The sequence below is a fragment of the Gouania willdenowi genome, chromosome 17 (genome assembly GCF_900634775.1).
Source record: "Gouania willdenowi chromosome 17, fGouWil2.1, whole genome shotgun sequence".
NCBI classification, from domain to species: domain Eukaryota; kingdom Metazoa; phylum Chordata; class Actinopteri; order Blenniiformes; family Gobiesocidae; genus Gouania; species Gouania willdenowi.
The window spans coordinates 29759145-29881040 of record NC_041060.1 but is presented as its reverse complement, the minus strand read 5'-3'; the positions used below and the strand labels follow the sequence as shown (position 1 = coordinate 29881040).

The window sequence follows — 121896 nt, the reverse complement described above, 5'->3', positions numbered from 1 at the left end:
CCTGAGAGCACAGAACAACAACAGATTAATTGGACACACACCAAAACCTCTGATTCCCAGACCGGTCTGCTTCCAAAACCCATTGACCAGCAACCCTAAAACTTGACTCATGAAGCACTTGAATTGTAAACAGATCTATGACTGGCTGAAAAAGAGCGTCACACTCGTTTTTTTCTAAAGCTTGAATGCAGAGCCTCTCAGAACACATTAAATTACAATATGCTGAAAGGTTATTATGGATTTTTGACCAAAAAAAAGTACATACTGCAGCTTTAACAGAGGCACATACATTGTTAGCACTGTTGGTGTTGTATATATTCACTGGTTATAAAATCGCAAAAGGATTTTGAATAAATTCATTTGCTCACCTGTCTGAAATAGTGAACGCATATTTTTAGCATACAGGTGGAAAACATGCCTTGTCAGTGTATAATTGTTCTCTTCTCCCCTCCTCTGTATGTGCACCAGTGCCTTGTAATGTTATTGACAGTGCTGAAAAGGGGGAATAGCATCCAATGAGCACAGAGCAAACAATGTGTCAGGAAATGAAGCCTCTGTTTGGTATCTCATTGGAACTTAATCCTCAGGTGGGGTTTGGCAGGCGGCACAGAGAAGGAGGTGGCTTGCCTGTTTGTAGACCTGCATTTTATAGTGGCCTCAGAACTGTCGCATTTGCTGAACCGATCCAGGTGTGTGTGTGTGTGTGTGTGTGTGTGTGTGTGTGTGTGTGTGTGTGTGTGTGTGTGTGTGTGTGTGTGTGTGTGTGTGTGTGTGTGTGTGTGTGTGTGTGTGACAGAGAGCAAGAATCTGTCATGACCTTTGTGCTCACCTTGCAGGTTCGCAGTCGTAGGTGTTTGTGATTGGCTTTGAGTCTGTGGCCTGTTATTCCTGCAAAGAAACAAGAGAGAAAAACCAGCATTTGTCTCCTAGACACTCTTACATCTCAACGAGCATCGGGGGACTGTCAGCATGTCAGGGGAGGATAACCATGGCAACCCACCTGCCCAGCACAAAGGACTGAAGAAGCAAAGGTAGGACAAGCTCCAGTTCTGATGTCAGGCTTGTTTACAGATTCAAATAATCACTGCTGGTTCTCAACTTGTGAATCTGGAGCTCTAAAGTTTACTTTGTATGAATGTCTATTTCCTTCACTGTTCACATTCACAATACATGATGTACTTGCATTGCTGAATGACTTTTATTGTGCAAACAATCAATTTCATAATGAACCTATTATTTTAATTTTCGAAGTGTCTATTGATATGGAAAATAATCAATAATCAGTAGACCTTTTCTACCAGGATGTGGTAGTGGTCTAAGGTGCCTGACTCAAGGAATCTTCCTTCTGCCGCCGTGGGTTTGAGTCCCACTTTTGTCATATGTATTTTTTCATTTTAACATATTTAACACGGCAAATTCCACCTTTAAAAATACATGTAAGAAAATAATAAACATTTTAGGGTATTTCCTGGGTTAGGATTAGGGTTAGGTATAGGTCTAAATTAAAAGGAGTGGCTAAAAATAAATATGAGCTCCAATAAAATTGACATAACTTTAAGTCACGTGGTGCACCTATCACGTCACCTAAACTGGCCAATGGAGGGGCGCTGAGTACGGATAGACTGGCAGTCTATTGATACGTTTCGGTAACAATAGCCACAGTCTTTAAATTTTGCCAGATTGGCAACTCCAAATACCACAAAGTTTTAGTTTTTGGACGTGTATTTAGACATATTAGGTTAAAATTCCCCACAACCCTGAAACGGAGTAAGCAAGTCGGAAAATGGATGGATGGAAAGGTCCAAACCCATTTTTTTTTTTGTACGGGTTTCTTGTTCTGAACATGTTTTAATTGTTTTTAAATGTTTTTTTTCTGCAGATGTGAGCAATGAATTTGTAATCTTTGACAATCAGTGACAGAATCAGTACCTGCATAATGTTTGAAAATAGATTCAGCCTTTATTTCTTTAATTTATACCAATTTCAATCAGTCGGCTTCTATGAGTTATCGCTTAATTAGATCACGTTCATGATTTGTCACAACAGTTTTATCATGAACTGAAATTAACCTACCTGTAGCAACAGCACCCAAAGTGTAACATGCGTGTGTCCACCGCTTCCAGGTAGCGCAAGACATAGACTTTCTAATTGGTCGAGCAGAGTCACGTGACTGCACGCAACCCGCACGTAAGACCAAAGTACAACCAGCAGCGTTACCAGATACACATTACGTTTCAAAATCTAAACACACACAAAATCCTCAAATTTCTTGGTGAAAAACAGCCCAATCTGGCAACAATGACTTGCCTGCCGACTCAAACAGATGCAGTGCTATTTGTTTTGTTCTTCACTTGCCAAAATGGCTGGTAAAGCTACAATGTTACTTGCCAAAGTTAATTTCTACCTGCATTTGGCAGGTTGGCGGGTGTTAATTTAAAGCCCTGTACATATCCATTCATTATTGCATGAGCAGCTGGAAGCGCATTAGCTTACAGGTGTCAGGTAACGTTTTTTCCTTGAATGCCTGGTCAAGTACATTGTCTATCTGCAGTTTTTAAACAGCACAAGCTTACATATACTACTAACATTAATTGATTTGAAATGGGCTTTAGTTAAAGGCTTTTGATCGGCGCTCAGTGTCATATTAAGTATTTTGTTTAACTGTGTATCACATTGACACCTATGGTTTTAGTTATGGTCAGATTAGATCCATCCATCTTCTCCCACTTGTCTGTGGTCAGGTTGCAGGAGATGCTTCCTTAGCAGGGTGGCCCACACTTCCCTCTCCCCAGCCATATTTTGTAGCTCTTTGATTCCAAGGCGTTCCCAGTCCATTCTCTCCTGGGTCTTCGTCGGGGTCTCCTTCCAGTGGGACATGCCTTCAACACCTCACCAGGAAAGCTTCCGGGAAGCATCCCAATTAGGTGCCTGAGCCATCTAGTCTGGCTCTTCTCAAGGTGGAGGAGCTTGCTTTGCTGCAAGTCCCTTCTGGATAACTAAGCTTTGTTCTCACCCTTTCTCTAAGGGTGCCCAGCCACCCTATGGAGGAAGCAAATTTCTGCCGCTGGTATCTAAAGTTAATGACCTTGATCAGAGTCCCACAAGATGTCAGAATGACTGCCTTCTCAGGGTTGAACGTTGGCTATTACAATTACATTTTGCTATTGGCTGAGACAGGTTAGATGGTGCCATTCCGACGTCACTAACTGTCACTGTTGGCCCCGCTTCTCCGATTAAAGATGAGCGGAGGGACTAGTTTTCCTACTATCACAGCCCTCAGTGAGCATTGATTGACAGCTCTATGCTCTGCTGTGGTAATGTTTGTGGCTCTGTGCGTCTATAAAGATCAGATTCATGCCCTCATCAGAGGGTTCATCAAGCTTTGTGTGTATGTACAGACACATAAAAAAAAGCAGAGGTTTAGACCAAACATTGAAATAAACAATTTGAGTTTGCACTGTAATGCAATCCATAGCAATTATTCACTGAAAAACTATTATGCTGGTTCTGTAAACATATGTACCAATACATATGCTCACCAAGAAATAAAAGATTATATTTTTTACTGTGTGAAGTAAGAAATATGAACAAGGACATCACTCCCCCAAACACATTCACAAACTCAGATTCTTTGAACAAGTCAGATCCTGTACTGTTCTACATGAAGAACAGGAAGTACATTGTAATCAATAAAAGGTTTTGTCAATGGGAGTAAATGCATTTTTGGTTATATACTTCACATTGTGGAAAATGCCATTAAGCTACACTTCTGAAATATTTTTGATAAACATTTGACATACACTTATAAAAATGGATTTTATAGGGCCCTGCTTTCGTCACGTCACCACAAGAATTTCAGGAGAGCGAGGACTAAACGCTCTTCTCATCCATTTCCATCTCAAGTCGCTCCGTCATTTAGATCATGTGACACAATAACTCTGCTGCCTGCTTGCTAGCTAACCTGGCCTTTTTGGTTGCGCCAAATGGCAGTGGCTTGAAAACCCAGTCTAGTTATTTACATTTACTTAGAAGGCCTAATTTTAGATCAAAGCTCTACATATGGCATTACACGGTGAAGGATTTCATAAAAGAACTTTGATGTTTAGTTTGCTCACAGGTTCCAGTCAATTTTGATTTTTGGGTTATTGTCCACTGATATTAAATGTAGAATTGTATTTAAATAAATATAATTTAGGACAATGTTGATATATGAACATTTGAAGAATGTTCTTGAACAACTGATTATTTTCATTTTTCCTTATTGTACATTATCACCTCCATCAGGGTGAATGCCTTTAATTGTAAATTAACTGATTTTCCCTTTGGTCTGTATTTCCATCATAAGTTTGGTCTTAAATTTTATTTAAGGTGGTCTTAAAAATGTCTTCCTACCTGTAGTCACCCTGCACTATTATTTATCCCTACCAATATATTCTGGTACACCCATTTGGTACCGACAACCTTATCTGGCTTATGAACTAAATGTACCATACATGTTTTTGGACTGTGAGATAAACGCAGAGATTACATCAAAATGTAAACATGCTCAATTATTAACAGACTGGCAAGACAGAAAAACAGTGGACCTTTAGAATTTAATAGAAAATCCTTGCACTATAAGAAGTAGGTCGTATTGTACGGAAGCTACTAAACTAAGATAAACCTTTACTGCTAGTGCAGGGCTCTTTATTCCATATTTGTTCATAGTTATCAGTAATCAATTTAACTGGATGGTGTTTTATGTCTCTCATACTTTGTGGAATTATTGTTCTTTACTTCAGAGAATCTCTTCCTGCTCCAATGTTCTCCAGGAATGATGTGAGCATCTGGAGTATCTTGAAGAAATGCATCGGCATGGTAAGCGCAGATAGAATTATTTTCTGAGTTTGTCAGAAAGTTAGTGTCAATAATTTATTATGTCTGAAGTTTCATCAAAGCTGTTTTCACTTTCATAGCAATGCCCCCTGAGCAGTCACAAAGTGTTATATCAAGTTAAAGAGTAACTACTGTAAACCCAAAAACTGCTGAATACAAATGTATTTGGGTATGAAGTAGTGCTGTAGATTGATCTTGGTCCAACTATCGACATTTTAGTAAAAATATTTCAATTTGGCATATTTTGTTGTAAAATGTCAGAGTGACTGCCCTCTATGGATTGAAACCCGACTTTTACAATACATTTTTGCTATTGGGAGAGAACAAGACATTTTGAGACCATCTTGCTTCACAAACAAGCAATGTTTGCCCCGCCCCTTTTAACGAGTCACTCCACTCATCTTTAAAGCAGGGGTTTAGTTACTCCTTAAGCTCCACAAAACTAGCAACCTAATTTTTTTAAAATTCATTTTATAGTAACAAAGACCTTAATTATTTGTACGGCATTGCCTGAGAAGCTTGGCTTGCTTAATTTATTTGGGTTTAAGTCAGAAGAAAAGATTATTTGTAATTTATTCCTGTCCTATTTCAGATATTTGATCAGACCAGTTTATTGTCTATAATGCTGTTGTATTAAGAAATATTGCCTTGGTGAAACATATTTTAAGAAAAAAAGTCCCTTTACAAAACCTTATGGAATTTTATAGTTGCTAATCACATTCTCTTAGTGTACATAGTGCAAGCCATCTGATGAATCATATGACTTGGGTCAACATAGTTTTCTTCAGTACTGTTCTTCAGCCGTTTCCCATTGGCTGCTTTGCAGTGTTTGCTTTTTATTTCTAGTTAATGTAGATGTGATAGCTTAAAAACATTATTATTTCAGATGATTTTCAAAAACAAATTTAAAAAGCTTAGAAGCTTTATTACATAGGATGTATGTCATATTGGCAAGCCTTAAGCATTTTTTTGATTGTTTATTAACTCTCTATTAATGCATACGTTGTTCAACTCAACTAAACCTTGAATCTTCGATAATGCAGTTCATATCAATATTGTTTGTCACTCTGACAAGGCAGTACCACATCTTTGACAGCAATTTAAGGTGCCTTCACAACTTGTGAAATATTCATCATAATTTCAGAAAATATTGCCCTGCCCACACAATGCTCCTACTTTTGCAGTGAATAGGCAGTCTGGTACAGATAGAAGAAAGACCATCACAGAGTAGAAATGTGACACAGAGATTTAGAAAGATTTCCAAAGAGAATGCTTTAACTAATAGGTGTACAACAACATGTAACTAATTATATGACAACTTTCCCAGTAATATAATACAAATGACTATATTTAAATTTTTTTAAGAGCAAAAAATAGCAACCAGAGACACACACAAACCTCAGACAAACCTCCCAGAGACCTCTTCACGGGTTACCTGGACCACCACACAGCCGTCATATATCCCTGATCTCCACTTTGTTCTTCTTCCCAGGAATTATCAAAGATTGCCATGCCTGTCATTTTTAATGAGCCACTAAGCTTCCTACAGCGACTATCTGAGTACATGGAGCACACCTACCTCATTCACCAGGCAAACACTATGACTGACTCTGTGGAGAGGATGAAGGTACAATTTCAGTCGTGTGTCATCTCGGTCCTGATAACAACCATCAAGTAAAAGGTGTTGGACTTGCTTTTAAGACCTGACCAGAGGGTATTCCAAACTCTGAGTTTGTTTAGACTAAAATAAGGGAAACTCTGAGTTTACAATTCTAGAAAGCGAGGTATGTTATACTATGAGTAAGTCACCATGGTAACATTTTCTGTGAACTGACCTGCTTGCTGGCAGATTTTATATAAGAAACCGAGGGTTTCTACCTGGCTCGGCCCACCTGAACACCAGTCAGTCATGGATTGTCTGTTCATTCCAAATATCTTTGTGAACACTGCCGCTTCTCAAGGAACACTTTAATTTACCTTGACACTCTTCTCGGACCACACGTTTGTCACAACACTCACTCAACATGTAGTTTTCTTTACAACAGTGAGGATACAGAGCATTTAGGGAAAGGCACTGCATGCAGAGCAATCAGAACGGTTGCTCTGCATTAAAACGCTTACTGTCGTATTTTGTAAAGTTCCCTGGATACAAACCTGTGGCAAATGTAAAGGGGGATATGTCATTTTAAAGGAAAACACATTAATACCCTTCAATATGATATGACAATTTGAAAAGTCAAATTAAAATCTAAATGTGGTGAGATGATGACCTAAATATGCATTATCATTCTGAATTACGTTTTTATATTAATTTTTTTAGCTGCTGCCAAGTGCGCTTTTCTTCTGTCGGATTGACCCTTAATGAACATAACATTTTTAAACAATTCCTTGGCATCTGTGACGGTGTTGCCTTTTCCCCTTGGAGTATGTTCTCACTGAATGTGACTTCAGCAACTCTGGTGACTAAATTACATTCAAAATCAATGTAAATGACGAGACGTCAAGTGGCCATCACTGTCTGTAGAGCTATACACTTCCTCAACTTACCTCTAAGTATATTTTAAGTAAACTGTATTAACTCCATAAGTACACGTGGAGCTGTTTATGATAAGTGCTGTAAACATATGGCTGGAGAAGAAATAAACAGCCCTCTCAGTGCTGCCTCCGCACTGATGGAATGATGAAGTAACCAAAAAGCGCGACAATGTTCGAGCGACTCATCACGGACGATTTAAGCGACTGTAGTCGCGTTCGATTTGAACGCCTTTAGAATAGGCTAATAGTCCCCACACACCTTCAGATGAACTTTTAGCTCCTTCAGGGGGAAATATGTCGCTCTCTTCCGGCTTGTTGCCATGGTAGCTTGTGGCTCTTTCTCCATTGATGATGGCTTTTTACCACACTTGTGCACGTGAGTTACTCAAGGTTTACATACTCAGAGTCGATTGACCCACTTCATACCAGCTGGAATGGAACTGGATACTCAGAGTTTCCCATTGTGGGGTATGTTAACTCAGAGTTTATGGATAGACTCAGAGTTTGTTGAACCTCCTTTCTGGAATACCCCCCACAATGTAAACTTACTCAAAAGGCACCCTTAAAGCAGATGGACCCCAGTGGGTGTCACACCTGAAACTGAGGTTCCAGTTTACACAGACTCATCAACCATAAACTAAATCAGATGAATATTTGCAGAAATGTTACCTGGTTTGAATATTGATTTCTGCTGCCACAGGTAGATATTGATGAATCAATGCATGGAGAGGATTGAGTCAGCAAGAGAAACTCAAACTCTCTACCTATAAATGTGTACCTTAAAAATTTGCTAATGAGTGTAGATGTTATGATTACTGTTATTAAGGAGACTTGGTAGTAATGGGTTCAGAACTGAAGAATGTTTTTGGATGAGAGATGCAACATTTTACAGGGAAACACGAAACTGGTTTTAATAAGTTTACCTGAAAAGACTGCAGGATGTTGCAAGTCATGCTTGTGTTTTCATTAACAAAAATGTTTGAAATTGAGGTTTATCTTACAAAATACTGTAATACTGAGTTGAACTAATCTCCTAAGTTTTGATGTCCACTTTTTGTTGCTTATAATTGTATAATTTGCCTATAATTTGATTGTCATGAAAAAATGCTATGCAGTGTGTTGCAGCATTTGCTGTGTCAGCTGTAGCATCGCAATGGGAGAGAACTGGGAAGCCCTTCAACCCTTTGTTGGGGGAGACCTATGAGCTAATCAGGCAAGAACGTGTCTTTATTACTTCTGGTATGTAGATGGTTTTGTTTTAGTATTCTGCTGTAACAAACGTGAAATATTTTTGTCTCAGAGAAGATTTAGGTTTCAAATGGCTGTCGGAGCAAGTAAGCCATCATCCTCCAGTCAGCGCCTTTCATGCTGAGGGCTTCAAAGAGGACTTTGTCTTTCATGGTACTGTCTATCCCAAACTGAAGTTTTGGGGGAAGAGCATTGCAGCTGAGCCTAAAGGAGTCATCACACTGGAGCTGCCTAAGTGAGTTCACAACATCCAGACTTGAGCCTAGTGTCCTTCCTATTTCCTGAACCATCACAGTCAGTGATGAGTAAAGCCAAAATCATGCTACTGCGTTGTTTGACGCCGTAGCTACGCCGTAACCTTACGTGCACCTCCCCAAAAATTCTGACTACGCTTCGAGGCAACGCGTAGTCACAGTAAACATAAAACATTGTTTACTGTGACGAAAGATAAACATGGACTTTTTAAGGCCGTTCCACATAAAGTAGTGAGCAAAAAGCTGAGAGGCGAAGCTCTGAGTTTTATGCACAGGCTGCAGCAATACTGAGCGTAAAGTGTGGTGTAACATATTTGCATAAATGATCACGTCACTGACTAGGGAATGCTGGGTAGTTCCGGGAATGATCGTGTTTGAGATGTTACATTAAAATTTCAGAGACTATAAAACATGCAGTAGTCGTAGTAATCACTGTAGAGGACGCACTCACATTCAACAGATGGCCAGTTTGATGGATTTTGAGTGGGGGCGGTAGAGAGAACCCCCTTGTCATTCAGCCTGTGCTAAATGTTGACAGCCAGGGAGACAAAAATTGTTCTTGAAACACCTCTGCCTTGCGACGGCCCCCATCACCTGGCTGAAACACACTGACCCCCTTGAATTTGGAAGAGTTTTTCAAATTCCTCCCTCTTGTATTTTGTGTTGACAAGGTCAGCTTTCCGCATTGATCTCAGTGCGCTCAGTACCATGTCCTCCTCAGTAGTAGTTCAGACAGCTGTTGCATCTCTCCTCTGAAGGAAAAAGTTCTTGCATAATCTCCAGCGCAATTTTAGTCTAAAAAGCCACTCTATGATTTAATGTACGTAACCTTTCATGCGTTATAGTTTATAATACTATGCATACCAAATCCAATCAGTTTTCAAAACAAAAATGATTTCTGAGAGCACAACGCTCTGACTCGCTCCTGAACAAAATCCCAGCATAACCAGAATGAACCCTGTGTATTTTGGTTGTTAATAATTATGATGTGATGGTGAAAATACTTTGGGTGGGTAAGATACATTTTGTCTCCACCGAGGAATTCAGTGTCATTAGTTAAACAATGCATGAGGCATATGACACATTTGCAAATTCCCACATCTGAATTAAAGCCAGCATCTTTCAGAATGTACACGATTAACTGCTCACATCTTGGTCTAAGATACCACAGACCATCTTTATTGGACTAATCAAGTCTGGTTTGTTGACGTTTTTGTACAAAAAAAAAAACATCCCTTGTTTTCATTGAGAGTCCAAACAAAGAAATTCATATTTTTATCCTATAAGGCCTTTACGTATTTTACCAGTTTGGTAATGTGATAGTGTGATTATTGGGTTGACTTGTGTCTGTTCTGATTTCCTTCAATTAGGCATTTTGATTGATTTGTATTCTGTCTGATTTTTTGTCAATGCAGATTCAATGAAGCTTTCACCTGGACAAATCCCACATGCTGTGTCCACAATATCATCGTTGGTCAGCTCTGGATTGAGCAATACGGCCATGTGGAAGTTATCAATCACAGGTGATTATAAGCTGTTTGTGGCGTGTTTGGTAAAGTAACAAAAACTTGTTTACTAGTTATAAATAGCACTTTTTAAAGTGCTTTAGTGTGTTCCTTTTCAGTGGACTGTATTTTTCAGATGAGTTATTGTGATTGTTGCCTCTGTGTGAGACGATCTGATGAATGATCCTTCAATGACATAACGAAGTTCAGTTCTAACAGTGGAATGGATTGAGGAGAGGCTTATGTTACAGAGAGTTGATATTGATGTATTTGCTGCCCCTCTTTTATGCAACAAAATTGACAAATTCAGAACCTGATTAGTAAGTAGAATTCACATAAAAGCACTTTTATTACTGTTGTTACTTTCATCAATACTATTTACAAAGTGGAACTTTTTTCACTTTATATAGGAAAATATGATCTTATCAATGTCATTGTTTATTTTATGTTTTATTTTTCACTTGAGTTGAAAAGGTCAGGCCAAGAGTAAGTATCAAATAAAAGCAGTTTGTTTTTTACAGATTTTTTTTTCCTTGCCAAAATGAATGACCCATATCGTTACTGTGAGCCCAGTAATCTATATGGTCTTGCCTTGTGAATGTTATATATCATCCCACCCCTATGTTTAGCCATACTGAGCCCCTAAAGGGACACGGATATTTTTAAAGGTGGAACCTTTACATGAATGCGTAAAACTAATAGGTGAGTGCGTAGAAGTTCTAAGGGAGCACGTAATAGTTTTTAGCGCGCACGTAAAATGTTTAAGTGCACGCTTATAAACGTCATGCATGCTCTGCTCGTAAGGAGTTAATCATGCTAGAGGATCTAGTAAAGCTTTATTTCAGCCTTGGGGTTAGGGTTAGTGTTAACAATTACCTTTATGTGCTCACTTACGCAATACTAGTATCACATGCTCACGTGTAAATTTTACGTGAGCACGCAATAAAAAAAAAATGACATGTGTCCCTTTAAGGGCTCCGTAGATTTTACATTACATTTCCAACTATAAAAGCAGTCTTCACAGGCACAAATCTGAGATGAATTGTCAACCTCCTTTTGCACTATGTTTAGTGTTAAGTATTTAGTAATGACATAAGTAATAGGTCTTTCAAAACACACCTATTCATGTTCTCACCTAAAAATTTGATGTTTTTACATCATATGATTTCCCAAGTAGTGCATCACATCTAGAATATATATATATATATATATATATATATATATATATATATATATATATATATATATATTTTTTTTTTTTTTTTATTGTACATATAAAATAAAAACTGAAATGTTGCTCTCATGTCTTATTTTAGTCTTGTGATATCAAACCAAAACATTTTCGGTCCACAGCAAAAATAAAGCAATCTTCTGTTCCAATTCATTTGGAAGGGATATTAGTGTTTTAATAGTGCCCTATGATGTTTACAATTAACATTTGAATATGCATATAGTGAAGGGTGCTTTGTCTTTTCACGCCACTATGTTTCAGATATGACTTATTGATCATGGAAGAAGAACTAGGACAATTGCAGTTAGAATAGAGCAGTGCAAGTAGGCTGATGAATGTTTGGAAACCTCTATCTATTCTCTTCCTAAGAATCTTCTCCTGTTGTCACAGTGGAAGATTCATAGAAAGATAATAGATAAAGAGGCTGTTGCTCTGTTTCAGAACCGGGGAGAGATGTTGCATGACATTTAAGCCTTGTGGCCTCTTTGGGAAAGAGCTCCATAAAGTTGAAGGCTACATCATGGATAAAAGGTATTTCTCATAATTAAGAATAACTACTCAGTTTCAGTTCACCCCAAAGCAAGTATTTGTTTAAAGCATCTCCAAAACTGGAGCTCCTAGGAGATATTCTGCTGTGCAACCAAAGGTGTTTTGATCTAATGAATCACTTTTTACTTTACAGCTTGCATTGCTTTCACTAGGAAAGTGAAAGCAATGCAAGCTGTAAACAATGGCAGTGTTATTTATTAGTTCCTGCCATCCACATTGATGTGAATTAATAAGGTTTGGTATTAAATTGTTGTAAATCAGATATGGGTAATTCAAATATTGTCATGCATGTATTGGATTTTTCGTACACATTCTCATTCTGAAGCTCTGTATACAGACCTGATAAAAGATCTACTCACTGCTAACAGACAAAACAGAGAAACAATAAAAACAAGCAAATTTAGTTCAACAGGAATGCTGAAACAGTTCAGGAACGGTCGAAGAAAGGCCAGGTTAAAATATTCCTTAGGCATTAGTGGAAGCTCTGAGTGTGCATCCATGGTATCTTGCTACCCAACACTGCACTCTTTCAGAGGTCTGGAGTTGATGCCCTGACTATTCATTATTTGTTAATACAGTTGATAACTGTGTAATGTTGTTGGGTTAAATATCTTGCTTAAATGCTTCAAATGTCTAATGCTTGTGTTGTGCATAATTGCAGCAAAAAGAAGGTTTGTGCTATTTATGGAAAATGGACTGAATGCCTTTACACAGTAGACCCAGCCACGTTTGATGCTCATAAGAAGAGTGATAGAAAAAAGACAGACGACAAAACGGCCAACAAGCAGGTAAGGAGTCATACCAATGTTTGTATAATCATGAACATTCATTAGCCTTAAAATTATGCCAAAAGGTAAAGACGTTATGAACTCATGCTTTGTTTTTACTCAGGACTAAGCTTTTCTTTCAGGTCAATATATTTCTTCAAGAGCTTATAAGTTATATAATAATTTTAAACCAGTGTTAGGAGTTATATTGGATATGTTGTAAAAGTGGATATATATGGTGACATACAGCTAATTTAGCCACAAAAGTCACTAAACTTTCTGAACACAAAATCAAAATAGCCAAAAAAAACAGCCAAGGAGAACTTTGTATCCTCGCAACTTTTTAACATTTCTACAGAAACAACCTTTACCTCAGGCTTAGCTTCACTTATTGACTTAAAAAAGGATGTTTTTAGCCATTTTCTACCATCATCAGAGCTGCGCAAAATCACCCTCGTAGCGTGGGGGCGTGGCTAGACTTTCCACTCTCTTCCTCACATTCGCACTGTCTACATTCAATTTTGTGTTTACAATAAAATTTCCAGTGATTTCGACTCAAAAAACGACACAGCTGTCCAAATATAATACTTAAAAATGTAATTAAACACCTAAAAATGAAAAAAGTTTTTTTTTTGAACGAGGTGCTGGATCCAATCAAATAAGTGCCGGTCAAAATTTGGGAGGTGCCGGATCTTGCCGGAGCAGGATCCGGCACAAGTTAAGCTCTGCTGAGAGCACACAAAATAGGTCAGCTGGAAGCTTCACTTGTTGTGCAGTTGGATGCCTTAACAGATTAGGACAGTGAGAAGGGCTTTCTTTCTGCTGATGTATAGCAGCTGTGAAGAGGAAAGACTGGTTGCCACGCGTTGTTGAAATTTAGCAATTGTTGATTATTAAAATGCTCAATAAGTCTTGTACACAAGATTGTACTGAACAATTATTATAATATTCAAGTCATTTAAACAAGATTATAGTGAACAATGGTTAAAGTTGTCTTGTGCTAGTTTTTTCCATACCTGTCAAGTATCCCGTTTTTGCCGGGAAGCTCCCGTATTTTACCCCTCTTTCCCTCCATCGTATTAGTCTTTTCCCGTAAATATCCCATTTTTTAATGTAATAATAATTCAAATATGCCATACTAAACTGAACGGCATCATTAGCCTCGAACTGCCACCTGAAATGGCCTGAGTGGCAGTTCTTGCGAGATTATTGCCGACAGCGGCAACAAACACGGAAACAACTCAGAAAAGAGATGATGAATGAAGACGCTCCGGTGAAAAAAAACAAAGAACTGGTGTAAATACTTTGGAAAATGTGACAGAGAGTTTACCTTCCTAAAGAGCAGCAGGATGTGACACAGTTACACATTCTGTTCGATTAATAACTGAGATTTTAACGTTTCCACGGAGGAAGGAACGAACGAACAATATAAGTCAGCATGAAAAATCAGCCAATCACAAGCGCCACAAATACACTCCTTTCAAAAAGTGTTAAAAGATGTAAAGTCTGCAACAAATGTGTCTAATAAGTCATTAGTGAATAGTTTGTTTTATCTCTCGTTAAATTAATCAAAATTTCTGACAATGCAATTTCAACTATTGCCTTATGTTAGTTGACGAATCTTAAATTTCACATAAGTACCTGACTTATTAACTGTGAACTGTGAACAGTGAATTTTTGTCCATAGCTTTAATGAAAACCAATGTTGGTGCATGAAAGGAAGATGACCCTTTTTTAAAAAAAAAATATACCCATAATGTTTCAGCGAGTCCATGGTGTGTGTGTGTGTGTGTGTGTGTGTGTGTGTGTGTGTGTGTGTGTGTGTGTGTGTGTGTGTGTGTGTGTGTGTGTGTGTGTGTGTGTGTGTGTGTGTACCGGGGTGGAAAGTAAGGAATTACATTTACTCTCATTACTGTAATTGAGTAGCTTTTTTGTGTACTTCTAGTTTTTGAGTACTTTTTAAAATCTGTAATTTTACTTTTACTTAAGTAAATTTTGTTTCAAGTAGCAGTACTTCGCTACATTTGAAACAGATTCCGTTACAGAGTAAAATAAATTCCGCATGCGGACGGGAGTCTGCTACATTTGTGCTATTGCTGTTGTTAGGATCAGACAATAGAATGTGTATATGTCTATGGCCTGCTCTCTTGATTCACGTGAGGTCACTCAGCGCTAAATTCTGATGGAGAGCAGGAAACTTGAGAACCTGAGTTTACGGCTGCTCCAGTCATTCTAACTGAGAAAAGGAAAAGAGATTTTATAGAGTACCAAAGATTGTCTTTCACAAGGTGAGAAATGTAAAAAGTTCACAGAACAACGCCGTAAAAAGTGGATTTTAAACCTACTACTAATGTCGGGAGGAGCAGAGTCTGCTGATGCCTGTGTCTGCAGTAACTACTTGGTCAGAGGTATGTTAGCGAGCTAACTTTGTTTTAGTGGCTGTGTTTATATAGCATTAGGTTGTGTGCGACTCAGAGCGGAGCGTTTTTGTGCCCCCCAAAGTTTTCTTAATGCCCCCCCATTTAATACTGCCTGGTGCCGACTCTGGTCTCCAGTGCGCCTCGTCCTCCAGCAGTGCCAGATCAGCCACTGTGCGTCTTTACGCATTGTGTGCGCGTTTTTTTTCATAACAGCTAGAGGTGTTGTAGCCAATTGATCAGCATTTTTGGCAATGATCATGTGATTTTAATTACAATTATTATTATTAATAGAAATTCATTCCACCTAGAATGTTTTATAGACTTTATGTAACATACTGTACGCACTTCTTGCTTTCAGAGGTGATTTATTGGATGCTCTGACACATTGGATGTATTGATACAAGCACTTACCTCATTGAATTGACATCCTTGACATTTATTTTATTTATATAGGTTAGCCACACCATGTCTTGTTCTCATGCACGTTATTTTGAAATGGTATTTTCTAATAAATTATACCTAGTTTGATTTGTAAACAAGTCTTTTCATTTTTTTATTGCATGAGAGAGATCCCCCCCCAAAAAAAACTACCTAAGTAACGTTTACTCTGAGTACATTTGAAGTGCGCTACTTTGTACTTTTACTCGAGTAGATTTTTACACCAATAACTTTGCTTGTACTTTAAGTCAAATTTAATCAAAGTAACAGTACTTTTACTTGAGTAGATTTTTTCTGTACTCTTTCCACCCCTGGTGTGTACAACCTTGAAGTCTAGTACCAACTGGACAGGTATCATGATTTGTGAGCTCATTGTGACCCACGAGATGAGAAGATATCCCAGAGACGAAGAAGAACTTACAAAATGTACAATTTGCTAATATATGAGCACACACTGTTTTTGTTCACAAGTACAATGAATAATGCAGTCATTGTGCATAAACACGTTAAAAATTGCACACATGAACACACATTTGATGATATGAAGAATAATAATTGCCGTAACAGTGGTTAAATGTTGCTCCCCTCAGAGCAGTGTAGACGAGGAGCCGGAGGAGATACCTCTACCTGACACTGAGACGGTGCAAGTAATCCCAGGCAGCGAGCTCATCTGGAAAATTACTCCTCGACCTGAAAACTCAGCTGAGGTGTGAGCAAACATAAAGCCGAGGAGTGTCATTCACCGTTTACATTTTTTTGTGTACAAGTGGTATTCTTTTGTTGCAGTTCTACGCCTTCTCCATGTTTGCCATGCAGCTGAATGAACTCGAGGAGAACATGGAGCAGTTCATTCCAAACACAGACAGTCGCTTCAGGCCAGACATCCGTGCCATGGAGAACGGAGACATAGGTACTTTGTTTTTATTTATTTGTTCATTTAATGTGGACATCACAATTACATTGGTCACGACCAGATGTCTTAATTTCATTGTATTAGTCGATGTGCTAATTTGCAACACCTGTCCTCAGGAGGCTTTTAAAGTGTTAAGTAATAGAAGTAATAAGAAAGTAAAGAGAAAAAATGTACTGTATAGTACATAACAACAATAAAAGAAAAGCAATACTAAAAGTGAACTACAGTCTGTTATAGGGCAGTCAACACGGGCACACAAGAAAACTATTAGTGTGAACACTGTTGTTTTGATTTTAGCCCTTGTTTGAGTCTTCAGTTAAAAGCATTGCCATTAGTTTCTAACTTTAGTTGAGTGGGTAGAAAGTTCCACAGTTTTTGCTCCTTTTGAGGAAAGAACAGACTGACCAAATGAAGTCCTGAATCTTGGGACCAGGCAGTCCCCACTGGAGGAGGTTAGTGTGGGCGCTCTGACACCTAGTGGTCAGCACGGAACAGTTGTGACATGATTGTTCAGACATTTTAAAAAGGTTGTGTTTTCTTAATAAATGGCAGTGATACCTGACCTAAAATACAAAACAAATAGCTGTTGTGCAAAGAGAAGCACATAGAAACAGGTTTTTTACATTCAGAGTTACAGTAGGTGGGATAACTTGAACCATTCAGAGATGTTCAGAAAAGCCTGCAACAGATAGATTTTTGCACCTTCAAACCAACACAAGGTAACAAATTATTTTGGCCTGAAAATGTGGGTGAACTTACATTTTAAAAATAAACAATGGCTGAAAATATCAAATCTGCTTTTTCTAAGTGTTTCTTAATCCATTCTACATTTAACTATAAACATTTTTTACCATCTAGCCCCTGTCCACCCTTTGAAACTAAGTAACTAACTTTTTCTACCTATAATATTCTGTGACCTTAGTGTAAAACAATAAACAGTGGGTTTAAATATCAAAACTGCTTTTTACAAGTGTCTATTATTCTATTCTACATTACTACAAACAGTTTAACTATTTAGCCAATGTCTATCCTTACAATAAAGAATAAAAGGTAGCAGCAAATATTAAAACTGTTTTTTACAAGTGTTTATTAGTCAAGTTTAAACTGTAATCATACTTTATTTTTAAATTGCAATGTCAGTGTCCTCATTAAAACTGTCCTTCGCAACAAAAATGCACAAAGAAATAAACTAATAATTAGAGGAACATAAATTAACTTGTGGATGCTTTTTTATGCATTCAAACAACAAAAACAATGCTTTAAAACAAACAAAAATAATGAATAAACATAATTTGTATAACTACCGTAGTTACATTCTGTACTAACACCAATGTATTCAAAGTATGTACAAGCTTTACACTTGTACACAAATGCTGTGGTACCACTTCTCAATGCTCACACTGAATCTGTAACACAAAAAAATATTGTGCTGGTATGCAGCCGTTGATGTGTTTATAGTAGTGGTGGGACTAGATTAAAAAATATATATCTAAATATTTAGAGACTTTGAATTTAAATAATCTCACACTTAAAGAAATTGGACTGTGTATCACTGTGCTCTACTTTTTACTACTGGTTGTGGATACGATGTCATCACTGTCTGCTGTATGCTGCTGCAAACCGTCCCTCCCTGTCTGCCCGTAGACTCTCACGTTGGCTGCTCTTCATCCATTAATCTGTTCTTGGACTTCTGCCGTCTTACTTGCACAATTCACGAGTTATCACAGCCTAAACGCGTAGCGCTCCGAACGTTGTGTAATCAATATACCGGTACGATGGCATATTAAAAATGTATATCATAATGAAAATATATACCGGTATTTAGTATGACCGATATGCCGTCCACCCCTATAATGAAAATAAATATACATATATGTCCGAGTCCTGATCGGAAGAGATAACGTCCGATTCCGATCGAGTCTGAAATGGTCGGACCCTATTTCCGATCACATGATTGGATTGGGACATCCTTAATTGAACTAATTATAGCCTTTGATATTGTCATTGATTTGAGTGAAGTATAAGACGACTCGTACGTACCATTTTCCAGGCCTTTAGGCCCTTCCACACTTTCCTAGGTTCTTTCTAAAGCTGTGCCTTTGGAGTCCTTTGGAGCTTCAATTCCTTTTTCCTTTTTTTTTCCTTTGAGTCAGGTTCTATTTTTTTTTATTCCTGGCTCTAAATGAGCAAAAGGCCTGAACTGACGCTCCACTGAAAAAATAACGTAATGTCCACAAAAAATATTCCAAAATGAAGCAAGGTTTATTTCAATAACGAAAATCATGATAAGAAAATAATTTCAATGGTTGACAAATATTTAGATTTGAAAAGATAAACTACAACAAAAGTTTCAGGCTTAAACCAGTTAGAAGGAAGTCAACGACTATGGCTGCGTCCGAATAGTCCCTCCTATCACCTTTCCTATCCACTTTTCCATAACCCCGTGGATGATGTCATGAAGTGAAGAAAAGGTGTTAGAAGAGGATTTAAGGCAGGCATACACTGTGCGACTTTTGGCCCATTTTGAGCCGATTTTCGACTCATGCGACTATTTTGTGGGATCGTGTGAGTCTCTGCTAGATTGTGTGTCATGTATCTTGTAGTATACATGGAGAAGCGTTTAACACCTCACGACCAGCTCCCGATCAGCAATCGTAGGTCGTGAGGATTTCAAACATGTTTGAAATCCAGTCGCTCCTCGTGAGGATATCGCACAGTTGAAGCAGTGCCATGGACCGGTTTACCATAAAACGCTCACACTGCGCGTGCGCAAACATCGTAGGACCGCTGTAAAATTGACGGACCGTACTGCCCCCGTCTGTCTAGCCAACTCCTGGTCCATCACATCGACGTCTTTTCTTTTTTTAGGCTCTTTTTGCTGAGATTTACGAGTGTCTCTCCACTTCCGTTTTTTTCTTCTTCGTCTGTTTTAATGGTGACGCTTCAGAGTTCTTCTTCTTCTTCTTCTAATTTGTACGTTGCATGTCAGTGTCGGACTATACAGTGTGAGAACATGAATCGTGAGCTACGCACATTCGGGCTCTGTGTCTTAGTCGCACAGTTTGAGCTGGAGCTGAGTACAACGATTGAAAAAATTGTGAAATGCCATCATGTTTGTTTTGACAATAAGACGCACTTCAACTATGTGACGTAATAATCAGACGTCTGCAAAGTTTAGTGACGTCCGCCGTGGATAAAAAACTTCAAATTTCCAAAAATTTAAAAAAGACTTCTAAAAGTGCACTTAACACTTTCCGCTGATATAATCTCAAAAATCACAAGGTTTGAATGTAAATCAAAGGAACAGAGGCTGCCGGGCTACGAGGAACAAAAGTGAAACTAAAAGAACGTCACATTGAGAATGGTTGCTCACACTCACAAATATGAACTATGTTGAATACAACATATTGTGGCTACACATGTATCTGATCCCTTCTTTTTTTATGTCGGTTATAATCTGATAATATGGATTACATGTAATAAAATGTGGTTTTTAGATTATTTAAAATTGTTGAAAGCATATTATTGCATTGGTAACTAACACGATCTCCGTCCCTTGACAGTCATCGTGAGTTTCCTTAAGTGCTCGGGTGTGCGTGTCCCTTTAAATGTAATGTGGGTCAGCATTATCTTGTCTCCTTTTGTAAAGGATACATCAGTGTTTCCTATGGGATAAAGGAGGTTAAAAGGAAGCATTGAGCCTCCTTCCCTCAGCTTAAATAAAACTCTAACTTTTTTTTTTTTTTTTATCAAGGCCACCATTTAAACACTAACGGGGGTTAAGAAACAGTGAATAATAAAGGAGATAGGAGGGACTATTTGGATGCAGCCCAAGTCTTCCTGCTGCAGCCACACTTCCAGGTGACCCTCCAGGCCCCTTTATACTCCACTTCGCCCACAAGATGGAGACAACTCAGAGGAAAACAGGATGAGAACTTTGATTCAAATGGAATTACTTGAATTGGCTCCTACATGTAAAATGTCCTTTCTACACAAACCCCCTTGAAGAGTAACACAGTAAACTGTGGGATGGAGGGGTCTTGGGGCATAGTTGTTTTTCAGCAGTTCTGTCAGAAGAGAGCGCAAACATTTTGTATTTTAGTGGAAAAACAGCGTTTTTACAAGATTCAAGTAGTCTGAATCATAGCTTTCTGTTTACATGAGATCGCGCGAAGCATAATAAATTATGTAGTATTCATGCCAGGCCAATGAACCAAAATTGGCTTCTTCGGAATTTAACTGAACTTCTCAAAAAAAGTGTTGATTTACTTCATCATCACTTGGATCAGTGGAGACGTATTTCCAGGCCCTTATTCTGAATTTCTATCAGAATTCTCTGAGTTTATATCAAACTTAGTCCTCAGTTCTGATAAAATACTGATAGTAGGAGATTTTATTATCCATGTTGACAAAGATAGTGATAGCCTGAGCTCAGCCTTTATGTCCCTAATAGACTCAGTTGGCTTTTTTCAAACTATTAATGAAGCTACTCATCGTTTAAATCATACTCTTGATCTTGTTCTAACATATGGCCTTGATATTAATGAACTAAAAGTCTACAATGGAAATCCTCTGCTATCAGATCACTTTTTAATATCTTTTAACATTATCCTAGAGGATCTCGCATTGTGCAATAAAATAGTAATGACAGTGGTAATGACAGTGGTAATGACAGTGGTAATGACGGCGTTCAAACACGCACTAACATTCGGGGCATCAAATGCTATGTGCTAAAACTCATTCTCTACATTGAAGAACGTATTTACAGAGCACATCGCAGCATGTTGCATAGACTGCAACTTTACTGAAGGTAAAAGCTGGTTAATTTATCATCTGTATTGTTGGTGATGTTGCTGTTTGTGTTTGTTACCAATGTGGTTATTGATCATACGCTGTTGGACATCACATGTTTGAATAGTGCCGTCTGATCTGTGGAGTCTGTTTTTATGTTGCTCTGGGTTACCTGACTTGTTTCTTGCTTCTGATTGGCTAGTGAGGTTAATCAAGTTTTCATCTGTTTCTTAATGGTCGGGTTAGAATGAACGTTGTGTTAGTAAAGCAGGTATATTTACTTGTGGCAGTGTGTTATTGTAACTTGTTATCACGTCTATGTGCCTTATATAAAACAGTTGGGCTGCATAAGTTTTCTATATGCACACACGTTATCGCCCCAACTCGGTTTTCAGCCGCCCCCCTTCTGTACTGAGCTGGCGCCGGGACTACCTCTATTCAACTGTGGATTAGAGAAGAACGAAAGAAGCTAAAAACAAAATTATATTTTCTGATGAAATTAGAGACTTTAATCATTCAGAATTCAGATTGTCATAGTTACAAAATATTCTGTAGGTCTTTAAAAATTAGTCAAAATGCTCTAAAATGGATGGCACTGAGGGGGCACCTACATGTGCACACGGATGTTAATAGTGTCAGGCAGCAATGGGTTCAGGCTTAAAGAGAGATCGGCTTTATTCGGGTTCGGCCTGGCTACGGGTTGAGTCGGGTCTAACTTTGTCGGTCCAACTAAAACTAGCCTCTGAGGCGCTGCAGCCATTGCACATGCCCGTGACACAGAACGTGTTGTTTTCCTGTTTACACGGAGACGGAGGGGGAAGCCTTTTTCAAAAACTTCCACTCTGGTGCCAGTTTTTAAAAAGTTCCGTTTTCAAGCACCAAAATGCTGTTGCAGTGTAAATGCACTGTCAAAACACAACAAAACATATTCATTTTTACTAGAAAACGTTCTTGTTCGGTCGTGACCCACCAATTAAAAATCACTGTTAAAGGATGGATACCAAACCAAAGGCTGATGGACCCGACGCTACCAGACGGGTCGGATTCGGACAGATATTTAGAACTGGTGGTCAGATTTGGTCACATATTATCCTTGCACGCAGCATGCTTGCCATTCCTGCCAGCAGTAGCAGTGAGCGCAGCTTCAGCACTGCATGCAAGACCATCAACCAGAGAAGGACAGCCTTGAAGCAATCCACTGTTGATACAAACCTTTTTCTGCCCTAGAACTATCCTTATCCTTAGTTTTGATATGTGGATTATGTAAATAGATCAACTGGATCCCTTGCATGCACTGCGAGACTGTGTTTGACGTTCGCTTGTTCCCCCGTGCGCTGATGTGTGTGTGTGTGTGTGTGTGAGTGTGTTTCTATTGTGCGATCAGTATGGGACTGAGAGTATACGTGTTGGCCTTTAAACATGTAAAGTTACGTGAATGTGTTTACGTTAATTCCTGAGTGTTCTGAGTAAAAAGAGGGTCCGTACGGGAAAGCGCTACTCCGGTACCATTGAGTTGGTCCGATGTGAGAGGTTCTGGGCCTGTCGGCTTCACAGCTGATTTTACAGCTGTTCCAGACCAGAGTTTTACAGTGGGTTTCGGGCTGTTCTTTTATCAACGTCAGCAGGCTTTGTCCTTGTCGGCTCCTGTCACTCAGACTTACAGCAGTGGGGGAATGGAAGCTTTTCTCTACGAGAAGGATTTAGTAAGGTGAAAAAGTTAATTAGTTCAGCTTTAAGATATAACACAGAACACAAACAGATTATGAAAGTCAAATCAAGATAGGTGCAGAGATAATATTTTTTCTGATCAGTTTGAAAGGAAACATGATACTCATTTTACTGTAACCTTTATAATATGGGAATTCGGATTTTCTAGGTTGATGCTTGTGAAGTTGAAGCAGTGAATTAAAACAGGAGAAATACATTTGAACTTTGCATTGGAAATCTGTTCCCAGTTTTAAAGCATCTCCATTGTTAACTCGTATGAAACCGAGCTTATGTCTGAGTCCACAGGAGAGGGAGAAGACAAGAGTTAGATTACAGTTATTGGGAGGCCTTCTCTCTAAAGTGAGATGTGTTGTGGTGTCTGTTAACAGGTCACAGACTGTGTCCGCTACACTGACCATCAATTAGGTTTACTATGCCTCACTAAGACCTGGCTCAAATAAAGATTGTGTGGCTCTTAATGAAGTCAGCCCTCCCAATTCTAATAATCACCACGTTCCCCATGAAAGGGGTTGAGGAGGGGGAGTGGCAGCAGTTTTTCACTCTATAGTTTCTCCTGGTCCATTATCAGAGTTTCTGAATTCTCTGACTTTTTCAATGATCTGGTGCTGAGTACTGATAAGGTTAGCTTAGTGAGTGACTTTAATATTCATGATGATGATGAAAACAACAGCCTAAATAAATTATTTACCTCTCTATTAGATTCAATCGGTTTCACACAAAATGTAAACGAACCAACTCATCATTTTAATCATGCCCTGGACTTTGTTTTAAAGTATGGTGTAGATATGGGCCATCTGAAAATGTATGCTCATTATCCTATTCTTTAAGATCAATTTTTGGTATCCTTTGAATTTAGAATATCTGCATGCTTAAATTCTGAGAGAAGAGTACACTATAGTAGATCACTGTCTGAAAAAAGCTGTAGCTATAGATCTGGCCCCATCACTGCTTATCTCTGATCCATATTTCTCAACAGAGAGCAGCTATCAATGTCTTACTACAGAGAAAGTAGATGGTCAATGCTGCCACTGCACACAGCTCTGGATGCAGTTGCTCCACTTAAAAATGAGTTTGTATTATGAATTGGTGTCTCCCTGGTATAACTGTAAAATCCGTCTTTTAAAACAGGCATCGCAAAAGGAGGTTGCTTTCATCAAACCTGGCAGTAGGTTCATATAGCCTGGAGAAAGCGTTTGTTCACTTAAAAAAAAGCTCTTTGCAAAGCTAGAACTTCTTATTACTCAATGGGCGACCGTGGCTCAGGTGGTAGCGGGTCGTCTTCTGATTGAGAGGTTGGGGGTTCGATCCCAGTACCTGACTATGTGTCGAAGTGTCTCAACCCTAAGTTGCTCGCAGTGGTCGATTAGCTCATTGCATGGCAGTCCTGTCCCACTGGTGTGTGAATGTGAGGGTGAATGAGCTGATATGTAAAGCGCTTTGAGACTGCTTCAGTGTGGTGATAAAGCGCTATATAAATGAAGTCCATTTACCATTTTAACTTTAATAGGAAAAGAAGGATAATCCTCAGTTTCTATTCAGCACAGTAGCCAGGCTCATCAAAAGTCACAGCTCTGTTGAGCCTTATATTCCTGTCAACCCGAGCAGTGACGACTTCATCAACTTTTTTACTAATAACATTTTTACAATTGGAAACAAAGCTAATGTCCCCCCTGCAGCAGTGGTCAATGATTTCTTAAACAGGCGTATTGATGCTGGAGCTGGCAGTTCCTAATCTGTGGTTCGCGGCTCAACTAGTCTGGGACACTGATGTTCTTTCTCTCTAATCTGTTCTGCTCTTTCTATCCATTAAAGCAGAACTAAGTAACTTGCGCTTAGCGCTCTCCCTAAAGGTCCCTTTTGATTTTGTCACTGTCGTAAAGACTCCACACCCCCCGCCGCCTGCCCCACCCCACAGCTACATTTGCACTTTTGCTCTCCCAAGACAGTAGCAACCAATCACTGACAAAATCCTAATACAACAGTGACACTAAGGAAGAGAGACAAGTAAAATAAATTAATGATGTGAGAGTAATACGTAAGGGAGTGTGGAAATGTGTGGAATGTGTTTGTTTGTGTGCTGACAAAGCAGCTCTGAAAATGGAGGAATGGATGGATGGATGGATGGATGGATAGATAGATAGATAAACTGATGTATATTTGTGTGTGTGCTGCCTGATGGAGCGCTGGGTTGTGAGTGTGTGTGCGTGCCTGTTGCCGTGACGACAGTGTGTATGATTGCTGCGTGTTGCTGCTGAGCTGTCACTGCATGAAGTTGCTCCGTTCCTCGGACAAAGGGTCTTCTCTGCATTTTTTTGCTGACTAAGCCATGAGTTTGAGAAAAGTGAATTTGTATACAACCGTGTGCATAATCTAGCATTCGTTTGTATTGGGCTGCCGTAAAGCAGTACGGTACGTCTTGCCACCGGGTCGGAGGCAGGGAAAGTTGCAAGTGCTGTTTTCTGTCAGACACAGCAGGGAGAGATGAAAGATCCCCCCCCACCCCCCCCCCCATATCACCCCATACCCATTACCCTCACAGAGACTACGAGAAGGATTTATTAAGGTGAAAAAGTTACTTAGTTCTGCTTTAACCCCAACCAGTCGAGGCAGATGGCTGCCACCTCTGAGCCTGGATTTGCTGGAGATTTATTCCCTAAGAGATTTGTAGCTGTAGCTGATGCATGTTGATGTGGAATTATTGGATGTTTTTGTGTCTTTTGATGAGCGCTGCTATTGTTGTAATTAGCTCTATGTAAATAAAGTTGAATTGAACTTCTGTGTCCTGCAGATCAGGCCAGTGCTGAGAAGATAAGGCTGGAGGAGAAGCAGAGGGCGGCTCGTAAGAGTCATTCCAAGTCCACAAAAGATTGGAGGACCAGGTGAGTGTGTGTGTGTGTGAGAGAAAGAGAGATGGCTGATGATGATGCCTCTTCATACAATATTTTTTCTCATTACAGAGTAAATTTGCAACAAGTGCTTTGAGTAGACTATAAAATTCAATGGGAGGTACATAGAAGTGGTTTATCAGTGCAATTTTCCCAACATGATTTTGATTACTGAAGTCTGAATTCGATAACAGACCAATTTTTGATTAAATAATGATTATCAACACAATGTTTTGATGATTGCTGATTATTAATTTTCCATTTCACATTCGCTGCTGAACTTCCCTTACGAGCATGTCACACCACCTTCAGTACTGTGTAGTGTAATTGAAATATTCCATACACCCAGCACAGCATAACGTGGATGGCTGTTCATCATAGGAATGGAATCCACACAAGGTTCCTGCTGCTTAACAGAAGGTTTTCCTTGCCGCCATGATGAATTCATGTTGGGTGTGGGATACATATGTATGTGTATATACGTATATATGCATATGTGTGTATCCATAAAATGAAGAGTCCGTCCTTAAGACTGCTCTACTGTAAAGTGCCTTGAGATACCATTGGTTATGATTTGGCGCTATACAAATAAAAGATTGATTGATTGATTGATTATTATCCAAATTATCACAACTTTTTTAGTTTTAAATGTAGTTTTCCCACTGTTGGAAAAATGCCCACTCTTGTGAATAAATGGGCAAATTCTATTTATTATATTTTGTTATATTTATTCTAAACATAACAAGTCATAACAAGCTTTCCATAGGTCAACCTGTGGAAGGATCATTAACACGTTTTAGTGTACAGTAGTAGAAGTGGATGCCGGTCTCGAGACCACATTTTAAAGGTCTTGGTCTTGTCTTGAACTCAAAAGCATTTTTACTCAGTCTTGTCTCTGGCTGCATGGACTTGGGATTTTACTTGAAGACTAGTCAAGACCTGTTAGGTACACAAGCTCAGAGTTAATCACCACTGATTTCTGTTATTCTTCAACTTTTTTAATAAGAAGAACTTGGTAAGATGATAAATATCTTCAATTCAAGCATTAATCTGCACCGTGGTAACTGCAACCTTCTTGATGTTGTGACTGAGTGACACACACAGCTGCAGACAAGCAGGAGGTGTGGTGGTGAAAGGTGGTGAGCTTGATTTTTTGTTGTTTTTGTGATTTGTTACTGAAATTGTTCAGGATGGAAATGACCACGAGAGCGAACACGGCAAATGGCACAACCACAGCAGCAGCAGGACACTCACTTCAGCAACTGTGGAGGGGAAAATAACATCAATTAGGGAGCAGAGAATCCACCAAGAAAAGAATATTTGAGGGAATCACATTGAACAGTACTTCTTACGAAGCAACCAGTCAAATCAATTGAGTGAAGCACAGGGACAGTTACTCAACCACAGTTTGCAGAGAATCAGCACCCACGTCACTGAGGAGGTTGGTAGAACCACAGAAATGCTGGTGGAGGACTCCATCCAGCCACAAAGAACTTCAAAGGAAGAGATTAAAGAGCAGACTTTTCCTATGAAGAAAAATATCAAAAGGCACATATTGAATGCGAAGTGGCCCAAATCTGCAGATAGGGCAGAGTGAGGAAACAGTTAACGATGACCTGACAAAGATACTGACATGCTTCCATGTCAAGGTATGCGGTCAGCTTTATGTTTGACTCAGGGAAGAGGACGCCCCCTGCCTTGCATAGTCCCTTGGGTTGCGCCAATGAAACAATCAAGCTTTTCATGATTGGGCATGGTACACAAGCTCAGAGTTAATCACCCTGTATACGGCCCTATAAAATCCACATTAATGGAATCGCATTAAATGCTGTCATCGTGGTGCAAAGAACATTTTTTATGGGAAAAGGTTTCCAGGGACCGCTTATTAGGTGCACCACCCTCTCTCCTCCTGTCCTGGCTGCATTAAACTCATCTTAAACCACCACAAACACCATCTAAAACAACGCAAATCATCACTGACTACAGAACCTCTAGTGCCAGTTTAACTTTGCTGTGCCTGTGAAGCTCCGTCCGTGTTTCGTGTAGTGCAGCAGCGCTCCGTGAAAATGTGATCAGCTTTAATCATCTTCACCTGCTCAGTGTTCTAACTGTTATGCCTGGTTAACTAAGAATAACTCAGTCTGTGTTGTCTTTTAATTCTTTTTATTCCAGCTTTTTGTCCGTGTTTCGTAGTTACACATTCACAGTCAGCAAGCTACCTCAAGTGCAACTGTTCCAGTGGGAAAGAGAAGTCAGAATAATACATGACACTACAACTTATATCTACCTTTTAATTGTGTGTAGTTTATTTTTGACATACATTTTTGTTTAATTATGGATTTATTTATTTATTTGTATTTATTTCCTCACGGGAGTTAAAAACAAATATTTTCTGAAAAATGTGATTTCTATTTCTAAAAAAACAGAATTTTTAAAAATTAATGTGGAAAACAAAAAAAGGGTTAGGGTTAAAAAAAAAAATAAAACAGATTTTATAAGGCCCTAGTCTAAGTGCATTCTAGTCTCGGGCAAATCTTGGTCTTTAATACTGTGGTCTTGAACACAACACTAACACATTTCCAGCCTTATATTGTCTTACGGGCAGCAGGGCCTGCCACTGTCTGAGGTTCAGACAGTGGAAGCCTCAGACTCTGAGCAAGGCAGTGAGCATAACTGTTGTTATGGCAGACAGTTAAAAGCTTTGCCTTGTAGTTAAATTCTGTATAAAATCCAGTGAAAGGAGGACGAGCCTGGTTTGTTATACAATTTAGAAAAAGTAAATAATCATTCTTTGGAACAATTCAAAGATACACACAACACTGTCCATGACTTTTTTTTTCAAGAGTGAGAATGTGCACCACCAGACATGAAGAAACAATGTGATGGTGAGGTGGTGAATTGAAGCTTTATTCATCTTATCCATTTAATCTCCTCACATATCAGACAAATATTTATATACACAGGCCTGTTGTGTTACAGATGTGTTACTTTAGTGAATCATTAGGTCAAATATATTAATATTATGGTGAAAATTAATGCATGTAGGCTTACGTGAACCATAAAATGTGTATCCAATCAATATACAATCCGGTGCACGGTGGCAACAACTCATGGTTTATTTATCCTTCTTGCACAGCAATGTTTAGAATAGACTGCAGAGACACGCTGCACACTTAAACAGTCTGTGCTCTGTTGTAGATACACAAAGTTCTCAACATAAGAAGTTTTAACTTGAAAGGTGTCATGAGTGTAGGATTGGGTGTGCCCTCGCCCCAAACCATAAAAAAACATTTTCTGATGATAACCTGAGACTTGTCTTGTGACCTGATCCCCTCGACCTTCAGATCAAATGCTTTTTCAAAAGCAGTTTGAAGCCAATGGCAAGAAAGAAAATATGCGATCAAGTGAGCAGAAGGCACCTGTACAAACTGAAGCTGCAGCACAAGCCAGCTCATATGCTGGGTGTGCAGGGCTCTTGTGGAGTGGAAGGCTTGAAGATGCATTTAGAGTTCTTTGTCTTGTAGTTCAAGAGGGTGGTGGCTTTCTTGACAACTCTGAACTGGCTAGTCGTGTACAAAGAGTCCAGTTTATTGCTGTGTGGAGGGAGGAACCTATCCTTCCATATAAAAGCTGGATTGCTATTCTTTTAGCCCAAGAAGCTCACAAAGTAAACCACAAGGACAAAGAGAGATAACTTATTCAAATGTGAAAGATTGTCTGGATTATAAAAGGTAGAAGACTGGCTAAAAGTGTTGTTGACAGGAAATTGGAAACAGACAAATAATGGGTGACATACCCAATGGGAGAACAGCAGCTCTGAAGCCATTTGAGTACATAAATGTTGATTTATTTGGTCGTTTTAAAGTGAAAGATGAAGTGAAGAAAATAATAAAACTTAAAGCTGATATCCGGAGTTTCTGAGAAATCTATGTTCTTCGTACTATAGACCAGTGTTTCCCAACCAGGGGTGTGCGTACCCCTAGGGGTACGTATAAAAATTAAGAATTTATTTCCAAGATAATAAAAAATATTCTTGTTCATTTCATAAGTCCGTCAATAAAATGGTACGTGTGTGCTATGACTTATTTTTAAAGTTTAAATGCCTGTTTAAAGAGGACATATTCAAAGAAGCTCCTTTTGTGGTAAATATCATAAAAGTTATAACACAGGCTGGTTAATTATTTGTTTTGTAGTTATTTATTTATATTAGTTGTTATTTTTAATTTATGGGCAACCGTGGCTCAGGTGGTGGAGGGTCGTCTTCTGATCGAGAGGTTGGGGGTTCGATACCAGTACCTGACTACGTATCGAAGTGTCCTTGGGCAAGACACTGAACCCTAAGTTGCTCCCAATGGTCCACTAGCGCCTTGCATGGTAGTCCTGTCCCATTGGTGTGTGAATGTGAGAGTGATTGGGTGAATGAGCTGATATGTAAAGTGCTTTGGGACTGCCTCAGTGTGGTTATAAGGCGCTATATAAATCTATTCTATTTACCATTAATAATACAAACGCTTTCTATAATATTATTTTTTTAAGTTATAATTTTTATTGCCTTGAAGGCAACATAATTTGATATTTAATTTGAGTTAAATAAGAATGTAATGCCTGAATATTAATTGTTCAATTTAAGAAGAGGAAATAAAATGACTTGTGTTGAATATTCAGTTATGTTCTACTTTTGGAGAATTATGAACACGTATGAGTGAGGGGGTACTCATGGTATGGCAAAAAGGCTGAAGGGGTACACAAGACAAGAAAGGTTGGGAACTACTGCTATAGAGCACTCTACAAATGGAAATGATTGCTGTGTGCGCCCAGCCAATAGGCTTCGACTTCATATTTTTGAGACTGTCAATCAAAGTGAATGCGGAACTGTGCACAGAAACAAGGCCACTCGTCACAACAGCAAACAGGTAAATATGATTTTGGCTCTTACAGGTCCCATAGATCTATATCAATGCGACCCGGTGCGACCTTGTTATGTTTCGTTATGCGCATGGAGAAAAGTAGAGGCGTGGCTTCTGGTGGATTGCAGAGGCAGGGGGAGGAAGTGGAGCTGTTGAGGGCGGGACATCGAGTTGTCCTCTCAGAAACTCCAGATATCAGCTTTAAGGTATGAGAAATTGTGTTTTTCTATATGGTCTCAAGAGCCACACAGACTTTAGTAGGCCAATAGGAAACTCTCAGTTGACTGGTCACTGACAGAGGTTCACATCCCGGTAAACTCTGGTCAGAGCTTGGGAAAAACTTTGCTGGTGCAAAACCAGCACTGAAAGCTGTATTCTTTCATCAATTGTTTGGGTGTATCTCAACTTGAAAATTAAGCTACAAAGCATGGAAATGAACAATCCTGGAAAATTCATACAGCAACCTCCCCACAATGGTGCTGCTAAAGGTGCTGTCGATGCTGTAAAAAAAAGTATTGTGCAACCTAGGAGGAGATAGACTTTTCACGTGGGATGAATTTCAAACATTCCTTTACATGTCAGATAACTTGGCAAATAAAAGGCCAATACATGCTCAGATCCAAAGTAGAGAGGATTCCATGAGCTACATCACTCCAATCTCACTATTGCTTGGAACAACAGGAACCAAAGGGGACCCAGGCAGCTTCGAGTTTGAATGGTATTCTTTGAAGAGACTCAAGATCATCCCAGCAGAAGTTGATAACACACCAAGGAGCTGAATTTTGCAGTCTGTGACATCGTCTGGATAGCACAATACAAAGACAAGAAGCCAATACATATACAAGCTCAGCAGAGTTGTTTCAAGACTGACTAGGATGAATGTGTAAGACATGCAAACGTTAGAACATTTCCAAGCTACACAGTCTCTGCTGTGAAATTGTGTAACAAAGACAGTTTGGATTCCAGCAAGTTAATTTTTTCTTTTTTGAAATATATGTAAATTAAACTATAACTTAAAAGACAGTTTTTAAAAAGCCAAGAGGAAACAACTCAAAGTTTCTACTTCTATTCTTCAAAGTGGTATAACAAAATGAAAGTAGTGTGACCACTTTGGGTTCAAGAACCAGTGCCTGTATTCACAAAGCATTTTAAGGCTTAAATTAGCTCTTACTGAACTCACTCTTAGAAAAATCCTAGAATTCCTTGAATGGGTCATACCTGTCTGTATCCATATTCGGTCTGACCCTGACTTTAGTAAAAGTAGGCAGGGAAAGCAGAATTATTTCATTTATCTTTCTTCATTTTACTTCTCTCCTTCTATCGTCCCACGGATTCACCTGTCAATGAGCAACTTCATGACGGACCACTGTGCCGTCAGCCCCCCTCATGGCGGGAAGTGGTGTTGTGAACTGAGCGGCTGCATTCAACTGTGCGCAGCTGCAGACTGTCTCTGGGCGCAGGTAAGCCACGTATATCCAACTGCAGCCGTGGGTACAGTGCAAGTGACACCCCTTACAAGCAACGTTCCTTACAAATCACGCCCATGGCAGAAGCAGTTAGGGTTAGTAACAAACAAAGGTAAATGTAGCCAGGAAGTGGAGGCAGTAGCGGTTAGAGTTAGTGAAAAAGGAAGGTAAGTATAGCCAGGAAGTGGAGGCGGTAGCGGTTAGAGTTAGGGTTAGTGAAAAAGGAAAAAGGATTGCAACCTTCCAAATGTGCCAGAACATGGGAGGCGGAAGCGGTAGTTGGTCCTCCAGTGGGTGGCAGTAATGCACTAAATCATGGTTTGTCAACCGCCTTAAAACCTCAAAGAAGAATGACTGTGGAGGGCAGCGTTACACTCTACAGTGTACGACTAGCCGGAAGTCCAATAGCAGAAGAAAAGGGATGGCAGAAGCGGTTGAGGTTAGTGGAAAGGTATTGGCTCAGGGGGTGTGATAGGGTGTATTTTGTAAGGGGGTGTGGTTAATAAGGAGCGTGGTTTGTAACGGCTGTGGCTGCAGCTAGACCCTTCTCAGGTAAGCTGCGCCCAGAGACACTCCATTGGCTTGTACTGAAGAGGAGTTACTGTGCATGTATAACTTTTAATGATGATAAAGATTAGTGCACCCCAAAGCAGAAACACGTCACCAATCAGACACAGATTAAACAAAACAACTATACTCATTATCTTTATAACTATAACTCTATGTAATATTAATTCTGATTATCTAAATACAGATATACATTTGTTTTGTAGTATTATTTTTTATATGTTTTCCTCAAACTGACATGGTGAGTGGTGGGGCGGCACCCTAGCACCCTCTATTGGCCAGCTGCCACTGACAGCCACAATAGCCACACAAAGCTGCTCAGCAGCAGCACAATGTTTAAAGCTACCACTGGTCAGAAAAATTATGGGAATCCACCAGAGGATTATTATGCATTTTTAGTTTTGTTTCAAATGATTAGACTATGTTGATTTAATTGAAAAAAAAAAAGTTTGTATCTGAATGACTTCTGTTTCTTTTAAAAGTTATCAACCTAATGGACAAGTGTGATTCATTAAAAAAATAACAAAATTACTTGACAATGATAGAGGTAGATAAAAGCATCATCCATGATCCACCCCAGTATTAGGCTGATAGGTTACCTGGAATGGGTCCATTTATGAACTCACAGTGGGTGGAGATTGCTAAGTACTCTCCAAGATCTTCACCAGGTGGGATGTTGATGCCACCGGTCTGTACCCATTCTTGGGGCATGGTGTCTTGGGGACAGGCACAACACAAGGAAGTTTTCCACAGCTGTAGCACCTTCCCGCACATCAGGCTCAAATTCAATATCTGATCAACAACCCGGTCAGCACAAGACTTCAGCAATCTAGGGCTGATGCCATTGGGACCTGAGCTGGTTCCTCACCTCTGCTAATGTGACTGACAGAATGGAACTTATTATTTTACAGGGAGTAAATGCTGAATGAAGACTAAATCCTGACATTCATGGTGGTGGCGTAACGGTTAAGAATCAGGGCTTGTAATTGGAGGGTCATCGGGTTGAATTCAACCTTGCTCTGAGATGTTGAGCAAGGCCCTTAACTCTTTGGTTAATAGCATCTGCTAAATGAAATTGTAATTTAAAAAGTAGTGTAGCAGTGTGTAGTTTCACATCACTGTGTTTTACATGCATTGTTTGTTCTGAATATTGTCTTTTTTTAAATTTTTCTGCAGATGGTTTCAGCAAGGAATCAACCCTTACAACAAAGCTCAGGACTGGCTCTACATGAAAAACTACTGGGACAGGAACTACTCTCAGCTGCCTGACATTTACTAACAACTTTTAGACTTGATTGGCTGCGATAAGGCCACTACTCTCTTTAAGGTTCTGATATAATAATGCTGTAGATATAGATGGAGGCTCAATTTAAGTTAAACGAAAAATATTAACTGCATTTCAATGTGTGAAGAATGAAGCACTAAATATCTGGTTAAGCTTGTTAATGGCTTCTTGTGTGATATACAATGGACTAAAGTAGAATGTAACTGAAGACGTGTTTCATGTTAGTTAGACAAGGTCTCTAAGAAGTTACCTCATTTTGATTGAGAGAAAATGTTGACTTAACACACTGTCTCTAGTGGCTATCCATACGTAGCCGTACAAATAATCCCCGGTGCTATTTTAGGTTTAGTTAGTCCATAACGTAGTTTAGGGATCTACGTATTAATAGCAAACAGAAGTACTGGCCAATGAGTGGCGCTACGTATGATATGGCTACGTACTTATAGCTACTGCCTTCTCTAAATTATCCTCTGCTGTAATGCATCAAGTTGTGCAAATATTTGAGAATACCAGTGTGTTTGAAGCAGTCTGTTTTCATATAGTTTCATTGTTAGTGTCAATGCAAAAACTAGAACAGAAAATCAACTAAGAATGCATATTGATGAAAATTATTCCATATGAAACGTGTGTGTCTCTCTTTACACTCGTTTCCTGTCCTGGGCTTGACATCAGCTGCCATAAACTCCAGCAAATCCCTACATCCCAGATTAAAGCACGATTAGAAGATGAATAATATAAATCAAACAACCTCTTATCCAGCACCACTGTTTTTTTTTGTTTTTTAGTTTGGCGTAGATGTCAACGGGCTAATCCCAGTGCACACGAGCTTGTCCAGTTTGTTCCGCTAGATGCATATGTTCAGAATAAAACTGACAGAGAAATTCATTGTATGGTTCTAGATAACTGTAGGTCATGTATAAATACTCATATGGAAGTGATAGACGGACCCAGTGTTGATGAATTTCCTTAAACTCTGCCATGTTTGTTAAATGTAACTGAATGACAGCACTGGGCCCAAACAAAGCCTGTTCCTTTGGGTGTTTCTACTTGTGCAGATAACTGTAGCTGTGCTAAACTATTCCCTTCCCTGCTTTTCTAAAGTACAATTAAATCAGTCTATGTCACGTGATTCTGTAGCACTTTCAACTTGAGGGAGAATTGCATCCAATCTCACATTAAGTAGAACTATTGATGATCCTCGTGCTGTGAGCATTGAATTAACTGAACTCTGTCACTGTGACTGCATATGTAGCACTTAATCTATGCAAGCTTCACATTCCTCAGAATGCAAACCTTTTTCCATTGGTCTGCAGCTGCTACATGGAAACCTGTTTTTGCTGCTGTTGCTTTTTTATTTTCTCTTGTTAAATAAAAGCTTGATGCTTCATAAACTCTTGGAATTTTTTTTCTTCCTGCCTTTATCTTACAGGTCATATTGACTATTCAAAAATCAGATTTAAAGAGAATTTACTGGTATAAATTTTGGCTTCCCCTTTTAAACTTCTGCTTTTGAGCGTAAATGCGTTAGACTCAGAAGAGCCAAAAGTGAATTTGTTTTAACTTCTTTGATGAGTTTAAAGACCCCTTACCTTAGATAACAAAAAAAAACGATGATGGAATTATAAGCTTATTTTTGTTGTTGTGATTGTGAAGTATGCAAACCTTTCTACCTTTTATTAAACAAAAACTCAGGCAGAGCATTAATTCAACTCAGAGATAGAAATAACATTTTAACATTTATTAAAATTGTATGCAAGATATTTACAAAAGATAAAATAAAAAATCCTGCTTTAAAAATTCAGTAGTAAATGAAGGATCAACTCTGAGGGAATTAGTTACTGACTGGCTGCCAAAATAGGAACAAGATGTACCAGTTTAAGTGAAGCCTTTCAAAACAGGGGAGAGACAATTGTAGTTTAAAACTGACAAACAACATTTCGACAAACTTGTGCAATATACTCTTTTCTTTTTGAGCTCTTAAATTACATCAAAACATGTGTTGTGCCAGGATTTTAAAATAGAAAAAAAAAAGCTTTTCTGTAGCAGTTACTACTGAGGCGAGGCTTTCATGGAAGCGAGCGCTGAGTGGATCCGAACATGGAGGCGATTCTCAAAGTCGTAGCCAGAAAAATCCTCCTGAAGGAAAATAAAAAAAGAAGAGAAACTATAATCTTACGTTGCAGACAAACGACAGACTTATGTACTTGTTGCCCACACTGCAGCTTAAAAACTCAAACATACAAGGGCGGACTGTCTGCACTCCTCAGAGCTTACATACTCTAGCACACTGCCGTATAGTAGTTTCCAGTAAAATCCTACATTTCCCACAATCCTTAGCGCTTCCTTGTACTCCTGGAAGATGTTTTAAAGGTGTTGGTACTTTCATAGCTCGTCTGCCAGTCTCTCCTCTAAGCTTATCTTCATCTCTCCTGTTTCACCAGGCGGGTGAAATGTAGGTCGGTGTTACATCTAAGGTGGGTTGACACATGGCAGGCAGTGTTTTGTGTGACACCAGGTACGTGGAGAAGTCCACCTGGTCATAAAATCTGAGCTTTGCCTTTAATTACACTTAATTGGCTTGGTGGAGTCTGCTACACTGGTCACGTTTACATGGAAGCTTTAATTCATCTTTAAAGCAGAATGAAATTTAAATCCTCTTTAAACTGACCTTGTAAACACTTAATTCGTAATGTAAATTTAATTCCGCTAAGTTTATTCCGGCCGTATGCACGACTTCCTGAAATGATGCGCTGGTGACGACATAGTCCAGGATGGCCGCCCGGACTCCAGCCAAGAATATTTATTTAATAAGAGCTTTAAAAGACATGTATGTGATGAGAAAAGTGAATGGACAGAAGAATAAACATGTGGACATTCACGCGGGCACACGGACTTATTACACACACGGACCTCTGCAACGGCTTCATCGGTGCTGCGTGGCATGGAGCACCAGAGCTTCACTAATGACACACGGATAAAGTTAATTTTTCACTCAATGTTAGTGTGGAGGTAAAATAGCTATTGCATGAACCGCTGGCTTTGATTTACCAAAGTACGGACTTCTATCTTGTTTCCCTGCTAATCTATCTCTCTTCTGCTCCGCAGATGAAAGCGAAACTATGTTATTGTCAAGCTGCTGCTTCAAAACTACAATCAAAATAAAAGTGAAAACGGTTCTCATGTGGTCTTCTATGTTGTAGCCAAAAAGAAACGGTTTATTATGTGTTTTTTCCCAACCCCCAGACCTAAAGCAGAATTACATAAAGCCAAATAAACCAGTTTTTCATGTAAACCTCAATATGAAATTACTATTTCCATGTAAACACTTTAACTCTAAAAAAACATCATAACTGTGGCCACTGATATCAGACTGAGTGCGTTTTGTACAACTTATTCTGGCATGAGAATTTTGCTCAATAGTGAGTATATGAACTGCAGAAAAAACTGAAAGGTAAAACCAGTCCAAAATGTATTTTATTTCTACTTCAAAGTTATGGTTTTGATCACCAATTCTTTGTGTTAATTTAACCCTTTTTCATTTTATTTTTGTCACTCAATGCCAGTTTCAAAATGTGCTACAGGTAAAAAGGTTTGTGTGGAGTTGTAGTAATGGTGCACATCTACACCCTGACTACATCCATGCCTTTTCCTTTGCTGCTCACAATGGTCAGGGGGTCATCAATCTGCAGCTATTAAAGCATGGTTCTTAGCAAAGGCTCCCATTACTGATGGAAACATAAATTATCTACAGTAATCACATTGTCCATCTGACCAATAAGTACATCAGACTCATCATTGTTATTCAATGCAGTGATTAACATTTACTGAGAAATCTCAATGCTAAAGGAGGAGACAATCCTTAATACTGTGTTCATTGTCCATGGATACTGGATCGTTGGCAGTATTAGAACCACAGTAAAGCAATCAGTGACAGACAGAACCAAGCACAACACATGGCATGAAGTAAAGTTGCTTAAACCTCCATGAAGTTGCTCATAAAGCCACTGTGTAATATTGTGGTGGAACATGAATAAATCTCCTGCTAACTGCCTCGAAAGATGTTTAAAATCAACTGAACTGAGTCTCAATGTTAGTTGGTTGCAAATCACTTATTCATTAAAATGGACGCCAAAAAAGCTCAAACCTTCCGAATTTCCTCCACCATAAAACAGCGTGAATGATTATCATCAAATTAAGTTTCTGTCTTAAGCACAACTATTTCTGAATAATAATAAATAATGCTATTTAGAAAATAAGTTTCAAGTAAGGTGCACATAATGCCAAGTGCAACAAAGTTGTTGCAATATTTCTTTCCACTGCAAAGCAGGACTAGCTATCACAAAGCAGACGTACCTTAGCTTGAAGCAACAGTGTTCTGCCTTTACCTGCAGACTGGGAGAAACAACAGAAAACCACTCAAAATGTGGGATTTCCAGGCAAAATTTAACAAAGCGCAGTGAAGGAGGCTCACCTCGGGGGAGCTGAGGAGTACACAGCCCAGTTCATAGCAGGAGTACGGCTGCACGTAGGAGTTACTTAGACGGCCCACCTCGTCCTGCACCGCCAGTTGGAAATACTGTAAAACATACAAAACCATCAAGCGTCACTAACTGACGAGAACAGCTGAAGAAGACTGCGTGATCAACTGCAGAAGTGTACAGCGGCTTTCAGGAACTTTCACTGCAGTTAAGGATGCTTAATGAAAGCTGATAAAACTTGTTTAAAAAACAGCTATAAAATAAGTCAAAGACAATTATGTAAAAAACTCAAAAGGGAAGTATAAACAGCACTGGATTTAATCATGATTATTACATAGAAAAGATACATTATACACAGAGGCTAGGCTAAATGAAAATATTTTAAAATTCAATACAAATCCAGTAATGGGAATACCTACATCAATAAACAATAACTACAAAATAAAGTGCTTGTAAAAAATTCTTCTTTATTAATCAGTGCAACATTTTATCTACACTTATCCAAAGGCCAAATATGAAGGTAGATATGTTGCAAAAAAGGAGAAAAAAATGTGAACTTGTGTGGATTTTTTTTTTAAATAAACATTTTTACACACAAGTGAAATTAATTTCACAAATGGGAAAAAATGTGAAAGTATAAATTCAAACAACAAAGACAACATTCATACACGCGTGAATTGAATGTGAAGTTATAGAAAAAATATTCACAAATGTATTGACTGATATTTACACAAATAAAACGTCAGCTGCAAACTTGTAATCCAACATTTACTTGCATGTTTTTTTTTTTATCACTCGTGCCTATTTTCCTTTACAATCACAACTCTGCGGTTACAACTTCTAAAATATGCAGCTACAGATGCACAAACTACTTTTTCTCACATGAATCCACTGCTTGAGTTTGAGAAAACATTTTGCGAGATGTCTGTAGCTAAACAGATTTGTTCCTATGGAAATGCCCACCCTCCCTGTGTGCGTTGAGGGGGGATTGACCAATCAGATGGGAAGAATTGGAGACAAAGTGCATCATACTAAAGAACCAACATATTTTTTATCCCGTCATTTCTATTGAATTTTGATATTGTGCCTTATTACTGTCTCACTCCTTGTGGGTAGAATAACAAATTAAAGTGAACAGTTTTGCAGCAATGGGCAGACCTTGATGGCATCTTTGGTATTGTGGAGACAACTGCTGATTGCACCAAGAAGCAAGTGTTTCAGACCAGCACTCCATGCATCGTTGATCCCCTGCAACACTGGAAACAGAAACAAATCCCACTGCTTCAGCACAAACATGACTTAGTGTGTTTTTTTAGATCGTTGGCATCATAACATTAGTAAAGCACAATCTGTCATTTACAGCAAGTTTGTTCAGTTCAAAGTTAGCGATGAAGCTCCACCTCCAGAAAACAGCAGGTCAGAAAAACAGGGCCCACTGCAAAGGCCAACGACAAGTCTGTGTAGTCAACCTTCCCACACTGTGGACTAACACAAAGATAACGATAAATCTATGCAGTAACCCAGCCCACAATGTAAACAAATGCTAGAACTAACAGAGTGGGTTAGGAGAAAAGTAATGTTGGTAAAAATGCATTTCACCATCTGACACGTGGGGGTGGCGGTGGTGACGTAACGGTTACGGAAGCGGGCTTGTAATTGGTGGGTTACTGATTCAAATCCAACGTTGGCTGTTGTAGGATGTTAAAAAAGTCCCTTAAAGCTGCAGTATGTAGTTGTAAGAAACACTCCCCTGCCTGTTTCGAAACCTATCGTCCCATACCGGTATCCACGTGAAGGAGGACTACTTTGGAGCTCTTAGCTACTTTCTTCCTCAATAGAGACTAGTGACAAATGCAGTGAGGATGCAGGTGCTGGCCCGCGTTGCACTACATTATATTAGCATTAGCATTAACCTAACATTAGCATTAACCTAAGCCTAACATTAACTAGCTCGAAATCAGCTGTTAAACCAGCAGAAAGTACAAGTACAAGTACAGAACCAGACACATCAGATGCACTCTGTGGTCCACAACAGCGCCTTCCAGATCACGGACATGGTCTGCTAAAAACACAAGCAAAAGCCTCTTTCCATCGGAACTGAAGGTACTCTGGACTTCAAATTCCAATTAGGCCTAAAGTACTGACAGATACACAACTTAATCTCTATGCTGATAACGCATGAATTTTATTGAGGTAACTTCTGGGATTAACTTTGGGTTTTCTGTCGTATGGCATTGGTTCAATTCTTACTGAAGTAAATCACCTTGGCAACCTATGCTGAAGGGCTAACCTGCTGAGGAGCAGGTTATGTTCTGGATAAGTATCAGAGGGTCTAAAAGCATTGACCAATCAGGTGTCTTGTAAAATGGCCTGCCCATTCTTGAAGAAACCTGGTTAGAGCGTGGAATGAAAGGTGTGCTTAGGAGAAAAACTATATTTAGAGGGACTGATGCAATTAATTCCATTTACTTGATGACATCATATATGAAAGGGGTAGATTTTCATCGGAAGGACGCCGCTACATTTATCATCTGATAATGTCTGGTTAGGTCAAGCCAGCTAATGGAGAGATATCCTGAATATGTAAATCCAGCTTCATAGTATAGGGCTCGGTACTCAAACTGTCATGTCAGGCACATTTCAGCTTTTCTCAACCACTAAAAGGTCATTGTTATTTTCTTTCAGGACCTTCAATTGCCTGAGGTGTTTATCACATCATCAATGCTGAGGAAGAGCACTGATGATGCTCTTCACTGATCCGCACCTTGTGCCATGGCCTGCAAGTTGTCTGTGGAGCAGTTGGGCAGAGCTTTCCACAGATAGAGGATCTCAATCACTGAGAGGATGCACAGCTCTTTAGTTAGACTGGGGATCTTCAGCTTCTCTGCCTGGGAATAATAATAAACATTTATACATTAATCTGTACCAAAAATACCCTGTGGGACACATACTCACCCTCTTCATTGAAAACACCTCAATCTGATTGTTTCTGCGTTTGAAAAGTCTTTGAACGTCAGTAAAGACGGCAATGGCTCCATTTAGATCACCTGATGCTCCCTGACAGGCTGCAACCATTTGACACACAAATATTACAAACCACATGACATTTAAAAAAAAAAACGCTGCTGTAATTCAATATTGTGTTGTAACCTGATGTGCAATAACATGTTACACCAATTCAGTCTCCAAATAAGGGCCATCTATGTACTGCATGCATGCAGCTAATTTTAGCTCACTAAGAAGTCTGTTTGAAAAAAACAATTGTAGAATATAGTTCAAGGTAAAAGACACTTGTTAGTAAACAAAAAAAAAACACTAGAGGATCTGAATACTTGAGACAATTACTGAAATGCATCAGCAAAAACTGAAAACCTGTGCGTTATTTAAACCCCTCAGTGATAATCTCAATTCAAGGTGAACATCATTGTAATGGAACATTTCATTGCTGAGCAATGAGCAGATTGTAAACATTTGTAGCACTTTAGTTTGACTAGTTAGCCTTATTTACATATTCTTACAAATGTAACTATGTGCAATCATTTGGTGTCTGACTACTGAGGAAAATTAGATCAGTCCAATCCAGCAAAACAGGAGTTTTTAGTAAACCCTGCAAATTTAGAGGTAGAACTGAGTGGTAAGGCTTTAGAGGGCCAAAACAGAGTCCCTCGCCTGTAGATTAACAGATAAATTAGAACAAAAACAACTAGAGTTCACTTACGAAAGTGCTTTATTGTTAGTCAACAATAAAAGCACGAGCCTTACCCTTGCACAGGTAAAACATTTTTAATATTAAAGATATTACATGATGGAAAGACATTTCTTTTAAAATGTATATCAACTTACAAGCTTGAGTACAAGTTCTAATATGTAATCTTTTTGTAAGTATTTTTCTTAAAGTAAGAAAATGTCACATTTCATGCAGATTAAACTTCAAATGTTGTTTTTTGTTGTGTTTTGAGTGTTAATATGAGTTCTTAACATCTCCATATGCTTATTAACCCATGTTAGCCTTATTTTCCTAAACGATTGTTGCATAACCTGCTTCTTTTACTTTCCTTTCTCGGGCACACCATTTTTACGATCGTCCTCTTCCTGTAGAGCAGGTCTTTTGCTAAGACTCCCTTTGGTTAGATTTATGAGGTGTGTGGGTTGAAGTACACATCTGCTAGTTTACCTGCTCTGGCCTTCACTTGGCAACGTTCTCCACCAATAACAGGATCATTTCCAACATGTATACATTTTCTCCTCATCATGACCCAAACATATTAGAAAGAGGGGCCTTAGCCCAAAGCTCAAATAAATGTTTTCTCCAAAAGTATAAATCCACATGGACAAGCCTTCTTTCCTTTTTGTCATTACCTCCTGTCAGATAAGCATAGTAGCACTGGGACCACCGTGACTCCGTCTTCAGTCGCTCAAACGCTCTGAAGGCTTCTCCATAGTTAAGCTCGATCATGCTGCACCAACCTGAAACATTGCACAGTCGAGATGTTAATTTGGACCGACACTAAAATGTAGGAAATTGTATAAATTGTACAAAATAAAAATCCTACCTATTTCATACAAACAGACGTGCTGGATCTCCCTCTGCTCAGAAGCCAGATCTAAAGCATTGTTAAAGGAAGTCAAGGCACTGCTGATCTGGCACTGAAAAGATTTACAACACAACACTAAGCTTTCCCCGCAAATGGGAACTACACACGGCACTAGACGAGATTGATTTTGCACACATCTTTACCTCCAGACGTTGGACTCGACCTTTGAAAAACATAAAGAGGGAGGAGTTGGGATAGGTGGCTTCTCGCTGCTGAAGGATTGATTTGGCCTCATTCAGGCCATCCTGTGTGTCTGAGCCATCCAGAGCAAAGAAGGGCTGCACCACAGTGTGGTACCACAGCAGAGCCAAACTGTGAGGGAAGAACATCGTTTCACTAAATCATGATAAAGCACCAGGTTTGGTTTAAAAAAAAAAAAAAAACAATTATCTGCCTTGATGAGTGTCACACTGCTCTTGTAAGCTTATCTTCTTCCTGTCGTGTCATTTTTCACTGAGCAACTGGAAACCTAAGCACATCAAACTAATTAAGTGATAACAGCTTTAACAAAAAGTAGAAAGCCAATCCCATCAACGAAATAGAAATCCAAATTGTGTTTTTCATCATTGCTAACCCTCACATTCATTCAAAGAGCTTCAGTTCTGCTCAGTACATTTGTACCATTGATAAGTTTTCCAAACATATTGGAGAGCAAGTGCTAATCCTCTGTGTACGCTAATCTCCTCAGATCCTTCTTTTTTATTTTAGGTCTTTACTTACTTGGCTTTACTTAAACTAACATGAACAATCTTGTTTTTCTGCAATCATTTTTCCTACACCTGTCTAACATAATAGGGAACATCGCATATTTTTCCAAAACAATTTTTTAAACAGGTATTCAGACAGGTCTCGTTTTCAAAAGAGAAACGTTTTAGACTTAGCAATGACTTGTCTTTTACAAACTTTGTTGGACTTTTAAAAATTAAAAACAGTTATATTTCTTTAGTTATTGTGCTGTCTGTAAAACAGGGGTGTAGACCAATCAGAAAGTCCAGCCTGCCAGTTGCACATGCAGTCAGGGTAGGCAAGGTAGGCAGTGCCTACCCAAGGGTGAATAGATATTTTGATTATTTGTTTTAATTACTAGAATTATAAATTATTTATTTTTTCCAATTCCAATAACCTACAGTACCTATAAGTTTGAAAGTGTCAGCATTTTGTGCTTTTCATAGCCCATATTACTCAACATCGCTATTTCCTGGTACGGCAGAGACGCTGCACAGTCTCATTCCACTGTTAGGCAGGAGGAGGCCACGCCCTCTATCAAAAGCACATTGATGTTCTGCCTCTGTTTCCATAGCATGTTTTTATGTGTTTGCGCATGCGCAGTCAGTTCCCCAAGATGACAACCATTTACGTAAAAAGACAGCTCTCTACGCTGCCTATGGACGTAACCGTGCTATGCTAAATGCTATACGTACCTTCAGAGGTACGTATAGCACGGCTGCTGCTACGTTCTCTAGCTAGTAGGTGGGATAACACTACAGTCAGGATGACAGCGCTAGAGACGATGAAGAAACTTTCTTTTGAGGAAAAACGATAGCTTTTAAATGATGGGAGACCAACACCTGAGCTACCAGACCTTCAGCAAAAAAAAAAACGTCAGAAAATTGTTCATATTTTCTACAGTGAAAGTAAGGATTGGCTTTGTGGATGTGCCTCACTAAGGCTGTTCTGAGTTGTTGATGTTGTCATTTTCTCTGTGTTCCTGTGTTTCCAACACAAACAACGAATGTGCTGCCGTGTCATGAGATATATCTTGTTGGGAGAGTATGGAGGCTATATTAAATAAGTGTTTATGTTTCTTTAATGGTGTTTTACGATCTTGATTTTGTTAGATGGCTAAATACTTGTTCATGTGGATCTTGTTGGGTTTTTTCTTTCTTATTATGAATTTTATAGTTTGATAAGCACATTGAGATGACTGTTGTAAATTGCGTTATACAAATAAAGTTGAATTTAATTTAATTGAATTAACACTGTGCCATTAGAAACATATGGAATTGTCATTGGTGTTGAAATTGGTGGTCTCGATTTGCAACGCCCTGCCTACCCAACCCTAGTGCTCACGGCACGTCACTGTGAGAAAGTGATTAGATAACTACAATTTCATCACCACCATTGACCACCAAGGGGCACACCGCAATGTTGTGTAAATGAGGCCACTGATCTCTGCTAGTGTCCAACAATGGGAGACAACCTCATCATCCAAAGGCATTTAGCCATAAAAAAGGAAAACATTTAGGGCTCTTTCACAGAAACTTTTCATTTTGAGGTATTTTCATGAACTGAAAATTGCTTCATTAAAACATATCTGATAATAGAACCTAGATTTCCCATTACATAATTTATTTAAATGGAAGGTGGAATAATTAAAAGAGACCATTAATTATTAAATTCAGTCTATATACACATTTGTCCACAGCTTTCAGTTTCCATAGTTGTACAAAACCTTAAATGAGCTTCATAGCCAGCTGCTTTTTATTCTGTTCCTTCCATGTTCCCTGGTTAATCATTTTAGACTACAAATTAAAAGTTTTACACACAGACATACTTACTCACGTAGCTAACGGGGCCTTCATGTCCTTACTTTCGCTGGCGTACGTGAGCGCTGACAGTCCCTGCAGACGGTCTCCAGGGAAGCCCAGCAGGTTGACAATCTTCAGCAGATGTGGAGGCACCATGGAGATGCAAAGATGAAAGAGTCCGTATCCAAAACTGACGGAGCCCTTTAGTCGGTCCACTGTGTCATCACCGACACCATCCAGCCTGAGTGGGAGACCGTACCCAGCTGAGGTGGACAGAGGTGGCTGCTCCGGCATCCGCCGCCTGCCGGCCTCCTGCAGGATTGTGATGTCACTGTAACATTTGTTGTACATCTTCCATGCTTTCCGGAGAATCCAGCCTCCTCTGATATATGCTGTCAAGAGATTAAAGCGGAAGTCAGCAATTAAGTTTCGAATAGAATGCTGATGAAGTCTGTTTTGGTCCTCATATATCACCTGTTCCTTCATAATTAATTAGAATTTTTTTTGTAATCCTATTTATCAAAATAACTGAACATTGCAACATTGCATTGAAATTAGCAACATTGTATCAGGGCCTCGCCAGCAGGAAAGAAGTACATATGCTCAGAGTTATCATATTAGGCATAATAACAAATAAATTGATCCACACATTTTAAAAAGAACACAGAAAAAACTACTACCAATTTTACAGCACATCAGCTCACTTTAGTCAAGGTGTATAAGATTAACACAAACAATTTGAATTTTTCTTTAATAAAAAACACTTAAGTTAATGTTTTACTCACAAAATGTGCACACTATTTTTTTAAACTGCATAAAATAGCATGATTAGGTATTTGATATAGACTAAATGATTCATATTTTGTGTGATAAAAACATTAAAAATTGCTGAAAATGTGATGTTAAATATTTGGCACTGTGCTACTGGTTTAATAATAGAAGAATTTGTGGCATTGAAGGTGCTTTTCATACATGACAGCTCATGCTTGACGAAGGACAGCACAGCGAGGTAAACTTGACAGTCTGCGACAATAATCTGCCTCTGGAGTTGATCTATGGCAGCCATCCCTGACCTCTGTGAGTCTCCCTGCACACACATCAAACACACATTGAATGAAGAGAAACACACTTAAAAGCATATAAAACCTGGCAGAAATGAATCAATTTTGATCAATCCCCTAATCTAGGACTGAGCGATATGGATATAAATCTCGATAATGGAAATGACGTCTGACAAGAAAAACAATTCTGGGTTAAATTTGCTGATGTAAAATGCCACACAGGGACATTTTTTAATTAACAAACAGCTGCGCAATATGGGCTGCTTTTGGCTTTTTTTCCTATAAGGGACAGCATGTGTGAGTGAGCTTATAGTGTGGCTTGTTTATGGGAAGGTCTGCGCTAGGACGTATTCAGAAATCCATCCAACTCTGCTTTTCATGCTGTTCTGACAAGTAGTGAAAGCAGCAACCCCGAAAACACGTTTTTTTGATACAAAATAAGCTATAAAAATATCTAAATCAATATAGGCAAAATTGTAATTTTCTATATCGCCAAAAAATAAAACTTGATACATCTTGAACATCTACACATCGCCGAGCTCTATGTACATCCCATAATTCAAGAGTTGAAGGGGCTACTCACGCTGCGTTTGATCTTGTTCTTAATAGTTTTGATTACACCAGCATTTTCACTTTCACATAGTCGCTCTGTAGCTTTCAGGTCCTCAAAGGCCTTCTGCATTTTGTCATCTTCAAACGTCATCATGGCGTTCTGGCAAAACAATCCCACAGAAAGAAAAAACAATTGTTGACAGGGTTTCCACACTGACTCGTTTAGTGTTATATGATCTGTAACTGCCCTTAAATGTGTGATGGAAGCCAAAGGCATCCAGACACTCACCAGAAAACTTACAAAACTGGCCCCAAAACTCATCAGAGGACTGCGATTTCTGAAAGGAGAAAGAAACGTGAAGACATAAGCAGGAAGCTAGGTCAGTTCATGTTGCAATCGCAACTCTCTCTCTAATAAATCAAAGAAGTTCTGCGGCAGAGCCGTTTAGAAAGAGAGAGTTGCGACAACAGAAGAGTGCCCGGAAGTTTCAAATAGTTCCCGGAAGTTGTTGGCGGCCAATAGCCGACCATTTCACATACACTCTGGTTCTTCAGACATTCTACTACAGCAGATAAAGCCTATAAAAGTATGGAGGAATGTACATTTTTTGGTGACCTCGGTACCAAACGGCTCCACGATGATAATCGTTTGTTCTGCACAAGGGTGAATGTTTCTTCTTTTATTATTCTAAGTGTTAAGATGCTAGCCGCTACCGGCAACAGCTATAATGTAAACAAACACGCAAAACATCTCAACAATGACGTTAGCCTGACAGTCAAGTATACAAGAGGTTTACTCATTACTTAGTAAATGAGCATTTAACGACAACCTAATGCTATCAGAATCAGAAAAAACTGTATTTATCCCCAAGGGGTAATTAGGAAGGCACAGAGTGGCATATAAGAAACATAAGAAACAATAATAATAATAAATGAAACACTATTAATAATAATTATACACATGTATATACCATATATATATATAAATAGTGTTCACACACACATAAAAAAACAAGGAGGTTGTGAGGGCAACTAAATAACAAGGTGCAAATGAATGATAAGGTGCCAAATGCTAATGAAAAAAGAAAAAAATAATCAGGATAACAGCTTTGGGGACAAATGTCATCCCCCTCCTCTGGGTCTTACAGGCTGGACAGCGTAGTCTGTATCTTGAAAACAGAGCATGTGATGAGTCCCTGAGAATGCGGCGAGCGAGGCCACATGTCTGCTGTATATAAACACAGCCACAAAAACAAAGTTAGCTCGCTAACATACCTCTGATCAAGTCGTCATTACAAACACGGGCATCAGCAGGCTCTGCTCCTCCAAACCGCAGACATAGGTTTACAATCCACTTTTTACAGCGATGTTCTGTGAGCTTTTTACATTTCTCACCTTTGTGAACAACAATCTTTGGCACTCTAAAATCTCTTTTCCTTTTCTCAGTTAGAACGATTGGAGGAGCCGTAAACTACACAAAACATAGGCATTTTCATTCAGCCGGCAGATTCTCAAGCTTCCTGCCCTCCATCTGAATCTTGCGCTCTCTTGATGCAGCAATGTGACGTCACGTGAAGTCAACCTATGGCAGCGGCTGTTCTCAAAGCGAACAGCGAATCATGTACATTGCTCCGTGCACACAGCATTATAAATGCTGATATTTTCACCACATGTTTATAACCTAATGCGCACCTTGGATGTACATTTGTGTGTAATTAATTTTCCCGCAGGTTTTTTTTAGTTTTTCCTTGCCAAAAAAGGGTCTAAGGACAGGGGATGCTCTGGGACATTTATTATCCATTTGCTTAAGTCCAGCGAATATTGGTGCAAACTTTATTTATCAATGTATCATGCGCATGTCCCATAGAATTAAACCAGGGAAATTGCACATGCTATTTTACTTTGCACCCGCAAATATACCCCTTTATAACACTACAGAGTATGTACACCTCTTTGTACATCCTACCTTCAAACACACACTCATTTGGCCATAATTGTCAACTCTACTTATGCCCCCACATGAATACACGTGGAGCTAAAACTCCAGCTCTGGCAGCGCAGCAGTTGACACTTGCCCTAGTAAACATCTCTAAATGGCTCGAGCTGTCTCACTTAACCTTAAATGTGAAGAAAACCGTTGCTATCTGTTTCTCAATTAAAACAAGACCCTCTAACGCACCTTTGAAGTCAGCATAAACAAGGAAATCATACAAGTAGTAAAAGAGACCAAATATCTTGGAATTATTATTGATAACAACCCTAAATTTCAAAGTCAAGTCAAAAATGTGTGTAAAAAGGTCAAATCCAACTTGAACTGTTTTCGCTTCATCAGGAGGGATCTGTCCCATCAGGCCGCCCTGCTATACATGCATGCAATGATTTTTTCACATCTGTCCTACTGCATCACATCCTGGTCACAAACCTCCCCGTCCACACTCAAGCCAGTTGTTTCATTGTACAAACACGCAGTCAAGGTATTTGATAGAAAACCTATGAGATGGCATCACTGTGACATCATTCATAGACATAATCCTTTTACTTTCGAAAACTTTATAAATTTTAGTACTCTGAAATTGGTCTTTAAATGTTTGAACAGTCATGTGTCGCCGCTGTTCTCAGCTCTCATTGTTCGGCGTCAGGACTCCCGTAGACCCAACACCAGAGCCTCGGTCAGTGGGGACTGTGTTCTCCCAAAATTTACAAAATCTTTTGGACAGTCCAGTTTCTCTTTTAATGGATCCAGCCTGTGGAACTCTCTGCCCACTGATTTAAAACTGCAGACTGACATGAACAGGTTTTACAGAGGTCTGAAACAATGGCTGAAGTCAAGTCAAAGCTGCTCACATGGTAACGCTTTATGAAATGTATCCTGATGTGTATTGTTTACCTTTTAAATAGTGTAATGTGTATTGTATTGCATTGTGTATTGTGAAATGTGTTGCCTCCTATGGACAGGTGTTGCAAATTAGCAGTTTTGCTATAACACTGAAAACGATATATCTGGTTTGTCCAATGCAGTTGTTATGTCCATATCAAATAAACAAATAAATAAATAAACATATTTCCGACGGGCACTGTACTTGTTAATGTAAATTGAAATAATCCCCACAAAATTTGCATTGCCCAATTATCGCAACATTTCTGCTATTTTGACCAATCTGACTAAGCGAAGAGTGTATCACAACAGCCACTAAGATTCTACAGACGTGTTCTGACAAATTCCATGACCTAACAAAATAATGGTTCTGGTTGATCCAGTGGCACAACATGGTTGAAGTATGTGTGTAAACTCAGACTCCAGTGTGTCAGATACCATCAACCACAATCAGCTACTGGAGCCAGCGGTTGATGGTGCCTCCACTGAAGCGACCGGAATGATCATTTAGTCTGGTCACAGATTGTGTCACAACAGCCACTACTGGTATTCTGAGCAAAATTGTGGAAAATATGTCTCACAGCTCAGGTACGTCCAGAGCGACATCCATGGATCTCCGTGCACACCATCCTCTCTTTACTGCAGCCACACTGGACTCCACACTCAGCTGTTTCTCTCCCTCCCTAACACGCACTTTAATTTGCATTTTTTTTCAGTGGCTGTTAATATTGACTATTGTTTAATTTAAATTATTTTCTTATACTAGATAGGTTAACTGGAGCCTTTTTTCATCTCTGCTGTGTATTGTGTCAACGTTTACTGCAGCCATGATCTCTGTGTGTAAAGCGGTGGGTAGTACTATTTACGCAGAAAGTCACCGCAAACAGTTTTGATTAATTGCATTACGTCCACTGCAGTTATTTACATTTCCCCTCCCTTTTTTTGTGCCCCTTATAAGATATGCCTACATTTCATATTCATCAGAGGAATAGGTTGGGGGTGCATTGTGACGTGGTGAACACGTGCAGTCCTGATTCCCTGAGGTTTATATCCCTTATTAGCGAGTGGAGTGACATTTGCACAGGTTTTACTATCCCTAAACCCTTAGTGAATCCACCTCTTCAAGTACAGGGGCAGAATAGCGTGCAGCCAGACACAGCGCCGCTGTCCCACTACCAGTCTGCCAGTCCAGAGACACTGCCCATGATGTCCACAAATTGTTGCAGAGGCGTGTCAACCAAGATAGCCCATCAACATTCAGGGCCTTGAGGAGCTCTGGGCAAATCACAATCAATCAATCTTTATTTAAAAAAAAAAACACTTTTCATACATAAAATGCAGCTCAAAGGGCTTTTACTTAGGTTAAAAACACCAACCCCTTACAAACCCCGTCCACTACACACAGACGCAGGTTAAAATGGCACATGGTTGAGTACAGAGGATCTCATCCAACCCCAAGGCCCTGCCACCAAGGAGCTTTTCAACCACCTCTACAATCTCAGCCAAAGAGATGAAATCCACTCTCGTGTCCCCAGAAAATACTGTACGTCTTCAACATACAGTATTCCCTCCACCAATCCACAATTTCACGAGTCGAGAACAGCACCATGTACATAGAGTTTTGCACAACGTCTTCTAATGATCAATATACCTTTCCTGTTGTTTTTTTTTCTACATAAGGTACATGTGAACATCAGATTTTTTTTTCGTCAATCATTTTCTTTAAATGTTGCCAAAATGCTACAAAAAACCCAATAAATGAATCAATTGTTAGTTGCTGCACACATGATAGAGTTGATGTGAATGTGCTGATAGATATTTTGAAAAAATATTTACTTTGGTAGTATTTGCTGGTAAAACAAACATCTCAGTGAACTTCCAAAGCAAAATAATCCAATTCTATCAGTGTGGTTTTTTTTTTAACTTCACTTATCTTGTGGCAAGTGTATTGGACGGTACCTGCCCTACATCACAATCATCTAAACTTGTCAATGACCTTTTTCTTTGATGAGAATGTTTTTAGCTAACTATTGCTTTGCTCAGAATCAAATCTTCAAAATTATTTTTCTTAATTGACTGATTAAAGTTCCATCAGGAAGGCACCCTGTGTTCAGTGCAATTAGTGTGAAGGGTGACATTTAGGGTTTCCACCAGGAGGTGGATACTGATGGGGGCTGCCCTTCTTCGTAAAACATCAATGTTGAAAGTAGATGCTCTCCATGAGGTAATCAGTGTTTATATCGGCATCCGGCTAGCATGTTGGTGAATGTAAAGGAAGAGCCGCAACTCATTAAGCCTCCCTATCTTAGTGGTTAATCCTATACAATACCAATAAATTGGGGCCAGCAACAGCAACTCCTCATCTTACTCATCCAAAAATACTTTGATCTGAATGTCAGTATCACTACAACATGAACAGGACTCAAAGTTGTCCAGTATAGTAAAAAAAAATTGCAGTATGATTAATTTGTTTCTTTTTAAATGTCACCACCTAAACTTCAGTTTGACTTGTTTTTGTTTAGCCTTCACTGTAATGAAAGACTTAAGGGTATGAGAATATTGTAGCGATACAATATTGACATTGAAACTATTCAATGGCTCCTAAAGCAGGTACAACAGGAATCGTAACCTGCTCTCATAGCTGCTCAACAATATTAATAAAGATCAACATATCCCATGGGTGTAAATGTGAATCTTTGCTTAGTTTATTTAAACAATACTAACACTGTCTGTGGTTAGATCATATAAAGCGAGACTAAGATTCTGTGGTTAAAACAGAAAAGCTGAGCAAAGACAATGACCTTGATGGTTCACACACAACGACCTGCTTCACTCGACGCTGACATCAATTAGTTTTCTCAACACATGGAGAAGCTTTTTGAACTCTTATTGCTTTTTAAAGCACATGGGCAGATTTACTATAGGTTTGCACCTGTAAGAACTGTCCAAATGGGCTTTACGCACACTGATAATTTAAATAATGCAAACACCACAGGATTGTGTCTCTCAAGCAAGCAACGTATAGCATACAAAATACGTTTAGCGCATTTGCTTTTGATGAATATGCAATGTGGGCGAATCAGCTGTAGAGCACATTAAATTAGAAGGTGAAAATGTAAATTTAAAAAAAGCATGCACAAAAGGAAACAAAAAGAATGGTTGTTTAATGCTTAAGTTAACATTTATTTATGGTATCAAAAAATGGATCAAAAATAATAAAATAAAAGTATAGTTTATATTGTGTGTGAGGTATAATGAAACAATGAAATAGCCTGTGTGACACTACTTCCTACGTAGACAGCCCTGGAGCGCAGTGGAGCCGGAGGAGCTAGCTCCACTGGCGCACACTGCTCAGTGGTGCGTCCTCCTCTGCCTAACATCTGTACCAGCCAGTCATGCGATATAAAAAAAAAAAAATACCTTGCAGTGGACATAAGATGGAGGCAAATGACTAAGCTTTCTGGAGCAAAAAGAATGAACATTCTAGCTTTTGTGGAACGAGAGGAGAGAGGCTGGGCTGCCCGCAGGAGGTTCGTTCCCTAAGGGTTAAATGTGAATTATTAAGGTGCGTATGCACAAAAAAGGGTACAAATGCTTTCATCCACAGCAAAATCCAAATGAATGAAAACTAAAATGTGCATGTTAAAGTGTGGTGCTTCATGGAAAGTCCTGAGTGGATGTATACACATTTCTACAGCTATTGATGAAAAACCATTTTTATCAGAAACACATAACCGCAAATGTGTTTCATGTCTTATTGTCTGAAATAATACAATAAATCAATACTTATCAACGAATCATGTTCTTAAAAATCCACTTTCTACACATTTATTAGGCCTACTACTGAAATAAATGAATGCATTTACAAACTAGAGCACTCGGAGAGCGCAGACCTCCGCCAAGTAGCTCATTTCCAACCATATTATGATTTAAGTCTTGGTATAAAAAGACTTTAAAGAGTACAGCACGCACTTCCCTACCACTACTACATTACCCATAAGTCACCGTGCTTAAAGGAGCAGGCACACCTACCCATATTGTGATTTCCACGAGTGGTATTTTCTAATTTTTGGTAATCCAGAACATCACCAAAATTGTATCACCTGTACCTTGTTCCATTATCAACATTTCCTGAAAATTGTATCCAAATCCATTCATAACTTTTCAAATTATCTTGCTAACAAACAACCAAACAAACAAACAGACAAACACAGAGTAAAACATAACCTTCCGCTCTGCGTTTGGCGAAGGTAATTAACCTATCTGCCATGGGCAGGGAGCTGTTGATTAGTGTCTGCCGTGTCTGATTACTTGTTAAGAGGACATAAACTGGCGACGAGGTGTGTGTTCTTGTGGAAGTTTGTTGTTTTCGGAAGAAAAGTCCGTGCAAGAAGCAACTTTAGCGCAAGTGTACAGAACCCGGAAGTGAGCGTAGCAACAGAGACGCTACAAACACAGCACGGAGGACAGCACTGCTACGGGTGGAGGAGGTGGATTCTCCACGGTGGACAGCAAACAACTATATGGTGGAAAGAGCTTCACTTGGTGCTAGCATAAACACAATATACAGGACCCGGAGGAGTTTATCGTTACGTATTTGCGACGTAAGAAGAACCGATAAGCGGATTTGACAGACAAGCAAATAAACGATCCCTAGGAATTGGATTACTGGGAACCGGTTCTCAGAAAAAAACGGTTTTCGATTCCCATCCCTAATCGTTATATATAATATTAGACTTAATACAGACAGAGAGTAAAGAGATTTAAAAATGACTATTATACTGTATGTACTGTACATGACCTAACCACACCTTTTACATACAAGGGCAACAAAACTAATAAAATGCCAACTTTGAAATACATTATCTTATAATTATATATAATGAAAATATATCAAAAATGTACTTTAGGAATATGTATAGAAGTAATTTCGTTTTTATTATCTTAAACAATAAGGTCAAGAAATGAGTTGTAAATCATGCACAAAAAAAAAAAAGACAGAAGGAGAGACAGGTGATGTCGCAATTTGTGAGGTTGACCTGGTTAATGGAAGAGTGGTCCCACTCTACTCTGGTGGGAGAGATCAGTGGCTTCCAACTGTGTAAATGTGATCAAACACACACAGGTAAAAGTATTACTAATGACTCAGAAGTTTCTTGCACTTATCACTCACACCAGAGTCAGGGTTTGGGTTAGACTGTTAACATTAAGATGACTGTCTACTAATTACCTGTACTTAATTATTACAAATAAACTGTAGTTTACAAAACCTTCATGGAGCCTTAGTGTTGTTGATCCACATATTAGACATAATATTGCTCTTGTACATTTGATGAATATGAAATCATTCACACAGCCAAAGGGAGAGCAACAGATTAGACAAAAAATCAACATGACGTATATTAAAAATCTATGTGTTTTGGTGGTTTGTTTTCTGTTTCAATTCCAAATATTCATATTTAAAATAATGTACACTTGCTTCAAAACTCTCCAGTATTGTGTGTGTATATATATATACACACACATACATACTGTATATGTTGTTTGAATATATATATGTATACATACACACACATACATACTCTATATATTGTTTGAATATATATAAGAGAAATAATCTTTAATATAATATAATTTTAATGATAATTTAAAACTGTTGTATATTTTTGATATACATTTGTATATTTTGTAGAATTAAAACATACAACCGAAAAGATTCTAGTGTCTGGCGGTGGCATAACGGTTAAGGAAGCGGGCTTGTAATCAGAAGGTCACAGGTTGATGAGCAAGTCCCTTAACCCAAACCCCTTGTGTTGTAGTCGCTTTGGATAAAAGCGTCTGCTAAATGAAATTGTAGATTCTATTCACAGGGGGGAAGTTTATTTCAAATTATATGTTTCTGTTTCCAGGACCGGCCCGTGGCATAGGCAGTATAGGCTAATGCTAGGGGTGGCGGCCATCATAAGTGGCGCCAAAAAAAAAAAAAAAAATTAATTGATTAAACAATCAAAGCGCTGATATTAGTATACTTAACGTGATAGTATTAATAATAATTGGTTAGTCTAGTTTTAATTAAAATAAAAATACTTTTTCTCCTGCCTCCCCTGAATCTGAGCAAAGCTGTTACGTTTGTCTCGAAGATAAATGCACACGCAAGTCGATCCATAAACACACTTTAGACAATTCACAAGCACAATTGAAGATTTACACATGATACTTTATGATAAATACACAGACATACATAATAAAACACGTGCAAATTGTGGATTTGAAAAACATGTGAGAATCTTAAAAAAAAAAAATTCTGGATCTATTTGTGAATATTTTTAGACAAATCTCTCCCCATAGAAGGGATGGGGCTTTTTGAGCTTGTGTTGGTTAAAGTTGCTTCATAAAGCACCACCAGAAAAATGACACTATTTTTACTAAATAATTTCTTTGTGCAATACCTCTGTGAACAGCAATTGTTTTAATTGATGTGATGTGTTGGCAGGATGAAGGAACGACTCAGGTGGAGGTTAGAACAGCTTTTAACAGTTCAGCAGCATCACAAGAATAATCATACAAAGCGCACCAACACATTATATAGGGCGTAAAACCACATCTCTTACCCATCAACCCCTTGGGTGAGAGAACAGTCCCCAAGTGCTCACTACACAGCCCCCCCCCGAACACACAGAGGGGCTCCCTGGGGCAAAATTCAGTCCCTCACTGGAGGCCTGATCAGCCTGCCAAAACGGCTGCGCCGCCCCACATCAGACTCAGTTAGCGGAACCAGTCGACGTGGACGTCCACACGGGCGATGGGCAGAAGAAACTTCATCCAACACAGGTCCCGAATCAGGGCACTGAACACGCGAGGGCCCCTCCAGGACCCTGGTAGGAGGCCAACCACGACGGGGGACCTGGGCCGGACACACAACCTCATCGGACAACATGTGTGCAGGTTTGAGCCTGTCCAATGTAACCCGCTCCCGGCGCCCACCCACATCCAGCACAAAAGTCTTAGAACCCGCCTCAAGCACCCTAAATGGGCCATCATAAGGGGGCCGAAGCGGCGACCGGTGGGCATCACGCCGCAGAAAAACGAAACGGGCCATAGCTAGCTCACCGGGCACAAAATTACGCGGGAAAAATTGGTGCACCGGCGTGAGAGCGTTCTCACGCAAAAAAGGACGCACCGCGGGACGCAAAAACCGGGCAAAACTCTCAGGCAAAAATTTCCCCGGAACACGGAGTGGCTGACCGAGGACCAACTCAGCAGGGGAGGCATCTAAAACCTCCTTAGGAGCTGAACGCAGACCAAGCATCACCCATGGCAAACGATCCACCCAGTTACCATCCGTAAGCACAGCACGCAACGCCGCCTTGAGCGACCGGTGAAAACGCTCACACAAACCGTTAGCCTGGGGATGGTACGTGGTAGTACGGTGAACCTGCACGCTCAGGGACCTAGCCAGCGCCGACCAGAGCTCCGAGACAAACTAAGGACCTCTGTCGGAGGTGATGTCTGAGGGGGTACCAAAACGCGCGACCCAAGCTAAAAGGAATGCACGAGCGACATCTGCAGATGTCGTGGAAGATAGATGAACTGCCTCTGACCACCTGGTGTTCCCATCTACCATTGTCAGCAGGTGTGTAAAGCCTTGTGAGGAAGGCAAAGGACCCACCAGGTCCACATGCACGTGATCGAAATGCCTAGCTGGAATCGGAAACGGTTCAAGGAGTGCCCTGGTGTGCCTGTGAACTTTAGCGCGCTGACACGCCACGCACGAAGCCACCCACTCCTTGACCCCTTTGCAAAACCCAGGCCAGACAAACTTTGCCCCGACCAGCTTGACAGACGCCCAGACCCCCGGGTGTGAATCAACTCAAATACTCTACGGCGCCAGGCAACCGGCATGACGGGCCGAGGACGTCCCATGGAGACGTCACAGAGGAGAGCACGACAACCTTCCTGCACCACAACCTCCTCGAGCTTAAGGCCTGTACTGGGTGACTTAAGGGCGAGAATGTCTGTATCACTGGCCTGGTCAGCCCCCATGGCAGAAAAATCCACGCCAAGGAGCACCGGACACGCCAGCACACGTGACAAACAATCAGCAACAGGGTTGGCCTTCCCAGCAACATGCTGAACGTCTGTCATAAACTCAGAGATGAATGCTAGGTGGCGCTGTTGACGAGCTGACCATGGCTCAGACACCTTAGCCATTGCTAACATCAAAGGGTTATGGTCGACATAGGCTGTGAAAGAACAGCCCTCTAGCAGGAAACGGAAATGACGAGTTGCTAAATACAATGCCAGAAGCTCTCTGTCAAAAACACTGTATTTACGCTCATTGTCCCCAAGCATACGGCTGAAAAATGCAAGAGGCTGCCACACGCCAGCTACGCGCTGCTCGACCACCGCCCCCACAGCAACGTCCGAAGCATCTGTCGTCAGGGCAACAGGTGCGGTGGGCGAGGGGTGCGCCAGAAGTGCGGCATCCGCCAGAGCAGCTTTAGCCCGGTCAAAAGCTAGGACCCGCTCAGGGGTCCAATCAACCAGATCCCTGGCTTTCCCCATTTTCAGGGCCCCATAGAGTGGTTGCAGGAGGTGGGCCGCATGGGGCAGGAAACGATTGTAAAAATTTACCATTCCCAGAAACTCCTGCAGGGACTTAACCGAAACCGGACGGGGAAAATCTGCCACAGCCTGCACTTTGGACGGCAAACGAACCGCGCCCTGAGACGAAATACGATAGCCCAAAAAATCGATCACCGGTAGGCCAAACTGGCACTTAGCCAGGTTAACAATCAGGCCATGTTCGTCGAGGCGCTGAAAAACCAGCTTTACGTGCGACAGGTGATCCTCCACCAACGGGCTGGCCACCAGGATATCGTCTAAATAGACAAACACAAACCTAAGGTCGCGCAACACTGAGTCCATCAACCTCTGAAAGGTTTGCACTGCCCCTTTGAGGCCAAAAGGCATTCTCAAAAACTCAAAGAGGCCAAACGGAGTAATCACCGCGGTCTTAGGAACATCCTCTGCACGCACAGGTACCTGATGATAACCGCGCACCGGGTCGACCTTTGAAAACACCGTCGCACCCGTCAGGTGCGTGGAAAAATCCTGGATGTGCGGAATGGGATAGTGGTCATGTGCTGTGATGTTATTTAAACGACGAAAATCACCGCACGGACGCCATGACCCATCAGCCTTGGGCACCATGTGAAGCGGAGAAGCCCACGGGCTGTTGGAGCGCCGGATGATCCCCAAACGCTCCATAGTAGAAAACTCCTCTTTTGCTGTCGCAAATTTCGTGGCATCGAGGCGCTGTGCGTGTGCAAAAACCAGCGGGCCCGTGGTGGGTATAAAATGTTCCACACCATGCTTTGTAACTGCAGTAGAAAAAGCGGGAGTGGTCATTGATGGAAAACCCGCCAATAACTGCTGATAAACACCACCGGATGCAGAGAAATTTGCATGTGTTAACGGCCCAAATCCCCCAGTCTGACACGGAAAAGTGGCAAAAGACACAGCATCAATCAAACGGCGATTAGCAACATCCACTAATAAACCATTTGCACACAGAAAATCTGCACCTATGATGGGAACTGCAATGGAAGCAATAACAAAATCCCATTTAAAACTGCGCCCATGAAAACAAATGGTCACAGACCTGATGCCATAAGTCTCAATAGAGGATCCGTTCGCTGCACTCAGCAACGGCCCACTGCTCCGTGATGACAGGTCCGACTTTGCTGGGGGAAGAAGGCTTTTCTGAGAACCGGAGTCTACCAAGAACCGTCTCCCAGAACGGGAATCCTCCAAGAACAGCAGCTCCTCTTGCTCGCCAACACCCACAGCTGCTACTAAGTGCTGGCTTTGGCGTTTCCCTGCACCTCAAAAGCGCACGGAGGCACGCAGGCCCGTGCCTTAGAGCCAAAAACGCAGGTGGAAAAAAACACAGGGAGCCTCTGCGCTGTCTGCGGGAGGAGACTCCAGCCACCACCGCCGAGCTCTCATCCACATCCGACTGCTGCAGGTGTTCCGACGCCACGCCAAGCACGGAGAAACGTCTGGTAGCCAGCAGGACCCGATCGGCCTCTTCAGCCAACCCTCGATAATTACCAGCTGCTTAACTTGGGGAGTTGGCTAAGGCAGCGCGCACTGGAGGCGGAAGCTGACGGAGGAAAATGTGCGGGAAAAAGAAGCCTCCATCATCCGACAGCATGCCGTCCATTGAATTAACCGCCGAGCCATCACCCAATCATGGCAGGGAAAGCAACTGATCTGCCCTCTCCGCGGCAGACAGGCTGAATCTCCGGAGCAGCAGCTGCTTGAGCACAGAGTATTTCCCACGGTGCGGCGTGTCACAACTGCATGACGTGGCGTGTGGACTGCTGATCCAGAGCCGCGACAACCAAGAAGAACCTGGAGTCGTCCGCCGTGATTCCTCGCAGGTGGAACAGCGCTTCGACATGCTGGAACCACGCAGCCGGGTCTCTCTGCCAGAACTCTGGAAGCTTCACAGACGCGGCGAAACCGGTCGGCTGTGAGAGTTGGGGCGACATGGCTGACGAAGAGACACTGCCTTCTCCTTCCTCGAACATGTTCGCCACGGGGTCACCAATGTGGCAGGATGATGGAACAACTCAGGTGGAGGTTAGAACAGCTTTTATCAGTTCAGCAGCATCACACAAATAATCATACAAAGCGTGCCAACACATTATATAGGGCGTAAAACCACACCTCCTACCCATCAACCCCTTGGGTGAGAGAACAGTCCCCAAGTGTTCACCACAGTGTGTTGATTATTACAATTTCAGTATTGTTATATTAAATCTATAAGTTTTGCATCTTTTCACAAAATATGAATGTCAACAGTAAAACATTTTAGTCATAAGTATTTAAATAAAAAAAGAATACTTGATGAGCCAACCCACCATTATCTATTTATCTTTGATCTGTACCTTGTTTTTGTGCAATGTCTTACTCTAATAATATCAATAATTTGTATTTTGAACCTGTTACTAAGATAATTAAATTGGCTTTTATTTACTTGTTTGTGTTCTTTTATATGTGTATGTGAAACCCTTTTATCAAAATTAAATAAAATGTCAAAAAAGTAATTTTGCTCATGTTTTGTCCTTATGTAAAGCATCTGTGGATATGGTGAAGACCACTACGGAAGTGGTAGAAATGATTCTGATAAAAAATAATATAACAATAACGTAAATATCAATTACTTGGTATAAAAAAATGGCATATAAGGAGGCACCAAAAGAAAATCTGGCCTAGAGCGCCTGAGAGGCTAGGGCCAATGTAGTGAAAAATATTCCTACGGGTGAACACCTCCTACAGGCGCATGCACACTAATAGTGTAGTAAATATTTACACGTACACGTACAAAATTTTGCAACCTTTATTATTCCTACTATGATAAACCATAATTCTAACCCGAACCCTAAAAATTAAAGGAAAGATTATTACCTTTTTTTTTCAAAACGATAGATGCGCTGTTCGCCAGGGTAGGTTTATTCTACACTACACCGGCACTGTCTGTTTCTCCTTTTGTTGCTACATTGTGTTTTTTTTCTCCTTTGGTTTCAGAATTTTTTTTTTTTTAAAAACAGGGTAAAACTTCTGATTGGGTTTTGTAATAGAAAAAACTACTCCTGTAGTTAAATCGCAGTTATTTTATTTAAACAATAGATAGGGAAATGTGAACATGGCTGCATGTATGTTTGTAGTACAGCTGATAAATAGCACATAGGCCCATTACAAGTCTTCCTACACCCTTGTCCCTAAAGTGGATTCTCCACCATGTGCCTTTCTGACTTTTTCACTACCAACTAATTACATGTAAATGTTTACACTTTAACATGTTTTTCACTGTGTAGTCTGTGCTTTCTACTCTATTCTCTTCCACTTGTTAATAACATAAATATCTGCTAATTTGTTGAAATATATTATTTAAAAACAATAGAAAAATATATGATGAACTTAAGATAAAACAGTTTAAGACATTTGTGAAAGGATGTGTAATATGGAAGCCCAAAAGAGTCATAATTAAATAAATAAAAACAACATTTTGAAATAAATACTATTTTGATAAATAACAGACAAATATATAATATGGCCATTAAATTGTAAATAAGATAATATCATTATGAATCACGTTTTATTATTTTTTATATTATTATAGGCCATTGTGGATAAGGATATTATGAAATAAAAAGGAAATAGATATTTAAGAATAATAAAACGGATTTCATAATAATATTACCTTATTTATCAATTTAAAGACCATATTATATATTTGTCTATTTATCAAAATGGTATTTATTTCAAAATGTTGTTTTTATTTATTTAATTATGACTCTTGGGCTTCCATAGTGTAAGACTAGGGTTGAAAAAATATAAAATAAAATAAAATAAAATAAAATAAAATAAAATAAAAAAATAAATAAATAAATAAATAAATAAATAAATAAATAAATGAATAAATAAATAAATAAATAAAAGCCGGAGGAACAACAATTAAACGCGGTAACGTTCTGATGGATAACCGGATACAATGGTAAAAGTGCGGATAGGTAAATGGTGAGGATGAGATTAAAAATGAGTAAAGACAAATCAGCTCCACATACACATACCTGTAGGTCCTGAATAGGTCGTCGCTTTCACTAAAGCCGTTGTTGAGCAGCATGTTGATGCCCTTCAGCGCCAGCTCCGCGTCGTTGATCCGCTCCGTGGTCTCCTCCGCTGCCCCCTTTCCGCCTGAGGCTTGTCCCGTCTGATCCGCCATGAGGACGCGCTGAACGGCAGTGGACGGACTGTCTAGTCTGTTTACGCACACAGACAGTCAGGGGCGTTTCTGCAGACGCGAACAGACACAGCCATGCGTGTTTTCTACGATAAAGAGGCTTCAGAACGTGAAGGAGAACAAACAGAACAGGTAACAGGGAACCGGTAACAGCTCAAACAAGCTCTGCGACGTTCCGCTGCTTCTGTCTGTTCCGGATTGTCATATGTTCCTGTCACAGGGGGCGTTGCTGCCTTCACGTGAACCCGGAATTATTAATATTGTTCTTCATTAAACAAAATGAACCATTATGGCGAGCCGTTTGTGCATAAATTTGATATCAATCATACATTTGAGTGTTACTCAAATGTGGAGCACATGTACTTATTTATGGTTTATTAGTGCGTGAGTACACTTTACTAGTGAAGCAAAAAAGTGACACTAGTTCTATTAGTACACCGAAAAATGTTCATTGGTACTACTAGTACTCTTTTTATGTCTACTAGTACTATTAGTACACAATACATGTTTACTAGTAAATACTACTAAATGTTTATGAGACAGGACAAGGATGTATCTTATTGACTCTACTATGTCAACTCCACACAGCCAAAAAGTAACCATTTAGAGGCTGTTGAGTTTTTAGTGACTCTTTCTGCCAGCAACTGTATTACTTAAATATTTATGTAATATTCGATGGATAATATTTATATCAACATCAATGATTCAAAAGGCATGAAATAGCTTTTATATTGTGGACATTTTGAGTATTTAATGTTAACCATGATGACAAACAAAGCAGTGTTATCTAATTAATTTTATTTGTTTTTTATGTAAAACTGAAATGCAGCTCCATAGTTTCAGTTTATTTTTCTGTCTTACTTTTAACATTTTAATATTGGTGTTTTATCAGAAGAATAACCAGGACAGAAATAACTTGCTCTATTTAAAGCCCAGGTAGTGGTTTTAACACAAACTTGCTATAAATGCAAAATGTGTTATTCAAATGTCCATCTATAAGTAATATACTGTCTGATTCCCGATTTATTTAGCATATTTAACATATCCTTTATTGATCCCTTATCCTTAATATTTGTCATTATTATTACTAGTGCAGTGCCCATAGCAAGTATGTCAGAAAAGTGGGGGTTAAGTAGCTTTTTCGTAGATGGTTTCCATGCGAGCTTTAATTCCTTTTTAATTCAGAACAAAAGTGAAATTTAATTCAGAATTACACACACACACGCACACAATTTTTTATTTTATTGTTTTAATTATTACTACTACTCACCTTAGTTACAGTTGCTGTAACTGTTTGACTCTCCTCCTCTTTCACCTCTTCCTTCTGGCCCTGCTTTCTGACTTTCTCCATTCTATACAAAAGGAATGATATGAACTTAAAGCTTTGTTAATGTTTAGCCTATATTTAACCCACCACTGTGCCTTACCTCAAATCTCCTTTATAATATATTTTGGTTTTTTTTTTATTTTTTATTTATGGATGTTATTTTTAAGGTCTTCTAATTGGATTTGTATTTTATTATTATTATTATTATTATTATTATTATTATTATTATTATTATTATTATTCAATTGTGGAATATTCTCATGTTTAAGGTTAAAGTGTCTGCAACCATTTGGTTAATAATAAATGGGTCAGCTTTTTCCTTACCTATTGTAACTGTTCTTTGTTTGGTTAATATCACTTGATCAAGCATTTTCTAACAATACACACCACAAAATAAGTCACAAAAGTATATATGCCGTGCTAGCATTGCAATGACAAAAATAAAACATATGACAAAGATTATACTAATAATTATTTATTCATATCTTCAAGAGGTGTTCCAATACAACTTTTTCACTTCCGATAAGATACCAATATTGTATGTTTGAGTATTCGCCGGTACCGATATTTATCTGATCACTTCTGCTGGAAACCAGTGGAATTTATTTATTTGTTTATTTAATCATTATGTTAAGAAAAACGTTATCATGGCTAATATATAAAAAGTTTGGGTAGGACAGTGGAAGGAGTGGGGAAACTAAGCAGACTCAACTATTTTGATTGTGCTGAAAGTGTTATGTGATGCTGCTGTTATGCATAATGTGTTGTGGGGTGTAATCTATTCAACCAGTCTGGTGACAAATGTGGAGAGAATGAAGAGGGTGACGCAACAACCAGCTTAAGTAGAATGATGGTGGTCATGATCAGAGGGAAAGGGTTAGTGCTTACACCTACAATTGATATTTGGGATCATGGTGTCTAAGGTTAAAGCTGCAGTATGTAGAATTGTGAAACTTGTTTAGAATCAACCACACTCTCCCCCTCCCCTCTCTGTTTTGAATTCATCGGTACCCTTGTGAACGTCTACAACTGTGTAGTTCTTAGCGACTCATTTACAATAATGACTAGTGACAAATCTAGAGACTTTATTTTGTGTTATTAGATAGCTTTCTGATGTTTTAGAGACATGAAAGCACATATTACTCACTAGTTACTGTCCTCACGGCAGCAGCCCCTCCTCCGTCATAAATCTCTCACAAGCGGCTGCAGTGATTCCAGCTGCTGGTGAGAGCAGCTGGGATCTCACCGGCAGCTGGTGGAGCGCATGTTCTCTCCACCTTGAATGTGATTCTCTTAGGTTTACATTTACATTTATCCTGTCTGTCATCAGTCTCCCTCTGACACCATTGTAGCGTGGACAGCATGCAATCACGGATGTCCGCTTTGAGTCCACGCAGCCTGAATATGTTTGGGCCTTTAGACTGTTACTTCTCCTCGACGGCCATTCTTTTCTGGCAGGCTGGGCCATAAAACCGCTGCGCTTTATGCTGCGATGGGGACTTTTCCTGCTGGGAAGTCCACCATTCTACTTTTACTATAGATGGGACATGAATGTGCACTGACTTCAATCAAGCAGCCCATAATAACACCCAAAACAGCTCAGGAAGAACTCTGTAGAAAGATCTTTTTTGACCAAAGCCAGAAAAACATATGTTATGGCAATTATTATATTCATCATGATATCGTCAAATGTATGTTCATGTGTACAATTTGTCATGTTTTAATACATGATGACTCCATTACTCTTTGCACTTTTGAACAGCTGAGTCATGTTAGATTAAACAGTACAGATCGTATTGTACTCAGTGCAACGCAGAGTCTCTGCTGAAGGCCAAACTCAAACTCACATGCAGATATACACGCACACACACACTGGCTGTTAATAGATAAGAGTGGCGCCCAACCTTCCTCATAATATACACGTCTTCATCATCCTCAAACGTTTCCACTGTTGGGCATCTGACTCCCTCCTTCTCCTCACCTCAGGGTGGAACTTTTTCTGTTATCTGTATAAAAGCTTAAGCTGTGAAACTGTTAGTTAGAGTGGGTCTTGCTTTTTACTCTGCCAGGAGCCTTTTGACCATCCTTGTTGGGGCCTGCTTTTCATTCTTTCAGGATGGAAGCTTCTTTTTTTACTCCTCTTTTATTTAATTTTATAATAAATCTTTTTTATAAAATCATCAATGCTCCGACTGGACTCCATCATTCAACCAGAGCAATAAATCCTGTCTCCAAATGAGGTCAACCGCAAATTTGCCGTGACACATACATACTGCAGCTTTCAGCCCAATACCAGGTTATCCCAAAGCCTAATGCTGCGTTTACACCGGACGCATTACAAAATGTTTGCGTGACCAGATTACATGCAAAGTCAATGGAATAGACGCGCTAAGAGGCAAATTCTTCTCCTGTGGGGCAGCTCGGTCTGATCCGTGCTGCAAGAGCATTGGCCATGGCATGCGCGCTCCTGATTTTCCGTGACATTCGTCATTCGCCTGAGTTGCAAATATTGAACTCCTGTGAATGTTTTGTGTGACGCGCAGGCGCGAAAGCCAATCAGAGTCCTTGTTGACAATGACGTCAGGCCATCAAGGCAGAAACCGGTCTATTCACCCATTTTTTTTTTTTTTTAACTTTAAATCTTTTTTATTTCATACAAACAATTTGTATACATTTTAAATCAGGGTACAAGGCACAATAATACACTCTGGCACTTGTTGGAGAAGTAAACAAAAAATAATTAATACAGACAAAAGGAAAACGATACATACAAGGCAATGGCAACTTAGAGCAAGGACATTTTGATTTCTTTATACATTTTGATTAATTTAAGAGACTCGAAGTAGGTAGTGAACCAAATAATAAACACATTACAAAAAGGAGTAGAGTCTTACTATTTACAAGTATGAATAAAATATTTACCCATTAAAATAACAACATTTATAACATCAGAGATACGTGAGTCCAAATTGTCCATGAAATAAATTATGTCTTTAGAAGAAAATGGCGGTACATTGATTTTTAGAGACAGGCAGCTGTGAATGTCAGTCCAAAAAACATTTGTCTTTACACAACTAAAAAATAAATGTTCAATTGTTTCTGTGGAGGATGAACAAAAAGTGCATGGTTCAGTGTCAATATTTAATTTTTTATGCACAAAATCACTAACAGGGTATATGCCAGAAATAATTGTAAAATGTGTTTCTTTGACTTTTGGGGCAATAGGGTAAAATAAGTAAAAAGAAAAAGGTTTGTTGTTGCATATTTTATCAACAAGATTAACTTGATCAGCAGTTAAAGTAGGCAGTGAGGTTATGATCAGATCAGATATCAGCATATTGTTCTGAATGAGTCTGAGAAAAGGAATGGGAACTGCATTACAGACCTGTTATAGCCATTAAGAGAAATCTGTACATTATACTTGTTAATGAAAGCCTCATATGATAAAAAAAAAAAAAGGACCATCAGTGTGCAACAAGTCATATATAAAACAAACGTCATTTTTGTACAAATCACTTTTAAACACAGATTTTTTGTTAACAGTCACAACTCAATTATTCCACAACACTTACGGTGGGTAAACTTGTGAGAGAAAAGCAGTTTCCCGTAGTCAAGTGCTTGCTTGTGAAATGCTGCTAATTTTAAGGGTAACCTGGATGTTTCAAAATCACACTTAAGCAGAAATTTGAGTCCCCCAAATACTTTGTACCACTTGGATGGGAACCCACACACACCCATACACACACACACACACACACACACACACAGAACAAGTAAAAAAAAAACAAACAAACAGAAAAACGCTGTTTATCTAATAACCACACTGTTTATTTGTTATTTTGATTTGGTTTTAAAACGGAATAACCAAAGAATGAAGGGTACACGTATTCCTAATGCTATATAAACACAGCCACAAAAACAAAGTTAGCTCGCTAACATACCTTATGAAGTGGTCGCTTCTGTCTACGATGCACTGGAAATGCCTGTGGGATAAAACTCGTACTGGGCTTAACCTTAGATACGTTGATCCCAAATAGTTTTAGTATTACCACTCACTCCTTCGCTCTGTCCACAGCCACCACCACCATACCTAAGCTTCACACTGGTCACCAGACTGGCTTGATTACACAACACAATAAGCACAATATGTTCTACTACAACTTCACATCTCACTCTCACTTTAAAATAATCAACTCTTCCCCACCATTTCCATTTCCTGCCTTTAGTCTCTCCTCCCTGCTCCCTTTGGTGAGTTTTTATTTTGAAACTACACAATAAAATGACTTGAAACTTATAGGGTCACACAATGGGGTTGTGTACTTCAACCCTGAAGTGGAATTAGACTGTAATAACAGGCAGTTTTCTTTAAAAATGAATATAAAGTTATATGTAATAAGTCTCATATTTGAAATTTTGTGGGCTTTTATTTTAAAACTACAGATCAGATTGTCTTGAAACTTATAGGGTCACACAATGGGGTTGTGTACTACAACCCTGAAGTGGAATTAGACTGTGATAACAGTGCGTTTTCTTTAAAAATGAATCTAAAGTTATATGTAATAAGTCTCATATTTGAAACTTTGGTGGGCTTTTATTTTGAAACTACACATCAGAATGACTTGAAACTTATTGGGTCACACTATGGGGTTGTGTACTCCAACCCCGTTGTGGAATTAGACTGTAATAACAGGTTGTTTTCTTTTGAATGTGATCCAAAATCACATTTACTTAATCCCATATTGAAACCTTTGGTGGCATATTTTGAAACTTGCTAGACGAGTCTGAGTTACTTGCTAATATTTTACAATATCAGTCTGAAGTGAAATTAGTCTGTAGAAACATGTTTCTTTTAAAGTGAAATATTAGCAAAATGTCACATTTTAGAAGGCATTAATTTTAAAATCCACATCAGATTTGCCTGGAATTTTCTGAGTGCATCTCTGAGGTGGAGTACTATCAGTCTAAACTGAAATTAGTTTGTCAAAACAGGGACTTTCATCTTAATATGGATCTGAACTTGAAGGAACTATTGACAATATTTGACAATGCAGTGGGCTTTTTTTTTTTTTAAATTCCACATCAGAAACTTCAGCTACTGTATCTATTTTTATGCTGGACTAATTATACACACAGATGAAATGTCATTGGCTCCGTCTTCTAAGGCTTCAGTGTGATCAGAATTAAAATGGTAATACTAATTCTGTAAATAATTAATTAATTCCTTATATGCTCAATTAATTACTTCACTAATCACTTAATAAATTCATCAATCAATTCACAGACTGACTGATTGAGTGAATCCGTGTGAAATTGCAAACTGCCTTCATAAGTCTCTGCTTTTATTTTGAAGTCCGTCCTCTGACTGCATTACCTTAAAAACCATTTATAAACAGGCACCGCAAATTGGCTGCCGGCTAGAATGACCGAGGATTTCGGAGTGGAGGCTGGCTCGACCGCAGTAACCTCAGGTTGTTCCTGGCAAAAAAGAAAAACGTTTTGTGCCATTTCTAAAACCTCTAACATTCATAGAAAATAAAGATAAAAGAGATTTTTACATGTCTCACCTTTGTGAACGACAATCAGAATTGTTGATTGAAAACACATTTTGAGGAGTACTTTTGCTTTCTTTGTAATTTTTATCAATGCTTCTAAACATCTATGTGTACTCCACATCAAGGTTATATATTACGTTCAATCAATAATACATATTCCTAATGTTGATTTTCTGTGTGAACTTCTATGTCTAAAATTTATTTCAGAGGTGAAGTGTCTTGGATTATTTATTTCTGGTTAAAAATGAAGATGACAAATGTTTCCCCCCCATTCTTCCATATTTATTATACGCATGTTATGCTGTAGGAAGTTTGCTCTATAGAAGTGTGTGGTTGACTCTTAAAAGAGACGTTTTGGGTGTGTTGGTGCACAATGTCAGCCTGCTGTCTAGCCATGAAACAGCTCCTTCTGCAGAGAAGTATGATGTGAAGACTTCTCGTACCCTAATGGCCTCTCGTCTATAGCTGTGAGCTATGGTTCTGAAGGAGTTACCTGTGGCCAGGTACCCTGCACAGTGAACGATTGCTGATCAGATATAAATAATGTGGGTGATTGTGCATGTGCATAAAAGGGGGAGAGATTAGAGAGAGAGCAGGCCTTATCTCCCAGAATATGTGTCGCCAGAATACAATAATTAACAATAGTGAATAAATAATGATTTATGAATTATTACTTAATTAATAATATATAAATTATAAACAATATATAATATTATTAATGAAGCAGGCCTTATCTCCTGAAACAGGTGTCTCCAGAGGACAAAAAATTACAATAATAAATAAATAATTTAGTATAATGATTAACTAATATCTTAATCATAAATAATATCATAATTCAGGCGCAGCTTCTGAAGCAAGCAGTGAAACTCAGTTGGATGCGTCGCTGGTTAACCTGGTGAATCCAGGGTCGCTGGCGTCAAGCGTTTTGACAGCACTTCAGCTTCCACAAAAGGTAAAAAGCATCAATTTTACTGGGGTCCACCATAGTTGATGGTGAAAAGAAAAGGAAGCTGGTGGGTGGCGCTTTTATATTTGCTTCATACTCGCATATGAAGTGAATATGGGGAAAACAGTTTTCAATCCTGTGGAAGCTTTCGCAGAGGACGCTTCACAAATTGTTGTTGTGTGAATGCAGCCTTAGACATGTCAGTGTATTCGCAATGTGTGTGCAAGAGCCACTATTGTTCAAAAGACCAGGCAGGTCGGCAGTGCCAATGAGAGCCAAAAAGCCCTAGGCAACCCTGCATGACCGAGCCGCCCTCCCCCAGAAGCCACAGAGACCCCAAGCCGAGAGGTGACGCCCCCACACACACAGGCCACACACCCCAACACCCCATCCCCACCAAAAACCCTGGCAAGAGAGCAGGGGGCAACCAGCACTGCGCCGTCCAGAGCCAGCCGAGGCCGGACCCCGGGCCAGAGGGAACCGGTCCAGAGGCAACACTGGCAGCAGCTCGCCCCAGGAAGATGGCCGCACCCTTGGCCGCCTAGAACACCAGGGGGACACTGTAAGCCACCACACCGGCTCCCAGGGGCACCAGTCAAGCCCCCCAGAGTGGCCCAGATCACTCCTGTTGCCAGCACAATGAGCCCAGAAATTGTCCAGCTGGTCTATCTGGAGCCGTTCAGCAGACACAGCAAGGACAGCGACCCAGGTCCCACCCACCAGACAGTATGGGCGCCAGAGCAATGCCCCCACCAGCACACAACTGTCCCCTGTGAGCAGGGGACACGCCAACGCTATGCACTCGATGCAGTGCAGCAGCCCCAAGCCACGGGCACCAAGACCCACTTACCCATCTGCCTGCAGACAGCAAGGCAGTCCTACCAAACAGTGCTCACCACCTAACCTTCGTGGATGTGGGTTTATGCGGTGCATTAGCTCTGGGGGGTGGTGTTGCAGTGCGTTTAAGATTAGAGTGCTTGGCAGGGCAATTTGAGGTTGGAGTGCCCCCCCCTTGCAACTATATGGCAGCATGTGGGGTCGAGGGTTGCTGGCTTGCTGCGTGGACAGTTCATGATTAATGATATCAATAAACTCACTTTTCAGTCTCAGGTGAAGTGATGCTCATGATGCTGATGGTGGCAATGTCCATTTATCGTATGACTTGATGTCTGCTGCCACCTTCATTGGAACAATTTAAAAATCCACAGAGCTTTTCAACGTAAAGTGCTATTAGACTCACCAAATTGAGAAATAAAGTGAGGATCGATTTGTCTATTAATAAGAATTCTGTATTATCATAAAAAGACTTTAGACAAAAGGTATTGAAAAATGACTCAGAAAAATAACTTAAAGTTGCACAAAGTGGGTGACACATATTACTTTATAGTAAAGTCTACTTGCACATGTTGTGGATTTCCCTTGTTGATGTGAAGAGGTTGAAGAATTTGTCCGTTGACATCTTCATGATATAAATACAACATTTTTTAGTTCATGATGAAAAAGTCAGATACAGACACCATGGCTTGTCTGGAGAGCGTGAGGTCGAAAGCAGCTCTGAAGCTCCTCAGCGCAGCAGGTGCCTATATACTTCAGTGATACGTCACCCGACATCTGCTTTTCATCTTTACCATTAGCTTATACATTGGAGAAGAATGGTTGTACTGTCCTTGCAATAGATTAGAGAAAAACAACCTATCAATCATTTGATTATGGGGGCCCTCTATGCCTGGTGCCCCTCAGGCTTAAATGTAACCCAGCTTAAATGTAAAACAGATGGCACAGAAGACATGTGTTCTAAACGTAAGGATATTACTACAGCTATTATTGATATAGCACACTGGGCCTCATTCTCTGAAAATATCATGATACACTTACTCAAAAATGAAGGCCTCTCTGGTCTGCTGAGGACATACATGTGTTGAAACCTTTTAATATCAAAATGTTAAGTACTTCACTATACTACACACACTAGTTGCTAGTAGAGCCTTAGTACGATTAATTTTCACCAATATCAAATTTATGTTCGAACGGCTTGCAATAAACCATTGTTAACCCTACCCTAACTCCAATATTCACTTGCTATGATTATTATTTAGTTAATTTTAAAGAGAAACTCATAATTAACTATCTGTCAGTGATGTCTCTCAGCATCATGGTATGTTTGGTATCAAGATTATCAGAAAATGATGACTCATGTACGATACTAGATTGGCTTTTTTGACTTACGCACAAGGCAGAATAGACCCAATTGTCTTCATCTCTCTTTCATTAAGCTCTCTTTTCTTATTTTAGTTTTCTCGAGTATGTTTGTAATTAGTTATTGTAATTAGTTAGCATTAAGCTAGGTAGCATATAGTTCTTCTGAAGTTGATGTTGTGTGTATTTCAACATTTTGATAATAAATGGTCAATGTTAATTATTTGTCTGTGATTAATGTTATCAATATTGTCTGTAAGCTATCAAAGAGTATAGACATTTGGAAAATAATTCACACCCTGAGTTACTAGGAGTTTATATAGGCAATTTCTTTAGAGAATTGTTCTTTCCATGGATAGTGGCATCCAAGATTTTAACATAATGAATACATTTATAATGAATAAACTCCCTTGATTTCCTATAGTGTATAGCCTCAGGGTACTAGACTTGAGGTTTTAACACTACATGCATTGTGAGGAGCTTTCTTGTCTTGATATCAGAAGCTTCAAAAAGTTGGTGTAGAGTAGTAGTTCTAACAACATTTTTGAAGACCAAATGACTGACTAATCCTAAACATCACACCTGGAGATGAGATAAATAAAATATTTCTGTTTGAACTTGTTAGAAACTTTGACCACAATAAAAAAAAATCTTCATCCAACTTTTTTGTCTTTGAAAAATATTTATAAACAGCTTCATTTAAGTCAAAGGAATAATCTGCAGCATATATGTTTTAACGTACAAAGCATGTGTTACTTTCATCAGCATTATTAATCTGGCATACATGTACAAAGGAAAAAGTAAACATTAAAAGTTAATTTAAACTTCTCTTCTTCAAAACTCTTCTCTCTATGGTATGGTCCCATGGTGACCAAGATTGTAAAACATACGGAAATGTATACTGTTTAGTAACAGGAAAAATCCTCTTTCTCATGTCAAAGGAATGCAATGGGAAATATGAATTCAGAACAGTGACAGTATGGAAAAGCAAGAAATGCAGAAACATCAAATTATAGTCCAAAAAAACCCCATAAATTAATAAATAACTCAAAATTTCATACTTACAGACAGCACCAATAAAAAAAAGCATTTGCTTAGAAAAAGAGCCGATTGTCTATAAAGCAGCCCTGACAAATTCCAAAGTGTTTTTTTATGTATCTTTTGAGAATTCGAGCAAGTTTGTGACTTCATAAAAAATAAAGTCACAAACTTCAAAATCACAGTCACAAAATCAGTTGGCTGCTGGTCTTATATCTTGTATACACACTATCAAACATGCACACACACTCCACACTGGTGTACAAGCAGTTTGCACAGTCTATGGTGGACATGGTCCCAGGGTTTGTTTGGCATACAGCCTGGTGGTCGTTTTTCAGCCCGGGCATTCTTTGAGGTTGACTGGACCAAAGACCCCAGACGCCCTGTCAAAGGCCACTGGTTCACCATTGATTCTCATGTCCTGGATGCAGCCAACAAAAGATGATGAGACTTGGAGAGACTGATGCATCAATGCTTCTGCAGGAAAAAACAGTTTCATTTGTCAACTTACGCAATTTTTCTTGTATTTTTTTTTCTTCTTTTTTTCAATACATAACTGATATATTGGAAATATCAAACACATTAGTTCACATTGTTGTCATTCCAACAGATTTTTTTAAAGGGTTAAATTTTAATTCCAAGCTCTATCAAAAGTTCATAGATAATACTAGAGGTTCAACAAGATGATGTTTGTCAAAATTGCTTGTTGACACTCAAGTTTTACTTGAACAGCCTTTGGTACTTTTCTATTTTCTTGTTTTACTTCTTGTATATGTAAACAAAGGACTGTTAACATAAAGACTCATTATCCTCTGTCATCACAGAGGATGATGAGATGGGTTCTATACTGTTGAGAGCATGAGTATGTAATCATCTGTAGCCAGTAAAGACAAAGGCAATGCTTATGGTCTTAGTCGTCTTCTCCTTCCAGAGAGACATAGGGACCAAGCACTAGCGAAAGATGTTCTAATCTTGGATCAGAAGCAAAGTCTATTGACAACATCAAAACATCTACAAAAAGCGGACAACAAAGGATCCTATACTCTCCAGGGTAGGGGAATACATCCTGAGAGGATGGCCAAATATCTGTGGCAGATAAGACACCTTATCATCAAAGACAAAAAGAAAGAGTGTTCAAGACAGATCCGTGTTGTGGTGAGCCTGCAATGTTATTACGGAGAAGGGACAATTTTCTTTGAAGGAGCAACTATCTTAGTAGCTCCCAGGAATAGCCGCATGAAAAGGCCTGACAGAGTAAAGTCATGGACAACATGCCAAGAACACTGAAAGGCACCCGCTTGAGCGGATCAGAGAAACCATAGTGATGACTCCACATAGATTCTGCAGGTCTTTGCAAGGGAATTTTTTTTAGTTATTTTGGATGCATACTACAACTCAAAGTGGCTAGATGAATATTTTGTAGCTTCAGCCACTTCAACAACAATAGACCATTTAAGAAAATGCTTCAGTATCCATGGTATCCCAGAGATGATTGTGTCAGGTAATGTCCAGTGTTTTGTTTGTGAACAAACTACGGACTTTATGACACAAAACGGTATCACACACAATAAATCAGGGCTTATCACCTCGCATTAAACGGTTTGGAGGAATGAGCTGTGCAGATGTTCAAGGAAATCATGAAAAAAAAATAGTGGTGATACTATGGAGACCAAGTTAAGCAGGGCTCTGTTTATCTACCGCGTCGACTGTCACCTGCTGAGATGTTAATCGAGAGAAAGTTAAGATGCACCCTGGATCTCCCCCCTCTGATTGAATCAGACCACAACCTGATCTACCACCGTACTATCTCCAGGCCACGGGTGAAACAACAGGTGGCCAGGAGAAGGATGACAAAGGTCTTATCTAAGGACATAGTGGTGGTTCTCCAGGAGTGTTTCAACGTCACAGACAGAGAGTTTTTTAAGGATCATGAAGACGACATTGAGGGGACTGTCTACAGCCGCTTCTGTGAGGCCTTTTCCACCGGCCTGGAGCTGGAGCTAACGTGTGTTTTAGCTCAGATTCTTTCTGTTTCCACCAACAGAGCTCCAGCTCTCAGAGCTAAAAAACTATAGCGAAGCTGACCCCAACAAGCTTCTGGTCCAGAGCTCAGCTCCAAATTGGGTGGGTGCTAGGTTGGTTACTTGTTTTCCCCGATAGACATGATACGTCACGTTTGCCCCCCGTCCAATCAGAACCCTTACCAACCCCCAAACCGAAAGCGAAATTGAAAAAAGCAGAATAAACAGGTTTTCTATGTAAACCTCAATTTGGAATTACAATTTCCACGTAAACACGAATCAGAACACTTTAATTCTCAATAATTGAATTCTGAATAACTAATTCCAAATTTAAAAAAAACACCATGTAACCGTGGCCAGTGAGACACTGTCAGGAACAGAGTTTACTGTGATGAAGCATAGAAGTTGCTCCTCATCAATAACTTTAATGCAATTTGTGTTTTATTTAATTTTTCTATCTTTCAGCAGCCCAGTCAGTTATAGGCCTGTACATCATTATTTAATGGATATGTAGGAGTGATACGAAGCAAAACTGATTCATGCTCGCTTCTGATTGGTCAATCCCACACACGGAGGAGCGGGGAGGGGAGGGGCCATTTCTACGAGCATGAATCTGTTTTGCTACAGACGTCTCACAAAATGTTGCAAAACTCAAGCAGCGCAGAGTCACACAAGAAAAGTAGTTTGTGCATCTGTAGCAGCAGATTGTAACCGGAGAGTTGTGGCTGCAAACGATCATTTACGCAAGTAATTAAAAACATGTGAATAAATGTTGAATTACAAGTTTGCAGCTGTAACTTTATGTGTAAATATCAGTCTGAATGATTTCCCATCATTTATGACATTACATTTATTGCACGTGTGTGGAATTTTTCTACAAAAAGCTCACATCACATTTTACAACTTCACATCACATTCTACAAGCTCTCACATTTTGCAACATATCTACCTTCATATTTGAAGTCTGGTTCTTGGTTCAGTTCAGCCGTTGGAACAGGAGGTTTTTCTTCTCTGGACGCGCAAGCATATTTAAAGTCTAATGAAGTAAAAACACTTTCAGGTTACAAAGAAAATAAAAGGTGACAAGAAAAATAAAGATACACCGCAGTGGGTATCTCAGGGGCCAGCACCAAAATCCAATCATTTCAAATTTGTGCTTCGGTTTTATCATGGTTTAAGCGTTTCTATTGGTCGACGTGTTTTCAGGAGCCAATTAGATAGTTTGGGTGGTTCATGTGGGCTGTGGGTTATTATGTAAGTGTGAATGAAAAACTAATTTGAATAGAAATAGGTAAATAATTCAGAATTATAATCTTCAAAACAAGATGAAAGCAGAGATCATATTTTTCGTGGTTATTCTGACACCAAACATGAAATCCTTTATGCAATATTAATGAGAGGTATTAATTAAGAACACTTTGACTGTAAAAATAATTATTCTAAGGGTTTTCCTTGATTTCCTGTAAATAGAGAGTTAGTGGCAGCTTAGAAAAATAGGTTTCAAACTTTTATCAGAAATTTGTGTTCACTTTTAGAATGTTTTATTGTTAATTTTTGGAGAAAGCAAAGTGTGTCTTTGCCTTTGTCCTTTGATAAACCTGCTCCCCAGGTTGTAAATTCCTGTGCCAAGCAGGGGATAGATTGTTCCTGTAGTTAGAGGGGTGTTGTGGTATCAGCCACAGACATGGTCTCCAACAGATACAGATACATGAGTTGGGTGAAGTTAAACATTTTATTTTGTATTTTTTTTTAATTTTTATTGTGTTGGAATGTCAGTGCTAAATAAATATTTTCATATACTTTAATTTATTTATTATTTAAAGCATTGATATTAATGAATGCAGTTGCAATGCTTTCAATTTAGTGAGGTTAGTACAGTAATAGCCATAAATGCAATTGTACTAATAATTGGCATATTTATTTTGGTGTTCGGTTTTCAGCCGTGGTTTTCTAATTTTCGGGTTTGACCATGCATCCATTTAAGGCAATAACCTCGTTTGAAAATATGTATAGTTGACACCAGCATATTAGCCAACCCCTTTCCAAATAAAAAAAAAATCTATACACCATTTTCTCATGTGACACAAACACACGCACTTACACGCATTAACTGTGAGCAGACATGTATCATCAGCAACATTCATTCATCCATTTTCAGACCCACTTGTTCCTGTTTTTCAGGCTTGCAGGGGTCTACCGGTGCCAATCTCCCACTATCATTGGGAATTGGGCGGGGGTACACCCTGGACAGGGCGCCAGTCCATTGCAGGGCAACAGACAGACATCCACTCACTCTCATTTCATCAGCAACATTATATGCTAAAAATCAATTAAAGCTCACCTTTTACAAGTGTTTGCAGTGGGATTGTGGTATGGTAGGAAATCAATACATCTTAATAACAAATCCCTCTGCTTTTGTAGTGCTTGCTCCTTTAAAAATGTTCTCTTTTAGTTTTTCACAACTGGATAGGTTTGGTCATTTAAACATTCTGCCTGCAACGTTTGTCTCCAAAGCCAGCTGACAGCTTTAGACTTTTTTTTTCTTCTTCTTTTTTTCAGACACAAAAATTTGTTCTCAGTAGGCCAGGTTGCCATTGGCTCTTGAGCGCTGGAGGCGGGAGAGCAGGGAGGATGTCTGTACAGGTGGAGCATGCACATGTGCAGTGTTTGGAATAACGGTGTTATGTAACGGTGTTACTTTTTCAGTAACGGGGTAATCTAACTAATTACTTTTTACACCATTACAACGCCGTATCGTTACTGAATGTTAAATGCGGTGCGTTACATGTATTGACTGAATAAACTGTTTTCTGAAAGCAACCCTGGCTTCATACGCAGCTGCAGTGAGGAGGTGGGTTAAAAACAAGGTGAGCTATTATGATTGGCTATGGCGGCGTCATGTTTCATGGTAGCCAATCAGAGCCAGTGTTTTTACACATGTGCCAGCACACACACACACACACCCACACACACACACACACACCCACACACACACACACACACACACAATTTGATGAAGCAGCAGAGATGGCGAGCGTGGAGCAGTCTGATGAAAAGTTGTCATTTTTAAGGTGACGATACAAACGCTACTTTAAATTAATTGTGGTCAAAGGCAAGAACGTACATGTGAAGTGTTCATTATATCCAGGAGTGAAAACTTTGTCGACATCCGATGTAAGCAACTCGAATTTAATTAAACACCTCACAACAACACACGCATCTAAATAATCTGAATTATTTGACACATAGCAACAATAACGCAAATAATTACTTTCCTTGATAATGAGTTACTTTTATTATAGAGCAATTCAGTTGCTAACTCAGTTACTTTTTGGAAAAAGTAATGAGTAACTATAACTAATTACTTTTTAAAGTAATGTTCCCAACACTGCATGTGTGTGATTGACACATTCGTCAGCCTAACAACGTGCAAACAGAATGATCGAGCCTCCCGGTCTGTTTCTCCAAGATTGTACTTGCGTCACTTGTCCAATGTCTCGTTTTACTGCCCTTAAGAAAGTGCTGCTCTAGGCGATTACTTAATACGCCTATATGGCCGTGGTGGCCCTGCCAACTTTTGGCTGTTCTAATGATTGGAATGCTGAAAGTAGATCCTGTGGAATCACCTTTCACAGGAAAAATGAGGAATAATGTGGCATGAGCAGGTTGGAATGTCAAATAAATATAGACAGGAGGAATAGAGCTGCTCTGTGTTCAGGTTCTATCCATAAAAATAATAGCTCACGTCAGGGCTGGAATGGGACTCGTTTTCAGCCCTGCAGCTTCATTCCTCAGATGGCCCACTTTAGATCACAACACATTATTAAAAAAAACATGTTTTATAACCTTTTAAAACCATTTTTTATAACATGTTAATAGCAAACTGTTCTGTGTAGGAGGTCATGTGTATGACAGATACCACGGCACACTTCTGGAACACTTTGGTCAGAAACAGTTTCCTCCTTTTTCCCTCTCAAACACAGACAAAGGAGCTAAGTACAGGAATTTGCGTGTGTTCTTCCCCCACTCCTCCTTGAAGCACATAGCAGAATATTTCCCTTTGTGTTCTACTGTTCTCCAAGAATTAACAACGAAACATCCTAAAAAGACACACATTTTTGATAAAAGTTTGAAATGTATTTTCAAACTTAATTCTAAGTTAATTCTGGTCATTCTGCGCATGTTCCAACTTGCACGATGATGTGCTGGTGACGACATAGTCCAGGATGGCTGCCCGTACTCCAGCCTGGACTATTTATTTAATAAGAGCCTTAAAAGACATGGATATAATGAAACGAGTGGATGGACGGAAGAATAAAAGTGCAAAGGACATTCACACGGTCACACAGACATCGGCAAAGGGAACGGCTTCATCGGCGCATGAAGCATCAGAGCTTCATTAATGATGCGCGGATCATTATAAAGTTCTTTTTTCACTCAACGTCTTGTATAGTGGAGGTAGAACAGCTGTTGCATTAACCACTGGCTTTAAATGACCAAAGTACGGACTTCTGTCTCCCTTCTCCGCTACTCTATCTCTCTTCTGCTCCGAAGCAAAGTGAAAACGTGTTATTGTCAAGCTGTTGTTTCAAAACTACAATCAAAATCAAAGTGAAAACAGTGTGGTCTTCTATGTTGGAGCTGAAAACAAAAGGTTTGTTGCGTGTTTTTCCCAATAGACGAGAATACGTCCAATCAGAACCCTTCCCAACACCGAGGCAGAAAGTGGAACTGAATAAAGCCAAATAAACCAGTTTTGTAAACCTCAATTCGAAATCATTATTTTCATGTAAACACAAAGCAAAACACTTTGATTTCGAATAACTGAATTCAAAATAACTAATTCCGAATGAAAAAACATCATGTAACCGTGGCCAGTGGCCACAATTACATGATGTACAGAGGATTTTTGACATTGATGTACATGATAAATGTGCCACAATGTTCATTATTTTTGTTTTATAGAATGAATTGAAAACAAGTAACCTAATATTTTATATCCTAGAAACATCCCTGTTTTATATTAAGTTAGATTATACAATCCAAATGTCTAAATATGTTCTTTTCAGGAGAACATTATCAAGATTCAATAAAGCACCTTTTTTGATCGACCTAATAGCTTCATTTCAACCATGAAAATCTGAAACTTCTTTAATCAAAGATTTGACCAACTTAAAGTTGAATTTTTTTATTTTGAGCAAGATTTTCAATAATAATAATAATAAAAAAATCAGAATCAGAAAAAAGTGTTCAAATGAAAACAAATACCGTAATTTCCAGACTATAAGCTGCTACTTTTTCTCACGCTTTGAACCCTGCGGCTTAAACAATGACGCGGCTAAATTGTGGATTTTTCCCGGCTTTATAAGCTTCATGCCATCACAAAATTGAGCTCCGTCACATTAGACCAGGTGGAACAATGAAACTGTTAACATTAAATTGTTCTTGCTTGCACAGAATTATTCTGATCAATCATTTTGTCATGATGCACACTGCCTCATCATAGCAACAACGCAGAGAAATGTTGTAAGAGAGAGAGAGAGAGAGAGAGAGAGAGAGAGAGAGAACCTCCGCTTGCACAATTTATTTAAAGCGACAGACCATGCCAATCAACAAAAGTGTGTCTATCCTGACCAAAATGGCGACTCTCCAAGTTTATGCCCCAGGGCATTCTAAAAAGTATGTCTTTCAAATGTAGTGGGATGGACTTTTAAATTGAAATTGAGTGAAAGTATCATGTGTCCCTCAACATAATATTCAAGTGATGCACAGATGCTCAAAAACTGTACTTAAGTACAGCACTGAAGTAAATTTTCTCTCTATCACTAATCATATTATTGATGGATACTCACCAGGAATGCCTCCCACATACAATAGATTTTTGGCCAAAGTACTCGTGGAAGTTGGTGGTCCAATCTTGTAATTGCCCATCGTATCTACATACAGTTGCACAACATTCTTCCGTTTTATAACTGCAAAACACATCGAGGAATAACTACGTTTTTTTCAGTATTACTGTATGTGAAAATATCAGGATATATTTTGGCATTTGCACACAGTTTACCGGATATTTTGTGGAATATTCCATCACACAATGTGGTTTTTGGCTTCACCGACACCATGAATTCACCTTTTCCATTGTTTGCACGTGCCACCACCTGAAAATAGGGATAAGAAAAAACATACTGCCTTTATTCACACAAACCCCCTGGTATGTTAGAGCTTATGGAATTTATGTACATCTGCAAACATTTTAAAGTGCTGCATGTCTACATTTCCATCAGTCCATCTACTGTATCTTCTACCATCTTCGAGCATCCTGAGCAGGGTGGCCCAGACTTTCTCTCCCCGGCCTTCTCGACCTGTGCAATACTGCAAAATTTGGTATCGATCTGAGACCAAGTAAACACTGAGCCAGTTTCTCAGATACCTATCCAGATCCAATACTTTTCAATAACTAAGGTAGATGTTATCTGAAATATGAAACAGAGTAATTCAAACATTGTGCAAAGCCAAGGCAAACTTTTACAAGTCAATTATTGAGTCCTCCAAAGGAAAAAGCAAAAGCATTTGACAAACAATTGATGAAATAATTGGTAAAACAGATAAAGGCAGGGAACTGGAATTAAAAATCAATAATCAATTGGTAAATGATCCTGGATAACACTTTATTTTATGTTTTATACATAAGGCTGACATTACACTGTCATTATTATGACATGACATCTGTCATTGGCATTAATAAGGTGTCATGAAGTGTCATTTGATAAATTATGACACATTTGGAGCTGTGTTGGCATTCTTGGGAAAGCATTGTCATGACAACTTGTCATTAAGAGTGTACAAAATGACCAACAATTGTTGTTATGGCAACTTCACATTGTGCCACGTGCCACAGTCCTTTAAAGTAGCTGTAATCAAACCCCTTCTCAAAAAACCTACTCTTGATTCCAGCACTTTAGCAAACTACAGGCCTATATCTAATCTTCCTTTTATTTCAAAGATTCTTGAGAAAGTTGTGGCAGCTCAGCTCTGTGAATTTCTTCAAAACAACAGCCTGTTCGAGGACTTCCAGTCAGGTTTTAGAGCTCAACACAGCACAGAGACTGCTTTAGTTAAAGTAACTAATGATCTACTCTGGGCTTCAGATGAAGGACGACTCTCAGTGCTGGTTTTATTAGATCTTAGTGCAGCTTTTGACACCATAGATCACTATATTCTACTAGAGAGATTAGAGAAATTACTTGGAATCACAGGGACTGCCCTAAACTGGTTTAAGTCCTACCTATCTGATAGGTACCAGTTTGTACACGTGAATAATAAGTCTTCTGTGTACACTAAAGTAAGCTACGGGGTTCCTCAGGGCTCTGTGCTAGGTCCAATCCTCTTCTCTATCTATATGATCCCCCTTGGTAATGTTATGAGAAAATACTCTGTTAACTTTCACTGCTATGCTGATGATACCCAACTGTATGTATCAATGAAGCCAGGTGAGACAAATCAGCTATCTAAACTTGAGGCCTGTCTAAAGGACATTAGGGCCTGGATGGACCAAAATTTTCTTCTTCTCAACTCAGACAAGACTGAGGTCATTGTACTGGGCCCACGACACCTTAGAGAAACCTATGCTAGCCTAACTGCCCTAGATGGCATTACTCTGGCACAAAGCACAACTGTTAGAAACCTTGGGGTTCTATTTGATCAGGACTTATCCTTCAACTCTCACATAAAACAAACTTCAAGAACTGCCTTCTTTCATCTCCGTAACATTGCTAAAATCAGATCTATCCTGTCTCAGGGCGACGCCGAAAAACTAGTCCATGCTTTTGTTACCTCTAGACTGGATTATTGTAATTCTCTTTTAGCAGGCTGCCCGAGCAAGTCGCTTAAGACACTTCAGCTGGTTCAAAATGCTGCAGCACGTGTACTGACTAAAACTAGGAGAAGAGATCACATTACTCCTGTATTAGCCACTCTGCATTGGCTTCCCATAAAATATAGAATAGAATTTAAGATTCTTCTTCTCACTTATAAAGCCCTAAATGGACAGGCACCAGTCTATCTCAAGGAGCTTGTTGTGCCATACAACCCCCCCAGAACACTACGCTCTCAAAATGCTGGACTACTCGTTGTTCCATTCGTCTCTAAAAGTAGTATAGGAGGAAGAGCTTTCAGTTATCAGGCCCCACTTCTCTGGAACCATCTACCAACCACGGTTCGGGGGGCAGACACCCTCTCTACCTTTAAGGTTAGGCTCAAAACATTCCTCTTTGGTAAAGCTTTTAGTTAGGAACCAGCTCATAGCTCATAATTAAGATGCAATAGGCATAGACTGCCGGGGGGGGGGGTCTGGCATGCTCGGTTGGAGAGAGGTTGGAGAGGGCGTTAAGAGAGAGGTCATTTAGGTTAGAGAGGGACCGGAGAGGGTCCCATTCCTCTCTCAAACACTCCCTCTATGTCTGCTTCTTCCCTTGTGTGTTTGCTACTGTACTCCTTCTGGCTTTTGTCTTGCAGGTCCGTGGGATCCTCAGTGTGGAGTTACAGAGACTCAGCGGCTCTGTCTCCACCATTTCCTCTGCACACACCCAACACAGCATAACGTGGATGGCTGTTCATCATAGGAATGGGATCCACACAAGGTTCCTGCTGCTTAACAGAAGGTTTTCCTTGCCGCCATGATGAATTCATGTTGGGTGTGGGATACATATGTATGTGTATATACGTATATATGCATATGTGTATCCATAAAATGAAGAGTCCGTCCTTAAGACTGCTCTACTGTAAAGTGTCTTGAGATACCATTGGTTATGATTTGACGCTATACAAATAAAGATTGATTGATTGATTGATTGACATTGGTCAAGGCAAAATACCAGGGGGCAGACAGTGAGTAGGAGACTTAATGTAGAGATGGAAACTCATCCGTTGAAACTGATCAGAATATGCGGAAATACAAGTAAACCTTCGGTAACAGGAGTACAGCAGCCGGCCTACCTGCTCGTTCATAACAAGTAGTTATAAGCATCTAGAGACTTAATGCTTTTAGGTTTTCTTTCGTATATACACTGGGTTTTTCTATCGGATATGTATAAATGTCTGGCCAGTGAAAATCAGGCCAAGAGCGCACATCGTTTTCAGGAATGCTGCTATGGGTCCCACAATCGTTCGCCTGTACTTAAAGTGAGTTTCCTTAAATAAACGGCTGCGTCCTCAGGTGAAAAGCTTTCTACATACTACAAAATATTTTCGAGCCTAAACAGCTGTTCATTCGTTGCCATTTTTCAGTTTTTCAAGCTTCACATATGTAAACAACATGGTTTCTGCACAGAGTATGTGCACGCACGTGTCCCGCTCATTCTTCAAGTTATAACTTATTAAAAACCAGTTGAGGAGCACAGTGGGACAGGACAGACTGAGTGGACTTGTCATAATGTCCATACAGAATGAGAGAGCAAAAAACAACGAACATACAGAGCATCGTGGACTAGTTCACGGAGAGCAAGGTTCGTTGTATGCCCTTCAAATTGTGGTGAGTGGGACTATAGTACTTTATATTGAAATAGTGTTTGTGAACATGTGGGCAGCTGTGCCAGTTTTACTAAACTTTATAGCTACTGATACAGGCTCTGAGTTGAAATGGTTAAAGTGGGTGTCAAAATAAACCGGTCGCTATCCATGGTGCTGAGATGCTTTGAATTTGTGTTAGTGACCATCCTAATGTTTTTGTTGTTCTCTTGTTTTGTTATACTTCATGTCCGTTTGATGAACTTGATGGAAATGATGTTTATTATGAGCTTTAAAGGGCTCAGTCATTTGACCCGCCCCCTCTGATTTGTTCCGCTACTGAAAATACCCTACCAATTTGGTAGGAGACCAACACTGAGTAACCAGACCTTCAGCAAAGGTAAGGTCAGAAAATGTTTCATACTTTTCACAGTGAATGGAACAAAAGGAAGGATTGGCTTTGTGGATGCTCCTCACTGAGGCTGTTCTCAATCAATCAATCAATCAATCTTTTATTTGTATAGCGCCAAATCATAACCAATGGTATCTCAAGACACTTTACAGTAGAGCAGTCTTAAGGACGGACTCTTCATTTTATGGATACACACATATGCATATATACTGTACGTATATACACATACATATGATCCCACACCCAACATGAATTCATCATGGCGGCAAGGAAAACCTTCTGTTAAGCAGCAGGAACCTTGTGTGGATCCCATTCCTATGATGAACAGCCATCCACGTTATGCTGTGTTGGGTGTGTGCAGAGGAAAGGGTGGAGACAGAGTTGTTGAGACTCTGTAACTCCACACTGAGGATCCCACGGACCTGCAAGACAAAAGCCAGAAGGAGTACAGGAGCAAACACACAAGGGAAGAAGCAGACATAGAGGGAGTGTTTGAGAGAGGAATGGGACCCTCTCCGGTCCCTCTCTAGCCTAAATGACCTCTCTCTTAATGCCCTCTCCAACCTCTCTCCAACCGAGCATGCCAGACCCCCCCCCCCGGCAGTCTATGCCTATTGCATCTTAACTATTAGCTATGAGCTGGTTCCTAACTAAAAGCTTTACCAAAGAGGAATGTTTTGAGCCTAACCTTAAAGGTAGAGAGGGTGTCTGCCCCCCGAACCGTGGTTGGTAGATGGTTCCAGAGAAGTGGGGCCTGATAACTGAAAGCTCTTCCTCCTATACTACTTTTAGAGACAAATGGAACAACGAGTAGTCCAGCATTTTGAGAGCGTAGTGTTCTGGGGGGATTGTATGGCACTACAAGCTCCTTGAGATAGACTGGTGCCTGTCCATTTAGGGCTTTATAAGTGAGAAGAAGAATCTTGAATTCTATTCTATATTTTATGGGAAGCCAATGCAGAGAGGCTAATACAGGAGTAATGTGATCTCTTCTCCTAGTTTTAGTCAGTACACGTGCTGCAGCATTTTGAACCAGCTGAAGTGTCTTAAGCGACTTGCTCGGGCAGCCTGCTAAAAGAGAATTACAATAATCCAGTCTAGAGGTAACAAAAGCATGGACTAGCTTTTCGGCGTCGTTCTGAGACAGGATAGATCTAATTTTAGCAATGTTACGGAGATGAAAGAAGGCAGTTCTTGAAGTTTGTTTTATGTGAGAGTTGAAGGATAAATCCTGATCAATCCTGTTCTGAGTTGTTGTTGTCATTTTCTCTGTGTTTCCAACACAAACAACAGATGTGCTGCCGTGTCATGAGATATATGTTGTTGGGAGAGTATGGAGGCTATATTAAATATTTGTTTATGTTTCTTTAATGTATTTTACGATGTAGATTTTGTTAGATGGCTAAATACTTGTTCATGTGGATCTTGTTGGGTTTTTTCATTCTTATTATGAATTGTATTTTTTGATAAACGCATTGAGATAACTTTGTGGTAAATTGCTATATACAAATAAAGTTGATTCGAATTGAATTAACACTTGCCAGCAGAAACATTTGAAATTGTCATTGGTGGTCTCGATTTGCAACGTGCCTACCCAACCCTAGTGGTCACAGCACATCACTGTCTGACGGGCACTGTACTAGTTTCTTTAAAGCCAAGATTACCAAAATGGCGGCTCTCAATAGTTTATGCCACAAGGTATAACATTTTTCTAAAAAGTGATTTAAATGTGTTTTTTCCTTAAAAAAAAAAAAAAAGTACAGATCTTTTCTTTATTAGTAATTAAACAAATGTTTTGTTATATACATTTCCACTACAGGTAACCTTTAAATGGGTTTCAATGCAACGGTACACAGTACCGGCACTTACTGAGAGTTTTCGCAGCACATAATAATAATAATAATAATAATAATAATAATAATAATAATAATAATAATAATAATAATAATAATAATAATAATATTGTTTGAGTGAGGGAGTTTGGACCAATGAGGAATATGTCATACGATGGATGACAACATAATCTAACATGGCTGCCCGGAATAGAGCTGACACTATTTAATAACAGCCTTAAAAGACATGGATACAATGAAAAAAGGAAATGGATGGAGGCATAATCATGTGGACATTAACACGGACACTTGGAGATCAGCAAACGGAACAGGCTTCATCGTACGGGTGAAGCCTATTCACCCGGAGACGGAGTAAATGAGTCGCCATACTGCTGCACAGGCAGTAATATCACCAACTTTATCATTGTAACGGTTGTTAGAGCTACTGTCTTTACTAGGGAGCAAATATTTACTCCTAGTTATTGTTTTCCAGAGTTTTACTGGGCTTTAATTACCGGTGATTAGTTCCTATCTCCCTTCCGCTCCGTGGACCAAAGTGTGTTATATTCAAGCTGTTGCTTCAAAACTACAATCAAAATAAAGGTGGAAACAGTTCTCATGTGTGGTCTTCTGTGTTACAGCCGACAATAAATTTGGTTTGTTGTGTGTTTTTCCCGATATGTCATGTTCGCCCCCTTTCCAATCAGAGCCTTCCCAACCCCCAAACCTAAAGCAGAATTAACTAAAGCTGAATAAACCGTTTTTCCATGTAAACCTCAATTCGAGAATTACTATTTCCATGTAAACACGAAGCAGAACACTTTAATTCTGAATGATTTAATTTGAAATAACCAATTCTGAATTAAAAAACATCATGTAACCATGGCCAGTGGGGTATGAGTGTGGCCAGGTGAGGGCATCGCTAGTGATTGAGGGGGGATTGTAAGTGGGAAAGTAGGATGGAGTGGTTGATAGTGTCAAAGGCAGCAGTGAGATCAGGAAGAACATGGATAGAGAGTAAGCCAGAGTCAGATGAAAGGAGGAGGTGGTGGTATCAGTGATATGTTTGGTGCTGAAAACAGATTGAAATTGAAAACTTGATTATTGTTGAGATGGGATGTGATTCGTGAGGTGACAACACGTTCCAGAACTTTTGACAGAAAGAGGATGTTGGAAACTGGTCGGAAGTTGCTCATGATGTTGGGGTTCAGAACAGGTTTTTTGATGACAGGGGTTACAGCAGCCAGTTGAAGTGATTGGAGGACAGAGAGAAAGGTGAGGGAGCAGTTGGCAATGTTGGACATTAGATGGGAGATGGTGGGGAAACAGTGCTTAACAAAAGAGAATGGGATGGCGTCTAATAAGCAAATGGAGGTTTTCATTATAAAGAGGATTTTTGACAATTCAGCTGGGTTGACAGGTGTGAATTTGGAGAGGGGCATAGTAATAAGAGGGGCAGAGGCATTTGTCGATGTTGAATAAGTGGGAGATGTCAAAGGGTTTCATGAGTTTGTTGACGATGTGCCGTGAGTGTCGCTCTGAGCGCATGCCAGCACGCGCTCATACTGCTCCGTGTGTGTGCATGATTCTCCGCGGCACACCTCAACAGGTGAGCACAATTGCACTGATGAGAAAGTCACCCTATAAACGGAGGGGGAACGCAGCGCGTCAGCCTTTGGCTGTGTGCAACGGAGCTGAGAACACCAGACAAGTGCATTGCACAATACGCATAGAAAAAGGACTGAAACCAAAAGGGTGAGCTCACAAGGACTGGACAGTTAAAATGTGTGAGGAAAATAGTTTTTTCCTTAAAACCCTGTTTATGTGGCCTATTTAAGGATTAAAATAAGTTCCTCTTTAATAAAATTCAGAGTGAAAATATTTAATTTATGTATGAAAATAGTATAATATAAAAGTATTTCTGTTGAAAAATTGTGAATTTCAAGTTGAAATTGTAATATCTATAATTGATATAAACATAAGGGAAATAGTTTCAGGTTATAAAAGTAGACCTACAGTAGTTTTCTGTTTGGTTTAAAGGTCCCAGGTCATGCTATTTTTCACCCAGCTCCATTTGTATTTGAGGTTTATTTTTTCAAACTCGCCTGTTTTCCTCTGAAAAGTCACTTTCTGAGCAACTCTACACAAACAGGTTGATTTGCAACCTACTTATGCATATTCATGAGTGGGCGTGTTTGTAGACGGGACACTGATTTCCTCCCTCCCGCACGGTGACGTAGGTCCAGAGAACGGCCCACCCTCCTCCCAACCAATCCGTAGCCGAGCTCATGCTGCTTTATAGACACGAGACAGAGCGTGGGGGCATTCACCAGGACATACATAAGACTGTAGAAAACACATACATAGCACTGCATGAAGGACGTTGAAATGATCACCTTCGTGGGAGTGACTGTTTACATGTCAATCACGGCAGAGAGCTCCCTGGAGGCGCAGCTTCTCCAGCTCAATGCGGCGTCAAATTCGTGATCAAAGTGGGAACGTGTCATCAAATTGGAGCGAGGTTGCAGCAATGATTATTGCACGAGCAGAACTGGTGCAGACCGCCCGTATTTAAATGAGCGTTTTGCTCATTAAATGTGTAGACGTCAGTGTACACAAGCACAATGACACTTGAGGAAGTTAAATTTGCGGCAGATGGACATCTCTGTCTGCAGCACAAACATTTAATAATATAGAAAACTAAATAAACAAATAAAAGTTTTTTGTTTTTGTTTTTTGAAACAACTTTAAATTATTTTTCCCCCCCATTTAATGTGGGTGCTCCGTCTGGTCCTGTAACTTTGCTCTGACCAGTGCATGCAAAATAGGCAGGTTTGGACAGAAACCTTCCTTTTGATCTACCATTGATCTGAGTTAATACAGCAACACAGTCTATCAATCAGTCTGCAATCTTGGAAGATGAACTACTGACCATCATCCAGTGCAGGTCTGAGCAGCGCTGTGTCATGAACACTCTCATATGTCACTGTTGTCATATGTAACCCTACTGCCATCAGTAATCATACGTATATTACGCATCTGATCCGCTGACTCTGGCCTGACATCAACACAACATGAGACTTTGATGGTCAAAACATGGAGAGAAAGGAGAACAGTGGAGCAGTGAGTCTGAAGCGATATCAATCCATGGTCATATCCATATATCCATCTCTGAGCACAGTGAACCTCTTTCTCTCTCTCTCTCTCTCTCTCTCTCTCTCTCTCTCTCTCTCTCTCTCTCTCTCTCTCTCTTTCTCTCTCTCACATACACACACACACAACTGGAGCCTTTAGTTAATCTCCGCTGTTTTTTCTGTCCAGTTACAGCAGCGATGATCTCTGCATGTATGTTTGCACAATTGTACTATTTTTCCGTACTAAAACCATCACAGCAAAAAGTTCCAATTTTCATTAATTGCATTGCTCTCCCTGTATAATGTTATTTTAATTTCCCCCTCCAATATTTTTGCTCCCCCTGGGAACTCCGCCTACTATACATATCCATTAAAGGGTGACGTGTTAAGGGTTCTATTCTCCCATGCGCGTAAGTCTAAAAAACAGGGAGCAAAGCTCTAAAAATTCACACACTGTGATTAAAAGAATGTGCAAAGCTGCTCTTTAGGTCACCAAGTTGTGTAAAAAAAAAAAATTCTTGAAAGCTTTTTGAGGAGTTCTAAAATGGCTTATATTGTAAAATACTGTAAAAACAATTGCCCATTCAAATCTTTTATTGATACCACACATTATTAGTTTGATTCCCTAACAGGCCTCTCACCTCTCCTCTAAGCATGTAGACAATGAGGTAGTGACCAATCATTCCCATCCTGCTCCTGGCAGTGTTCCCTAGGTGTAGCAGGAGACCAGTGGGACTTTGAAGTCGAATATTGAACAGTAACTCAAAGGAGGGTCCGACAAAGGAATCATCTGAAACACATAAAATATTGTAGATGTTGCGTATATGTGTGTGTGTGTGTGGTGTGTGTGTGTGTGTGTGTGTGTGTGTGTGTGTGTGAGACACACTCACTGACAATCACATGAGATCCATTCCCTGAGAAATAAGCCCCTCTCTGCGTTGATCCTTCAAAACAGGGTCCAGCTCCCAGATTGGCAGCTGGGTTCAACATAGGAGCTCCAATCATTTTAAAATTACGCACACAGCCAGATACACTTTGCTTCGGAAGAGCCTTAAACTGAAAGTCAACAAAACAAAAATGCCTTTAAGTTACAGTCTTCTTCTTTGCCTCATAGTGTAGAGTATATTTTGATGTATCTGTGAACCTTTAACTCTTTGTGGAGGGACTCTGGGACACTGCCCAGGTACACGGGTGAGATGAACTGCTGCAAGGACACCAACTCTGCGCTCGACATTTGACCATCCTGAGCACGGATCCCATCCACCACCAGCCGGAACTTCTTCTTTTCCAAACTGAACATCACCTGTTGACAACAACTCGTATCTAATCATCATTGTCAAGGGTTACATTGTACAAATGTGGCATGGATGAGAAATATTGACTAATAAATGTAATTTTGTGCAAACACACAGTTCAACTTCACTTTAAATGAGGCCTTTTATAATAATAAGCATGAAAACTCTCATCTAAATTAAATAAGATTCAACATTTAATGATTTTTCCTCTACTTGAATTAAAGCTGAATATGTAACTTTTTTTGACATAATTTTGTCAAAAATCTCCAATCATCTTTGAGCATATTGTGATCCAAAGTGTTCTGAGTGGACAGTGAATCTCATCTCCTTCTCCTGGCCCTGTAAAATGACATTTATAAATCCAGGAGAATGACGCTCCTAGAATCTGGATGTCAGCCATTCAGAGATCTTTCTACAAACACGTGTGCTCCATGAGCTGTTTTTGGTGTTACTATTGGCTGCTCGACTGAAGTCAGGTGCGTTCAGGTACCCTTGGTAGTAAAAGTGTAATGACGGATATCCCAGCTAAAGTCCCCATCGCGGCATTAGACACAACAGTCACACGGCAGAAGCAACAGTTTAAAGGCACAAACATACTGAAGAGGAACGGACCGCTTTGTGTCCTCATGGACCACTGTGACTGCGCAGGGTCCACCACACACACACACACACTGGTGTCAGAGAGAGAGTGATAACAGACAGGATAAATTGCGTTTAAACCAAGACAAGCTTATTCAAGGTGAACTGATTTTATCATCTGGATGCGGAGTGATGTTATCAGTCCGCTCAGAGCTGCAAGCAGCTGTGATGCTCTGTGTGCTCTGTGTCCTGAGCTCTGTGTCATGAGTTATTGGAGAAAACTCTCCAATAACACAAGACAAAGTCCATACACTTGTCACCATGTCTCTATTGAGAAAAAAGTTACTTAGAGCATTCACAAAATATACCGGTAAGGGAGATTGAGTTTAGTTTTCAAAACGGAGCAGAGAGAGGATTCTACAAACTGCAGCTTTAAGTTTGGGTTTGATAAATAAAATGCAAGTTTTAAACAAAGGTTTTGGATCTCCTTGGTTAGTGGTTGTTAACTAGTCCCTTCATTTCAAGCCTTGTCCTAACTTCAGGAAGCTTTACAACTTTTTAAATATATAAAATAAAAGGATAATGAAGTGTACTGTATGACAACTTAGAAAGAGAATAAACCAAAATTGCTTTATGATGTTTTGTTAGCATAATTAGATTTATTTTAACACTAAAATGCAATTACTAATGGTATTATTAATACTTAAATGTCGCTATTTACTTTTAGAGTTAAAAACACACATTAACTGTATTTTTTTTATTTTTTACTATTTAAGATAAACATTTCTAATCAACAAAGCGTCTTTTTCTTTCTAAAAGTGTATTTCAGTGATTTTGGCAAAACATTTTCACACAAAATTCAGTTGAATGCTTTGTCTACCTGTCTATACCATAGAATGGACGTGACGTCCTCCTTAGTTCCCACTCAACGTTCTTGAAGCCAAAATACAGTGCTTAGGTGAGCAGCCATCTTGCAAATTTGACGTCATTTGGAGCCAGAGTCTGCGCAGTAGGGTCCTGCGGGATGAGCTCTGGTAACACGCCCCGCCCATTTAGCGTACTGCCCAATCATTGGCTGTCAATCATTGTAATATATGATGTCAAATCCTGTATTTCAACCTCAAATAACTTATTTAAAACAAACTTCACAGAAAAATGAGCACTTGAACACAATGTAGGGTGATAATAAATAATGATCACAGCAGAGCTCAAAAATAAAAGGGTTCACTTTTTGAGGCGCTTGTCCCGTCCATTCTTTTTAGAGTCTATGGTCTATACAACCTAGTCTCACTCCAAATCGTGTAATAACTCTGCACAAAGCATCGCCAGTTCATGCAAATGCCTCTGAAAGCATAAAATGACTTTGCATCATTTTCCAGCATACTTCAGGTGACTTTTGGCAGAAGAAAGGCATAGTTATTACACAGTTTGGAGTGAGACTGGGTTGGTCTATATTGTTTTGAGTGGATCATATATTAGTTATGGATGCAGCGATATCAAATTTCACAATAAAATATTATCATAGTATTAAGGCCACGGTACTGTATTATTGTGGTATCGTCAAACAAAATAAAAAAATGACTTAACATGTAATTGAAAACCAACTAATAATGATGCTCAAATGTTCTAATCATATTTCTGTCCTTCTGGGGTTTTGGGGACAACTTGTGTGATTGTTGCGGCCTAAATTGCCGGATTTTGCGGCAACTTTTACAAATAATTGCAGCCAAAGTTGTGGCATTTTAAAACTTTGTTTGCCTTAACTTTGCATAAACTAGTCAATTTGACAAAAACCTTTGCCTTTGTATTTTTCCATACCAATAAAGTGAAGGGCTCGGATTCAGAACAATTTTAACAACATATAGTCAGGGATGCAAACAGAGGACTCAGGTGCGGATATTCATAATTTCTGTCACATTTTAAAGGTTTTTACTGCAGAGAATATTAAACAAAGAATGAGTGGATGTTTATGTTTTTAAAACAAAAAATAAAAAAAACTTAAAATAAATACATGGTAAGAGCAATAAATGGCTTTTCCTACAAGAACCTCCTCAGTGCAGGATTATTCATGACTTTTACTGCACTCTTGCTGCAGAAGAGTCACATGCGAGCAGTGATCTGTAAATGTGTGGAGATGCCACCAGGGTAGAAAGCACCATTGACATTGGCCACTGTTACTGTTTTAGATGGTACCTGTAGTGAAGCCCTATCAAACATCACAAATATTAGTAGAGCAACTTACTCTCTTTAAAAGTAGTAGTACAGTGCCCGTCAGAAGAATGTATTCATACAGTGAGAGCTTAAAGCTGATGTCCGGAGTTTCTGAGAAATCTATATTTATGCATCATTCTTTTGAAATGCAAAAAAAACCTAACTAGTCTTTTACTATGGTCTACTGCCGGTGGTCATTCATATACATTAATGTATATAAGTCCCTCCTTCGTCCTATAGACCATGGCTCAGGTGGTAGTGGGTCGTCTTCTGATCGAAAGGTTGGGGGTTCGATCCCAGTACCTGACTATGTGTCGAAGTGTCCTTGGGCAAGACACTGAACCCTAAGTTGCTCCCAGTGGTCGACGAGCGCCTTGCATGGCAGTCCTGTCCCACTGGTGTGTGAATGTGAGAGTGATTGGGTGAATGAGGTGTTATGTAAAGCGCTTTGAGACTGCTTCAGTGTGGTGATAAAGCGCTATATAAAATCAAGTCCATTTACCAAGTCCATTTATACAAATGAAAACAATTGCTGAGCGCACCCAGCCAATAGGCTTCGACTTCCTGTCTTTGACACTGTCAATCAAAGCGAATTCGAAACTGTGCACGGAAACAAGTCCACGGGTCACAACAGTAAACAGGTAAATATAATTTTGGCTCTTACTTGACCCATAGACCTATATCAATGCAACTCGATGCAACCTTGTTATGTTCCGCGATGCGCGTGCAGAAAAGTAGAGGCGTGGCTTCTGATGGATTGCAGAGGCAGGGGGAGGAAGTGGAGCTGTTTAGGGCGTGACATCCAGACGTCCTCTCAGAAACTCTGAATATCAGCTTTAAGTAGAGTTGTCAATTATGGCCAAATGAGTATGTGTTTGAAGGTTGGATGTACAAAGAGGTGTACACACTCTGTATTCTGTCCTGTTATAAAGGGGTTTATTTGCGGATGTAAAGTAAAATAGTGTGTGCGATTTCCCTGGTTTAATTCTATGGGACATGTGTATAATAAATTGATAAATAAAGTTTGCACCAATGCGTCAGTTTAAGTAGAATCTGATAAAACCATTTAGCATTTAACATCTCTTAGTGCAGGGTAGGGGTGGGCGATATGGGAAAATTATCATCACGATTTTTTCTTTGTGAAATCACGATCACGATTTTATCACGATTTTTTTCATTCAAAGCATTTGGACTATTTTAAAGTTATTTACCAATAAAACAAACCAAATCACCTTCTTAAAATCATCGCCCTAAATAGACAAAAGGAATAAAAGATCACACATGTAAGCACTTCATCAAACTGGTTCCTAGTACAATTAACATCAAACAAAAAGGCTGACAAGTTATTTTAGTCGCACAGTCTTATTACTTTGTTTAACTAATGTAGTGTAGCATTAGCATTAGCATCACTTGCTTCATAACAAGGTAGCATCAATCTAGTGATTTCTATTTGTTATTGAGGTAACACACTCATTAATAATAAACATATTAATAAAATACTACTTTAAGCAGTCTTTGAACTCCTCATTTCACACAGTTTAGACAATCATATCCTTTACAAGATAAAATGTTACTGCTTTGATTACATTACGTCTGGGTGATATGGACCAATATTCATATCTCTATATTTTTCCTCAAAATGGCAATAGGTGATATCTGTCTGTGGGCTCCATTTTTTATTTATTTTTTTTCATTAGTTTTACAAGAAAAACAATAATGGGCCAAAGTCAGTGGAGATAAATGCCCTAGAGACCCTTTTATTAATCACTAGCAGCACAATATCAATATTTTGTATCACTTTTGACTTTTTCCTACCTTAAGGCTGAAATGTGATTAAATTATGTTGTGTTGCTTTTTTCAGGGCAGCCCTGAGTTGCTGAAAGTAGTTTTTAAAGTAAATCACATTCAGGACACTGTCTCTTTAAGAATGCGGAAACAGCCCCGTTAGCTACAGCAGCAGATTTCTGCTACAGCACAGCGACAGAGAGTTAGTTATAGAAGAGAAACACATGCAGTGTTTTCTCAAACATATTTCAGTGCTTCAACTCTCAGAACTGATAGTTTAACAGACAGACAGACATCTGCACTGAGCCTCTGACAGACAGTCACTAACACGGAGGAAGCAGCACAGCTAACTCTGTGTCCGTGCACTGGGGGGGAGGGGGAGCGAAGCATACTTCTGCTTAATAAATCTTAATTAACATGTAACGCTGACATGCTGACTAGCAAATGGTGTGATTTGGCAAAGAAAAAAAACATTGGATGTTCTGTGTATGGACCACAGACATATGACACAGACACGGCACCGCAAGGGTTAAAATGTAAACAACAGATGGTTCTACGATCTCCGTGATTTGGGAGATCGTCGTCAAGTTTTAATCCTTAATGATCTAATATCGTCAGATCGCACACCCTTAGTGCAGGGGTGTTCTTATCTTTTGTGTGTGTGAGTGTGCGTGCGTCTCGCCACCTGTCCCAGTTGCCGTGTCGGACTCTACTCATAGGCACGCACACGCATCTGTCTGTGGGCTCACGCTCACACACGCACAAGCATCAGCCGCATTTAATGTCTTATCACCAGACCTCAACACCAGGTGTGTGTGTATGGATTCTAAAATCATGTGCACCAGTTCATTGCACATGTACAGTACCTGCCTGCCTAACTTGCACTAAACTTACCTAATTAAAGTCGTTAGGTGTAGTAGCAGGTGTGGCGTGAGTGAAGCTACAGTGGTCAGGCACGCTTCACTATCGAGCACCGTCTGCGTGACTTGTAAACACTCAGAAGAATATGCTAGGTGCTTAGGAATGTACGCGAGTGCAGGTCCGTAAGCTTGTGCGAGTGTTGAGTATGCAGGGTGGATCGTGAACGTATGGATACGTAATGGATACACACTCCATGGTCATATCCATATATCCATCTATGCGCACAACAAACTCTTTCCCCACACACACACACACACACACACGCACACGCACACACAAACACACACACACGCACACTCCTTGTATTTATAGATAGATTCTAGCGCAGCCAGTGGATAATTAAACACGCCCGTTTGTGAGACACGTTCGCCGCTTTTTTGTTCAGAAGAGTCGTATTGCCTATTGTGACACAGTCTGTGACCAGACAAAATGGTGATTACGGTTGCTCCAGTGGAGCCACCAACTGCCGGCTCTGATAGCTGATTGTGGCTAATGGTATCTGACACAAAGAAGCTGGAGTCTGAGTCTACTCACGGATTTCACAGAGTTTAGTGATATACTGACCGAGTGCCACTTTCCATCGTTGTACTTCTCCCGGTTGAAGATCTCCCTCTGTTTGCCCACTGACAACCTCACTCTGCCTTTGGACATGTAAAGTGCAAAGTGAAACTCTCCTCCTCTAGTGGCAGCGAAGAACAAAAGACCTTCAGCAGACCGAGTCCTTACTTCCACAGAGAAGTGAGGGCTGGTAAAATAAGGAATAAGGAAATAAATAACTTTACATATATACATACAAACAATATAATAATAGATATAATAAGGAAATTATTTAAAGTTGGTAGGTCAGATCAGAACAAGCATGATAAACTTTGACTGTTGTAAATGATTCAAAAGATTTTAGATGATGATTTTCCAAGAAAAGTTTTAAGCATTAATTCATGACTTGGTCTTCTTAATGTCTATATACTGGTTTTCAGTGTGTGCAGGGACACCCAGTATGTTGCAGGCGTTGCACTGATCTCACCTGTGCTGCTGCACCTGCAGTGGGAGGTTGTACCTGAGGCTGCTGACTGGCCCACCAATACGGTAAACATGTGAAAGCACTGCTGGTAACACACATTCTGACGCACTCGCATTTACTACGTGGATGACCTGGATGTCCTGCAACACAATGCAAATCAAACATCCTTTTGTCATTCTGTAGTATACACTGCTGTTTCTATAATGACTTGTTAGAGATGAAATTATTAACAGGAAACATTTCCTCTCATCAGGGCTCCTCCTGCAGTTGCTACTTGATGAAACCAACACTTTGGTTTAAAGTTTGTCACAAATCCTTCTTTATAACAGAGCTCTGTACAAGTTACACTTTGTACAGAGTTTCTTTAGTTTCAATACACAATTAAGTTGAACTGAAATCTGGAATGCTGGGTGTTCACACAGTGGCATATCGATGTGGAATTTGTATATTCTCCAACCACGAGTGGATTTATTTTTAAGTCAAAAGTTTAGATGTTTAGATTAAGACAAAGAAAAAAAGGCCTTCTCTGCTGGCCTGAACGTTACGCACTGCTCCAGCCTCACGTTGGGTTACTGGGGCTGTCCTTTCTGTTCAAACTTTTATCCAATCATATTTCAGAACATCATGCGTTGCAAGGCCCAATAAATCCCTCAGGCCTTTAAGCTGCTCGAAGGGGTGAGCTACCAGAAGTCTTCAGCATGCAGACTGGGTAACAACTTCATTCAATTCAATTCAACTTTATTTGTATAGCGCAATTTACAATAAAGTCATCTCAATACGCTTATCAAAATATAAAATTCATAATAAGAAAAAAAAACCTAACAAGATCCACATGAACAAGCATTTAGCGACAGTGGGAAGAAACAACTCCCTTTTAACAGGAAGAAATCTCCAGCCGAACCAAGTTCAGAGGCGGCAGCCATCTGTGTCAACTGGTTGTGGTTAGTGGACAGAAAGATCAACAGAACAGGATAGAGAGATAGAACATCAGAGTGTTCCAGACTAGTTGAGCTGTGAACCACAGATCAGGAACTTCCATCATCAGCTTCACGACACCTGAAACAGAGAAGACAGAGAAGAGCGAGGAGAAGGCACTGACTGCAGAAAAACATGATACAGTATTATCATGTCAGCCTGTCTTGGCCTTGGTCCTCACTCCCAGTGGCCTAGTCAATACTTATTGTAAACGTGACAAAACTCTTCCCGTTTATTGGTAAGCTAACAGCGACTCCAAGATCTGTAAATGCGACCGTTTACAAACCAGCCCATGTCTGCTCTAGCGGTTAGATTATGTTATGATTCAGTCCTGTTTATGCGGAATGTAAATCATAACCAGCTACATCAGAATTTGAATCTCATCCCTTTTATTGAACCAGTAAATGCTACCATTTACAGACGAGCCCATGTCCGCTTTAGCAGTTAGGTTATGTTATGATTCAGTCCTGTTTATGCTGTAAATCGTAACCAGTTAAATCAGAATTTGAATTTTACAACTCATGCAGAGGAGCAAGTGAGCTACGCAAAGCTAATTGGACTGAGTTTCATTTCGTTTCATTGAGAGCCCCATTAGCTCCTGACTTATTGCAGGAGCCATTCTGCCTGGAGTCTCCTTCATTTTCATTACAAATATTTACAATATAACATAAAAAGCAGAAGATTTAAGTGGAGGGAGGGTGTGCTGGCTTTGATCCACTAACTTGGTCACCCACGAAGTGATCCAGTGGTATGGGGAGGTCCATGACAACCAGCTTCAAGAGTGACTGCAGCGTCTTGCCGGCAGCTCGGTTTGCTGAGGGCCACTTATCGCTGGGCACAACGCGGGTTTTGTGTCCTGGGACTTGTGTCAGGCAGGATCGTCACGCCCTGAAGTAGTTGCCAAACCTAAAGGTTTAGGGATATTAAAACGTGTGCGAACGTCACTCCACGCACTAAGAAGGGGTACAAACCCCAGGGAATCAGGACTGCGCATGTTCAGCGTGTCACAATGCGTCAACAATCCATTTAGCATGTTTCCCTCTGATTAATATGTAAAGTAGGTGGATCTTATAAGGGCAGCAAAAAAGGGGAGGGGGAAATGCAAATAACATTAGGTTTTAAAGTTTATTAAACAGCACTTTTATTTGTTTATTTAGTTTTCTACATTATTAAATGTTTGTGCAGCAGACAGAGAAGTCCAGCCGCCTCCAATTTCACTTCTTCAAATGTCATTTTGTGCCTCTGTTCACTCTCTTCTCCACGTTGAACTAGAAAAAGGGTGGTCTCAACCAGGTACCTCATATGCAGGACTGTGTCCGAGTGGAAGAAAATTACGTGGGTGCGAGTGACTGCAGAAGTCAGTTGAATGTTTAATGTTTGTTTTGATTTTCTATGCCTTAAATAAGGTTTTTCCTTAAAAGCAAATACCGGTAATATTTAAGTTACAGCAGGAAGAAAATTGTAAATAAAAACACAATAAGCTATAAAATGTAAGCCAGTTTGTAATAGTAGGAAATAATAAACGGCATAAAGTGTACAAATCACCACATTAGGTTTGTTCAGGAGCGATTGCAGCTCCAAACTGTGAGGCTGATGGTGAAACTCCCACAGAGGGTGAGTCAGTTTTCCTTACGTGAGTTGTGGTGTGGCAATTACATTGTTTTTTACAGAATACCTTTAAAATTGTTGGAAAGTGCCTCTCTACCCCGAAAAATACAATACAACATAAGTGAGCTGTGACTCACGACAGACGTGGATCAAAGTTTAAAAATAAACAAGCATTTGATAGCTGATAACTGTTACAGATCTTTTACAGATAGATGTTACACATCTACATGGTATCACAAGTGCACTATGGCTGAAGTATCACAACGTTTTGATTAATTATTTTTCGACAGTAACATTGACATAAATATGCAGACCTCTAGTACTCTTGACAAACTGCCTACCTATCACGAGGTTGGATTGCACTGTTGCACCCAGTGTATGTGCAGTGTCCCAAAGGGGTTAAAACAAAGGGTTAAAACAAAGTTAGACAGCATTACAGGCATAACACCAGTTAATGAGTGTCTAACATGGTAGTGTCAAAAAAGAACAGTATTGTAGTGTTTAGACCAAGTGAACTTCAACAAGGCCTTTCTCAGGCTGCATCACCCACTGAAATCCATTTAACAAATCATAGCAGACATGCCTGGTATTAAAGTATTCAGCGTTTGGGATGCCAAATGCATGTTCTTGCAGGTCCCCCTTGATGAAGCATCATCCAAGCTAACAACCTGAATGTCTCTGCACGGCCGCTTCAGGTTCCTTAGACTGCCATAGGGCACCTGCACGGGCAGCGAGGTATGTGATGGAGCTGCTTTTTACAGACAGCCCCGTGAAATCATGGTGGATAATATTTTAAGTCGGGGATGCATAGAGAAGATAATGACACAAATCTAAGATATTGGACATGTATGGTATGACAATGTACTTGTCCAAATTCATCCTGCGGTACAGCGAGCTCACAGTCAGTGTTCATCTCTGCACACTTCTCTCATCACAAAGTGCAGCCTGTGGTGTTTGCATGGCATGCACTCACACCTGCGGAATCAAGGTATGCGTAGATCCAGAAAGATATGCTGGTTTTTGTATTTAGTAGAGTATTTCATCTCTAGGCATCCATTCACAGCAGAGACTCACCATCATCCACAAATTACCTTACTGGCTAAACCACTCCACACAGCATCTCTGTGCCTGCAGGGCATGATGTCAAAACTGCATTGTTTAATGTTATATACAAACAAGACAAATAACTCATTATTACTGAAGCTCTTTCACGTGGACATGTATGTGTCTGTTTCTGTCCCCTGCTGAGCACCTATTCTCCAGAAGCTTCATTTATCAATCATTTTGTGCATCTTTATCAACTTGTACTCAGTGACTTGCCATGAGCACGAGGGTTGGGTAGGCAGCGCGTTGCAAATCGAGACCACCAATGTCGACACCAATGACAATTTCATATGTTTCGGCTGACAAGTGTTAATCTAACAAAATAACATCGTAAAACACCATTAAAGAAACATAAACAATGATTTAATATAACCTCCATATTCTCCCAACAAGATATATCTCATGACATGGCAGCACATCCGTTGTTTGTGTTGGAAACAGAAACACAGAGAAAATGACAACAACTCGGAACAGCCTCAGTGATGCGCATCCACAAAGCTAATCCGACCATTCACTGTGGAAAGTACGAATAATTTTCTAACCTTTTTTTTGCTGAAGGTCTGGTAGCTCAGGTGTTGGACTCCCATCTTTTAAAAGCTGTTGTTTTTCCTAAAAAGAAAGTTTCTTCATCGTCTCTAGCGCTGTCATCCTTCCTGTAGAGTTATAATGGCTGCCCACTAGCTAGAGAACGTAACAGTGACCAGGCTGTATCAATTCACTAATGCACTCTGAACGTACGTATAGCATTTAGCATAGCATGGTTACATCCAAAGGCAGCGTAGAATTTACGCAGAAAGGAAGATTGCTATGCTGCCTTTGGCCATAACAGTGCTATGCTAAATCCTATACGTACGTTCACAGCGCATTAGTGAATTGATACAGCATGGTCACTGCTACGTTCTTTAGCTAGAAGTGGGATAACATTACAGGCAGGATGACAGATAGAGAAACTTTCTTTTGAGAAAAAATGACCATGAGACCAACACCTGAGTTACCAGAGCTTCAGCAAAGGTAAGGTTAGAAAATTGTCCATACTTTCCACAGTAAATGGTACAAAAGGAAGGATTGGCTTTGTGGATGCTCCTCACTGAGGCTGTTCTGAGTTGTTGTTGTTGTTGTCATTTTCTCTGTGTTCCTGTGTTTCCAACACAAACAACAGATGTGCTGCCATGTCATGAGATATATCTTGTTAAGTACGAAGGCGATATTGAATAATTGTTTATGTTTCTTTAATGGTGTTTTACAATGTTGATTTTGTTGGATTAACACTTGCCAGCCGAAACATGAAATTGTCATTGGTGTTGACATTGCTGGTCTCGATTTGCAACGCCCTGCCTACCCTACCCTAGTGCTCACGGCACGTCACTGAGTAAGTTACTGATTCCATTTTTTAACAGATAACTTGTAATTGTACCGGATTACTTTTTTAAAGTAACGCTCCCAAATCTGGTAATAACACCATCTGGTTGTTATAAAATAAAGCTCACAAAACTTGGCGAAAGCTGTTTGGAGTGCGTTTATCTGCGTTATTTGCAGTTATTCTTTTTTAGTGTTATTTTTTCTGATTAATGCACGCATTAAAGTCACAGCCCTAGTACAAATATACACACACCAATGACCATGCGTACACTCAAACTTTGTGGTATAACAGTGGAACACAGTGATCAGCAATCACAAACCTCACATGTTCTCTGTTTCTTCTGATTATGAAAAGTTATCAATTAATGATTTAGTACAAAATTTGAGTAATTAATGTAACGAGTTACAAAATACAGCGTTGAAATGAAAACTTGGAATGAGTGTGCCATATGGCTTATCTTGTATTATTGCAGGATTTGGAAAGCCTTATATCATGCTGATCTGTTCAGTGAGAGCAGAGAGTGGCTTCTCAGCAGCTGCCACCTCCCCAAAAATATACTGATAGATTTATGTTGTAATTTGCAAATGTTTGTGCGACAGACAACTTACTTAAACGCCATCCCAGCGCACATCCAGCTGCTGTCTACGCCTCCAAGCAGGAGTTGCTGAGGATGGCTGGTTGATTGCTGAGTGTTGGAATGCTTAACAGTTATTTTCTGGGCCTTGTATGGTTTATGATAACATTTTTACGTGTAATCTGAGATACAGTTTTGCACTGAAGTTAGGGCTTCTGAGTCTGACCCCCATAACCAAAAAATCTGCATATCATCCTGGCTTGCTGTGTGGAATCCCTCAGAGCAGACGAGCCAATGACGACACAGAGTCTGTCCCACCCCGTAATGCAGCTGCCATTCAAACAAAAAAGAGAGTCATATTGATTTTAAGGAAATCTGCATGTCAGTTGTCTTTAAAAACTGACCCATTTCAGGTTTCACATGTTTAAGATTATTTTTAGGCATGTATCAATATGTGCCAGTGACTCATTGATGTAGTGTTTTAGGATGTTTGATAGTTAATTTATGGTTTTGGTCGAGTCAAAAATCCACTTGGAAAAGTCTGTTTAAACTTTCTAAAGGAGTACATTTGTGACTTTGAACCAAGATCATCTTTCTGGTAAAACTTCATTAAAAAAATACTGCAATAGGATTTTTGATTTATATTGCCATAAGTGTGATGTGTCAGGACAGCACCTCAGCCTGCCTCTCTTCCTCTTTTTTGGTGAGTCAGCACATTACAGGGAAACCGATAAAAGGGTTAATAATACAGACATCAGAACACTCAGTTTTACCAGTGAAATTGAATATATATATATATATATATATATATTATAACAAATGAGTACAGTGACCAATGAATTCCTATGCAAAAAGAAAACAGCCTATACTGGTTTTTAATGTTACTCGAGCAGATTTAACTTCTCATTATTTTTTATGAAGAATTCATGACCAAAGTTATGAACTTCCTTGTACTCATGGGCCATATGGGATATTTATCAAGCAAGTGTTGGTCCACAAGTCAATTGTTTGACACCAAAAGTTGAGACTCAGCATCCCTGTGGTCTTCAGTACCATGATTCTTTGATTTATGTTTGGAGCATTAGCCATGGAAGGACTATGGCTCTGCAAGAGTATTCTACCATCTATGCCACGGGATGACCGTAGTGCTTACTGGCGGTTCAATCCTAAGCCATGCCTGTGTATTGAGGTGTTCTTAGGCAAGACACTGAACTAGAGGTAAAGCACTTGGAACAAATTTCGTGGTATAATACATGCTATATATATTAAGACCATTTACCATATAAGTTTCCTTCAAAAATAGATGAACAGCCCTGTTTTACAATGAATATCATTATACCTTAGGCTTTATTTTTTTATTTTAGTGGACATAATAAAATTGGTTTTATCAGTCAAATACAGTCAATTTTTGATTCAAGCATCTTATTTTCTAGACCAAATGTATGCAAATAAAAATACAAATCTACTCTTTATTTATCACAATATTATAATTAAAGGTGTATAATATCTAAAAATAAATATAAATGGATTTGGATTTCAGGGCTTATTACAGATACTAATTTTAATAAATATACTAAACTGAGCCATGTTATGACCAAATACTATTGGTCCCACTTTTACTCTCCTACTCCTTTACTTACTTGAAACACTTAAAGAGTAACTAAAACCCCAAACTGCTTGTATTTGGCTATGATGTAGTGTTGTTGATTGATCCTATGGTCCAACTCTTGAAATTTTAGTCAATGTATTCCAATTTGGCGTATTTTATTGTCAAAATGTAATAGTGACTGCCCTATATGAGTTGAAATGGGCTAATACAATAAAATGTTGTTATTCAGTGAGAATGTTGGTTTGTGGTAGCACCTGTCGACGCTGCAATCTTTAGCAAGTAGATTGCATTGAAAGATTTGCGGAGCGAGAGATATGAGTATTGCATAGGAAGTTTACATATATGGTTCTTTTGAGATTTTATAGTATAGACTGGGCATTTGTCTTAACTGCCCCAGGAGTCCCACCCATAATCAAGGCATTTCTTGAAATTGCCCCCTAGTGGCACATCAGCCAAAACCTGGAGTTGAGTTACTTTTTAAAACATACTGAGTACTGCACACCAGAGGGTGTTCATAATGGCATGGCATATACAGTAGCTGTATACTTCCCTTAATATTACAGGACAGCGCAGTACAATTATTTTTTGGTGAGTATGTGACAAATATATTGTGACCAATGAGTTAAATGAAGATGTAATATGTTAGATGGAAACATTCGACACATTTGTCATTCAATCAAGAGTTTTTACTCAAGCATTCATGCAATATTTTCTCAAGTTTATTTAGTTACATGTCAGATGAATTAATTTGTGCTGAAGTGACATTGTGATGCTCAGAGCTGCATTTTAGAAACATTATTGATCTCTCGTGGCCATCGGCACATCTTTGGACTCCTTCTTCATCTCTGGAAATGAGGCAGCAAGACATTATGTCAACAGAAAGTATGGCAGAGGGACATAGAGAGAGAGAAAGAGAGAGATTTGTCCAGTCATAAGTCAATATTATAAATGTTAAGGTAACTTAGAGTCCCTGTAGAGAAACAGAAGGCAATGCAAGTATGCTTTACCAAGTGTGCGCTCACCTTTTTAGCACTCTGGTCTGACATGGGTTGAACGAGACTGTTTGCTCTGCAGACATCCAGCAAGATGTCACCGGAAGCCTTGAAGTGGCTCAGGTCCTCAGCTCTGTACAGATTCTCTAGGCTGCAAATAAAATAACATGAGCTTGTATTTCAACACACAAATCACACACACATCTTCTGAACTTAAGGCCAAACATAAAGATTGTTTAAAGAACTATCTGCTGAGATTACCGTCTGGTGTAGAGGTTGGACACACAGCCGATAAACTTGTCTTTTCCCAGGATGATGGAGCTTCCAGTTTCAGGTATGAAATTGTGGTTCTGTTCCACACCTTTATCTTCATCATCAATCAGCATCTCAATCCTGAGAACACAGTCAAAACATCAGCACTCACATTTCTATAGACCAATGCACCAGATTAGGAAAAGGCAATCCAAATTACCTTTGGAAAAAGTGAACAGAATGCTAAATGGACTTGATTTACATAGCACTTTATCCCTACACTGAAGTAGTCTCAAAGCACTTTACAATATCAGCTCATTCACCCAATCACACACTAATGGGACTGAGCTGCCATGCAAGGCGCTAGTTGACCACTGGGAGCAACTTAGGGTTCAGTGTCTTGCCCAAGGACACTTTGACACAGACAGGTATAGACTGGGGTCGAACCCGGTCGCCCAGAAAACAGGTCTCTCCTTTGTCTTCCTTGATCTACATTTTGCTATGAATTGCACCAAATTATTTCAAAATTTGAGTTAAAGCTGCTACCCATGATAATTGGATTTTTTAGATAAAATCATAGATCAATTAATCAAACATCATTTACTCGAAAATTGCTGCTCAAAAGTTTGTTTTTGACTCTCAATTTCAACCTCTTCTTCTTTTCAACCAAATGATTTTCGTTTTATTGATCAAGGAGGCATATACTATAGATTCATCTGATGAAACATTTTTCAGTTCAGCAGCTTTAAGACAAGTGTGATTGTCTTTAAAAATTAGGTTTTGTGCAAACTTATGTGAAAAAAAAAAAGTCAGTGTTTTTGGAAAATTGACGTGAAAAATACACATCTATAAAATTCCAAAAAAACTGAGTTCCTAAAACACAATTTGAGCTTTCTATAACTTCATAAAAGTATTAGGTTGAATCATTCATTATCGCCACTGAATATTTGGAGGAAAGTGCCAAAACAATGTAAGCGATAAGTGACAGATTAATACTGTGAAAGACCTAACCATGTCAGCATTTTATGTATCTTTATTTATGTGCAAGATTTGGGAGAAAAGGCTTGTTTTATTAGCAATGTGGTCGCTTACATCTTGTGCAATGTTATTGACAACTCACAGCTAAAGTTCTCCACGTAACCTCTAAGACTAATTCATGGCTTATGGACTGCTGGTGGTCCCAAAGCCACAGTTTAAAAAACACTTTTTAGTGGAAATAAAATTAGTTTCAGTTTTTTATATTAAATTCTTTACTGTGTTTGTCATATCATCATCACCATATGTTAGAGGTAACTGACTACATTGTCAATAGATAAAAGCCTTTTCCCAGTTTGTAAAGTACATTTTTTTTAAAAACTGGGAGCAACATTGCTAAACGGCCTCAGTAAATCTAATGCCCTTCTTGTAATGCAATTGTGGAGCTCACTTCATGCTGTTTTCAAATAATGACATTAAAATTAGTTTAATACTCATCAGCTGCCTTTTACTTACCTTTCAGCTCTTTTGGTCGCAGTTAAGAAATGCCATTTTCCATCATTGTACTGCTTGTTGGATTTGAACTTCTTGCTGTTGAAGCTGAGTACAACATGGCCATTTTCTAATGCAATATTTATCGAACTAGCCTGGGAAACAGAATGAAGAGGAGGTTTAAAACAGACCAAGTAGATAAAAACATGTGCTTAAATGTAACAATAATAACAATGTCAGACCATAAGCTGGAAATACACTGACCAACTTCGTGCCATGCAAAATGAGCCCCTGATTCTCTGTGCTCTTGAACCCAATGGATACTGTGGCATCACTATCGAGGCTAAAGTCTGGCAGGTCGGCTGAGAGGGAACTGAGAAGGCTGAACTCTGCATTACGGGAAGACTGTAAAGACACAAACGTTGCACATAAGCTGACACATCCACCTGATTGTCAGGTGGATGAACAATGGCTTGTTTTCTTACCAGGGACTCTTTTAGACAGCCTTTACTGACGCCCACTTGTTCATCAATGGGTTTAGAGTCTTTATTGAGCTGCAGATTTGTCAGGCACCCTTTGAAAGGCTGTATGGTGATATTATTTCTGTATGGAGCACAACCATGAATAAATTGCCCGTGAATTATACAACATACATGAACACTGATGGAAAGCTAACCACCTTTCCCTCAGGTCTTGTGGGGCACCGCCAATGTAAAACTCTTTAAAATCATTGATGTTGTATTCAGCCTGGGTTGAGGCAGCTTCCTGAGAGGCCACTCGGACAAAGAGCCGGCCATTGCTTATGATGATGAATTCAAAGTCTGTCCTGTCTTCCTTCTGAAGAGACAAATGTTGTGGAAAAATTCATGTGGCTTTGTTGAACAAAAACCTTAAACTGGGGAGAAACTTCTGTAGTGAAATGCTCATACCGGGAAAAATTTGATGTTTTTGGTGGCAGGTGAATCAAGCACATTACTGCGGATGAAAATTACTCCCTTCTCCACTGACACTGTGAAGTACTTGTCCTGTGACAAAAAGAAAATAAAACATTTTTTAGGAAGAGAACTCAACCAAAACTAAACACATGGAGTTGTAACTTTACCTCACTTCCGATATACACGAGCAGTCCATTTTCTGACCTAGATAATATGGACATACTAATACGGAGGGCAGGTACTGCCTTCCCAATCAACACTTTGGCAAAGCCAGTCCCTTCAAAGTAGAGCTCGCCCACAAGAGGGTTATATCTGCAGGAGATTAGATCATGAGACAGATATTAATCTTCACACAGCTGTAACACACATCAATTTAGAAAATGTGAACATCTGAGTGATGTTGGTCAAATTGGCACTCAGATGTTTAGAAAAACTGTGGGTTCTACTTCCACACTGTTTATACTGTCACGTGTTGCATACAGTATATTTGTGTGAACATCTAACATGTATATGAATAGTGTATTTGTATACTCAATGGTGCATTTATTCATGTAAGCATTCATAAATGCTGTATTTATTGGGCTGAGACAGAACAGTGCTGTAGTGCTTAATACGTATGCCTCACAGCAAGAAGATTTTGGCTCCTGTCCAGGAAATCAATAACCTTTCTGAGTGAGGCTTGCATGTTCTCTCTGCTTGAATTTTAAACTTTCTCTGGCTACTTTGGTTCTTTCTTAGTTTGACAGTCCAAAAACATGTATGTTAGGTTGAGTATGATCTAAGCTAAGATGGACACCAGCATAACCTGTACAGTATCAAGTGTGAACAGAATATGAATAAATGGTGGTTTGAATTTCACTTTATCTAACACCTTGATGTTGCCTCCTTGGGGAAGGGAGCACTGCATGTATGATTTCATTTGGATGTGGTTAGAATGATTTTTGACTCAAGGCCAATACAAATATGCAACATAATGTACATCAATTATCTTCTCTTTATTTAAAGTTTGTTACTACTTATTAAAAATGTTAATTTGACTGATAATGTACTTTAGATTTACCCAAGTAGTGATAAATGTGTTAAATGAATAATGTAAATTTATAATGTACTATAGGATTCAATGAACTCTTATTCAAAGGTGATCAGTTCCTCACCTCGAGCACGGAGTTTGGCTGATGTTCACTGCGTTCTGGAAGTTATAGAGACTGATGGCTTTGTCATTAAATGAGGAAAACTCAATGCAGCCCTTGTATTTGGGGTAATTGAGTGACGCTGGTGGCTGCATGAAAAACAAAAAAAGTTAGACGTGACTTGAAGGGACCAATGGACTGAGGGAATCCTGTGCTGCTTACAGTGAAGTTGTCAGGGTAGCCTCCAACATAGAAAACAATGTCACTGGGGTTCATATCCAGTAGGTTCTTGCTCTGCTCACCCAGCGAAGAGCTCTGAATAGGTTCACCAGGTTTAGGTGAGGTTATATCTTTGGTGAGGACCATCTGGGCATCTTGGTAAATTCTAAATTAGGTGACAAAAACAAACATTCCTTTTTAAAGAAAGGATCAGACTTCAGTAGAGCAGAAAGAATAGATGCATTTTCTTACCTGCGTAGTTCCACTTTGTCAAACGTGGCGGGTTCTGATTTAGATTTGGTGATGTAGCCTGTTTGCATCACATACTCGACTCCATTGAGTTTGTACACGCCGAACAAAATGTTTTTCCTCAAAGCCATGCCTATGTAATTCTTAGAAGACTGCAGGATACAGTTAATTAGTGTTTTTAATAATATCACAAACCTCATTGAAGATACATGTTTATGGACAATTAAATTACATACATCTCTACTGCCAAGATACATCACAAACAAGTCCTCCTCTTTTGTCTGTCTGCGCCTGCGTCGGCCATCCCCTCTTCCCTCTGGCCGCTGCAGCAACAAGGAAAGGGTTGTGTAGGCTTTCAGGTCGTCAAGATTCTGTGGTGGACGAAGTTCTACGTGACCATCGCCTACAAAGTTCATGGGAATACCAATCTGGAAAGAAATCAGGAAGTTAATGCCTGCGGAAAGTAAGGCTACATTTTTAGAAACACTCCTCACCCTGTTTGCAGCATCCCTGGCAAGTTCGATGAGTTCTTTGATCTTCTTGATGTTTTCTGTGATGTTGTTATTTGGAAAAAACTGTGTTGTCAGGTTGGTCACCTCAGAGATCTTATCGCTCAATGATGGGATGGTGTTCCACAAGTTCTTCACTAAGGACAAAAAATATACATTTGTAAATAAACTACAATTATGTTTCCATGTACAGTACTCCTGGTGGGGAAACACTGCTATAAAGAGTTGCAGTAGTTTGACGAAGCCAATTCCAACTTAGATTGAGCAGAGTGAAAACTCTGGACAGAATACACCACTGCATCACACAAACACCCACCCACGCGCACACGCACTCCCTGTGTATCTGAGACTCGGATTAACTTTACATTTATGCTTTGCTAGGAAACTAAAGTGCATTAATTGAGTCCAAAGTGCTTCACCAGGCACTAATGTTGGTCATGGAATATAATAACTGCCTGAATTACACTACATTAGTACAGGTTTTGCAAACAAAACAACTAAATATGGCTTCATCAGACCAGATCACCTCCACATATTAGGGTGCGGTCCTGTTCCAGGACTCCTAGTGCATTGGAGTGCAGCAGTGGACATGAGACATTTCTGGCTAGTCTATCTATTCACAGACACACAAACTTTAGCACATTAGGTATTTTGACATCTTGCTATTAATATATTGCCATTTCATTGGACCACACATAAGCCAGACTCTGCTATCCTGGAGATGGTTAAGCATTGACTCCTATATACTGCTCTACCTTCATCAGATTGCTTTAGATAATATCAATAGATTAACAACTGCAGAACAGAAACAGCCCAAATGATCTGGAGTTTTGTTGTAGCCACAAACATGTGCTATGATAAAGGAACAAATGTTTTACACTTCTAGTATATTTAACATAAGACATGGCCCTGAATGTACCAGAAGTATCTTTGCTCACCAGTTTTATCCACATCGTCCAATACATTGCCAAGGTTGGTGTCCACTGGAGACACATTAATTTTGTCAAGTTCCTTCCTGATGGCATTAAGTCGGTCCATTGTTAAGCCGGTTGAATCATTGGCTGCAGCAGCCTTAGCTTTGGCGTTGTCAATAAGATCCTGAATGTTCTCTGGTTTGTTTAAAGCAGAAAAGTTACATCAGATCAGACAAAGTCCTTTAAACATGTAAGCTTGAATTGATCCTTTCTACCTCTGTTCACATTATTCAAGTCATCCACCACAGCCTGTATGTCATTCTCCAGAGATGTCTTCTTCTTGTCAGCATTTGCTAGGCGTTTCTTGAGGTCAGGAAGGATGCTTGCAGCATCTGTGACACAAAATAGCAGGTGTTGGGCAGGTTTTTTGCTAAATTATTAACCACAGCATATAAAAGTGACTCAATACTTTGAAGGTCTTTCTGTGCATCGAGTGCATTCTTCAGAAGCTCCTCACTGGTGTCTTTCAAGTTCTGAGTTCTTTCTGGGAGTTTCTGCCTTTTTACATTCTGACATAAACAAAGAAAATGAATAAAAAACAGTTAGCAAATTCATTTTTATTTTTCATTTTTGCAAATATGAGTGTGTGTTACATTCAAAGCCTCATCTGCTGCATCTTTGGCTTCATTGGCAGCTGCCTCTGCAGCATTGATGGCATCCGTAATATTCTTGTAGGCGTTGACGGCATCCTTTGCATTTTGCACTTCAGGACGTCCACTTGCGTTCTTCACAGAACTTTTACACAAATCATTATGGTCAAGACAATTACTCCTCATACATAGGAAATCAGTCACCATGACAAGAACCCAATTAAAAGTTCACATATAAACATCACAATACCACCAATAAAATATTATGCTGAGCAAAATGTCCTAATTTTGTCTCAAAATGTAGTATGAAATGTGATTGTAGGAGTATAATTTTGCATCATTGAGTAATCATTGATATGTTGGAATCGTAAACTGAATTTTCAAAAACAAATGAGTTAATCTGTGGCTAGTACTTTTTTGCTGGTATCACAAATTTCAAAACCTGTGCCATCAAGTTGAAGATTAAACATGAAGTGGATCATTTACATCCAAACATGGTGAGAAGGAAAAGTAAATGTTCTTATCTCATCAGGAATCCAACAATAGATTTAAAATGATTCACATGCTGTACGTGTTACCAGTTAACGCATGTCAGATAATGACCTTAAACAACAGATTACTACTGTTAAAAATCTTTTCAGCTGATGACTCTATAAATAACATAAACTTTTTTTAGACTGGACATATATGATTGAGTGTTTGCATGGGCTCTAAACAACTTGATCAATCTTTTCCTCTTAAGAAAAGAACAAGGGAAGAAAAAACTGAGATTATTCCAGAAAACCAAAGAAAAACATTAATAAAACTGTGCAGTTGAAATTGAAAAAACAAAACAATAAATTAATTTGGATTTCAGTTTGACTTTCTTCATAACGTGTCCTTGTGTTTACATGGGAAACTCACTCCTCGAGGTCCTTTGCCTGCTTCAGCAGGTTCTTGGCATGGTTCTCTGCAGCCTCTACAAGGTCCTTCTTAGCTGCTGCGTTTGTGATCTTGTTCAACTTCTTGGTCAGATCAGTCTTGGCCCCGTTCAGCTGTGCTGCCAATTGTTCATACTCCTGCAAAAGAGAGAGACCAGGAAATGGGCATGATTGGTTCATCAGACCAGGAAATGCCAATAGGCTTATCTCACAGTGCAACATGTACCAACACTGATTGTTATGAAGCGAGATGGCTTGTTCTGACTGGTTAAGGATTGCAGAATGCCATTTCTTGTACCCACAATTTCTGGTAGTTTAAAAGGTTTTTAGCTCATGAAGAAACATCTGTGTTGTGATAGGTGGTGGTTGCACAGCTCTTCGTGCAAAAAGCATTTGAGAGAAAGAAAGAAAACAGTTCGACATACGGTTTTACTATTTGTGAGCTTTTCCAATAAATCTTCGGTTTTCTTCAATTCATCCTTTGCCAAAGCCATCTGATCCTCCACAGTCTTATGCTCCTTTTTTATATCATCTTTACGTTTCTGTTGGGAAAATGTGCTTATGATTAAATGACAGTAACAAACCTCATTTACATGATTAAAAGAGCTGGTGAGACAGGTCAAGCTCAATTAGGACATTTTTGACTGATTAAAAAGCATGTTTGTCAAATATGAATATGATACTTCTTGGTCATAATTTTAAGTTCTGTTTCGTCTGAACTTATTTAAATAAAAAATGCTTCATGTGATACATATTGTACTCTAATCCTATAAATCCTCTACAGTCTCTACTTTACAACAATTAAAGTTTTTAGTGACTTATAATATATTATGCTTACTAGAAGGTCCATCATTGTTTGACCATTGAGATTGTTCTGTGTATTGGAATTCTTCACTAGTTCTACTGCATCCTTCAAGGATTCGTCCAGGTCCTTCAACTTTGCCTCATAACCTTGGAGAAGACCGCGAATCTTCTCAGCTTTTTCCTCATTCTGATCACTTTGCTTAGTTACTTTTGTTTTAATGTTGTCCAGCACTAGACGGTGAGAAAAGATAATGATTATTGCACCAAATTAAGTGGCTTCACAGTAAATTATAGTATGAATAACTGAATAATGAATACATTTCTTAGCTTCCTCGAGTTCTTTCTCCGCAGCTGTTTTCTGAGGAGTAAAGTCTCTGTTCCTCATCTCATCCACCATGCGTTCAGCATCTTCCAGCAATTTAGCAAAGTTTTCATTAGGTGTATCACCTCGGTTGCCTTCATTCTTGAGCTGGTCCAAAAGATCTGAAGATAAATCAAACACAATGCTAACATTTAACACTCCACACCATTACTTATGCCAACACAGCAGAAATGAATACACTGAAAAACCAAATACAACCAAGAAAACAATTGCAACCAGACATCAGTAAAACAATATTAGATGGATTTCTTTATACCTTGGATTTTCTTTAGCATCTTTTCAATCTCTGAGTCCAAATCTTTTGCCCTGGTGTGGGTTTTTTCAACATCAGATACAGCTTTATCTGCCTCAGCAGCTTTCTTATCGGCCTGAATTTTAAAAATGCATAATTATACACTGTATGACAAACATTTTTATGCTGAGTTATTTGAACAAATATGTCTGCATTCATACCTTGTTTTCAAGAGAACTGATATCGTCTTCAACAGTCATCATGTCGTCTTCTAGCTGGTCGAGTCTGTTTTTTTGGGAGTTGATAGCAGATCGGTATTTGTTGACAAGATTCTGGTGAATGTACAAAATAGCGTGGTAAGATGTACAGCATATTTGTGAAGTTCAATTTTCTTAAAATATACCAAACAAGAGTGCATTCTAATAGAGTGGATCTATGATGCTCAATCGTTGTGCTGCATTCACTCGGATGACTAAAAAGCTAAAATGTCAACATTTGTCAATTTTCTGACCCACTTGCTCCTTTTCAGTGCCGCGTCGGCCTATCCTGTACCTGGTACCTATCCTAGCTGCCATCAGCCACTATGCGGGGGTACACCCCGAACAGGGTGCCAGTCCATCGCAGGGCAACATACACACAGACAGACAACCACTCACACTGCCGTTCAATACAGAGACCCTTGGTCATGTTTTTGGATGATGGGAGGAAATCGTCGTACAGGCACAGGGGAGAACATGCAAACTCCACACAGAATGGACCCAAGTATCCACCCCAGGCCTTGAAATCCAACCTTCTTTCTGTGAGGAGAATGTGGTGACGTGCGGACCACTACACCACGCAAAATGAAACTTTCTGCTAGAATGTTGTCTTATACTCATACTATTGTATGGTTTTCTACATTTTAAACATACAAACTATTACACAGTTCTAATTTAGTTGTCATAGCTTTCTCAAAAGATTTAGATAGTGGACTAACATCATTGCCTATCTTTAGCATTCTGAAACAACCTACGCTGACTCAGCATTTAGATAAAAAGGAGAAGGAAAAAGAAAAAGAAAAAACACTGGTCGACAGGGGTCATCCTTGATGTCTCTGTCACAGGAAGAAATTGCCAAAACAAAGAGAGCTCCACAGATTTCTATTCTCTCTCTTTCTCACATCATGGTCTAGATTTTACCCTAACTGAATGGTTACCTTGGTGTCAAACATAGCCTTCTCCAGCTTCTTTAGTCGGTCCTGTGAGGAGGCACTGGCAGAGGCGTTGTCCAACTGAGCCTTGATTTTTCTTAACCCATCATCCATCTTCTCCAGGTCATGCAGTAAAGTCTCAGCACAGTTATCGCACTCTGTGATACAATACAACATGTCTTTCACTAGAAGTTATGAGGCCATATGACCCTACAAGACTTAAGTTTTAGGTCACCTTTACACTTTTCATCTATGTTCGTGTCTCCTGGCTCCAATGTACTCCTACAAGCTAAAAATAGCAAAAGCACAGTATTAAAAAGTAGTGCAATAAAAGTGAGTTGAAATTAAACATAAACATAGATGATTTAACAAGCTAACCTCCTGTTTTGGGATCACAGGTTTTACCACTACCACAGTTACAGGGCTGACAACTTCCTCCAGGTGTCAGTGGATCACCATAGTAACCTGAAGTACACCTGGAAAATACAGGAACAAAGTACATTCAAAGAAGACACCTTTTCTTTTCTTTTCCCAAAAGAAACAATAGACACACCTCCTATAACATTAGTCAAGGAATCAGACAATCCCAGGGGCGATGTAAACCTCTGTGCAATACTTTTCTTAAAGACATGTCTTTAGTACACCTTGATAAACAGAAACGTTCTTTCTTTCTTTTTTGGAAATAAATACTATTGTATCATCATTTCTGTAACAATTATTATAAATAATTATTTTTACCAGTATGGCCAAACCCTTTGGTCAATACAGTGTAAAATATAGATAATGACATCAAAATAGCATCTAGGTATTTATAAGCAGATTAAGTAACTCCAGAAGCAACAAACCTGTGAAAACTAAAAAAATGTTGACATTGCTCGAAGACATGTTTTGTTTCCCTAAAGATAAAGAAAATCATCCCAATATAAGGATTTTTACCTTTGAAGAAAATACACAGTGGCCTCCTACACAATCTTACAGGAGTCTTAAAACGAATTTGGTGACAGTGACATTAATAACAAATTTATAAATCAGCATTTTATTAATATAGCATTAACCCAAAGATAAAGCTATGCCATTTGTGTTTTCAATCAGGCCCACTGTTTATCAGAAAGCATCTTAACATATAGGATTTTATGATTGAAAACTTAAGCTATACTTAATGGAAATATATATTATGAACTATTTTTAATCACAAATAATATGACGACATTTTAGAATTATAAGATAAGATAAGAAACTTTATTGTCTGTCCAAAATAAGTGACAGAAATTATATTTCGACATGGACACAACACATTCAAACATGTAAATGAAGGTACATTTAAAAAATGTAAATGTTTGGCCAGATCGACTTTGTAACGTCTGCCTAATGGCAGTAACTAGAATGAGTGATAAGGTGGCTCCTCTGTGATCAGGATGGCTTCCTGATCACAAAGCAGTGTTTGGAGCTGAACTAATTCTAGCTTGATTGACCACACAGGAGAGTTTGTTTTCAGATTTGATCGAGAGAGAGATGTACCAGGATGACACCTTAAATGTTAGCATGGATTCATTAAGTTACATATGAAACAGGGTTCAAATGTAACTTAGAGTAAAGTAACTTTTTTTACACATGTTAGATGTGATACTCAAGCACACGGTCAAGCACTTTAAGACATAAACCTCAACACAGTCTAAAAAGTGATTATTATTTATTACTTATAAAAAATCATTTTAGGGTTTTCCAGTATTGCAGACGGCATGTCCCCACTCACAAATCTGCACATCTCTTAAAACAACACACCAACACTCACCTCTCACATCTGTCACCAGTGTAGCCTGTCCTGCAAATGCACTCGACATCTCCGAAAACATCTGTGCAAACTGCTGCAAAACTGTAAACCCACATAAAAAAATGTAACATTTACCTCTGCAAACAAAAAGCCCTATTTCAGGTCATGATTTCCACCAACCTGTTTTCAGGTGTGGTAAAAGGACAGGGACACACTCTGCAGGTTCTCTGAGCAGCATTTCCATAATATCCATCTTTGCATCGCTCACACTGGTCTCCTGCTGTGTTGTACTTGCAGTCCTGGAAATCACAAACAAAACAAGTAGAGCATTTTTTACTTTGTTTATTTAATAAAAAGCCATCGTTGAGAGTAAATAATGATTCAACCACATTGTTTATATTTCCAAGATATCTGATTTAGACTTATTATATTATTTACATATAAAAGATGTTCAGTTGATGATGTGACAATAATGATTGTTTTTGTAATCAGTGCACTATTTGCTTTGAGGACAGTATGATTGATTTCTCTCCAGGTGAACAAACGCTTTTGAAGCCGACAATAAGAAGTGAAATGTGTTTCTGCAGGTACAGATTTATTGTTTTCCTTTGAGTTTTTTGGCTGCAGCTACATGTTTCGTGTCAAAATGTACCACACCCCATCGTTTCACTTATTACCTCTGGTGAAAGAACTCAGGCAGCATTTTCTGTACTCTTTATACTGAGGAAGGCAAAGTAATCATTCCACAGATTTTGGAAAGGATTGAGTATTGGGGCATTAGTAGGCCAATTGACTACCGTAATTGTTGTGTCTCTCAAATTGTATGCTTTTTATCCTTCTGTAGATCAACTCTGCTTGCAAACTACATAAAAAGCGCACCATACTTTTCTACATTTTCCTCTGCTTTAAACACATCTGACGTTAGAACACGTTCACTTGCTGCCAAACATATTTGTCATTCACTCAACCGTCTGATCTTCAAGTTAATAGTGGTCAGTTTTTACAAAACCACATATACTATAGGCTGAAACATGTTCATCTCAAAAGTCAGTGATGATTTGCAGCTTAAGGGGCCAAAAATTCCAACAGTCTCTGAGCCATGATCCAAACTCAAAGACTTGAGACATGTCTCTGAAACTATCTGGAGTTTTGCCTTCAGCAATGAGCTCAGTGGCTTGTGATCATTTGGCTTTGAGCTGCTTGTTTGTGGATCAATACAAAGCATGAAAACACAAGCCTGATCTTAAATGTTTCATATCACAGCAAAAGTTTCAATTTAAATTTGTACCAGGTCATAAAGAATACAATAGGTATCCTCAGGTTATAGCATTGCTGGGGAAAAGTCAGCCATGCTTTACGTAGTGGAGGAAGAGGCATTAACATGCACTTTAAATGAAATATATGACTAACCAGGCACTTCCCGGTCCTGTCCTCACACTCATCAGCCAGACCGTTGCATTCACAGAGAATGCAGCTGTCGAAAAACAATCCACTGTTTCTGTAGTAACCAGGAGCACATTTCTGAAAAACATGAATGCAAAGACACAAAAACAACACAGTTCAGCTTGACTGTAAAGCTTTTAAACAAAAGTTAGTTTCAGCACAATAACTGAAGACACCAAAATGTTTATTTTGGTGTTATTAAATGAACTCAGAATGTAAAAACAACACGCTCAGTAAAATTTACCGTGGTTCGTTAAATTGTCTACTATTTTAATTGGAATCCAAATATTTAGAAAATCCATCTGTCTTTCAATTTTACCCTTTTTAGGTCACTCTAATTTACCTACATGTTGTCAGACTAAGCCTTGGGAAAGACCTTCACTTGCATATAACGTAAACTCCAAACAAAACGAGGATCCATGCAGGAACTTTGCCTCATCTTTTTATTAAGATGGTGTCACTACTCTCCATGAGAGGCCAAATTATTAATAAGGCTTCAGAATTTAGTGTTTTATCTTTAATCTTTACTTACTGATCTTTCAGTTTGACTGTCAAGATCTTGTGTTTTTCAATGCCATTCTTAGCAAAAATGTAATGAGTCAAAAATAAAGTTCCTTTTGGAAATCAACCCTGCACTGAGAGACAGCAATGCTCACCAGTAGAGTGGCCATTTACCAAATCTACATATCTATGAGACTTATTCCTAGTTAGGTTGAATACATTGTGACTAAGCTTTATCTTTGCCAGGATCCACAAAAGGAGAACTTTTAGGGGGGAGGTCAAAAAGTTAGTCTCAAAAGGTCACTCAGACTTAAGAAACAGGCTCATATCGCAACCCTAAGTGAGCGGTGTGATGTACATACAAATTGGCTTCTCAGTTACCACAAGTTAAGGTATATAAAATTTTGCCATTGAAAATAATGCACTCTCCAATTACACCTCTGTCTACAGTAATCCTTTGCACAACAAATAGCAATGATATTCATAAAAGTTGCCCTTTGTTCACTGATAGATAAGACCTACAATCAACACCCAACACTCAGAGCAGTGTATGACAGCAAAAGGAAAGTCCAACCGTCTTGTGTCAATCTGTCGGTTACCTCATTTTGAATATTGGCTCCATTGTCCTTCACAGATGGATTGGTAACAGTCTGTCCGCCAAACAATCGATCAAACAGAGATGGATACTCAATCTGCTGGTCGTTAAGTAGATGTTGCTGAGTCCTCTGAAGATGTCTAATATAATGTCTGGGTCGACCTGCCCGCTCATTGGGGTTGTGGCTGCCGCAGCTGAGTCCAATCAAAGTCCATATCACAAGATTCAAGAACAGAACCTCTCTAGTGTACCAGGGGCTGTCCATATCTGACAGTGCTCAAGTTTAGTCTGAGTGAAGTAAACCTGCACTGTGCCCTGGCTCAGCCTCTTAAAACCACATTCTCACTCTTACACACACATACACAGAACAAAGACACGCCCCATGTACCTGAGTCAATCTTGCAGATCAACGCAAGTGTGTTCAGGCACACAAGCACATACATGCATGTGTTTACATGCACATTCTCTCTT

General features: G+C 39.4%; 4 protein-coding genes across 5 annotated transcripts in view; 1 reads left to right on the top strand and 3 right to left on the bottom strand.

The window, feature by feature from the left end:
- Window positions 1-932: 932 nt before the first annotated feature.
- LOC114479150 (oxysterol-binding protein-related protein 1) lies at window positions 933-35122 on the top strand. The gene is made up of 12 exons (XM_028472667.1): window positions 933-1031; window positions 4782-4857; window positions 6368-6502; window positions 8526-8623; window positions 8711-8893; window positions 10328-10435; window positions 12090-12179; window positions 12859-12985; window positions 16413-16529; window positions 16609-16732; window positions 26043-26133; window positions 34256-35122. The coding sequence occupies exons 1-12, from the start codon at window positions 970-972 to the stop codon at window positions 34356-34358; spliced, it is 1314 nt and encodes a 437-aa protein (XP_028328468.1). The 5' UTR covers window positions 933-969; the 3' UTR covers window positions 34359-35122.
- A 965-nt stretch (window positions 35123-36087) lies between these two features.
- On the bottom strand, window positions 36088-63469 carry LOC114479500 (tetratricopeptide repeat protein 39C-like). The gene is made up of 14 exons (XM_028473208.1): window positions 63098-63469; window positions 47868-47916; window positions 47610-47738; window positions 46938-47052; window positions 46000-46357; window positions 43581-43749; window positions 43396-43489; window positions 43202-43309; window positions 41798-41907; window positions 41607-41730; window positions 40001-40098; window positions 38836-38940; window positions 38718-38756; window positions 36088-36500 (listed from the first exon to the last, which is right to left on the bottom strand). The coding sequence occupies exons 1-14, from the start codon at window positions 63247-63249 to the stop codon at window positions 36414-36416; spliced, it is 1737 nt and encodes a 578-aa protein (XP_028329009.1). The 5' UTR covers window positions 63250-63469; the 3' UTR covers window positions 36088-36413.
- An 11065-nt stretch (window positions 63470-74534) lies between these two features.
- LOC114479850 (laminin subunit alpha-4-like) lies at window positions 74535-99146 on the bottom strand. The gene is made up of 8 exons (XM_028473757.1): window positions 99045-99146; window positions 98585-98765; window positions 92374-92532; window positions 92120-92285; window positions 91871-92019; window positions 82412-82505; window positions 82200-82319; window positions 74535-74803 (listed from the first exon to the last, which is right to left on the bottom strand). The coding sequence occupies exons 2-8, from the start codon at window positions 98669-98671 to the stop codon at window positions 74661-74663; spliced, it is 918 nt and encodes a 305-aa protein (XP_028329558.1). The 5' UTR covers window positions 98672-98765; window positions 99045-99146; the 3' UTR covers window positions 74535-74660.
- A 7822-nt stretch (window positions 99147-106968) lies between these two features.
- The window catches only part of LOC114479849 (laminin subunit alpha-3), a 68681-nt gene continuing 53753 nt past the window's right edge, over window positions 106969-121896 (bottom strand). For both annotated transcript variants that reach the window (XM_028473755.1, XM_028473756.1), the window contains 30 exons: window positions 120297-120407; window positions 119067-119185; window positions 118908-118988; window positions 117494-117591; window positions 117351-117404; window positions 117122-117273; window positions 116148-116258; window positions 115951-116062; window positions 115631-115795; window positions 115347-115543; window positions 114934-115050; window positions 114492-114646; window positions 113592-113733; window positions 113408-113507; window positions 113214-113330; window positions 112963-113133; window positions 112010-112161; window positions 111752-111943; window positions 111519-111667; window positions 111270-111432; window positions 111072-111196; window positions 110085-110229; window positions 109912-110007; window positions 109662-109819; window positions 109468-109585; window positions 109247-109387; window positions 109007-109137; window positions 107525-107656; window positions 107294-107414; window positions 106969-107116 (listed from right to left, as the gene is read on the bottom strand). In XM_028473755.1, coding sequence (XP_028329556.1) covers window positions 107111-107116; window positions 107294-107414; window positions 107525-107656; window positions 109007-109137; window positions 109247-109387; window positions 109468-109585; window positions 109662-109819; window positions 109912-110007; window positions 110085-110229; window positions 111072-111196; window positions 111270-111432; window positions 111519-111667; window positions 111752-111943; window positions 112010-112161; window positions 112963-113133; window positions 113214-113330; window positions 113408-113507; window positions 113592-113733; window positions 114492-114646; window positions 114934-115050; window positions 115347-115543; window positions 115631-115795; window positions 115951-116062; window positions 116148-116258; window positions 117122-117273; window positions 117351-117404; window positions 117494-117591; window positions 118908-118988; window positions 119067-119185; window positions 120297-120407 — 3831 coding nt within the window. In that variant the 3' untranslated portion in view covers window positions 106969-107110. The remainder of the gene's footprint in view (window positions 107117-107293; window positions 107415-107524; window positions 107657-109006; window positions 109138-109246; window positions 109388-109467; window positions 109586-109661; window positions 109820-109911; window positions 110008-110084; window positions 110230-111071; window positions 111197-111269; window positions 111433-111518; window positions 111668-111751; window positions 111944-112009; window positions 112162-112962; window positions 113134-113213; window positions 113331-113407; window positions 113508-113591; window positions 113734-114491; window positions 114647-114933; window positions 115051-115346; window positions 115544-115630; window positions 115796-115950; window positions 116063-116147; window positions 116259-117121; window positions 117274-117350; window positions 117405-117493; window positions 117592-118907; window positions 118989-119066; window positions 119186-120296; window positions 120408-121896) is intronic.

Bases quoted from the DNA above. Each gene is read 5' to 3' on its own strand.
- LOC114479150 (XM_028472667.1), top strand. From the start codon at position 970: ATGTCAGGGGAGGATAACCATGGCAACCCACCTGCCCAGCACAAAGGA. The intron at 10,436-12,089 runs GTGATTATAAGC...GCTCTGTTTCAG, and splicing joins GTGGAAGTTATCAATCACAG to AACCGGGGAGAGATGTTGCA. The intron at 12,180-12,858 runs GTATTTCTCATA...GCATAATTGCAG, and splicing joins GGCTACATCATGGATAAAAG to CAAAAAGAAGGTTTGTGCTA.
- LOC114479500 (XM_028473208.1), bottom strand. From the start codon at position 63,249: ATGGCGGATCAGACGGGACAAGCCTCAGGCGGAAAGGGGGCAGCGGAG. The intron at 43,750-45,999 runs GTGAGTAAGTAT...CTTCCCTCACAG, and splicing joins ATGAAGGCCCCGTTAGCTAC to TTTGGCTCTGCTGTGGTACC. The intron at 41,908-43,201 runs GTAATGACAAAA...AAATGGTTGCAG, and splicing joins CTATGCTTATCTGACAGGAG to CCTGTCAGGGAGCATCAGGT.
- LOC114479850 (XM_028473757.1), bottom strand. From the start codon at position 98,671: ATGTCCAAAGGCAGAGTGAGGTTGTCAGTGGGCAAACAGAGGGAGATC. The intron at 92,286-92,373 runs GTTCACAGATAC...GTTGACTTTCAG, and splicing joins CCCTCCACAAAGAGTTAAAG to TTTAAGGCTCTTCCGAAGCA. The intron at 82,506-91,870 runs GTGAGAGGCCTG...CCCTATTTTCAG, and splicing joins TCTACATGCTTAGAGGAGAG to GTGGTGGCACGTGCAAACAA.